We start from the raw sequence: 144,179 nt of genomic DNA on the forward strand, positions 1-144,179 counted from the left end.
ACTGCCTGATAAATGTCTAGAGAAATCCAAGGGCCAAATAGACCGAAATTGATGCTTTGTTTACATTGAACCAATAAAATAGTTACGAGGTGTTGAATAATCGTTTCCAGTTTGAGTGACCATAAATTTGTATATCGGGTTTTCGAAGAAGAAAGGGCGTATTTTGGGTCAACTTGTAATCAGTTAAGACGTTTGGATGGTAAGATTGCGATATTTTTAAAGTCACGCAGTTTGAGTCAATAAAAGTTTAACGAGCGGGGGTGCCCGAATAAAAATGTTAAGGATTTTACGGGACTGTTCTTTGTTTCTCGAGTTGAGATTTGTTTAGTGGATTACGAGGTCAGTGGGAAGAGATATGGATGAAGAGTCGCTGTACCTATTTAAATAGAAATTTGAAAAATGAGAATTAAATGCATTGTGTGGCTCCTTCATAATTTTTAATGTTTAAACCTACAGACATGGAGAAAAACATTTGCCTTTTTTTGCTTTTCCTCTTTACGATTTTCGGAGGGCAGGAATTCATGATTTGAGGTTGTTCAGTTTCAGTCCTACTTAACTAAGTATCAATTTTTTGTCCCCATTATTGCGACCTTTGAGTCTTTGACCTTTCTAACTTATTTAAAGGCAGCAGAGGTGACTTTTTCTACAAAAATCGGTGCTAGTGTAGTTTTAATAGTGTCGTTTGTGTCATAGAAATCTGCGGATGAGCTAACTGAGCTAAGTAACCTTTTAGTATTGCTACATCGCGACGATACTTACTCGGTTTAACACAAAATTACATACTTATCTAAACCAAACCGACAAATCGCGAACGCAAAAGTAATCTATCTTCAGGCCTCGCAATATCGGTTTCTGAACGATTAACAGAGGGCGCGCGTGCCCCTCGCTTTTACTACCATCTTTTACGACATCGTAAACTTGCCCATATAGGCCATAATCTTTTTCTGCGCTTCCCCGCCCCGCGGCTAGATGGCGCTTATAACAAAACTTGAAATCACTGTCAACCACTAAATGTTAAAGTTTTATTGTGTGTTTCGCTAATGTGGTGTGAAATTAATAGGCAATAATGCTTTTATGGGTGCTTGTGACGGTTTATAGGGGTGTAAAGGTAGTCAGGTGACTAGCGTAGTGTTTGTTTTAGGTGACCACAGGTGTTCCGGTATCTTTTAACGACTTTTGATGGTATAATTTGGTTTCTTGGCTACTTTTAACAATTTATTATTGCAGGTGCAATTAACGCATAGGGCTGATTGTAGCCGCAAAGGTCGATGACCGGGGAGGGAATATCGAGCGGCAGTAGTGGTAATTTTGGCGGTGGGGGTAACGCTTTGATAGTGCGTGCTGTTCGTGTTCAGTATGTAAATTAATTATCTTTTGCTGAGCTAATTAAATACCAACAATATGAAAGCACATAATAAGAATATAGTTAGGTAATTGCAATAGATAAACCTATATTTCCTACGATATGACAAATAGTAGGGTACTTAACTTTCTTTCTGATGATGAAAACGATAAGTTTAAGAAACTAAGCCCATTTAAGGGTTAACATAACCTGCACAAATTACAGAACTAAATTACTCAACAATAAAATAAAATAAATAAATATTCATGGACATTTTTTTACACAAATTTAATAAGCCCCACGGTAAGCTCAAGAAGGCTTGTGTTGTGGGTACTCAGACAACGATAGATATAATATACAAATACTTAAATACATAGAAAACAACCATGACTCAGGAACAAATATCTGTGCTCATCACACAAATAAATGCCCTTACTGGGATTCGAACCCAGGACCGCGGCTTCACAGGCAGGGTCACTACCCACTAGGCCAGACCGGTCGTCAATACTCAACTATAAGTCGGTTTATCTACTGTTTGTTATTTTTACTTACAGTTATTGAAGCACTAAAGGCCCCTGTACACAATGGGCCATCGCCGGCCACTCCAAGGGACGCAGCCATGTGGCAGAATGAGATAGCAATATCACTTGCTCCCTCTAAGTCCTCTAATGCATAAATGCGTCCCCCAGAATGGCCCACGCTGGCCCATTGTGTACTGGGGCCTTTACAGTCCTAACAGATTGCAGAAGGGCGTACCAGACGGTGACCTTGGTACGGTCCGAGTGAAAGCGAGAAAGAGATAAGATGACCGAACCAAGGTCGCGGTCTGGTAGGTACGCCCGTCTGTTAGCACTATTAAACAATGCAAACCTAACTGCAAATAAATCTGTCATAAATGGTGAAGAAGAAAATGTAAATGATAATGTAATTGAACTGATCACAAAAGACAAAAATAACCAAAAGCTCAGTCATTTATTAAATCCATATATTCTCATAAACTGCCAGCCATCTACTTAATGTTCATGATGAAACACAATAACTTCCAAAACAAATGGGCTTGATAAGTACAATCGCGAACTTTTCAAATGGAGAAAATTTTCCCCATACTACCCACTTTGAACCATAAATTTAGCTAAGCGCGAGCTGAAGTGCCGTTACAATATATTTTAACCGGAGCTATAATTTGAAACTTACAACTTACTTTTACAAACTTAACTTTACACTTAAAGAAAGCCCTACTTTCACAAAAAATTACTATTTTTACATTTCTCCGCCCGCAAATTTAACTTGGCAGCGGTATGCCCGTCTAGACTGAAACTATTCTATAGTACCCTCAATTACCTTAATCGGAAGTCCCATTCTAGCCTACGCCGGGAGCATTGGTGCGAAAGGGAGGGAAGCGGAAAGGGTGGGCCTGTGAAATCCCTCCGATTTTCCATGCAATTGAATAAAAGACGTTACGGTGTGTTGACGTCATAGTTAGGATTTTTATCGCGGCTTCGCTCGCATACGGTGAGGATAGTTTCATTATAATGATACAAAAGGAAGTAATGAAATAGCCACAGATTTTAGCCTTGAAATAAGTGGGTATAACGTTTCACGGTATGTAAAAATTGTACATTTCATTAATGTCTTCAAAATATTGACCTCTTGGGCTCATTTTACTCAGGATCATTTGTACATTCACGCCTCATACATGAAAAAATGTGTCCCAAGATTTCCTTTCCAGATCGTCACATTTTTGTATGAATATTTTTTTTATTTGTATGAACGTGACGCACTGGAAAAATATTTTTTCACACAAAATTTTAGGACACATTTTTTCATGTATGAGGCGCGAATGTACACATGATTCTGAGTAAAATGAGCCCAAGAAGTCAATATTTCGAAGACATGAATGAAAAGTACATTTTTTTTGGAAAACGCTGATTTGATTCGCAATTAAAGTATAATTTAGTATAGTTAAGCAAATTAATCTACTCGTGTTTCTGACTGACTGAACAAATAAAATACTAAAGCCAAAATTTAGAGTAATATACCTAGGTCATAACTGTGACCTACATTACTTTCAATTCTGCTTTCAGATTTGTGTTACTTCTGGTTCACTGAAACTGAAAACAGAGTATTGCGAGATAAACATATATTGTATTAAATAAATGAGATAACATCGAGCTTCAACTATTTGTTTATTTTGTTACTTTGACATGATATTTCTCAGGTATTACATTAAAATATTTACAGATAGCGATTTACCAATTTTTATTAATGTTAATTATTGCAATTATATATTGAGTTGGCTATGAAATCGTAGCTCTGGCGTAGCACTGCTACGATATCACCGACACCATAATACTGCCCCACCACACACAAACAGACATTATAGCCATATCATAGCCGCGTAAGACCCAGTACCATGGGCCTAATTACTTCAATGTAATTTAAACCTTTTTCCATTGGAATAGAGTTGCAATTCTTTTGTTTCTTTTAATTTCAAGACAAAAAGTCAACCATATATCCTTCACTTTTGATTTCAAATTCAATTTTTTTTTGTTTGGTGGGCCTTAGGACGTTATTGTAGTAACTAGTCAAATCATATAGGCACTTTTTTAATATCACAATGAAAGCACCTCATTTTAACAACTTTTATAATCATTGAGCTGTTTCATGTTACGTATAATTTTATTTTCTGAAGTTATCTCTCCATAACTACTATGAACTTTAATTTATCTATAAATAAAAACCAATTTCAACTCGTTTATAAATAATTTGTACCGATTAGCCAAAGCCAAAAACTAATTTAGTAAGCACACTGTCACGTAATAGGTACCATCGCTATATGCCTTATAAATATTCATTTGGAAACAAATTTGCATTAAAAATGTGCGCTCACGTATTCAGAGTAAATAGGCAGATACATTAAATACCTAAGCAAATAACCCGATGCGCCGTTATTTTAATACCCTTATCAAAAAACAAGGCACATTACAAAATGGCTACCATTTCCCGACTTGCCGGGAAACTGGAAGCCCGGAAAATTATAACAAAAGGCATCTCTACCGCTATCTTTGTAATTATAGTAAATCACCTTGCTACAGCGAGATAAGGCTGTATACAACCGACTAGAATACAAGCGCTGTACGTGCCATAATAACTAAAATACTTGTTACACTTTGGATTTGGGAATGAACATTTGCGGTGAGCGGGAAGAAAAGAGACTTAACATGACAACTTTAAAACACACTTACGTTCTTTTGCGATTGCAGTGTTTCTGAATTGAACGCAGTAGCAGTAAGGCTTAAGTGCGTTGATCGTGCATGTAGATACGTCGTTGTGCTGTTGTGTTTTCAACTCGTTCGATGAACGGACCCTCGCTTTGTACAATCGCACCGAATAGTACTTTTTGTCCGTTTTATTCTCACGGTGTCGTACGTAACGCGCGTAAATTTCAAGCGCTGGCTGAAAAGGCAAGGTATTAATATTTATTGTGTTACAGGTAATGCTAAAATATATTGTGGTCACTGATTATGAGGAATACACCAGGTTAAAAGACCTCGTACTTGTATCTAAGCGCTGACGCAAATAAACAAAAAAAACAAATTGAAAGAAAACTGTGCATTCATGTGCTATCAGTTCCTAATTTCAACAAATGTGTGTGGCTGTGTCGTGTCTGTTTGAACACCTCATTATATAATAATAAACAAAGAATTAACCTTTTGGACGCCAATGTCCGATATATACGCACCGCAGGTCCAACGCCAAAGACGTTTTAATCGGTCATAGACCACAGAGCAACATAGACCTAGGTGCATATGCATAAAGTTCAATTTCAGTTTTGACACTTCGGTGACGTGGCGTCTGAGTGACAGCTTTTGTGTTTGACACGGCGTCGAAAAGGTTAAGCGCAAGTAGGTACAAAACAGACCAGTAAAAACTAAAAACTTGAGGACTCTACGAGTGATATTTTAGAGTCACAGTAGCTACCTGTTTAAATTTCTGTCTAGGCGCTTCATAGTAGGCAGTTCTAGTATTATTGTACATACCTATCGTTTAAATTCGCGTATCTCATGATGATCTCATGCACATTCGTTTTCCCGTATTTATTGACAATTTGACATATTACGACATGACGGCAATTTAATACTTTTCTTTATTCTACCTTTTCCAGACGTGTGTCAAAAGATTTGTCACACGACGAGGCCGAGAACAACAGAGTCCGTCTAAGCTAGAGTCTGTGCGGAAAGAGAAGAGTCGTGAAATGTATGGGGCCCAATACATTCCACGACTCTTCTCTTTCCGAACATACTCTATTTGCACTGATTTGAACAGAACAAAGTCTGGGGACGTCATTAATTTAAATGTTCGTCATAGAAATCTGACATTAATATGACATTCCCGCACATCGTCATTATAAATCCCATGCTAAGTTAGCTTTGGACGGACCAAAATGCAACCTGGCTTATTGTGTTGTTGTGGATTCTACGCAAGAATTATTTTTCCTATCACCTGTCCTTCACCATATAGCTTTAGCTACAGATATCGAACGGTGCAGCGAGCGCACACACTTTCACCCCGCTAAAAACTGCACACACAGACAAACCTTGACCAAATAGCCTGACCCACTTCGCCCCCCTTTTTTGAGCCAAACCTGGACCTCTCGCGAGAGATGGGGTGGTTTATCGAAGATCAGATTAATTTGGCCTCGCTACCGCTGATGGACTGTTTGAACAATTTGTTCTCACTTACATTTTACTGTGGATCGGCTAAACTGAAACCTACTTGCATGAACTTAATTGTTATTTGAAAAAAGCTGAGCAGTTAGAAATGTGGTTTTATTGGTACTAATTAATTCTCATAAATATAATGGCGATACGCCAACACCAAAATAATTTAAACTTATATACTTAGTATAGAATAAGCCACAAATTAGGCCGCACGAGATATTTGACAAATCTGATTATACTTTTTCAGCACTTATCAAAAGAAGAGACCCATTAAATATGTACTTATTAGAATTACTAAAATAATAAACAATGAGTCTACAACTATTTGAAGTTGACAAAGTTTGGCAGCGCCACGATCCCTAATATCTGTTACTAGTACTTAGTTTTCATTCAATCAAGTTTTCGCCTGTATTTACAGTCCCAGTGCACTTGCCCGTGTGATTCAGTTTCTTTTCACCCGTTTCTTTGCACCCGTTGTCCGGAGCGTGTGGCAATTCGTAACTCTCGTAACTCGTGGGTAGTTAGCCGTACCTACAACTAACGCGCTATGTCGCCTCTTTGTTTTCTATCCCATTCTCATCTTCACAGATCCTGCTGACTTATCAACTCCCTGTTCCAGTGAACTCGCCCGTGTAATCGAGCCTTTCACCCGTTGCCTGGAGCGGGTGGCAGCTCGTAACTCTCGTAACTCGTGGATAGTTAGCCGTACAACTAACTCGCTATATCGCCTGCTTGTTTTCGCAACGTATTTACTATGAGTAAGTATGTACCTACTTAACTAATTGTCCAGTTGAAAAAACGACTTCGAATTTTATTTAACAAAGTTGATTTTTCTCAAATATTTGCGCTAAACTAGAAGCTATTACGTCACTGAAATAAAGTAACACAAGGGGTTGTGTTACTAACTTAATTTACATTTCAGTCCTTTTGGTTTTCTTGAGTAAAAAACAATGGGTAGCTGCAAATGGGTAACAGAAAACCAGACTTTGTGATCCAAGTAAGGTAACATTTATAATTCTTCGATTCTTAATAAAATTTAATTCATGAGAATCATGAGACGTTACGTTATTTTCTAGACTTAATCAATCAACTTTCGAACCAGACTAATAACAACCCCGTTACCAAGTTACCAAGAATCAATAAAAAACAATTTTTCTTAGAAAAGAACGTTACACCGTTATCAAATTGGAATAACGGCTTGGCTATCACTTATTGGAATCAGGCAGTGAACACTAGAACGTTGGCATTACCAACGTAGCTTGGTTTTCATTGTACCGACTTGTAAAGGTTCATATTATTTTACCAATGAATTCAATTAAATCTCAATCCTGGTACAATTATTCGAAGTAGGCGTGAACAATGAGTTATGTAGAGCTGCAATTCACTGCGTTAAAAATCAATTATATTCTCACAGCGTGTTCTACCAATTTACATTATTATAATTCATCTTCAAAGCTCAAAAAGGGCAGAAAAATTACAGTAGGTACATAAATACAACACATTTTCCTTTCCAAAAGCGATTCGTCGTCATTCAGCGTAAAGAAAACGGTAGCTTCACTCGAATATACCTAATAATGTTATAGTTATTGTTATATCTGCTCACGACCTAACTTGTAAAAGTTTCATCCGCCCTCGAGATGCTTTCCAAAAAACCATGTCCATTGACGGCTAAGAAGGGAATGGTTTCTCTTGTTTGAAAATATAGCATGCTTTGGATTAGGTGATAAGCGATTTGTTGCGGGTTTGGGGAGACGGGAATTGGTGTTATATTGCTGGAATGAGAGGTAGGTTTGCTCCGACCTGGCTTCTATCTGCAAAATCAATGTGACTATTAGCACTCGCGACTGCGCACAGAGAGGCGGGTGATTCTCTGCGTTTATCCGGTCATTTCTGTTGCATCAATAATTTGTATACCGCTAATAGTTTACGAGTTTATTTTAGATTTTTTTAAAGTTGGTATCGAAGCTGGAGAGACACAGTCGAGAAGTCTGAATATGCAGTTTATATCAAGCAATTATTGATATGTGAATCTAGTAAAGAGCAGGTAATGGGGGGCATTAGTATTTCGTCTAGATTCATAAATGAATGATGAATTAATTACTTAATGATGATTTAAAACTATTCGTATTATGTATAAGTAAAATACAAAGTTAAAACACATGACATGACGCGTTACATAAACCACCGTTGGTCGGAAAACCGTCGGAACTCGTCACCCTTCGGCCAAAACTGTTTCTTTGTGAAGGAAGGAGGCGATAACCTAACTTTTCTATGCTCGGAACAAACGTGAACTTTACTAACAAAGGAAAGGTACCCAACTGTCTGGCTCCGATTTGATTTATTTTTATACATACATATATGTTATAAAGTAGTCTAAAATAACACCCGAAGTTTTTAACTGAATAAATTAGATCATCCTGTAACCGCTGCACGCCCCACCCGGTGCATACTCAAACTCGGTACTCAATTAATGGCATACGCCTTAAGGAAAACCTGAGCCGCTTAAGACTTTCTTGACACGTAAACCGCACAGCGATAAGGAATGCACGGCCGATTGTGTACTCGAGTGGGAGCTATTTAGTTATACCCGCTAATTTATCTCTTGTAGAATTTAAGTAATCTCACTTGTAATTTTATATAAATATCGATTATCCCATGTATCACAACAATGCTTAACGTAAAATGTATCCACGAATGTCGTGTCGGTACAAACCCGATAGGGTTTCACGGCACTTTTCTGTTTGATTTATTATAAGATTTTAGTATAGAATAAAAAAATAAAAAAAAAACAGACACGTATTTTTTTTTGTTGCCCAAACTCAACCTATTGGGAGAAATTGTCCTCCAAAGTACTGAAAACTGACCACTGAAACTTCTGTAGAGAGTTTTGTTCAAGAAAATTGCTAGTTCATTACTGGTTTGGTTATATGCTCGAGAACATGAAAAAGTAATGGACATGTGTTATGTTATTTCGGCTCGAACTCATATTATAGGACCTACAAAAAAAACACTTCAAAGTTTCATAATTCTCATCGTTACGTAGGAAACCTAGAGTGAAAATGTATCAAAAATGTCACTTAACAAACAGTGTAGGTATGTGTTAAAACCGGCCAAGTGCGAGTCGGACTCGCGCACGGAGGGTTCCGCACCATCAACAAAAAATAGAGCAAAACAAGCAAAAAACGGTCACCCATCCAAGTACTGACCCCGCCCGACGTTGCTTAACTTCGGTCAAAAATCACGTTTGTTGTATGGGAGCCCCACTTAAATCTTTATTTTATTCTGTGTTTAATATTTGTTGTTATAGCGGCAACAGAAATACATCATCTGTGAAAATTTCAACTGTCTAGCTATCACGGTTCGTGAGATACAGCCTGGTGACAAACGGACGGACGGACGGACGGACGGACGGACGGACAGCGGAGTCTTAGTAATAGGGTCCCGTTTTTACCCTTTGGGTACGGAACCCTAAAAATGCTAGTGTTGCAGAACAGCCCTCCCGCGTTACCGGTCAGGAGGCACTTGCCGGCCACTTCCTATGCAGATGCCACCATTACATTTGCTGAGTTATTGATTAGTTACGTTTCATTGTCTGTATGGCGGCTGTAACGTTACGTTTAATATTTCAGAATTATCGCGTAGGTACAGGTTCGGTTTATAATAAAACAGTTGAAATGATATTACACTTCATTCTTTGAGAACTACAATGAAAAAAATAATTAGCCGAACTCATTGAGTAAGAATTAAAAAAAAATATGTAAACCTAAGTAGGTACCTAATAAAGAAATCAATTTCGATGAATATCCTAAACCGATTTTGTTGTTACAAAACATGCATATTAACATTATTAACATGTTAGTAGTTATAATAGCAAGTTATGAAAAAAAAAACCAACATGGTAATTTAATTAATTGATATGATTGTTTTTCACGCTAGGAAACAAAAGGCCAACAAAGTTATTGTAAGTTGGAAATTTATTCCTTTTAATTATATGTACCTACCTACTTAGTTCAAATGCTATTTTATGTCATTCTCAACCTAACGACAACGGCAAAGAAGAATGGGATGTTAAAAATTCAAAGACGTCGGCGGAGCTACGAGAAACTTTGCTGAGGTTTTCATATTTTTATATCACGACCACAACTTGCCCACACTAGAACTACAAGAGAATGTCATAGTATAGATGTGACCCATATATATTTTAGGTAATCCTAGGTATTAAATTTACTCACATTTATAGACGGGTCTAACGCGATTCAATTACCTAAATACCTTTATTTACCGACGTTTCGACACAGGTTTCACTGGTCGTTGTCGCGGCTAACTGATAACCCTTCAACCCTAGGTAATTAGAAACTCTGTTTTTAGGGTACCGTAGCCAAAATGCCAAAAACGGAACCATAATTACGTCATGTTCGTCCGTCCATCCGTCCGTCAGAATATCTCACAGCCTCTCTGTAACTTTAGACCTTAGATATATTAAGTGACGGTTGAAAATGCAACAGGATTATCAGTTATACTATGTTTTTATAGTCAATGTGGTGGTTTGGGCGTGTTGCCTCATAAACGGGCTTCAATCGATAGATGCAGCGTAATTAGCGGTTTAGTGGCAAATAGGTTTAGTGGGAGGCCTCCCCTTAACGACTAAATTGCGTAATAACACCATGTACCTACATACTACCTACAGACTACAGGTTGTCCAGCGGCAGATTTCCGATTTCAAATTCAAATAATTTTCGAACGCAAAGTGCGAGGGAGACGTGAAGGAGTGTTTTATAGTCGGATTATTCCTATTTGCATTATTTGACACATGTCATTCACAACAGCAATACAACCTAAAATGTCTTGCACATCGAAATCACAAAGGAAGACAATTGCACTGCGAACGTTTACATTCTACGTCTTTTTTTTTAATTTAGGTTTGGCCGGACACCACCGTTATGAATCGGTAGTCGTCGATATACATTTTTCAGTTTAGGTCGCAACAAAGCATTACTTATTAAATTTGTTATATTTTCTTATTATTACTTATGAACTAGGTATATAATTCTAGCTTTATTTAAATCTCAAATAAAAAATCATTAAACGTCACAATTCGATACCTCAGTCTAGGTGCCATCCAATCGTAATCGCTTGCTATGACAATCGATTTGAGTTAGTTACATCTCTATAAACGTCAGTTATAAAGTGTCAAATAATGCTAATAGGAATAATCCGACTATAGTTTTGTGGTGGTTGCGGATTGATTAGTGAAATTGGATCGCGAGCCAGCAGAGCAGCGGACATATACCTACCTAATACTGTATATCTAAGGCATTTCACATAGCAAGTACCGCAAGGCGTAAGTTTTGCATTAGTTTTGGACAATTCGGAAAACGTAGGACGAGTGTTAGGTATACAGCTGAGGTCGAAATTTAGAAAATGTTATTTTCAATAAATACAGTACTCAGTTTCTTTTTATAAAAATTATATATATATAGATTTGGATACTTCCTAATATTTTTTAAATAAAATGTTGATATGGGAAATCTGGCACTGGACACCCTATATATAAGTAACACTGACGTACCATGCACCTATGTAGTTCTATCCCACCCCACCAGACATTCATGGCCGTTACAGCTAATGAATTGATGAAGTAATAAAATCTAAACTCAAACAGGTTTTCAGGGTTCCGTAGCCAAATGGCAAAAAACGGAACCCTTATGGATTCGTCATGTCTGTCTGTCTGTCTGCCTGTCTGTCTGTCTGTTCGTCTGTCCGTCTGTCCGTCCGTATGTCACAGCCACTTTTTTCCGAAACTATAAGAACTATACTGTTGAAACTTGGTAAGTAGATGTATTCTGTGAACCGCATTAAGATTTTCACACAAAAATAGAAAAAAAAAAACAATAAATTCCGGGGGTTCCCCATACTTAGAACTGAAACTCAAAAAAATTTTTTTTATCAAACCCATACGTGTGTGTATCTATGGATAGGTCTTCAAAAATGATATTGAGGTTTCTAATATCATTTTTTTCTAAACTGAATAGTTTGGAGCAGAGACACTTCCAAAGTGGTAAAATGTGTGTCCCCCCCCCCCCTGTTACTTCTAAAATAAGAGAATGATAAAACTAAAAAAAATATATGATGTACATTACCATGCAAAATTCTACGGAAAATTGGTTTGAACGAGATCTAGTAAGTAGTTTTTTTTTTATACGTCATAAATCCCCTAAATACGGAACCCTTCGTGGGCGAGTCCGACTCGCACTTGGCCGCTTTTTTCTATGGTTGTTACCTATACCTGAAGAAGAAGAATACCTGTTATTATTTGCTGAAATTACCGGTTTCACATATTGATGACTGTGTATTAGTTGGCCACTACTCATTTAGAGTTATGTAGTAATAGGTATTACATATTAGACTTAACAGCTTATTTTGAAACGTAATACGCCGGTTATTTTAAGCTGTAAAGTTAATTCTAGCTATTAGAGGTATCATATAGATGTACCTACTGCCTATATGTTTAATTTCAAAGGTTTAGGTACTATTTATTTATAAGAAAAAAAAAATATTTGGCCATGTCTGAGATTTCCAAAAGGAATCGAGTGTTGATAAGTAGGTAAAATTTTACGCAGTTACAATACCTAATCCAGAAACTAATTTCAACTAAAACTTCCTGAAGAGAAACAATACCTATCCCAGATCGAATAAAAGGAAACCCGAAATAAAATAAAGAAATGGAGTTTTCTATCGAACCGGATAGTTTTCAGGGGATTTTCCTGAAAAGTATTCACCATGCGCCGCTCAGACTGGCTCCATTACCTATCTGGGGGCCTATTCGAACTTACATTTTGATATGACAATGATTTAATTTTGTTATCATGCGCCGGTGCATCGCGACGTTAATACATGTACGAACAAGTACGAGCAAACACAAGCACGAATGATAACAAAATGACATCATTTTGATATTGAAATGCAAGATCGAATTGGCCTCCTGGGCCAGCATTATAGATTACTTAGTCTCCATCTAATACATATCTGACTATAATTCAATGGCTCATGCTCAGTGATCCAATATGATTCAAACCTGATACCAAATGCTCCGAATGTGCATTTGAAAATTGTACGTTGGAAACGGCTGCTAAAGTGTTCCTTTTGTACTCTTACGCGAATGTATAAAATTTGTGTTGATGCAATGCAAATGCACCGACTTACTTTCAGAAACTTAGATTTAGGTTGGAAAAATAGGAATATAATAAAGATCAAAATACAGATAGTTTCAACGCTTCCTTTATTCAATACGCATGAAATGGCAGTAATCTTCTATGTTAGGGACGTAATAAAAAACCCAAGTGTTTGTACCCCATGCCGATCTTAATGAACATTAACATACAAATAGGTACATAATGTATGTACTTACAAGTGTATATTATTCATATAATATCTACAATCTACATGTAGTAAAAATGTTGTTTTTTTTTAATTAATAATCATGTTCTGTATCTACGAAATCTTTGCTCCATTTTACGTGCCTCTACATTTGGCTCTCTGGTAGACTAGTAGAGAATGTCATTAGGCATTAAGTCCGGCACTTGTGCATTTTTATTTTGTGCAATTACGTTTAAGTAAATATATAAATTAAAAAGTCAATGACACGCAATACAAGTTTGGGGTGCAAGCGCCAGAGCATGAAATTGGCTATGTCTAGTCTATAGCGGCCGACGCATTGGCGCCTAATGGCAGCCATTCCAATGGTTCACGTTCCCAACTTCATTCTATTTAAAATGTTTCAGTATTTAAAGTCAGCTTATGAAATAATAGTACAGCCTATGCCTATAATACTACACCTAACGTATGTAAGGTGTAGTTGAAACTTCCTTTGGTCTACAATAAATTTAACCTCCCACACCATTCGTTTCGCAAATTGCTAGATTTGTGAAATTGAAAATTTTTCAGGACTTTTGTCAGAAACATCGAATAAGTAATATCTTTTACCTATGTTACAGAGAACTTATAGATATTTTACATTCGCCTTAAAGTTGGTCAAATGATACAAAATTCATTTTTCACCGAAAAGCTTCATGAAAGTTTGCTACCAAAACCTCGTATATCACAACCATTCAAGTAAACTTATCTTCGCTATGCCTTTACTTTGGATTAGGTATATTGTTTTCGATGTAGCTATTTCAATAATTTATAATAATTAGGTACATATTAACAGTCTTTTCCCTGTTGAATCTTGGAGTTGCCGCGAATAAAGAGAACATCGTAAGAATATTGCCGTATCACAAAAAAAATGTATGGAAGATATGGCAGTGTACTGCTGTCTTATCCAGTGTTTTTTTTATCAAAATGCACGTGAATTTCTGTATTTTACGGCTTACCGTATCAGAAACAGCACTGCTTTATTAATCAACGTGTCTAAACTGACTAATAGCTCGTACATGTCATTTTCATCGGTCACTACTACCGTAGCCTAACTAGTACGTGACAAGCGCCACATACCCACAATCTTCCACGAATCGAGCGTTCCTATTCCTACATGGTAGTAGTGGGAGATATCAAACTTGTAAATTGCTTATTCTTCATGGAACTACCACCTCACACCTTAGCTACTACTATTTCGATTTATTTAACGGCTTCCCGCTAATACCCATAAACATATAAATTTCTCAATATTCTCGCTGCATCAAAGGTCAAAGCTGTAGAAACAGTCATAACAGTTAATTGAATAGCAACTGAATTTGTTTTGGTTGTAGCCAGCAGTTTTAGCTACTTACAACTGCTATTAGAATTTGCTATGATTGCTCCAAGAAATTATACTTCGGCAATAAAGGTAATGTCAAAAGATAGGGGTACTCGAAAAAACCGCTAGCAAAAACTATAAGCCGAAAGTATCAGATGAAAGGTTGGGGCAAAAAATTGTTTATCGATTTGAGCGCAGAATTGCTTGAAGCTATCAGGCTGTTTCGCGTAGTTTTTGCTTTAGTAGTAACATGGCTTGCCAAGCGATTTCAGGTCTAAAGTGGAACGGCCCGACCTATTGTGAATTCCGTAGGTCTGAAATTTATTTGACAGGGTAGTGTCTGTGGAGAATGGAAAATGGCGGAATGGTAGAACACACAATACATTATGGATATAACTCACGGTTTGTTTTTGGCGGGGATCTGACAAACGTTATTGGTATTTAGGGACATTTAACTATTAGGGGGCAATGGCTTTTTCTTTTTTTTATTGTGATATATGAGACAGTGACTGTTATAAGAACGACTTGCCGACAGTGTGGTCGTTTGCTACGGTGGGAATTAATTGATGTTTTAGGTGGCAAAGTTTTTTATGCATAGGTAAAGAGATGTTTAATTTTGCACACAGCGGGATACCTAGTTGTAGCATCGTAAATGGTATTAAAAACTTTTCTTTACTCCCACATACATAATTAACGTAAGTTATGGATAGTTGAGCATTTGTATCTGTGTGAAAGTTAATATCAATCATTTACGACTCCGATTTTATGACCCACATTGCTTCGGTGCGGTTATCTGCAAAGATGGAGGTCATCAGTCAGATTTCCGCCTCGTCGGGTACTGATATCTACTTTGGTAGTGGTTAAGGCAGTCCGATTTGAGGCACAAAATCTATTATAGTTATCGTAATTCTCTCGTGCGAGAAACGTGTGGAAATGAAAGACAAATGTTAGAGTTAGACCAAGATAAGTCTGCAACGATTTTGATAGCACACGCAGTGCAAGTGTTATTTTAAACGTCAAACTTCTATGAAATTATGACGTATAAATAACACTTGCAATGTGTGTGCTATCAAACTCGTTGCAGACTTATCTTGGTCTAACTCTAACAAGACATATGCTGCCGAGATTTATTTCTAATATAAATCACATGGCTGTAGAGAAAGAACTAGCTCACTGCGAGACAGCTACAAATTTGTGTCCGTACCTACACACTGAAACTATACAGTTTTCAGAATATCAATTGGAAAATTTCAGTGTAACCTCCTAATTATATTTATTAAAATTTTATTGCACAAAATAAAGTGTTATCGAACCAAACTCTAGAAGGTACCTACTCGCCTATTCCGCTGAATACCGAACCTTCCAAATAATGATAATGCCTAAATAGTCATAATAATTTCACTTTCACTTTTTATAATAAAAAAATATTTGGTGATACATTTATTATTTACTTAAATATTCAATTGTACGAGTATCTAGTGTAGTAAACGCCTACCTATTTTTTGCTTAACGTCTAGATATAAGATACTTTGCCACATCTGTTATGAATTTTTGTTAAAAATTATTATGATTTTAATATGTTTACTTCACAAATTGTTTACAAGGCCACCGGCTTCAAAATACCTACTTACCTACTTAAATATAAATAAAACACAAACCGTCATGCTGTCTCAATTAAAAACCAATAAGCAAGCTTTAAGGAAAGCGAAACTACATATTTAGGTAGGTCGGTATTCTATATATTTAAGCATTACCTACCAAAAAGAGTAGCACGAAAAACTGTCACGATTTGAAGTTTCAGGTGTCTATTTCACCATCTTGACAAATGACATACCTGATACTGACAATTTTCTGAAAATTTCCTTATATTTCGGTTTATGTTAGATAGATGTTTTATTTACATACTAACCACATACAGTCAGATATATATGAGCGGCCAAAGCGTCTAAATCTGAACATGCCTCATGCCGTGTTAAGAATGTTAAGATATTTTTGAGCACTTCGGCCGGTCCAATATATCTGCTGGCGACTGTACATATTAACTAAATAACATATCAGGCAACAATTGTAACTGTGGTGAAACAAGGGCCTGCCATTATCTCATCAATTGAGCAATGTTTAGATTTTATGTGGTAGCGAAACTTACCTTATCACATAAAATCTAAACATAACCTAACTACTATTAACCTACTTAGGTTAATAGTAGTTAGGTGTAAGTTGCAATCATAACTCGTAAATTGCAACAATGTTTGAAACTACTTATACTAATTCAATAATAGCGGCAAAAAAACGAATTAAATGCAAATAATCTACAGATTTTGTCTCATGATATCATACACAACTTTGGCAACAAATCAAATTACGGTTCCGCCGTGGCAGGGTGGCCTAGGGGTTCAAGGCGTTAGCCCGGATTGCTAAAGACGCCGGTTCGAATCCGGCCTTCAACACTTTAATATATGCCATTTATTTAAGTTTACTGATATCATGTTTATATCTAGTTTATCATATTTTTGCATTCCAAATACGCCTCTTGGAATCATCAGCTAATGCAAATGATAATTTTATAGGTACTTTTAGTTTTAATTATTGCAATTACATTGTTGGCCGTTTTCCTGAAAATGGCCTTTGTAAGATTTAAGTTCCAAATTGAGCCTCAAACTTTGTGATATTGCAGAGATTAGTTTTACGAGTAGATTAGGTAGGTACATATATTGCAATTTTAGTATCTTCTACTAGAAATAATATAAATATCTACATAATACATAATTGTCCTTTTATTTTATGTCAATGTAAAAAGGTTCATATTTGTAATATGATATGCATTTTGAAATACTCATTATCTACGTACAAGTATATTTTATAAGTACTTTACGTCATTAGAACCAGATCTATGTTTCTCGTAGGGTAACGTTTAGGAAGGGTGAACACAAGAATACAAATTAAATAGCCATGTTTTAATTAACTCTTTATTCTCTTGAATTTCTGAAATTAATATTACAATATTGAATGCGGGTTTCATATACAATCACCCAACTATTTGCTTATTTACCACGACACAGTCACAACGTGCCCGCGGCTCGCCAACATAACCGGACACCCGTTACTTTACAGTTAATTCAGATGCAAGAGTCTACTTATGCTGGTGGCCCCAGTACGACACATTTTCATTACATAACATAAAACAAAAGTATAGAACGAAAATAATTCGCCACATAAAACTTTCACGAATATTTACAGTTATTTTAAGACGCTTTAATTATCTACTATTTTCAAAAATATAGATATAGATACATACTCACTACATAGCTACAGTTATATTAAGATAAAACTTTATTGAAGTATTTATGTAAAACTAAAAGGGAGGCGTTATTTTAGAGTTAAAACATTTAACGGAAGATTTATTTATACACAGATAGGTACTAAACGTTGAATAACAATCAGAAAACTTTATAGAATATAATTTCGTGACTATGTAAGATAACAAAAGAGTCATACAATGAATTTGAAGTAATAGTTTAATATTCTGCGTATAAAAAATAAAAACGTAAGCTATAAAATATCTTCAACGACATTTCCCAAACGATATTTAAAAGTAACAAAACATGGAACTCAATCTTATTTAGGATACAAGGTACATCATAGGGAACAAACTGAAACCTACCGGCAGGTACAACCTACCTACGTACTAACGAATACTAGTAATGGCAAGACAGCATTACCGATGGAGGACGAATGTATGTATGTAATCTATTTAGCAAATTGCTCATTGTTTCACATGAATTACACATCTTTACGAGGCAGAAACAATAAAGTGAACCCGACGTAAATCAATGGACGTACGTACATACACGTTAATATCGTTACTATGTTACAAGTTCTACCTATTGTTGTACGGAACTAAACGTACCATTACAAAGCTGTAGTTACTCCTTGTAACTTAGCGAACGGCTCCTAATTTGCACATTCCCATAATATATCAATAAAACAATTACAAACGGAATAAACGCAAACCTTAACGGCTTAGAAAATGCAACAATTTAATTCGTATACACGCGTTGTTCTAGCTCAATAACTTTTTAATGGGCCCTGTATGGTCGCACTTTTATCGTTGTGGATAACACTTATTTAAATCCTCTCCTGACAAGTAGGTATGTAAGTGCGAAAGTAGAGTGTGTTATTCTCAGCTACAAACCATAAAACCGCGACCATAATAGACCTGCAGTGTGTACGTCCGGTCTGATGAATTCTGCGTGCATTCCAAATAGTAGACCAATATTACAGACAGACAAACAATGGACTCTTTCTGTCTCTGGACTGCATTGAGTTTGAAATATTGTGGCGAAATCTAAGTTCACTCGGAAGCCGGTAGCACCACATAACATAGATTAACCAATTGCGTATCTGTCTTTGTACTAGATTGATGACTGCCCTTGCACGATGCGAACAATACTAAATAATTTCAAGCGCTTTTAATCGTTAGGTACTAACCATCAGATATCTAAGATATTTATTACCTATGCATTATAATTTATAAAGCCTACTTATACCGAGGTTACTTAAGTACATTTTGTTCGATTTTCATTCTCGATTTTTAGTTTAGAATGAGATAAAGTTCTATTACTAACGACAACCTTATACGAAGACTATGGGTTATTTAGGGTTAAAGGGTATTTGTAATTATTGCACGTAGGTCAACAGGCTCATTCTTAGAAAACTTTTTAACGAAAAGACAACGATCCTTGTAAAATGTCAATCTTTATGGGATTTCGTTAAAATTTGCCTCCTTTATCAGCCTGAAGACATCAACGCATTTAATGCAATCTAAAAATATAAACAATTTTTTTAATATGTTAATGACTGACCTCCTCACGGTTACTTTCTTCCAGTCTACAGGAAACTATTGGAATAACCTTTGAAATGTACTTATATTAAGGGATGGTAAGGTAATCCAACTGAATCCTTACAGTATTTTTTTGTCACACCGTCGACAAAATAAATAATAGAAAAACTTTGATTTTTGTTCGCTTAAAATAATATTTTTTAAGATTTAAGATGTCGTAATTAATATTTTACTTAATACTTTGTAGGACATAAACGCTAAAATGGACTCCGTGCAACCACTTTTATCGTGTCGCTGCATGAAAATCTCCTTTTTAAGAATCATGTTAGAAAAATAATAATTTTGAGAATATTTTTCAGGTAAGTTGAGTAGAAGTGTTTTCTAATTTGACCAATAACTTAACAAATAACTAAATATGCGTCTCTCCCGTGTCGCAGAACTTACACCTACTTACCGACGACTTATCTTGTGCTAATGATATCACGACATATACTCGTAATCTGTAACCGCTATAGATACAGATATACAACTTCCCCAATAATACGAGTGGACAGATATTGCGAGATGATCTATCAAAAATGTTGATAAGCGAAGAATTCAAATTCATACAGTTATTTATTCACTATTTTTCATTTTATTCTACCCTGACATTTAATTTACGTATATGGTGACTATCAACACTAAATTTTTAGTCTAATTTTGTTCGGATTACGTATTGAAGTTTACAGATATTTTGATACATGAGGTTTCGCTAAAATAAAAGCAAAGTGAGAAGGGAGTGGTGAGAAATGCTATCAATTATTTTAAATATATTTTGGCACAATACGAAATTGTAAATTAAGAGTGATAAGCGGTTTAAAAGATGGTTAATTTATGGAATTTTGAGCTTCGTTTTATTTATTTATAAAAAAATTGAAATGAGAAGAAATACTGAAATCTGATAATGTTAAATAGCGCGTGTAGATATTACTCTAGATACAGAGGTTTATCAATAATTCATACAAAGTCGGACCTATTATTATCTATGTATTATACACTTATTCTACTCCACTTTTAAAATTACGTGTAAAATTTTATATTTAGTCACATTATTGTTACCTATTTATTATATGTTTCATCGTTACGTATATAATTTTGAACATCAGATGATTCCTGATTGTGGACAACACTTTGAAAGTCATTTTTCTTTTGTTCGTTAATTTGGTTTAATTTTCTTTATATTGAGTATATGGACAAGGAATTTTTCGACTATATTTTTCAAAAAATACAGCCTAATTCGAATCAATGTCTGGTCCGAAGACCAAACACAAACACATAACGTTAGTATCAACTAATGACGAAGACCTATTTGCAATTGTACTTCGATACGTATTTTGTTACTAAATATTTATTTTACCTTCTCATGGAATTAATAAGGAAGGTATATACAATAAAGAATGAAGATATATGTACTATTGTAAACAATATATAGTATGACCAAGCAGCAGTTCTAGCACTATGTACCTATAAACATAAAATCAAATAAATAACAATTTATGATCCTAACTACTGATGTGAATTACAACTGGTCAAAAACTGAAAGGAGACAACAACCCTTTTGAAATCAATTGATAAATATAACAAATTTTACAATTATAAAAAAAATGTGACCGACAAAACATAACAGTCCACTGAGAGCGGACAAATAATAAAATATACATCAAAATGTACAGAATATATCTATTAATAAAAAATATAACATAATGGATTATAGTAAGTGGTAGCAATAAATACTATGAGATTCACAGATTTAAAATCTTAACTAACAATACCGATCATCGCCCTGGCTCCGTGTAAACCCTGGAGCGATTTTGTTAATTTAGTAAAATATTATTGCAATACAATGTGTGGTTATGGCAACAAAATAAATGCTTAAAGCACATCACCAGCCTGTCCACGACGCGCCGCCTGGGGCCCTAGGGCCCGCGGCCGCCTCCGCACTAAAGGAACATATACAGAGTCACACGCCTCCACAACGAGGCGACTAAATCAGCCGCAAAACATAAAAACTAGTGGATACGAAACGACTAACGTAGTCCGCCGTCCTTGGACGCACTCGCATTCATGTATTCACACTATATGATACAGAATCAGTCAGGATTTGCTAGCAAGGAGCGCCTTACGTCGGGACCTTGTTCACTTTGTGGAGGTCGCCGGAGCCCTTGTCGAGGGGCATCTTCATGGGGTCGTGGTGGTGCGTGACGTGGTGTCCGTGGTGCTCGAGCTTGGCCTGCTTCTCCTGCTGCTGTTGCTTCATGCGATCCTGCTCCTCGCGCTCGCGGCGCGCCTGCTCGTTGATCTCCTTAACGGCGCGAAGCTCCTTCTTTAGCTTCATGCGCCGGTTCTGGAACCAGATCTTGATCTGCCGCTCCGTGAGGCAGAGCGCGTGCGCGATCTCTATCCTGCGCCGGCGCGTCAAGTAGTGGTTGAAGTGGAATTCCTTTTCTAGCTCTAACGTTTGGAACCTCGTGTAGGTCTGTCGGCCCCGCCGTCGTGGACAACCGTTTGGCCCTGAAAAGAACAAAAAAATGGTTACAAAATACCTTGATTAGACGTGCATATAAAACACAATCGCAATTGCATTTAAAGGATCACCTCAAGCCGAGCTGATAACAACAACTGCACTTGAGGATGAGGAATAACCATAAAATTTCACTTTATACCATCTCAGATTTTAATGGCTCATTAATAGATATTTTATTGCAGCACTAAAGTTAATTTTAGAGTTATCGACTACTGTGACCGACTGCAATGTAGATCAAATTTTAGAGTTTAATAGGCAGAGAAATAGGTAATAAATGACAAACGGATCGACACTAACGCTAAAATCGGAGCTGACCGTTAAACGGCGCGGCCGGGACGCGAGGTAACAAAACCCAATTTGAGTAAAGCAAAAAGTAACGGAAAGGGTTAAGAACAAATAGACCATAAATGGACAATAGTGTTCCCTAAAAAGGACGGTAAAGAAGGGTTGCGCAACTTTCTAATGCATTGTAAGGTGTTCTTTTAGTCGATTCGAGGAATCCGTGAAAGTCAACCCTAGTCATAAATCTGACCGGCCAGAAACACACCGAGTAATCCTTATCCACGATTAAATTTCATCTTATTAATTCTCACGTAGCCGGGGCTACATAGACAGGTAAATGTTCTCACAAAGGTTGGCCGGACTGGTTTTCGAGTCAGATAATAAATAAGGCAAGATAAATGGTCGTCCCGTCGTGTATTAAATTAATAGCGGGCCGACATTCTCCCGGAATGCGCTGTAGCTGCCCTCTACCTGCTCGTAGCGGAGAATAAATGAACGACTCGTGGACAACAACTATCAATTTAATTAATTACGTTTAGATTAAGAAAATGTATTTCCGTGGCTAGAGACGTGTTTAAAACCAAGTGGCGAAGATTAGACATCATGGAATTGGCCATTGATCAATGTAAATAAAATAAAAAAAACATTTTCTACATTGATACGCTCTTAACACATTTTTGACCTTCTGATTTCTATAATTACTTATAATTTACCTACTGACTTTTTTGACCGTTTGCGAAAAACAGTAGGTCTGACTGATATTAACTTAAATGTATTCAGTGTTGAAAAATTCGCGTAAATTTGAAGATAAATGCCTTACAGTTCTTTGTTTAAACTGTTAAAAAGATTCGGTGCAGGATAAGTAGCCTCCATAACCTGAACTAACTTTGTTGTAAAAAAGTTGCTCACCGACTTTACATTGTAGACATGCAACTCACCTCATAATGCTTTAAATTTTCAAACTGGGCACGTAATTAAAAAATATGCAAGTGCGTATAAATCATGCGACTCGCCCAAACTCGGCTTCCACATTTACATGTGCCGTAAATTACCCAAACTGCGTTTTTACGGCCCTAATAACATTTACGGTCCCCGCTTACTTCAACAAAAACTTAAAACTGTTTAAAATGTCATAAATAGAAAATGGGATAATTATATAAGTGTGGTTAGACGAGCACAAATAGCAAAATGCACGCGCGCGAGGGAGATAGAAAAAGCCATTCTAATTTTAAAAAGCAAAGATGGAACCCAAAACACGGGCTATTATAAAGGTCGTAAGTGATGACCGTTGATGTATGAGCAGCATCATTCCGGTTTACGCGGTAGGGTCTAAATCTGTGTGCGACGGGGGGCGAGTTGGGCCGTTTGATGGGGGCCGGTGATATGTTAGCGAGGCAGGTTGGGCACCCCTCGGTCGCCATGGCGACGGTAAGGAACCTCCCGTCAGCTGGCTTCCATTATTCTCCACCGTATTGTTGTCGGGGTGGTTTGTTGTAGTTACGAGTACCTGCAAACGCTCTTTTTTAATGGGAACATTTTCCCATAGCCGATAGAGATCAGATTGAACAGGATATAATATGTTTGCCTTATTTGCATTTGCCTCATTCCGAATCTGATAAAACGTTTTTTGTGCAAACAATAGGTGTCTATTTATATAGACGCTTTGTTTTTTATTTGAGTAATTTAGTTTACGAGGCGGCAATTATTTGTGGCAACGGATTTAAACGAAAAAGTATGTTAAGGCGTAAACACAATATATCTGGGGGAACGACACGCATTTGTAAGAGGGGCATTGTCGGTGTCCGGACGCGACACGGCGCGGCTCTCGCGCTCGGGCCCAACTCCCAACCCGTCTTAGCTGCCTTTTTGTCATGTCTTCTACTTATTTTTCTGGGTATTCTAGAAAATATGCCAAATACTTGAAACAAGCAAGACTACAGTGTAAATTGGTCAATATAAAATTTTTTTTTTTGTACTTAAGGGTAAATTTTTGGTAAGACAAGACTAGTTCCTTAGTAAGATTGAAATGTGTGTACATTAAGTAATCTAAAACTGATGAACGTGTTTACTTGGCTATATACCTATCTGCTGCTGCTATATAGCCAAGTTAATATACCTATGTCTACGCCAAACGCCACCGTGGCAATACGACTTGGCTCGCTTTTATCTCAGATATAAATCTCCCAGAAAGCCGCTACCTTATTTATTATTTTATTTAACTCGGCCCACCTTTGTACGAACCTGTTTCTCGTCGCTTGATTAATGGTGCCGGATCGGTACTAAGGGTCCCATTTACAAATAAATAATACTGAAGTTTGGTCCAGTAAGAACGTTATTTATAGTAGGCTTAACGCTAAGGGTGGTTTAGAGAAAATTATGAAAACCGGTCTGTAACAGAGTAAATTAATTAGCGTTTCATTAGACGCACCCGTAAGTAACGCCGACGTTAATCTAAATATGTATAAAGCCAGCGCGACCGGCGAGGTGACATACAAACGGTTGTTTAAGACAATAGATTCTCATACGGCCTAATAATTCGTCGAAATGAAGCCCCGAATTGTATTAGGTATCAATTTAAGGCGCATTAAAGCGTCAAAGGGTTCCATAATTCCTGTGTTGGCGAACGGTTTATGGGCCATAACTCGCGAATTGTCGTTAAGTCGGCTGTGCTCGGCCACGCTCGGGACTCCATCTTAAAATAGTTCGTGCGCTTTCGGAAAACGGGATTAACAATAAAGGTGACATTCGGATGTCGACTGCAGCTGCATTACTGTTGCGACAGTGTCAATCAGTCTGTCAATTTACTTGACAAAATGAATGACGGATTGAATGTCATAATCGCGGCAGTATAGGAAAGGAACTTATAATTTACTTATAAAGTTACTTTTAATTGAAATACACGTAGGAATGATTCGGTGACTTATCATTAGACCCCGGATTCTTGTCGCGATCACGTGACAAAAGGGTGATTTGAGGAGTAAATGGAATGGTAGAACAAGATAATACTTAAATTATAAGATAACTATTATCATTGATAATAGTTAATTCTAATATATACACATATTATATATACCATTTCCTGAATGGAACAGTGGGACGAAATAATTGTATACCAAAAAAATATGACGTACTTTTTTATGTTATCTTATAATTTAAGTATTATCTTGTTCTACCATTCCTTTTACTCCCCAAATCACCCTTTTGTCACGTGATCGCGACAAGAATCCGGGGTCTACTTATCATGTAAAGTACCTATATATACATTGCAATATTTGTTTAAAATACCTTCAATATCTCAGTGCGATTTTCTTTGTGCCAAAAGGCCCAATCAACATTCCTCAGATAACGCGTGAAGTAGCCTTAATTATTTTAAAGCTTTTAAAGGGCCACTTAACTGTGGGTTTAAAGTATGTAACTTATTGTATTTAAACAAAATGACATCAACATTATGTCGTAAGAGACTCATCTATTTACGTGTTATAAATTATTGTAGTATTTGTTTTTAATGTTTATATTTAAATAGTCGTTAAATTATTTCATTTTAATACCAGTAACGGGACGCTATCACGTTAGAGGTAATTAATATGAGATTTATTCTAAGAGCATGTTAGGAGGAGTGATATCTTTGGAGGAGAAAGTTTCTTGAACAAGATTTATAGGTTTGGGTGTTGCTTAACAATCTTAATGCAATAAATTTTCTTTATTTTCATTCTCGGTGTCATTTATTTTCGGTTCATTATAGGAAATTTCGGCTCTATAATCCTAAAGGAAAAAAAAAAAAACATTCTTAGTATATAGGTAGGTAAATGGCAGTTAACAATTTTTATTAAAACACATACAGTATTATTTATGTATCTACACGACAGTAGACGGTCTAATTATTTTGCATGTTGCAGTATATAGTTTTCAAAAAAGTTGATTAATTTCAACCGAGATAGTTAACTAGGTATAGTTAGTGTATAGTGTGTAAAATGTAGACTCAAAAGACTCGAGTTCCTACCAGCACTGAAACTACCTACATTGCTGCAAATGCGCGCGTAGCCGCATGAAAGGAACCTGACTAATATTTCACGGGCTCGTTTGGTCGGAAAGGACTTTTTTGCTCACTCACGCGCAAGTTAAATCATCACAATGTTGTTCTGTGCTCGCTAAAGGACATTGGCATTGGTCAGGGTTGGCACATGTGTTGGTTCCGAATGTGTCATTGCCGGTAACGGTTGTTACGTGTTCGATGATCGCTTAAAATAGTGATTGGAGTTCCAGCGATATTTATTATTTGCTTAAACCTATCATTAACTATTTTATTCTGATATTTAGAACCATGCTTTGTATAGGTAATTAAGATTGGTTAAATCAAAAAGCTCAATATTTTTTCTTAAATTCAGGCTTATAAAGCAATTGGCCTACTTGCACGTGGGTATTCATATAAATCTTATCGAATCTAAAATCGTAATTTAAAAAAATAACTATTATGCTATAATAAATTACGGTTTTCCCTGAACAACTAAAACCAGTGTATTACAATTACTGTACCTAATGGTGGAAATCAGGTGATTATGGACCCCTAAAATACCGTTGATGATGTTGGCCCATATTTCTGTAGTAAAGTTACCAATGCACTGCAGATTTTGGAAAAGGGCGCCAATATAGTTAATCTCATTGAACTCATAGATGAAAACCTACCTACACTATAATATAATACCTATACACTATAGTCTAGCTAGCCTATAATACAATAGCAGCTATTATGACATATTTTCCTAGCTGTATGTTCCAACCGACAAAGAAATTACATTGAAACCCATGAAGATTTTCCTGATTTTTCATACATAAAAGGACATGTAATTAACCGGTAGTCCCTGGTTTGACAACCCTAGTTCGTTCAGTACATTGGAGAGTTGAAGTGAAACGATCTTTGATCCCGCGTGGCAACTGACGTCACGATTTATTCGTCCCGAGTCCAGAGTAACTACACTCATCCGTGGCTACATGACTGTAACGGAGGCTGGAATTATATTTAATGTCGCTTGTTCAGAGCGTAGACCTTTTTTGACGTTTACTTATTTTATTTGTGATTTAAAGGTTTAGATAAATACTTGAGATTTCAAATATACGTTTTAATTTGGTGGAAAAAAAATCTAAATGCTTTCCTATCTAATAGGGTATTATACTGTATTTTAAATGAATTATTTTACACCATGCATGAAATAAAGCACCAGATAATTATCATAAAATCACAGATAGAAGTTATTTTTAAACACATAAGTTCTATTTAATAAATCGGATAGGAACATAAAAAGGAGGTGAGTTGACCGTGACGTCACGATGTAAATATTTCATATAAATTCCATATCAGCAAACCTTTTCGAAAGTTCTAAAAAAGTAACTGATTTGACTAGTAGGAAAATACCCTATTTCCTAGAGATATTATTGATCAAGTACCTAATACTTCCAGTTTTCAAAAACCGTCACCTTGCAGGTTCATACAATATTTACACATTGAATAGACGTCTCATATGTCAAACTAAATACAATAATAAATAATCCAATCATAATAATACTCCTTGTATAACAGTCATCAAAGATAACAGTAACTATACATAAAGACCTATATTTTAAGAACAGTGTAACAGTGAAGATTGTACATTTATTACTGGCAATAAAACGCTATTTATTATATACAAGCCTATACTTTGTGCATATAAAGGTAGTTGTTATTGAAATTGATGACTTTATATGAGATAAAAAGGTTAAAGGATATCATTGACGACACATCTGTGGGTTTGGAAGAGGAATGGCGTATGTGGATATTGCTTCAAACTCGAAATGTGGTCCTTTGGTTTTAAGAGCACGAATAATGCTTGGTTTAATTAGCCTCAATGTTTCCATTATAGATACAAAATATGCCTACATATAATAACCTTACATAATATAAAGGTTAGTAGTATGTATCTAGCATCTGATGGCGATATAAGTAGGTACATAGTTTTAATTGCAGGAAGGGTAAATTACCCCAAAATTGGCCAAATTGCGGTTATTCCCCCTACTTACGTTAGGACAGCCCATAGGTAACGCTGCCTTAAATCAAGGTTGAAGGTACCAATTAGGTATTGGAGAAGGTCGACATTATTAGGTACAGTGGGCCAAGAAAGAGGTCTACCAGTTTTGACAAAAGTTTCTGCGAGATCTAACGATCGCTAAGGTTGACAATTGTCACTGACATAATATTAAATCGACCTTGTTGTCTCATGACGTTCAAACGAACCTCAACCCTAGGGTGGTATACCACAATTTTTGCCGACTGTACCTAAGTCAACAACACAAGCCTTCTTGAGCTTACTGTGGCACTTAGTCAATCTGTGTAAGAATGTCCTATAATATTTATTTATTTTATTTTTATTTATTTATTTAAGTACCTAGCTTAGAAGTGTTCTTTATATGACTGATAAAATTTTATTTTATTTACAAATGGTAAATGATGTATTTACTTGCTGATATTTTTCTATGAAATTAAGAGCCAAATGCACCACCACATTTAGCGGACTGATAACGTCACTCAGCAGTGAACTATGAAACTTCCCATACAATAAAATGTGGCAAACTTTTTAACGGTGACATACGGTTTTGTGCAACCGACCCTTACTGCCCTAACAATTTAACAAGGTTTATACGTAAATCAATGAACCTACTATTAGAATTTGTATTAACTTCGTCATACCGATGATTAAATATACGATTGTTATCAAAGTTTTAAATCTAATCCAAATACAATATATGTATCGTACATATTGTATACAATTGAGTACCCGTACCCACTTACTTCAGATTAATTTAGCAATAAAATAGAAGATTTAATTTCCCATCCCAATAAGAGAAGATATGGTAACGTCAAATAAGAAATGTAAAAGCTTTTCAGTAATTTGGCGAGTTGCCAAAATACGTTGCCAAATGCATGGTTTAAGAAATGCCACCATATATGTTTCACAGTAGAAATACAGCTTTTTAAAATAAGCGAAGCGAATATATGACATAAGGTCATTTACTAATGAAAATTCAAAAAAGCGGCCAAGTGCGAGTCGGACTCGCCCATGAAGGGTTCCGTATTTAGGGGATTTATGACGTATTAAAAAAAAGGCACGTATTTAACGGGTCAACTGATTAATCGAATTTGGGTAGTTTAAAAAAATTGAAATGGCTACTAAAATTAATAGTTTGGCAACAAAAACGGAGCCTTAAAATATGTCAATATGGGTTGTATTTTAATGCCGTTACAGCTTTTGATTATTTTTAGGCAGGTACCAAGTATTTATTTGGCAACTGAATTAATATATTGGAGACAATTTATGAAGCACATTTTAAAAAGAAAACAGCTATCTATTAATTAAAAAATGAAGTTCTTTTAAAATATTTTGTTTGGTCATTACACGGTCAACCTAACACGCTCCTCCTCGCTTCGCTCGTCGTCGCACCTATCTGTTGACTCTAGCAGAACACAGTGGTAACTATGTATTGAACTTAGTAATTAAAAATTTAAAGATGTAATGGTATAATGGCCATTAGGCGTCTCATGATTAGAAATTTCGACTATAAGTATACTGACCATTGCGTATTGGTAAATTAATTTGAGGTGTTTTGTGTAAAAAGTGACCAATATTCATTAAATTTAACTGATTTCGTGTTAAAATACTACCTAGCTAAAACGATACGCACAGTTATGATTAGTTGATTACTTAGGTGTGAACAACTAGATGACAACTAAATTTTATGATCGCTTTACAATATTAGTTGCCAATTTATTATTTTAGACGCCAACCTATCACTTTATGTTCCCTATAATTTTTTTGGGTGGCTTGATTTTGCTGCCAGTTTTTTTAATAATATGATGCTTATATTTGAGGCTAATATATTTTTTTTGGCGCTAAAATATTAATGCACAGCCAAATTATATTATTATATGCCCAATGAAAGTTCCCGTTTAATATTTTAGTTGCCCGGTTAATAATAAGCCAAAAAAAAAACTACTTACTAGATCTCGTTCAAACTAATTTTCGGTGGAAGTTTGCATAATGTACATCATATTTTTTTTTTTAGTTTTATCACTTTGGAAGTGTCTCTCGCGCAAACTATTCAGTTTAGAAAAATATGATATTAGAAACCTCAATATTATTTTTGAAGACCTATCCATAGATACCCCACACGTTAGGGTTTGATGAAAAAAAATTTTTTGAGTGAGTTTTTAGTTCTAAGTATGGGGAACCCCAAAAAATTATTGTTTTTAGGGTTCCGTAGCCAAATGGCAAAAAACGGAACCCTTATAGATTTGTCATGTCTGTCTGTCTGTCCGTCTGTCCGTCTGTCTGTCCGTCCGTATGTCACAGCCACTTTTCTCCGAAACTATAAGAACTATACTGTTGAAACTTGGTAAGTAGATGTATTCTGTGAACCGCATTAAGATTTTCAGACAAAAATAGAAAAAAAACAATAAATTTTTGGGGTTCCCCATACTTCGAACTGAAACTCAAAAATTTTTTTTTCATCAAACCCATACGTGTGGGGTATCTATGGATAGGTCTTCAAAAATGATATTGAGGTTTCTAATATCATTTTTTTCTAAACTGAATAGTTTGCGCGAGAGACACTTCCAAAGTGGTAAAATGTGTGTCCCCCCCCCTGTAACTTTTAAAATAAGAGAATGATAAAACTAAAAGAAATATATGATGTACATTACCATGTAAACTTCCACCGAAAATTGGTTTGAACGAGATCTAGTAAGTAGTTTTTTTTTATACGTCATAAATCGCCTAAATACGGAACCCTTCATGGGCGAGTCCGACTCGCACTTGGCCGCTTTTTTTTCTATTTTTGTGTAAAAATCTTAATGCGGTTCACAGAATACATCTACTTACCAAGTTTCAACAGTATAGTTCATAAAGTTTCGGAATAAAGTGGCTGTGACATACGGACGGACAGACAGACGGACAGACGGACAGACGGACAGACGGACAGACAGACAGACAGACAGACAGACAGACAGACAGACATGACGAATCCATAAGGGTTCCGTTTTTTGCCATTTGGCTACGGAACCCTAAAAAGGACAAACATATTGTACCAAGAGAAATATTTATCGTAACTGCTAACACATAGGTGTACCTACCCAGGTTTTATAAATTCGGCAATTTTTTAACTATGTCCTTATTTGGAATTATGGTAAATAGGTACATACTCGTACATACATGATATAGTATGGTAAATAGGTACATGTGTCTTATTCTTATCATATCCGAAGTTCAAAAAATCCACTTAAAACTGTTTTATTTTGTCCAAATGTCGTAAAAACTATCTCTCGAGAAAACGGAACAGAGGAGTTTTAAAACTGAAAAGTTCTCAGCTATGTGGATTTGTTTGTTGAGGGAAATCTATTTGAAAACACCTTTACTCTTTCCCTCCTTTATTTTATCTCGCCCACATTGTAACGAATTCTTGATTTTTGTTAAGAATTTTGTTTTATATCTACATTACCTATACCTAGATTCCACATAATATGTTTATTATATTTTCATATGTATGTATGTATGTATGTATGTCACTTTATTGCACATAAACAGGTTTACATAAAACGGACAAAAACAAAACAAAAATAAGAATGTTATGTACAAAGGCGAACTTATCCCTAAAAGGGATCTCTTCCAGCTAACCTTTGAGAAAATGCGAAAGGATCAAACACTAACAGGTGAAAGACAATTTAATATGGACAAATAGCAATATAAGAATTTTGGATACACATAAAGGAAGACGAATATGATTCCTATGTATTTTAACTCCATTTATCATTTGACAGGTAAGTACTTAATATAAAATGACAGGAAATATTTTACGAACAAGTAGTATAGGTAGGTGGTGTATGTCCTTCAAGTTCAATCTTCGAATGTACCTAGTTCCATTTAACAAAATTGTTTTGATTTTAAGGATCGAAAACAAAAGTGTACCTATTTATTTATATCTTAAACTTTGATAAATATGGTAAAGTGATACTTAGAACAATACCTCACAGTTAATTAGATGTTAGAGGTACAATATTTCTAAAACTTAGCAAAACTCGTAGACATTTTCTACATACCTCCTTCTATTACCTACTTATTTTAGGACAGCATGTAAACCATGTGTAAACTCCCTACAAAAACATTTCTTACAACAGATTTATCTCAAAAACCATGTATCACAGTTGCAAAGCGTTCTCGGTAGTAGGGACTGGTTCCGTATGCAAGCCAGCCCGTCACTCGCATTCATACTGAATGAGCAATGAACCTTGCTTGACCAGCCAAAAGACCCCTAAACGAACGAAACATGCTACGCCACACGTATCAACTCACACTGGCTGGGCTGGCCAAAGCATGAACTCTTTGCAATCTCCAGCAAGCAATTACATCCCTAACACTGAAGAATTTTGGATCTAGAATCGCGTGATGTTAGAAATGATGCTACTTATGATAATGCTATCGACCGATGGCATCAGGATGCATTACGGGACGCAACTTCAACGGCGCCAATTATACGCAGTAATGGTTAGGTTTTCTAGCATATACAGATATAAATGTAAAGTAATATATACCTAATGTAAAGTGTATTTAACGATGTATGATAACGATTAATTTTAATATCCGTTTGTATTGAGATCAAACCGGTATCATATCTTGAGTTCCTATTCACGACTATAGGTAAGCCCTCTGTTCATCCACAATGTATTCGTAGTAAAATGCTCACTTATGTGCCACTATAGTGCCACACCCGTATTTAATTAACAGACATAACCATCAACTTAATGAAAATGAATCACGAATCTAATTTAAAACACAAACAAGAGTTTGCGACACAAAACAAACAGCAGCCCTTAGTAGAAACTACGTTTATACTATACATATAGCCTTCAGGAGTGATATTTCAGTCGCTTACCGAGAAAGGGCGAGTCAAAGCTCAGGTGAACTACGAGTAGTATTCGTTTTTTCGTTTACACAGAGTAGTTATAAATCTAGAGGTCATGTTACATCAGTTCATTCGTAAACTGGACTTTACCAGGATCGCGCGACCAATAGTATTGAGGATTGTGGGTGCTAGTAGAAACATAGTACCTATGTGTAGTTAGCTAGTGCTAGTGCGTCCAAACAACGAATCCCAGAGGGCGTAATTATACAAAGTCTGCAGCGGATGTGCATTCACCGCGCCGCCCCAAAAGGAACGGCGCAACTGTTACTAGACTCACGCGGAAATGCACTCTAAACTATTAACACTGAGTCCTTTTTCCAAAGAGTGGGAAAAGCGAATTTTCAGCGAGGATTTTCCCATTTAATCCACGTCTGAAATACATACGTTAGCGACACAAATAAATAAGTACAGTCTGCCGCCCACTGCGCCGGGATTAATTCACTCGCCTCTGATGTTTTAATCAAGCTAAATATAAACTCGGCTTAAAAGAATTCGTTTTGCTTTATATGCTAGTTTCCGTGTCGATGTAGCGCTTTGATATCTAAGGTTTCTTTGTGATAGATGCCGACCGACGTTCTGAGAACGCTTGTATCAGCTGTTTTAGGCAACAGTGTTCCAAAAATAATTGCCCGATGTTACACTTTTTTCGTAGTCAGTATTTACGTTAGGGGCCCACGTGTTAATACTACAACAGGATGTTTAAAACTCCAAATTACCGCGCTAAGTACGCACTTTATTTCCTATTATTATTTGTGAGTATTCGTGTAGTAGATAAGCTCGCGGCGTCGGCGCCCGCGGGGCTTAGAAAGCGTTATTTTGATAATATATTAATGTGAAGTGGTCGTACATTCCCATGGAGAGACGAGAGGCCGTTTTATTTTTGAAAATGACTCCATCAGTCACAGATAACGTTCCTGAGGCGTCACAAAAAAAAACTGTTATTGTACGTATCGTGTGTCACGTACCGGTTTGGAGTAACTAAATATTGTTCAGTTGAATTTAGTGGGTACTCCCGTGACTTTATCGCTTGTAGCCGCCGAGGGGATAGTTAATTTATAGATAGCTGAGAGATCACACCGGAAAAATCTTACAGTAAGATAAAGCGAGGAATAGAGCCCTTAAAATAAATTTATTTCCGAATAGCACAGAATCCGACACGTATTTATGATACTATAATGCGTTGATATAAGAGGTAGGTGGTATTATTATGAAAATATAAATAACATTACGTCGCTTATTAGTAAGAAAAATCTATGCAACAAATCAGCTTAAACTCTCTGAGCTTAGAAAAAACGCCTCACAAAAACGCGACACTGAACCGCCCACGTAAATTCAGAAAATGTACGCCGTCATTATTGTGGTATAATTAATTGTGAAATTATCATCTCATAACTGCCAAGGCTGGTGTAAAAATCTTAGGCGCTGTCCAATGAATCACAGTAATATATCTAGATAACGCGGGTTTATTCTCGCTTCTATAGAGCATAAAGTTTAAAATGCAGTATCGTAAGTAAGCGCTCGGTGCGGTACGTACTGGTCGCACAATAAAAGAGCTTTTAAAAACATCAGCTATCTCGCCGGCCATTCAGTCGGTCGTGTTACGCGTTGTTTTGAAAGCGCATAGAACGATTACGATTACGTTTCCGACGAACCGTCGACTTCAAGTTACCTACGTATCGTCATTCGAATCTCGCGCTCGGATGTTTGGTCCGAAACGGCCGTTCATTAGCATTTTATGAGTGATACGAGCGATAATGGTGTAATAAGACGCATCGAGCGGTCATACGACGTGATAGACGCCCGGCCTGCTGGCACACAGCGCTCTTATGGCCCATACTCATTCAGATCACCGCATTCCCATTCACTCGATGGCTCTTATTGTACATTTCAGATGTTCCGATGCTTTAAGCGTCGGTTTTGTATTGTTTTATGGGTTGAGTAAGCACTTTACGACAGCAATCGATATTAATAAGCTATTTCAGCTCGAACGGCAGTATTAAACATTTACTTACTGTTTAGTTTCGTTAGGTATGACCAGTTTTGATTCCTGGCAGGTTGATAGGTAATCTTTAGATATAAAATTTTGCCTATATTCAAATAAATCAAGGTATTTATCCCTACGTAAATACATCTGCATCGTTATTGCTTCATCGGATCGTAACAGAATCATAAATGAAACATTCAAATGGTTTTATGACACATTTCGTTAACGAGTTACCTTGTCATCTCTTCCCAAACAAGAAGATCGTTAAACCTGCCTTTACTTCGCACCTTACTTCCTTTGGATATAAAAAAAAACCGGATGGGTTTAATCCACAGGAATTGCATCTCCGGTGTGATTGAGACTACAAGTTAAAGATTTGATGTTAGCAGTAAAAAAAATATTTATTGTAGTACTTAGGGGGGGAGTGTCTAATCCATTCATCAAGGGGAATCGTTGCATCATGTGGAAGAGAAAAAACTCTACAGCATTGAGCTATGATAACATACCATCGGATCTTTGTGACTTACAAAGGTCTTGTCTATCTAGTACATATGTGTATCTACATATAGAATAAGTTCCTAGCCTAGTCAATAGACTAATCCTCGGGCAGGTGTGGAGTCCGTGATCCATCTGCCGCGGTCCGGCTGCCCACGGTCCACGCTCTATACTCTATGCTCTAAGCTCGTGCTCACCCCCATGCCCATCATAAACTCAATCAGCCAGGGGCGGAAGATCGTAAACTTTTTTTAGAACGTCTCTCAACAAAACGCGAATCGTAAAAGTAATTGGAGCCCATTCATATTAATAGACGTTTACGAGGTCTTCTCCATAAAACTGAGATTGTCATCGCTCTTTCGCAAGCTATGTCTATACGATTGCTTTTGAATTTGTTGAATAGTTTTTATTGGCTGTAAATCATAAGCCGTTGGATTAGAACGGTTTATAATTAATAAAATTCAGAATTCATTGAGTATTGGCGCGTTCCTTTTATAACGGCTCGTGACGCTATTGTTTCCGATCTACGCCTACGTGCATTGCGTCGATCATTTGTTTATCAACGAATCGAAGTTTTGACTTTTAAGTATACTGATTAGTTTACGATTTGGATTACCTACACGAGACATCTCAATAGCACTTTAATCAATCATTTAGATTTCAACGTCAAACATCAAATTAGGGTGCGGTCAGTTAAAAGTTTACCCTACGTATGAAAGCTTGGAAAATACCCTGCCTGATTATTTGGGTATGAACCTATACAAAACAGAATATCTATTTATTCATAGGATAGTTAATTTTGGCCGCTACACACAAGGAAAATGACATTTACGAGATATTATTCTCGATATAGGTAAACCTTATCTGCCCACGGCCACATCTGCCATACCATCGCAGGAATTATTTTTCATCGTAACTGAAACGATATCGAGATAATATGGGGAACATAGTAATATCGGGCCGTTTTCCCGATCGCGGATAAATAGAAAGTCCACAGCTGTCGCTCACCTCCTCCCGAGGGAACCGTGCAATTTCCTTACCCTCACTTTAATTCGATCCCCGGAAGGCTCAGGCCATCCCAGGAATATTTATTATTATATCTTTATTAACGCCCTCGTTACGTCTCGCGTTTATTGCGGATTAGATTTGTGCTTATACTACTGCTTTCTATATGCATTTTTACGAAACGCTGCCACGTAAATTATAAGTAGTATAAGCGTAGAGGCGTTTTGACAAGCTGTAAATTATTTCAGACTTTCGAAACTTTCATATATTTAGTGTTAGTAAAATTAGCACGACAACTTTTATAGTTATTTTACGAAATGATCGTTAAGATTTTAAGATGAAAAAGCAAATCGTAAAACACTTGGTTGAATTAAATTCGCATTAATTTTCTATTAAGGTAGTTTAGAACCAGAGTAGAGTAGGCTATATTACATTAAAAATACATAAAAATCTTAGATAGATTTTACTAATTTACGATATGACGAATAACTTTTAATGACTCAAATAACGTCAGGCGGGGAATAACTGCAGTATTATTTGTGAAATAGTTCTTAGAAAAATGACGTTTGGTGGCGCAGCGGGCTGTATTTTCAGCTATTTTACTGCTTGACAAGCAAATGAATCATAATGACTGATGCCAATCCTAAGGTATGCTGCGAATACCTACACGGAGCGTATCGCGTGTTGTTTACTCACGGTTCTTAGTATGGAGATAATCAGAGATACCTAGATGCCTCGACACGGGGTTCCAATAAACTAATTAAAGCGAGTCCCTCTACTAATATTTTATTCCAACCCTCTCCCGCTTGTTTATATCAGCAATATTTTAACTCCCAAAGCAATATCGTAACGTAATTTAAAACGAATTAGCCTCCCCTACAGGGCCTCCAAATTTGAATACCGCATAGGTCGCTCGCGCCCTTTTTCATAGGTACAATATACCTTTAAAAAACAAAGGGCGAACACTGTTTTATAATTCGCCCCGCCCCCGCTGTAGCTGCTCGCGTAAATGTATTTTGGAATAGACTCCCTAATGTACGAGAATGTCTAGAGAGCTTAAGTGAGAAAATATTTCGCTTCAAAATGGATGCTTTTATATCTGGTTATATTGGCATTTTGGCTGATAGTGCTATGAGATGGGAATTTCAGTACTGAAAAATGTTAGCGTATTAGATTAAGATGAGTCGACGGCTTCAGTAATTGAAAATTACGTACCTATGTAGATACCTGCGTAAAATGTACCTACAAAATATTAGAGACATTTTCTAAATTATTTTTTGTCTATTCATTAATTTCAATAATGAATGCACAGCATAGTTTCGCATAAGATGTTTAGTTAGGTTTTAGCTAGGTAGTAACATTAAACATTAGTAACATTAAATATAATATCAAACGCACTTTCAAACCGGTCAAGGCTAGATCTCCCGCAGTAGCTATTTAGGTCGGACATGCTTTCCCTACTATAGCTAGTATGATCAAAGTCATAGGTGAAAAGATTTACTACTTAATAGGTATACCTACATTTTGAGGCTTGATTTGAAGAGCTTAAGAAATCTTCATAATTTTTTCCTTCTTAGCGTACGAGTGTACTTACGTCCTTAAAACCAAATTCCTACTGCCTCGTCTATTTTAAAACGGCACGTATTTAACCGGTCAACTAATTAATCAAATTTGGGTAGTTTATAAATATAGAAATGGCTACAAAAATTAATAGTTTGGCAACAAAAACGGAGCCTTAAAATATAATAATAATAATAAATATTCTTTATTCTGCACCATACAATTAAAAATACACAGAAATTAAATTCAGATTAAAAACTAGGTAACAACAAATATATATGGATTGACTACAAGAAGGCCTATGATTCGGTGCCTCATTCATGGCTGGGGAGGGTCTTAGAGCTGTATAAAGTTGATGCAACTTTGAGAGCCTTCCTAAGCGCGTGTATGAGGCGGTGGACCACAGTCCTTCGTCAACCAGGAGGCGGGAATGACCGCTCTGGTCCGCAGGATTTTATAAGGATTGAGCGAGGAATCTTTCAGGGTGACAGTCTGAGTCCCCTGTGGTTCTGCCTAGCTCTGAATCCCCTCAGCACTCTGCTGAAAGATTTGGGACTAGGTTGCCGGCTTCGGAGAGAGGGTGAAGTCATTTCTCACCTTCTGTACATGGATGACCTCAAATTATTTGCACCAAATAACCAAGACTTGTTGGACCTACTGAAAACTACCGAAGTCTTCAGTAGTGCCATCAACATGGAGTTTGGTGTCGATAAATGTGCGGTTATACATGTAGAGCGGGGGAGGGTTGTAAATTCAACAAATTTACAACTCTCTGAGACAATGGCTTTCAGATCTATCTCTGAATCAGAAACCTATAAATACCTTGGTATGTCACAGTCGTTGGGTATTGAGGACGAGGGTATTAGACGGTCGGTGAAGGAGCGCTTTTTCAGTCGGCTCACAAAAGTCCTTAACAGTCTTTTGTCAGGAGGCAACAAAGTGCGCGCCTTCAACGCCTGGGTAATGCCCCTACTCACATACTCCTTTGGCATACTAAGGTGGACTCAGACCGAGCTGGACGCCCTGGATCGGAGGGTCCGATCACTGCTCACCGCACATCGCATGCTACACCCACGCTCGTCAGTTATGAGATTGTACATCCCACGGAAATGTGGAGGCCGAGGCTTCCTAAACGCCAAGGATCTCCACAACCGCGAGGTGTACAATCTCAGGAATTATTTCCTTAACAACGAGTGTGGGATGCATCGTGATGTGGTGGCAGTAGACAGGAACCTCACGCCGCTCTCCTTGGCAAACGAGAACTGGCGCAAACCTGTGGTACTAAGTACTGCGGATCGCAAGGCGGCATGGGAGAGTAAGGTGCTACACGGGCGGTTCTACAAGGCCCTCACGGGACCTGATGTGGACCTGCTCGCGTCGGTGAACTGGTTACGATTCGGGGACCTCTTCGGAGAAACCGAGGGTTTTGCCTGTGCAATTGCGGACGAAGTAATGATGACGAACAACTATCGGAAATATATCCTGAAGGACGGTACGGTCGACATTTGTCGGGCATGCCGCCGTCCCGGAGAGTCACTCAGGCATATCATTTCCGGTTGTTCTCATCTTGCTAACGGCGAGTACTTGCACAGACATAATCTCGTAGCCAGGATTATTCACCAGCAGCTTGCTCTTCTATACGGCCTTGTGGACCGCGAAGTACCGTACTACAAGTATTCACCTGAGCAAGTTCTCGAGAATGGTCGTGCCACGCTCTATTGGGATCGATCTATCATCACTGACAGGACTATTGTAGCCAATAAGCCTGACATTGTGATAATAGATCGATCGCAGCACCGGGCCGTGCTCGTTGACATCACCATCCCCCATGATGAGAATCTCGTGAAAGCCGAGAAGGACAAGTCTAGTAAGTACCTAGACTTGGCTCACGAGATAACCGCCATGTGGGATGTTGATTCGACGATCATTGTCCCGATAGTTGTTTCAGCGAACGGTCTAATAGCGAAGAGTCTCGACCAACATCTTGAGAGACTCTCGCTAGGTGGTTGGATCAAGGGTCAGATGCAGAAGGCGGTGATCTTGGACACGGCGCGGATAGTCCGCCGGTTCCTCTCTCTGCAGCCCTGACCACCGGCAGCTTGGGCCTTGCCCCGCTGCTGGCGGCACCCTAGATTAGGTTTTTTATAATATGTTTATACGTATTTTGTATTGTTTTTGTAAGTGTTTTTGTATTTTATTTTTATATCCATATTATAAAATAACCTAACTTAAGATGATAAATAAATAAAGAGAATATAATATATCAATATGAGTTGTCTTTTAATGCCGTTACAGCTTGTGATTATTTTTAGGCAGGTACCAAGTATTTCTTTGGCAACTGATTTATTATATTGGACCATTTATGAAGCACATTTTAAAAAGAAAACGGCTATCTATTAATTCAAAAATGAAGTTCTTATAAAATATTTTGTTTGGTTATTACACGGTCAACCTAACACGCGCCTCCTCGCTTCGCTCGTCGTCGCACCTATCTGTTGACTCTGGCAGGACACACAGTGGTAACTATTGAAATTTGTAATTAAAAATTGAAAGATGGTATGGTACTTAACTTATAATGGCCATTGTGTTTAATGATTAGGAATTTCGACTATAAGTATACTGACCATTATTGCGTATTGGTAAATTCATTTGAGGTGTTTTGTGTAAAAAGTGACTGCTTTCGTGTTAAAATACTACCTAGCTGAAACGATATGCCCAATTATGATTACTTAGGTGTGAACAACTAGATGGCAACCAAATTTTATGATCGCTTTACAATATAAGTTGCCAATTTATTATTTTAGTCGCCAACCTATCACTTCAAGTTCCCTATTTTTTTTTGGGTGACTTTATTTTGCTGCCAGTTTTTTAATAATATGATGCTTATATTTGAGACTAATATAAAATTAAAGGCGCTAAAATATTGATGCACAGCCAAATTATATTATTATATGCCCAATTAAAGTTCCTGTTTAATATTTTAGTTGCCCGGTTAATAATAAGCCTTTTAAAACATACCTACTTAGGCGCCTAATTTTTCTATCCTCATAGAAAAAGTACACAGAATTCGCTTCAGTTTTCCCGTGTATGATTTACGCCACGCCATCGACGATAAAGTAAATATTTTTCTAAGAACCGTCTAGCGTTTAAAACCTGTGGTCAGGCGACAAAATGGCTACAAATTGAAACCGGCCAGGGCGTGGCTTGCTGCAGGGGTTAGATGCAAATCTAATTTGCTATGCGTCGCAGACCGCCGACCGGGCTCGTTAGCCCTCCTTTGTTAATAATTTTACTATCCAAGCTATAGTTTACGACGAGTTTGTACGGACCCATAAATTGAGTTAATTGAAAGTTAATGCGGGCATACGTTATGGCGGATTGATAACGGACGGACTTCAAGGCCGGATATTGTAAATTGATTTAGTGGATTTGATACAGGCCTTTTGAAATACCGACTTCTGTCTGCCGGTATCGACATCTTAATATTTTAAATATATAGTTTCGTTACTGCCAGACAACGCACAGCTTACACCCTTAGATGTGAGATCTTGAACTTTAAAATCATTCTTCGAATGTTATCGAATAAGGTCTTCCATGCGTATATTCTCTATCACTTTAGTTAATCCACTAAAATTGATATTGACCTATCGTTCTCCTAGGTACAACTATGTTAAAGTATTTTGCCTATTCCTCAGAGTTCCATTAAGTCAGTACTTATTTCAAACAGAACGTGCTATTACTGATATTCTCTAATAGACTATAACAGTATCAGTATCAGTGACACTAATTTAATTACCACTTGGTTACTGCGCGTAAGCAATTCATCTCAAGTATATTTTTATCTTATTTTACCCATGGAGAACTTTCATTGCGGTAGTTTTTATACTCACACGCAACTTAACTAAATTATAATTTGGTTTCACAACTCTCATCAAACGTAATAAAGTCCTCCCCTAAAGCATCGTCTACACCAGGGATGTTGCGGATGCCGATTTTTTGACATCCGCGGATGCGGATGCGGATTTTTAAAGGCTCAAGATAGGATCTGCGGATGTCAAGATAGGTACATAAAAATCGTCAAATATTACATTTTAGTCATTTTTATTTAAAAAAACCGGCCAAGTGCGAGTCGGACTCGCGTTCCAAGGGTTCCGTACATTAAGTCCAACTCACGCTTGACTGCTAATTTCCAATAGGTTTTTTTGGCTAATGACTAAATTACCTAGCAGTCTAGCACTTACGCCGATGCTAAGACGTTCCTGTACCGACCTGTTCCACATCCGCATCCGCATTAAATCCGCATCGATTTTATGGGGATGCGGATGCAGATGCGGATGTTGAAAATAATGCGGAAGTTCCGCGGTTGCGGATGCATATTCGCAACATCCCTGGTCTACACTACACTATGCCCATTAAGCAAACAATTCAGTTTTAGCTGGCCTGTATGAACATCATATCTCCCATGAGCTCACAAAACTCAAGTCTCCGTAGTTATAGTTCAGACTCCATAATCGTTGTTTTAGAACGTTTTAATTACGAAAGCCCTATTCTGAGGGCGAAACGCGCCCTTAAGGGGCAAATAGCGAAGGTCTGCAAAGTGTAAACTACGCTTAAGTACTAGGAATAGTTTACCGTGCGACATTGTCGCGTTTATAGCTAGCTTTATTAGGGACATAGCTCGTAAAGGCTCGTTTTGGTAATTGATTATGATGTAAGTATTCTCTTATTACTTATACTAAACCCGTTACAGTTAAACAGTAAGTACGTCTTAGTCAATTAGATGTAGGTACCTACAATTACTTTATTTACATTTTTTACAGCTTACATAAAAGCAATTTATTAAAGATTTAATGAAAAACTTAATAGTTCTCATTTCGTACATCTGGCCCAGCCCATACAAATTACATTAATCCCATAGCAGAAAATTTCTATGCGCAATTAAGGCTCTTATAGTGAGGAATGCATTTAATATAGCTCCCCCGTCGTTAAGGCGGTGTGGTGATCTCGCTTGCTCACGCACCGCGGCGCCACTGTGCCCTAAGCTCGTTTGTTACGAGCAATTATAATTAAAAATTAATCCAACTCGGGGAATAAAAGTTTCATTGCATGTTTCGTGGTAAATTTTTAAGCGCTTAATCAAAGTAGAGTTGTGAATGGCGCGCGGAGCCGGTTTCGTGCAAACACTTTGATAGTTTGATTGTGATATTTATTTATTTTGCGCATTTATAATTTTATGATGTATCCATAGCCTTACAGGCCAGTAATGTATTACATTTTTGGTTGAAAAATCATGAGTTATCTAAAATAACTATAAATTACGACTAAATTTGAAAGTTGGTCATAGAAAAAATCCAAGTGATGTTTTGATATGAACTCGTTTATGAAACATATTAAAAAACGTTCATTAAATACTGGATTCATATGATAATTTTAACTTGACTTTATTTAATTTTAGCCTATGCAGTATGTATTGTAACTTGATGCTAATTAAATCCATGAAAATATTTTTTTATTCTTGACCCTTGTGAATACAGAAAACTCTCAAAGCTGTATCTACATATCAAAATAACGTACACGTACAAACCACCATAAATTACTGCGCATTACCCACACCTATTCTCGCAGTTATGTTAATGTGGAGCCACCCTCACCGGGGAAAAGATAGGATTGCAAATTTGCGGCCAACAATTTATGATGGCCCATCTTTCCCCCGGGGGCGTGGGGCAAACCGGGTAAATAGGCCCATCGCCGTTTGGGAGAGCTAGCCGAGCTCGTTGCCCACTAGAATGACCCTAAACATTTTATTTCGTAGCTTCGCTATTCCCGTAACGCTGCGGAATGACGCCGACTAATCTTGGGCCACCGTTTAAGGGTGTTTCGCGCCTATTCTGTATATAAATATGTCCGGATTACACATGTTCGTATGGGGCTTTTACTTTGTCGACGTGCGAATAACGTGGTGCGTGTCATTACGTTAAGTAAAATAATACATTTCTAGGTATTAACATGAGCGTTTGTTTAATTTGATTTCTTTCTATTCTTTCATTTCGGGCAGAGTGGTGCTCGGGGTAATTGCTTTTTCCCTCAAGAGGATTGATTCTGCCGATTTTCAGCGTTCATAATGAACACGGACTGTGTGTTTTTCTTACCTATTATAAAAAAAAATTTTGCAAATATGAATGATAATCTTGAATGTTTATCTTATTTAGTTTTTCATGGAGGTAACTTTTTACTTACAAAATATTTTTTTTCTTATATGGTTCACTTGTGAACTTGAATTAGAACGTACCTACCTATAGTTAGTCTAAAAGAGTTTCCATGCAATGTAAATTTTTAAATCAAAAACTTTTAGCCATACATTCCAATAATGGTGTTTCCATCAATCGGCATCCTTTCCCTAAACTACCTACGTTACATGTGCGCCCAGCTTTAATTGCAGTAATAATCAACGATTAGTGGAAAACGCGGCAATTGCGGCCAACAATAAAACTGTAATTGTTAATTTACGGCCTCTGCTCCGCGGCCGCTGCCCGTGTAAAACAGAATTACGATCCTACCTGCGAATACAACAACTACGCACAAATAGGAATTATCTTAAGTAGCAAACAATATTTTATAAAATTAAATTAACTGCAGATATTAAAGTGCTGTCCGGCTATGTACTTGAATCCACTTAATTCACTTTCAGTAGAGCTTATTTCTTTGCAATACGGTTTAAGAATGGTCAATCAAGTATGTCAATCGATGGTGCGCCAATAGGCTATGTCTCGGGGTAACTCCTATTAATACCTAGTGCCTCATTAATTAGGTATCTAATATTATAAAAAGGCAACCGTAAAACAACCAAACTATAGTCCAAAAGCTCGCAACTACGGTTTAAAATTAACTCGAATAACTTCGTCCAGACTATTATTTAAATGTCGCCGTTCTATTGGATTGGAAGAAAAAACTCAAACAATCCCAAAAAGACATTCCGTCGAGAGGTATTTATACTGAATTTTGTACTGAACTTGTGAACCATAGCTGTATTCTAGGTACTTATTAAATAGTAGACAGACTAAGAATTCATGATGCTATAATTTTGACTGGTATGTATGTAAAGCAGGAAGATGACAGTAGCTGTGTTTATTGCATGACTTGTTCTAATAAATAGTGCGTGATGCTACTTTAGTGTTAATTTATTGTTAACTTATCAACGAATATTAACTATTACAAGTGTTTGCTCTTAACATTTTTTACTGATGTTTTCATACGCATAAACGCAAATATGTAGATGATATAAGTTCCGATTGACTGACGAAACATATTGTTACTCCATTCACACGTGCTCCCTCTCTTTCACTCCCACCGATGTAAATGCGACACTCAATAAACAGAATGGCTTATCGACTGCCACTGCAATTCCAATTTATTCTGGTCATTTTTGTCTACTTCAGGGGTCCGAATTTTAGGGTGATATTATTTTTATCGCTTTATCTGTTATGTTGGTATTTGTATTTGGTAACAATTTTTGTTGTGTGTAAACTAGCTATGAAATAGCTAGCGAGCAATGAACTTATATTTCTGCATTGCACATGAAACATAACTATACGTCGTTTTCATAAATTCAGGGATTTCGTGTAACACGTTGGTCTCGGATTCTACTTAGGTCAATTGAATTTAGGTACCTCTTTTTAATGTTTGTTTAAAATCGTGACGTAAAATAATATTGTTCTATGCATACATATTACTATACATATAATAGTAGGTATGTATGTAGACCTTTAACCCAGAACGATTCAGAATAAAATAATTTACCCTGATTTTAATAATCGATCGAATCTTCACACGTACACCGCCCCTCCCGTATCCGTAATCCGTTGTTTAGGATACAGTACAGATAGCAAACAAAATATTCTGATCTCGTACCGATGTAACGCCCTTCCTTACCGACCCCCCACTTATACCCCTGTTATTGGCACTTCTTCAATGTCAGACGCACCCGCTGTCCCCGGGAGCCCCTCGGAGCCCCCGTGTTTGCCCCTGCCGACTCCGACATACATTACGCTACACCGCTCTGCTAAGGGCTACAATGGGCTACATAAAATTATATCAATTGCATGAATTTTACGGCTGAATTACAATTCCAGATTTGGCACCTCGTTTGTTATTGTCAGGGGCTCAAGGGTTGTTATTGTGATGCGATATTTCTGATTAAAAATAGATAGCATTTTTTATTTATTTTTAACGTCGCTTTAAATTATGTATCTGACAAATTCAATCCAGTATTGCATGTGCTCTATTTGAATTGCTGCGTTATTTTCTGTTGTGACAATAATACAGTTTATTTAAATACTGACGAAGTAACTCTGGTTCATGCTCGTTGGTTTTTATGAATACAGCCGTATAAAGTGTATGGTTTTAATTAGATAAGTAAATACACTGGGTGGCACGCTTGCGCGTAGGTAGCAGCCATTGATGAATAAAGTAAACCGTTTTATCGATTGCCCAACCTCGCTTTACTTGAACAACGCTGTGCAAAATGCTAACATTCTACCTCTGATTGAGTCATATACCGAACAAAATAAATTAAAGTTTCGATAAAACTTGTATCTAAAATCGTGAACGGAAATTAAACATAAATAAAACATGTTTCATAGCCGCCTAGTTATTTAAAAACTAAAGGAAACGAAACGTTTTGCATCTGCATAAATAAAACAGAAACTTTGATCGGTTATACACAGAATGTTATTTTACATTATTATCAAAAACCGGAATAAAATATCGACGTGGGTGGCTCGGAACCGCAAGAAGCCTTGTAATTAAAGGATTTGATTGCAATTTCCTCGCCTTATTTCCATAAAACTATGGCGGTACGCGCAACGCATAGATTACGTTCATATTTCAAGGCTGTTATTATGCGCTGGATATTGCAAATGTCATCACAGTATAAAGTAGATAAAGTCATTAACATGTACCCAACCCACAGTGAACGGAGAAGCTGAGACAGCGGCAAGTTCAAAAGGCCTCAAAAATTCTCCGGCAACACAATTAAGCAGCTCTACAATAAAATCGTCATTTAATTTCTTACTAGCGGTAATTAAATTACTTGAATATCACCTTAATTGGCTGCAGTTCCACTTTTTCTTTTCTAGAGGACAGATTTTCTTAGTCGTACAATTGTGAGGTCGCACGAAAATTTTGATACAATAGTAGCGCCTAATTTATTGAGAACTTTTAAGTGCAGATAACTTAAAATGTCATTGTGTAATGCTTACCTATTGTATTTATTAGGACATGTAGTGCAAAATGTGTCCACTTTAACAATGATTTGTACTGTATATGTTGTAAAAGTAAAAAAAAAACATTTTCTGAAGCGCACTCCAATTCAATAACTTAAAAAATGTTATAAATTTTTGGATAGGTATTCTATGAAAATTCTTGGCAGACTCAAGAATAAATATTTTTACTTCTAACCAAATTTAAAATGGCTTAAAGAATAAATATGATGAGGCGTTTATATAAAATGTGGTTGTGCAGATCTTCAATTAAAAATCACAAACTAAATATTAATCAAGGAATATAATCTGTCCATGACACACGACTAGGACTACGAGTAATGCAGCCACAAAACTGATATTCATCGCATACTCCTTCGTTAACGTGGTAACAGACAAATAAAGGATCTGTGATTCAGATGGTATCAGGAGGTGGTACTGTACTACTGTTGTTTTGCGGTAAATTTGGCTTTTTAAACACTCACTGTAATAGTAAAATATTCAAAGTAAAAAGGAAAATAAATAGGCGAGGCCGTTCGCGCTCACTTTTTAGAATAAAGTAACAAAAATGGAAGGTATAAAATGTTGATTTAATATGATTTTATATCTATTATTATGCACCATTTTGTTATTTAAATTCGCAGTCGTGTTGAAGGTTCGTTGTAACGGTAATAAGTCTTTCAAAGTCAAACTAAACGTAAGGCCTGGCGCCACATGTATTTATTGTAATGTGATGGCCTTCTTTATTGATAGTACAACATACATTTTATAATATTCTTGAGAACTTAGATGAAATGTAAATAGCATTCTTTGGCTGAGATATTCAACATGATACTTTACACGTTCACGTTAAATGTATATATTTAAAAGGGTCTATTATTATATTAATTGAAAACTGGCATTGTTTATACATACAATACTTAAATACTTAGATATAATTTGTATTACTCATCATTTTTACTTAAGGTGTTGTGGCCAGTGTCTTGGAGACGATGCTCCGGGTGACACTAGGCTTTGTCGATAGCTAATAAGTATGACGCGTACCTATTATTAAGTGTTAATATGAAAAATCATTCCAAATAGGTATAGAGAGAGTTATACAACACGTTGATTTATTAAAGAAACTTTTTAGAATTTACTGGTAATGCTAGAATATTTAGGTTTGGTTTGAAGCTGTAAAATTTTCAAAAATCATTAGACCAAAAATATGTTTGCAAGCATTTACAGAAGCAACTCCTGGTGCTGCTATGTAAACCTAAGTTTCTTGACACACATGACTCACATAAGAAGTTTAAGTGCCACCTTTAACTGTTTGAAATGTGTTAACTACTACATTCCTATGTTGTTGCATATTTATTTATTTTATTTATTTATTTAAGTATGAAACAAACGGTCGTACATAAAATATTGTTACAGTTTCTTCTCTTAATCTAGACCTATAGTTTCCATTTTTGTTACACATATATTTATAATTAAAGCACGAAAAAGTACCTATCTTGGCTTAGGTTCACTTGATTAGTAAAAGATTACACAGAATTTGCGAAATATATACATAAAACTCAATGAAAGGCAATGAAATACATGATCTATGTTGTTAACGGCTTCTCAGTACCTAAGTATCGGCAAACATGACATTTTAACTAAAATTTTGACAGATCGCGTTAAGATTTACATACTGCTAGTCCTGAATATATTTTTTATTGAGCTTATGGTACAATTAAATATGTCTACATTTTTTAGAATATTATTATGATTATAGAGTGTACATGCTCGCTTAATAAACATATTTTTAGAATAGTTAGTTCTACTACGTGGGATGGAGAATAATTGCTTGTATCCAAGACGACATCGGCGTTCTTTATTACCTGGGACTCTTATACATATGTCCTTTAACAGGCTAGGGGCATCAATATGACTATTTATTATTTTATATAATAGAACAGAATCAACGCAGTCTCTCCGACACTCAAGCGATTGCATTTTATGACGGTTTAAAGATTCCACATAATCTTTGTATTCAATACCGCATTTAAAATCAAGGGCTTTTAGGAACTTTTTTTGCAATCTCTCTATCCTGTCAATATGAATGCTGTAATGGGGTTTCCAAATCGCACATGCAAACTCAAGCCGACTTCGTACATAACTGTTATAAAGAATCTTAAGTGTTAGGGTATTCGTGAAAGGTTTACCAATTCGCAGGATCATACCCAGTTGTTTAAAAGACTTAGCTAAGATAGAATCGATATGAGGTATAAATGATAGTTTGTCGTCTATGACTACTCCAAGATCACGAATCTCATTCACTCTTACCAGGTCCAGGTTACATAATTTGTAATTAAAGCAAGACAATGTTTTTTTTCTAGAAAAACTAATTGTGTTACATTTTTCTATGTTTAAAAACAAATTATTTTCTCCACAAAAGCGCTCAAAATTACACAGATCATTTTGTAACAGTTCGCAATCAGAAGAGTTACGAATAACTTTATAAATTTTTGCATCATCTGCATAAAGTAGAACGCAAGAGTGGGAGATACATTTTACGATATCGTTTATATATAATGTAAATAATAGAGGCCCCAAATGGGAGCCTTGGGGAACGCCTGAGCTGATATATTTACTCTGAGAGATAAACCCAGATATCACCACCGACTGTGTGCGATTTTCCACATACGACTTAACCCAGCGAAACAAATCACCGTGTATACCGAGTTCCCAAAGCTTGCATAATAAGGTATAGTGGCATATTTTGTCAAATGCTTTTGAAAAATCGGTATACACGGCATCCACAGAGAATCCATCATCCATAGCTAGTAATATGTCATTCGTGAAAGTTAACAGATTTGTATCAACTGAACGACCTCTGTAGAACCCATGTTGATTGGGTATTATATGGTGTCGTACAACAGCAGCTAATTGGTCAGTTACAATTTTTTCTAACAGTTTGCTAAACTGGCATAATTTAGATATAGGTCGATACTTTTCAATATTACGGCTCACCGGACCCTTTGGCACAGGAGTTATCCAGGCTTTTTTCCAAATAGCTGGAACACAACCTTCCTTGATAGATTTTTTAAAAATGTTCGTAATTGGAGCTGTTAGGGAAGCTGAGCAATTTTTAATAAAAAGTGGATGTACTCCATCAGGTCCTGCGCCCTTATTAATATTAACGGATTCGAGATATCGTGCTACAATTTCTTCACTAATTTCTATTGAGTTCATATCTATTAAGGGATTAGTTGGTGCAGCTAAATTATACGTATCAGCAGAACTCCTGTCATAAACTTCAAACACAGAATGGAAGTGGCTGTTAAATAAATTACAAATATCTTCGCCGTTAGAAGTGACAATGTCTTTATAGACCATAGTTTGCGGTAGACCGTTAGATGAAAAAATTGATTTTATATATGTCCAGAAGTATCTAGGATTATTCTTTATATTATTTTCTGAGAAAGAAATGAATTCACGGTAACATTTTTGTTCCATTTTTTCGGCACGTTTTCGTAGAATTTTAAAACTGTCATAATCAAGAGGGTTCCTGTATAACTTCCAACGCTTGTGAAACTTACATTTTTCCTTAAGGATTTTTTTCAAAGAGTTATTATACCAAGCTGGTGATTTCGACAAAGACCGTAGTTTTCGCCGGGGCACATACTTTTCAATTAAGTGATTAATTAAATTATAAAATTTTTCTACTGAAGCTTCACAACTAATATTACAAAAATAAGTACCCCAATCTATATCTCTTAACTCTTTATTAATGTCTTCGTAATTAGCTGAGTGAAAATTGTAAATCTCTTTAACAAGAGGCGTTAATTGTGGCACATAGCTAAGTTCAAAATTAATTGTTAATGCCTTATGGTACAATATATCCTCAGATACCAATGGTTCATCACATGTAGATACTCTACAACCCCTATTGCATAATATTAAATCTAGTAAATTATTGTATGAATTAATGATACAATTATATTGTTTTAAGTCTGAAAAGCATAAAAAGTCTGCTAAGTTTCGAGTTGCAAAATCGTTACCAAATGAGAGCTCCATTACACTTGACGATGTCGGTACCCATTTTGCCTGAGATACATTAAAGTCACCCATTATAAGAAATACTTCATTACCATGGTCAACTGTTAATTGGCACACTATGTCAAAAAATGATATTAATGATTCCCTATAATGGGGTCCATGCGGTATGTAAACGCAAGCAACATTCAAGTGACAGGCATTGTTACGTATTTCCGGTCCTACGTTAGTATTATTGCCCTGCGAGGCTGTCAGAGGGACTGATACCCACACACACTCACAGCCAGCCGAGGAGGGCACGGGCCAGTCGCGGCGCACCGGACTGAAGTCGCTCCGCACGGCCAAGGCCACTCCTCCGCCACGCACAGCGCCACTATCAACTGCAGACCGGTCACAACGAAACACACTATACCTGTTATCAAAATACTCACGGTCATAAAAATCACCTGTTAACCATGTCTCGGATATGCCTATGAAATCATAATCGGATTGAGCAACATGTGAGAAAAATATATGAGACTTTGTACGTAAGCCCCTTGCATTTTGGTAATAACCATTAAAAGATTGCATTAACACTGTATAGAGAAAACAAAACTGAAATTTAAGTATTTTAATGCCGACGCGTTAAAATTACAAACAGATAACCACATTATACGAGAATAATACTCACGCGTACTATCAACAAACACGTATTCTCCATCCTTTTCTTTATCGCATAAAACATTTATATTTTTTGTAGACATGATATTTCTTAAGTTAATTAAACGACCAGCTGGCTCAATACACAACAATACCAGTACCACTAAGCACATTGCAATAAAATTAATATTTTTACATGGAACTATTTTTTCATCAACATCACATAAGATAGACATATGGGTATACAATAAAGTGCAGTGAAAGTTTGAGACATTATAAGTCACATGTACGTACTTTATATGCATATTTAACATTGTTTTCACAGCACAGCAAGATAACAGATGCGTTACTTTACGAATAAATACCGATAATAAAAAACACAAAGGTCATTTTAGTTTATCTAAATCAGCGTGACTATTTATGTGAATTACCCTAGTATTATCTTTCTTTCGCATTAGTATTTTACAGTCACGTATCCACAAATACGAATAATTTAGTTCATTTTTAATTTCCCTGGCTCGTTTTAGGAGAAGTTTATTGTCCGGGGTTAGGTGATCGCCGATGTACACGCTGGAGGCTGGCCCCGGAAGCTCGATGTCCGCGGTGGTGGCGGCATGTCATGTTGCCGACGCGATTATATTAGCTTCTTGGCATATTAATGTGAGTAGTAACCGAGTGATATGACAACCTTGTACAAATTATCTTGACATATGCATAGCCTAGAGATTCCACTTTATATTATTAATATGTCGTTTCGAAAATATATCAAAAATAGTGTCAACAATGCTTCTCAAGTTTGAGCCAACACTCGTCTTTCAAAAACAGATTTTATCACGGTTTATTTATCCTGTGAAGATAAAATTGATATTGTTTGTTTTCAATGTTTTCATCCATATATTTTAACATGGTTAACATAAGTTGGTCGTTTGTTAGAAAAGTTTGAGTAATATCCTGCGTGTCGCCCGGCTTCCTCGAACGTGTGTAACTGCGCAACTCTGGTCAGCGAGCCAATTTGTTTTTATTGAGACTACCCTCCAGTTTGCATAACTGGTAGGAAGCGCTGAGCCCGTTGTAAACAAACTTAAACGTGACCAAACAACTGGGACCCTACGAGTTGAACACTCGTGTGGTACCGCGGAGGATGGAGGCGGACCCGGTTAGGCTGGATAAGGTGGCCAGGTCTACCTTTAATCTCGGCGAGAATGTTTTCACAGCGTCTGGTGTTTGGCCCCGAGGCCGCTCGCCGACGTGTGTAAACAATACTCAACGTTAATAGAGAAATAAATTGTACGCATTTCATTTATCCCTTTAGAGAGCAATCAGCACCTATAGGATTATGAAATGGGCTGTTATCGGTTCGCAGCAGGCGTTTGATATGTGGCGAACCGCTGACTTGTGTTGATATTGCCGTCAGATCAAACTAGTGAACCTGGTTTAGTGCTGTTTACTACGCTCCGGAGCTACTAAAGCTTAGTGCGAGCTTACAGCCACTCGTACAAGTAGTTACCTAATTTTGGGGAACGAGGGTGTATATGTTACAAGATTTTCTTTAGAATAGAATAGAATAGAATGTATTTATTTGCTTGAATACGTAACAATCAGATCTTATACTCAACTAGTTGGACACAGTATTCAGTCACACAACATCAATATTCAAAATATTTACAAAATTGTACATTAAGGTACTAATTCCTAATTTATGACATGCAATCATTAAAACAAAATAATTTATTTATTTATTTATTTTGTTTCATTGGTGATGTAGGCCATCTTAGTCACGGTTTAACCCTTTCAACGTCATCGTGCACCTTGTCGGGATGCACGAAGGTTGATGTTGCTGGGCTGTAGCCGCAAGTCAGTTGATGTCTTTGGGCGGTCGAAGGGTTAATAATTATACTACAATTGACTCAAAAGTAAAAATAGAATTTAACATGAGTTTGTATGTACAACGAGCTACAAAATGGCATGGATTCATTTTAAATGGAATTCATTCTTTCACTTCACTTTTGCAGCTGGGTGTACAAAGGTGTCATATTTCCTATTTGGTTAAGTAATTGATACATAACGGATGCCTCTGACTAGGTAAAGCTAATTTCAAACATAATTTACGTCCCTTCATACATACCTAAGGGTGATACATTATTGTCTTGTACAGTAAGTATGTCGTTTTGAATATGTTATCAGTTAGCGTTAAAAGATGGTAGACGAACAAACGAATAACAAAATAGTATGCTAAACAAGTGTCAGCAAGATTAAATTATTGATGTATTCATAGGACGAGGTGACGCATTCTAAGCGAACGTACATAGACTGCCAAGGCGTACCGTCAGAACGAGAATGTAGGAAAAACTATAATTCCAAGAATTTCGTAGATCAAACTGGGTTTAGATACCGTAAAAACCACCCAACTTAGTCCAAAATCTCCCAACAACAGTCCAAAGTCCAAATCCAAAACTAACACGAATATCTTGGTTTAGGTGTGACTATTATTTGAATTAAGATAAGATAACACCCAGAAATTACTAAAAACAATATTAGTATTGGTACGAGTTTGTGTACCATAGTCATAGTATTAGACTAACTAGTTGGGTGGCTTTACGGTAGGTTAGGTACCCAATTGGATGCTCATGTTAAAAATAAACTAGTAAACAAGAAGTAGGTAAACGTGATCCACATTAATTTCTCTCTTTAACTACTTTGTCTAGTTTTTTTATGAACTTAAAGCTTTGAGTTACAAAGGCCTTACAAGTATACCCAATATGCGAGTGTACAAAATTGACCGTAACCTAGGGTTGCCATACGTCCCGGTTCGCCGGGACATGTCCCGGTTTGAAGCACGGTGTCCCGGCGTCCCGGCCGATAAGGAAATTGTCCCGGTTTAAAAAGAATAGTTATTTAGTAGGGGGCTGGACTTGGTAAATAATAATATACCTACATTTCTACGTTTCATATGGCCAAAATTAAAAAAAAAATGTTTACCGAATGTCAAATATCAGTTTCTCAGACACACAATCATTAGATGATTATGTAAATTATGTTATTTTATAGCTTTTAAAGTCTGTAATAAGAGCTAGAATTTCAGGCTCCCGAGGGGCTAAAACCTCATCAATGGAACTTCGGCCCTCCGAGTAACTCTTGTACATATGACACATATTATTGTTGAGTAACATTTGACGATTGGTTCGTGTTAGAGCGCTGCTTTCTTACAGCTCGACCTTCGACGTCACTTAATTTTTAACAAATATAAACATTTGTTTCAGAAGCTTGGCATTTGCCTCGCATGAAAGCTCACCGCGCTGGTTATAAGTACGCTTCGGGCTTATTAAGTAATGTGAAGATTTCTGAGTTCGACCTTCAGCCTCACTTTTTACCTAAATTTTTGGTTTGTCTTCCAAATCTCCTCTTCTTCAGCTTAGTCTTTGACCTCTCTGCGCCAAGCTCGGCCTGCGGTCTCGTTTTTTAATACAATGGACATTGGTTGGCGTCTATGCTCTAACTGAGCTTATCCTGAAGCACGGCTTCGACCTCGCATGAAAGCTCGCCTCACTGGGGAACTTCGGATTTTTAGGCCCGGCCCGGCCTTTTTAACACGCTTTCACAATTTTGGCACAAAAAATTTCGCGCTCGCTGCGCTCGCGTTTTTTGCTGGTTGACCGTGTGAATCTACATGCTGATAGCTTGACTGGTCAATGAATAGTCATTTAAACACATGGAGAATTTATCTCCGAAACTACTGTGCTAAAATTTTGAAAAAAAAAAACACAAAATAGTTCTTTACCTATCGATGACAGGAAAACCTATTAGAAATGTGCAGTCAAGCGTGAGTCGGACTTAATTACTTAGTTTTTGATGCTACCCCTACGGGTTTTTTATAGACATTTCACTCACGTTTCACATGAAAAAATACATTGTTAAAAATTGTGTAATGTACGGAACCCTTAGAACGCGAGTCCGACTCGCACTTAGCCGGTTTTCTTTAAATGTCCCGGTCTGAGTCCCCACACATATGGCAACCCTACCGTAACCGTAACTATATAGGTATGAATTAACTTTTCTGTGACAAAAGTGCTGAGAATTTTAGTAGGTATCGATGTATCTACGAGTATAATTATATCACAGAAAAACCCTGAAAACAAGCATTTGTACGGGACAGACCGTGCGATGTTCCTAATGTAAGTTAAGTCAATAGGCGCCTATTCAATTCAGGTTTAACCTAAAACAATGCTACTTTTATCGATGCTTCATTTCTTTTAAGACCCCATGTTCTAACGTACTTCTATTGAACTATACCGCTCGTGTTCATGTGATGTTGTCTGTACATGCAATTGTTGCATCCGGTGCAATGTCGTGTGAAAATTTGCTGAACCGATACCTATTGCAATAAAATACATGCGTCGATATGCAATAATGAATAATAAAGAAGTAAATTTAAGCATATTGATATCCTCATAGGCAATGTGAGGTGCATTGGGGTAATTTCAAATGCAGGTTGATCCTAAAAATTGCATATATGTACATATCTACTAAACTAGAAGCACTCTCTAATGTAGCAACATTAAGTAATTGGTAACCGTTGCAGTAGCTTAAGTGTTGTCAAAGTATTTATGAAATAATTCTGATTAAGTAGAATTAGCGGTTTTATTCCACTTTCGAATTGACCCCAATGCACCTTATATAAAATATACGACGTGGTGTTCTAGCCATTTGAGTTCAAATAATATATCGTTTTCATCATATTATACCGTTTTCAGCCAAAATTATGCTATTTATTTACAACGGATTATTGCAAATATTGGTCCGCCATTTAAAAATCTCTAAAAGGCAGAAAAACAGCTATTCAATTATCACATTGATTTATTTAATAAAATATTTAGTGACAGAGGTATTGTTACCGTATAATATTAGCTATTTTACTTTTAATAATTTATCTTAGAATGATTTGTAAAGAAATAGTAACTTCCATAGTTCACATGGAATGACGCCTTTTAACATATAAGGCATAGGTACTATCGGTGTTGATTTTTAAATAAAATAAATAAAACATGTGAGAAGACAAGAAGCCCACAATAAATATGCTTAGGTACTTTAAAACAATGTCTATAGAAATACGCATCTGCCTAGGAGGGAAATGTACTTTGCAGAAAGAACAAATTGCAATAAAAACAAAAATATCACTGAACTTGTCAACGGGTAAAACAGCGCTCATAAAAAACCGTGAGCTGTTTATTTCAAGAATGCCCTACACCGATATATATGTATTTAATCCAATCAGATTTACCCACAAAAACTTATCAATATACATGGTAGCGTAATCATCGGACAAATATAAACTATGTACATATATGTATAGAAGGGAGTTTTTTAGGAAGCAAAAAAATAATTGAACTAAGATTTTTATCATATATATAAATAAGTAATGAAAAATAGATAATTTTTTTAAATCTAAACTAGATAACAAAAACGCGCTATTTTTTGATGTTATTCTTTACTTCTTTTACCTATTTGATTAACCAAACCCTCGATAACACATAAAAACAATACACTCCTTTTTTTGGCAGTCGTGTAAAAATTTAATTTCAAAGTAAAAAAGGCTTTGTTCCTACTATGTACTTACCTACTACGTGTCAACGCTTCGAGAGTAGGTACCTATAATATCAGTCCTTCTACTGAAACGTGTACAAAATAACTGAATGAGAAAAGTCTCGACTACACAAAATATTTCTTATTTTAACTAATATTTTCAGAAAATAGGTATTCGATTGTTAGTTTGTCACGTATTACATATTACCTACGTTATTGTGTTTGGTACAGTGTTGCCAGATCGTACCTTTTAGTACGGTTTTACGTACTATTTTTTGACCTTGCGTACCTTTTTTGTACGCAGCGTACATCGTACTAAAACCGTACCTTTTGATGTACAATTGTTTATCAACTTTTTTTTTTCGTTATATTGGTTCAGGATGGTTTGTTCAGGGCAAAATATCTAATCTGACAACAATAGCCACCATAAAAAAGTACCATGTACTATAGAAAATACACGTTTCTTTAGTTGCAGTCGGCAGTTGTGTCTTTCTTACCTGTGCTTTGCTAATAGTAATAGTAATATCGTTTATTGCAAACCATGGTACAATAGAATAGATGTTACAATGGAAAAAGATGACATGGCACCCTGATAGATTATTGGCAATTATCCATAAAACTACATTAAATAATTTATGTGTAATATTATTCATATTGCTTTATGATTGCTTCTAATGCAGTTGCTCGAGGAATAATAAAAACGCTAAAAGAAGTTAAAAAAATGATAAAGAATTTGTTCTCGGGCTGTCAGGTACCTAAATCCTACTTTTATTATTAAAAAGGGAAGTTACATAATTATTGTTACTTACCTGCCAACTTGTTTATCTTACCAATCTTATTCAAATGCATTTCTTTTTAATTTATATACTTATGTACATTTGCATATCCAGTAGAAAGTTACTTATACTTGGTCAAGCAGATCTTGTCAGCAGAAAAAGGCGGCAAATTTGAAAAATGTAGGCGCGAATGGATATCGTCTCATAGAAAATTTGAATTGCGCGCCTTTTTTTACTGACAAGATTTTCTTGACCAGCTATAGTCATCTGAGTGTATTTCGTTTTATTTGGCATTATTATCCAGATTACAAAACTCAGGTAGTCAAAATTCAGCCAGCCATTTATAGCCGGTCAAACAACTTAGTCAGTATAAAATGGCGCGAAATTTAAGTTTTCTATTGGACCATAACCCTTCACACCATTTTTTTTAGATTTGCCGCTTTTTTCAACTAACGGAAATGGCTTGACAAATTTTATTTTTCATGTACCTATATCAATGTAAACAAAATTGGTTAACTATGACGTGTACACTACACTTATAGTTGGTCAAGCCAATTTGTCAGTCAGTAACAATCAGGAAAACTATACTCATCCACCCACCATACCCCCCACCCACATAGAAATATTGTTTCTGTAAGAAAATTTTACTAATAAAAAAACCGTACCTTTTTTATCAAAATCGTACCTTTTTTGACGTACGACTGTACATAAGCTGGAAGCGTTCTGGCAACACTGGTTTGGTAACATAAAGAGTTTTGTTGTTATTTTCTACATGTTTCCTTTGATAATAGATACGATTAATTATAATTATTAGAGATGCCCCGAATAGTGGTTTTGGCCAAATACCGAATATTCGGCATGACGGCATGAGTCACAAATTCACAATTATTATGAAAACTGATCGCTAACAAAGCTCAACGTTAGATGACGTTAGCTAAGATATATTTTTGTTGAACAGCATTAATGAATAAAGTCAAACAAAACATACTCAAGACAAAAATAGTCTTCGTATTTAACAACTTTCCAAGAACACATTCTAAATACACCTACATAGTTTTTGGTTATTTTTATTGTGCAATTTTTCTTTTTAAGTAGGTGCAACAGATATTCAGTATTCGGCCGAATAATAGGCAACATTCGGCCGAATACCGAATATTCGGCAAAGTGGCCGAATAGGCCGAATACCGAATAGTTGCCGAATATTCATGGCATCTCTGATAATTATACCTACATATCTCAAAAAATAAATAAGACCTATTTTTATTTGTTCAAAGCTGTGGCTATTGTAAAACATTCTTAAAGTTTATCCCATGTCTATTCTATCTATGATGTCATTGTTTCAAGCAATGAAAGTTAAGATAAAAATAACTCAACACGTGACCAGTTTACGAATGTGTGCGAATATACTTATTTGGAATTCGTGACCAGTCTGCTTATTTGGTGACGAGCGCCTCTATTTCAGGTCAAAAACACTGGCTAATGACACATCCACCATAAAAGAATTAAAAAAGAAAATACTTTTTAAACAATAACGGTATGTGAAAGGGTTAAAAGTGTTTTGTTCATAATTGTCGCGGTTAGAATGTGGCCAGTATTTTAGAGATCCTTTCATAAATGCAATAAATCAGTTAATTGTTTCTTTAACTCGTTAATGAGTGGAAATACGCGAGGCGCTGCACATGTCGAGCCAGCTGTTTCTATGACAGTCACGTTCACAAATCTGGCAGTTTGTTTTACTATACCTACTACGAGCTGAGCTCGTTAAATTTTTATAGCCACAAGGTCGTCACTTTATGGTCAATTCTCAAGTCGGTTATTGTTCGCGGACGAACTTTTTTACAACAGTGTATAGCGTCAATCACTTGTAGCGGCGAAGTTACGATTGACAGTGATTTCCACTTAATTGTTATAGCGCTATAAAATGACTTTTATAAGCTCTAAAAGTGTTAGGATAATTTGTTTTGTTTGGCTAATCAATGCGTGTAATATATGGATAATAAAGGCGTATAAAGAGGCGCCGGCGTCATATTCGGTTTTGATATTTTATATAGGTACTTTGCTGCCGGCAAGCTTCTGTTTATAATATATTCGTATCTTATTTTAGTTCGGAAGATAAGGTTTGAGTACATCAGTAGGTACTTTGCATAAGAATTTGATATTTATCAAACAATCATATACACCTATTAGATCTTAAAACCGTATAGGTACCTACCATAGAAGCACATGTTAGTATAGAAGTATAGAGGTATACAAATGACCCTGAGATCCAACAGTCGGTGTGACAACAAACGATGTTTTGGCTGCGATTTTGGCGATATCAACTTTCGCAGAACGACCGCAACAGCGTAATAAAGCAATTTGCGACCGTGCCAACAAAACAATGGCCCCGGTTCTAAGCCCGCTTTAAACTTATCGACAGCATGATTTAAAACCCTTTGACTCGGACCTTATTTGTAAACATCTTGTTAACACAAAGGATCGCTATTTTTGCAAGGGAAAAAATTGCACAACCCATTGCCGTGAACCCTTTGTGCGTTGTTTTGACAGAACGAACGGGGAAAGTCGCAAACGCATTGTCTGATTGTATTTTACCTTAACTTGTTTAGTTTGTGAGATAGTGACCCACTATTCGCTATTGTTCTAAGAGAAAGTCCCGCTTTATTGAGATCTTGGAACCCTTTCTGACGCTTTTTGCAATAGCGCAATCGCTTTATGACACTTTTTTGCAGCAGGTACCTTGCTTCCGAAATTTACCGTGACGTTGTTGGCATGCAATTCGGCAGTTTTGTGCAAATTCGCGATTTAATAGAACATGGTATTAAGAACAGATAATAACAGCTGAGCCATTAAAATTTAAAGATGGTATTTAAAATTGGTTACAGGCTAAAAATAGAACCTGGTAACAGTCTTTATTATAAGCGTTATAGCTTCTTCTCGATGATTGGACTTCGAAAATGCACTTCACATAATCAATTTCTTAAAATTAATTCTTTTGACGTGTTTTTATAGCTCCTTCCTATTTTTACGTATGTGTTTACCTACATTTATTAGTGTTGCAGTTAGTACCTATTTAACAATATATCGATGAACATATGAAATGAATATAATTGCAACGGAATGGTACAAGGCGTCGAACAGTTGACACTGTGCCAACGGACTTTAAAATAATCGCGCAGTAACATTAACCGCAAATTTAATGCAATGCTTTTATAATACTGCAATTCACTGCAATGTTACTCTTTGCGTTTATGTTTCATGAATTTACTTTAAAGCCCATTTGAAGTACTTGGTGATGAAATGATTGACGATAATAACCTTATTAAGCGATAAATTCGTTAATAGTTTTACAGTACGTAAAAGTATGTCTAATATAAATATCATTGCGGTGTGTCAAAACGCCGATAAAGATGTAAATATCTAAACTTAGAACTGTGTTGGCAACTAGAGAATCGGCTTATAAAAACTTGCCATTTATACATATAAATCGAAGTCGTAGCTTTCAATCGTTCCACCATTTTCAATTAACTAAATATACTTAAAAGTAAAAGAAAATAAATTTGAAACGATAAATACCATTGAACTCACCGCAGACCACGCGGTCGAAGGGGCTCATCCAATCTGGAAATGGAAAATCTATTATCAATCGTACTGAAAGTTCATTGTTCCGGCAAACGGCATGCACAAACATTCGCCTTAATCTACCACAGATCTGTGTACGGCTTTTACATATTAGGTTAGATGGGGTGAGAAAAACACCGGGGCTAGAGAAACGGGGTCCCGTTGATTTCCATGAAGTTTTAAGTCATAATGTATTGTTTGTCATATTATCATTAGTCATAAAACTGAAACCGTTAACATTTCAGGATTTTCGTTAGGTTATCCTATAGATAGGTTAGGTTAGGTTTGTGTTATGGCAATCCTGAAAAGTGACACGTTTCTGAACCAAATGAATTATGACTAACGAAAATTCGGGCAAACAATACATTATGGCTTGAAACTATTTGGGAAAGAGACCCTAGAGAAACACTTGTAGGGAATCCTCATTAGGTACCTACTGTTTCTCTTGTCCTGAGCAAAAGAACTGATTTTCTTACCCCACCTGGCCTTAAGATATTTTAATGTTGGTGCATATACAATTATACACATGCAGGTAGATATGGTGGCTCTTAACTTTCATAATACAGGGAATAGGGAAATGCGAATACTGTCTTAAAAATCATTAGGTATGTGCATAAGCCTGTATACTTAATTTTAAAAGTGCTACCTATATATTAAAAAAGGGTTTCTTAACGATTTCTAAGACAGTGTCTCTTCTTTAACTTTCGATTTACCTATACGGCTACAGTAAAAAAACACATAATAAATTTATATTATACAAACACAAGTTATATTACAAGGCATTGTTGAATGGCTTTATGATTATGAATTACCAAAAAAGAGAATAGAATAAATGCAACTCCCCTTTTAGTTGCAATAGATGTGCTGCTACTAGACATTAAAGGGAGAAAGATAATTCAATGTATCTATGTAGGTCTATCTCAAACACAATTACAAAACGTTTAAATAATACGTAATGGATGTACAAGGGAAGAAATATGTAACGTTTTCAACTAAAAGGTACCACATTGTCGGTTGTCGATAAGGTTGATTTCAAATTGAAGCTATATGGAAATTGCGCCTTATTGACAACCGACAATATGTACCCTTTGGTTGAGAATGGCACATATTACAGCTACATAGGTACCTAAGTAATCTTCTCACATGACACTGGCCAATTCCTAAGATCGGGTGTGAGTGTGAAGATGCCAACAAAATAAATAAATAAACAACATAAGTTAAAAACAGTGTTAGCAGGTGGCCATTTCAAACTGTGCGGAACGTCGAACTCAGATAAAAAACCGGCCAAGTGCGAGTCGGACTCGCGCACGGAGGGTTCCGCACCATCAACAAAAAATAGAGCAAAACCAACAAGAAAAACAAGCAAAAAAACGGTCACCCATCCAAGTACTGACCCCGCCCGACGTTGCTTAACTTCGATCAAAAATCACGTTTGTTGTATGGGAGCCCCACTTAAATCTTTATTTTATTCTGTTTTTAGTATTTGTTGTTATAGCGGCAACAGAAATACATCATTTGTGAAAATTTCAACTGTCTAGCTATATCACGGTTCGTGAGATACAGCCTGGTGACAGACGGACGGACGGACGGACGGATGGACGGACGGACGGACGGACAGCGGAGTCTTAGTAATAGGGTCCCGTTTTTACCCTTTGGGTACGGAACCCTAAAAAAAAATAAGTCAATGAAATAATGAAGGGAACCATGGGAAATTTGTGATACTCTAGTATTATTGTCTAAAAACTATAATGTTATTCTAAAATGCTAATATGTCACCATATTAAAATAAAACTAATTTGTCCATTAAATCGCTTTTGTACATTTTATTTTAAACATGCATAATAACAACAAAGAATAGGTGAAATCAATTGTAAATAAGACAAGAACATAAATAATAATTAAAAGCCTAGGTACTTATGTATGCTATACCTATACACTATATTAGAGTCTGTGCGGAAAGACAAGAGTCGTATAAATGGGTTCTCATACATTCCACGACTCTTCACTGTCCGCACAGATTCTACCTACATATAATATGAGCGATAAAAGTAAAGGTACATGCGCTAAAAACAGATGTTATTATTTAAAACATTTTTAAGCAAATTTTCATGCATTTCAATTTGACCCCTGTTAAGTATTTTGATTTAGTAGTATAGTTAGAGCCCCAGAAGCTAATTCGAATGTACATTTTGATATCACATTGATGTTATTTTCATATTGTTATCATTCGCGCGTTCGTCTCGATCGTCAATCGTCAATACAAAATACATGTAAATACGAACAACCTAACCTAAGAGTAAAATTAACGCGTGAATGAACTTGACAAGAATAATCGACTTGGCGGGGGCACTGCCGTGCCCCCAGATATAAGTATGTCATCAATGTGATCATAATGTACTTACGTTAAAATTGGCATCTGGGGCTCTAAACTGCTAACGGCACTCTACAGGCAACGCTTATAGAACCTGTCAAAAATCTTCTATGGTTATGGGTTTGCCTTGCATTTTGGACGTATCCTAATGTAGATATTGACGCAAAACTCGATTAACTTATACGTGTGTGTGGTCAAAAATCGTAGGTTCAAACTTCGGTTGAGCTGTACGGAGTAGAAAAATCCTTCTTGAAAAAAACCGGAAAGTGCGAGTCGGACTCGCCCACTGAGGTCCGTGCTTTTTAGTATTTGTTGTTATAGCGGCAACAGAAATACATCATCTGTGAAAATTTCAACTGTCTAGCTATCACGGATCATGACATACAGTCAGGTGGCAGACAGACAGACAGACAGTGGAGAAGTATTAGGTTCCCATTTTTACTCTTTGGGTACAGAACCCTAAAAATGCAAAAAAATACTAGAAATTCGGTCAGGATCTTTATCATACACAGACAAGACTGAGATGAGGTTAAATTATTCAGATGGTAACATATATACAGGATGGCCCATTTAGATCGGTCAGTATGGAAAAATCTGTAATTATAAGACAAACGACGATCTCTTCTTAGGAACCATGTCATCGATTTTAGTAAAAAGAAAAACTGCATTCATACATTTAAAAAAATGTATGTAAAATGTAGGTAGGTATTGAAAAAAATGGTGGTAATGTCGAAAACATACTAAAGTAAATTAAAATAGATGTAATGAAAACAATGCATTTTATTCATGTCAGACATCATGTTTCAGTATCTAAATAGAAATAGTGTTAGTTTTATTTTTCAAAATGTCCGGGTGCGATTCCCGAGCTGAGTAGGTAGGTACACATTTTTTTTAAATTGTATGAATGCAGTTTTTCTTCTTACTAAATTCGATGACATGGTTCCTAAGAAGAGATCGCCGTATGTCTTTTGGTTTCAGATTTTCCCATACTGACCGATCTAAATGGGCCACTCTGTATATGGTAACATGTATGTATGTATGGTAACATCTTGTTCTACATCACATGGTCCTTGTTCAATCTTAGCTCTAAGGTCATAAGGTCATCGTCTGCCTTTCTCAGGGTTTCAATTACAATGTAAATATAACACAATGCCTTGACTCGATTATGTAAATCCAAGCCATAACAATAAACCGAAGTAAAATAAATTCGTTTAAAATATCTTTGCATGAAGGCAGACATTAGCTAACAACAATAGCTAATTAATTAGTTTCTTGTCTAATGTATTGTTTACTTTTTCGACATTAATTATGGTGTTTTCTGGTTTTATTGATCAGGCAAAAAACTTGGACAGAATCATAATTGAAAACTTAGAATTTTCTCACGGATTTATCTTATGTGTTTATAAATTTCGCTTAGGTATTAGGAGTTTAAATATTAAATAGCCCCAAAATAAATATGAGATTATTTTGAATCTTTTTATTCCGAATGTTTATAAATTCCCGGAGATTTGCAAGTTATTTCAGAAAAATATTTTGTAACTAATACCTATTTAACCTTTGCGTTCATTTTCTTAAACTTTATACTGACAGTAACAATTAACCCTTAAATGCATGATCTTTTCTCTTTGCCCGAAATTAATATATGTGTTACGTAATTGTTTGCTGATTATAGGAAAAATGGTAAAAAATATACCATCGATTTTCACTGAGAACTCAGTGTTAGAAGTTGCATAGGCTAAATCATATTTATGTAAATATATAATTTTCAGTAAGAGATATATGATAAATCCTACTATCATCAGAAAGGTACACTATTTACGATACACCTACCATAGAGTTTTTAAATATAAAATAATTACAAACCCCAAAAGAAACATCCAAAATCACATACTAAAAATCATCAAATTCTGGAATTTTTTTAAATTTTCTGACATTTCGTCTTAAAACGAATGTAATTTTTATAAATTAAAACATTGCGTAAATTTATATAAAAATCGGAAAACGGATTAGTTTTACTATTGAAATAATATATAAATAGACATATATAGGTTTTATAATTATGTATAAAATTAGATGTTTTTTGTGTACGCTGCATCGTACATCATGCATTTAAGGGTTAAAACGTCATTTTTCACTTGCATCATAGACATATAGTGAGGAGTAGTCATAAATGTATAGTTGTGTTCATAAATCAGGTTTCAAAATTCGTCCCACCTACGTGTATTGTAACGGCACTTAACTATTGTCTGATAGAGTCATTATGTCATTAAGATGATAGCCGCCATGGCGTAATTGATTGCAATTGAATTGGTTGCAAGCAAATCGAATATAGGTAATATAATAAAAGGTAATCGTTTGCCATTTTTATGTAGTAACATAAATCTAGTTTTTATAGCACATTCATAATTATGTAACAGGTAGGTATATATAAATAAACCTTTGTTTTTTTTTTAACTGAAGGCACCTACATTCGTAAAGTTAGACTCAAAAGTTAGGGATTTAACTTGAAGTAATTAATACCTTTTACATACCTACTTATGTAATGTAAATTAGAAACGGAATTTTAGCATACAAGTCTAAAGGCAGCCTAAGTCTTGGTAATATTGCTGAAGTAAAATAAACGGTAGGCAAAGTATATACATCAACAAAAACAGAAACCCAAAAACATAGTTTTTTGACGATAAGGCAAATCCAATTAAATTATCAAAAAGTGGCGGTATGCAAGCTATTAGTAATGATTTTGAAAAAAATAAAATTTTAATTAAACTAAGTCGTTAAAACACTTTTAATGTAGGTTTACTTAACGGGTTTACTTCCTTGATAATTATTTTTAGCTTTCTTAATTATTATTTCGGTCAAAACCGTTTTTAGGCCTGTTATCATTTGGTACCTAATTATTATATATAAGTATTAATTATTTACCTACCTCATTATCAACTAAAAACCTTAAGACGCCGTTTTAATATTGAGATAAAGTAATCAGTAAATATAAATCTGAAGATAAAAGCTTTCTATCAGTACCGAAAAGTCGCGTTGAAAGTAAACCAGCCGGGCCAAAAGCAGTTTGAGTACCAAAAGTTCCCTAAAAAGGTTAACTCAAGAGTGCCGTATCTGCCTCATAATTCTCGTAAGAAAGATAATGATGTTCTTACGAAGTTGTTTATAGTTTTTTGGGAATGTTGGCAACAATGTATTAAGAATATCGTAAATAAAAACCTACGTAGGTGTTTGAAAACTGGGTTTTATCTCATTTGACAGATCCTGAGTGTGGATTGATTTCGTACCGTGACTTCAAATAAGTAGGTTAATTGAGTGTAAATAATTAGTGCATGCTTTCCACAGTTATTAATAACTATCCGCTGTTTTTTCCGCTACTTCAGCTATAAACACTTCAAATCGTGCTATGTAAGTTCTATTAAGTAAAACAATAAGCTTAATTGTTTGTTACTCACTTTCAGTTCTCAATTAATACATTTATAAAATACTTATATGCATAATTTACAGTTCTTTTTACGCCAACGAGGACGGTAATGCAAAAAACAAAAACTCAAAAGGAAAATTTCAGAACCTGTCCGCGATAACGCGAAGTGACTTTAATTGGGCCAAATAGGTAGGTATCTCATTATTTTAATCGCGTGTTATAAGTATTTTCAATACTTTTTACAGTTTTACTTTAAATTGTCAGTTATCTCTTCTGTTTTATCTGCTATAAGTAGGTACCTATACTTACTCGTTATATTCAATTTAATCAGGTATGTGAATAATAATAATAGGTACATATGTAGCCAAAAACGTGTGTTTATACTAAAGTTATTTTATTGATATTAAGGTGAAATTGTTATTGAATCAATAATAATAATATTGATACTTACATAGAAAAACACCCCTAATGGACGTGGCACTAATAGGTGCTTATTCTATTCTAAGTCTTTTAACAACATTTAACCAGAAACAAGTTTCATTAGTTTCTGTAGGTATGTTTAAAAAAAATGGCGCCATACACTCCATGTTTGGGGAAAAAACATACCTACATAATTCTAATTATTTATTTAGGTATTTTGAACCCATTTGCAATACCTATTTCATTAATCACGTTAAAGACGAGTAGCATAGGTACCGTACCTAGTTATAACTTTTAACACTGAACTGTCAAAAACTCAAAATTTTCACTTAAATGTCTCTATTACTTCTCTCACCATAGAGTACCTAAATTAAAAAATAAAACCTAATAAAATATGTCATAATATCGTACAGATACGACTTTTAACTCTACGAGTACGTAAGACCAACTAAAACATAAATAATCAACAAGCAATTTTTGACTAACAAAGGAATTTGACTCTTTTGTTAGTTTTAATAAAGTTTATCTATGAATGAATGAAAAGTAGAGAGCACTGGTTCGATTGGCTGGTCGGGACTCGGGACGGCCATGTTGGTTCGCGCGTGCGCGCATCACCGTCCCGCGCACATGGTGCCCGACGCCACGATGGTACGTGCATTGCCACTAAAAATAAACATTGACTCACCAAATTTCATTCAATCTAACTTTTATAGAGCCCGAACGTACTACGTAATATTGTCAAAATTGTTGTACGAACGTTACGAGGAATAAATTTCGTCGAACCTACATCTCGGCCATTTTAATTTCGGACGCCGCGTGTCACACGCGCCACACCTGCTGAGATATTTCTGTCTCTCTCGAGACAGATTTTTTCCGGTATCGTTCGAGACATTTTTATACGCCGGCATTAGAAACAAATCAACAATAATGGTCATTTTCAAAGCAAAAACAAGTCGATTATAGGCCATTTTATATAATTTCAGTGAGCTACGGGCCGTTATTATGTTACAGTGGCTTTGATCATGAGATATTTTATCCGCGCCGTTATTGATGGGGGGCATGTGGCGAACGGCTGGACGTCTCTGGGCTAAATGAAATGTTTTAACACACACTTCTTCATAATGTGGCCGTGTAATCTTCAGGAATACGTACCTAATTATTATCTAACAGTAGGTATTATTTATAACAGTTACCTAATCATATTAAAATAGGGACAACTATCATTTTTAAACAGTAGGCAGGTGGTTGACAAGAAAACATTGGAACTCGCACCAGAAACCAAGTTCATAACATAAATAAAATGTGTGTATCCCATTGTATATAAAATACAAAGTTTAGTATGTACGTTTGAGAAGTCGGCTTGAGGCGCTTGCGTCCTGGCGTCAATTAGGTAATTTTTAACTAGCCATGGCGAACTGATTCAACGTTAAAAACCGCAGTACAATTTTTTTTCAGCGTTTTTGGTAAAAGGAGGAGGAGGTACGAGTATTTACGTGAATTTTATTTAAATAAATTTTGGGGTTGCTGGGGAGATGCTCTACAGCAAGTCCGAATTGAGTTTATTGTACTCTCGATCTATTGAGGTACAATTTTTTTAAGTATGTACTAATTTAGTACATATTGTATACATCAGCATTACGTTTCAATAAATCGCAAAACAGACAGAGGGATTTCCACGGAGCATGAGGTAAAAAATCAAAGGAATTCAATGCCTGTCCCAATTATGCTGATCATTTCTTTTTAATTGCCAAAAAAAAATGTACATTTGTACCTAAATGAAAAAAAGTTCCTATCTTCAAAAACTACCTTAATAATTCCAATAGGTACTGCCTCGATAGGTAGGCCTGCAACAATATGTTACACCACAAAGGTCACACATATTTATTTGTAGAGCCATAAGAGCGTGTCACATATTTTTGCGGCCTTCGGAGAGTAACATATTATTGCAGGTGACTATCTATACCTACTGCCGCTTCTATACGTATATACCTAAATGAAAAATGTAGGCTAAGTAGTATTTTTTATAAGAAGGTCGGTTCAAAACCTCAATGTGACATTCATTAAGTAAGAAAACATCCATTTAGGACCTGTATTTTTTAGTAAAACTCACTATTGATATGAAAAAAATATATTTATAACTGACGGTGACCTCTTAAATAAAATATACCTACAATTAAGCGGGAAGGAGACATCATTACTCAAAATAATGGCCAAATGGAAATACATAATGGGAATGATTCATTCATTTCTAACTATGTCAACAATTTTTAAATAATTAATTAGAACTACCTACAGAATCTTTTCTGCTATAGGTGCCTTCGCTTTTAGGTATCATAATTCACTTTAATTACACTATAAACGAAATGCAAGCAAAATGTTTAATTACTTTTTATACAACAAGTGCTCATTTAACTGTAATTTTATTACTCAGTTCTTTGTAATTTTAATTAAATAAGCTCTCACATTAATTGCTATGTTACCTCCTTTTTTATGCCTACAAATAATTCGACCTGTTTCATCAACGCAAAAACCGCTTGCTTTCTATTTTATACTTTGCGTTTTTAATTAATTAATTATGCATTAATAAAATGAAGTACCTAATCCGTATGTCAAAATAGTTAGTCGGTTAATAAGGCTTAGGCCATAAAATCGAGTCAAGTAATTGTACCATTGTATGCAAAACGTACAGGCAATTTAGTACTGTAATGGACAGATGTTTTTGAGTACTAAGTGGACCGCACAGAATTCATCGCAATGTGACATTAATGTCTAACTGTAAAGTTGCCTAGATTGTCCCAGGTTAGGTTTACGAGTTTGAAATAGCCTTATCGGAATTTAGAGTTTAGACTTGGCGATAAATAAAGTTGTCTAATTATGCGCAATTCGTACTGAGGCGGATTTCTAATTGTAGAGGAACTTAGGTCATGTTTAACATAAGTGGGGCAATCAACCTTTCAGCGAATTAAGTATTTAAGTAAGCATTAAGCACGCAATTTTTTTTTTATTGGTTTCCCGTGATTGCACACAGATAACAAGAGAAATTAGTTTAATTAGCAGTTTATTTTTTTAGGTGTCTGTATTAATTATTGGCCAAAATTACGAGTGTAAAAAGTTCTACTCATTCATTTTCCTCGCGTTGTCCCGGCATTTTGCCACGGCTCATGGGAGCCTGGGGTCCGCTTGGCAACTAATCCCAGTAATTGGCGTGGGCACTAGTTTTTACGAAAGCGACTGCCATCTGACCTTCCAACCCAGAGGGTTAGGCCCGTATTGGGATTAGTCCGGTTTCCTCACGATGTTTTCTTTCACCGAAAAGCGACTGGTAAATATCAAATGATATTTCGTACATAAGTTCCGAAAAGCTCATTGGGCCGGGGCCGGGGTTCGAACCCGCGAGTGTAAAAAGTTCTACTGTTTTTTCTGTCGTTTAACGTGTTAGGTTGCACTTTAATAATTGAATGCTAAAAGTACGGCCAACTTCTTGTGCTAAAGTAGAACACAAAGGGAGGATACGGAACATCATGAGCCCGCCCTTAATACCGGCGGCTGCGGTGGCCGACGGCGGATGGTTATAAAATCAAAAATCCTCCTAAAGGCGAATTAAAAAAAATGCCCGCAATTAAGGCTCTGTAATTAGTCTTAAGTCAATTGATTCTGAAGCTGAACATTGGCCATGTTGGTTGTATTTATTGTAGTTTCTTCAAAAACATATAGGTATTAAGTTTATGGCATACGGCAACACACTTTCATGCATGTAACATAAACAGAAACTGCTTAATTGTTGTAACACAATGGAATCAATTAACTTAAGCCTAATTAGCCCAAAGTATCTTTAAATAAGCAAATATGTATCTAGTAAATATGTGTATGTAGGAAGTACCTAAATATATAGGTACCTATCTAGGTGGAATAATGAATATAAATTATTTTGTTTAATAATAATTAAAAAATTAAATGAAAACTTTTTTGTCATGTAAGTATTATTATTTAATAGGTACCTTAACGATTTATCTAATATTTATTTGGTACCTATTACGTGTATATAGCCTTTAATTAAGCTTAAACCTATTGTATTGTAAATGTGTACCGTTTAACAACCGAATATATAGGTAGAGTACTTACTCTTGTACTTACTGATTTTTATTTTATTTAAGTACAGTACCTACTAGTCTATTGTTATTTCTAAATAATTTATACGCTGACATAATTAAGGTTCTAATTAAGATTTAATTTTATTCATAATTAATCTCATAAAATAGAGATGACCACCTGACAAATAATTATTTATATTTTATGAGACGTTTTAGTTTTTTTATCTATCATTATCTCATAAACTATGTCGGTACCTACCTATTTATTTATTCATTTATATGTTTTATTACAATAATAAATACGCGATATAAATGTGCATATAAAAAGTGTTATTATTTAGTTCGTGTTAAATATTTTTAAATGAAATTAATAGCCTGTTACAGTTTTAACAACCAATAAATAATTATTTAATTGCCTATTTAATTCATGTTTAGTACCTAACCTAACCTAGTTATAATTATCTAAATGCCGATAATGGTACGATTAAACAACTGTTTAATTACTCATATATTTTAATGTTTATTTTATTGTTATGGGAATGGCAATTTGACGCTTTTAATTGCGTGGATAATATTAAATAGGTATATAATTAAACTTGTCCCAATTTTTTACATATTATTGTTTTGTATCTGGACGTTAGTAAGTAGGCAGGTAGATAAATTATCGTGATTTCAATAATCATAGTTCATAGGTTAATTTAAGTAGATACATAGCTAGGTATACCTATAGGTATATACCTACTTATATATATGAATATAAGTGGTTACCAAGATATTAGAAAAATTTAGGCGTCACATTAGAATGTAATAGGTAGGTATGTTTATATTTTTGTAATTAAGTAGGTAATCTAAATTAATACTGTATTTTTGATTCGTCTGCAATCAGTTTAAGTAGGTAATTGAAGTCATAATTACAATATTAATCGTTTTCAGAAGTAGGTAATAAATAAGTATAAATATGAGCAGGTAGGTAAATAAATTATTCCGATTGGAATTTTCTTGTTTTGAATCAATAATGTCAACAGTCTCGAATAAAAATTACAGAATGTTTTCAACTTTGACTACGTATCTACCTACATTACAAACGAAATTATAAAGTAATTAGTTTATTATCTCCGATATAAAACGTACCTAATAACGTACGTCTACTAATCTACCAAAAGTTAAAGCAAATTGTGGAAATAAATTGCGTTTTTTTTTTCAGAACGAGCACAAACACAATCATGCAAGGAGAAAAACATTTACCGGTGATGGACATCCAGGGGTACCGCGGAATGTCGGGGAGAGGCTGAGCCGAGGGCTGTGAGCAGGCGGCGCCCATGGCGTCCACCGAGGCCGCCGACGCGGCCGACGCTGCCGAGGCCGCGGCCTGGTGGTAGAACTGCGCCGCCGCCGCCATGCTCGCCGACGCCGCCGAGACCGCCGCGCCTCCGTTGTGCTGTCCCAAGGCGTACATCGGGTCTGCGCCCACCGAAGTCGGGTACCGGCAGCTCTTGTCGTCCGCTGCGGACAATCCTCCTCCGGCCGAAAACGGCACCGAGCCCCCGAACTGCTGGTGGTGTGACACGTATGGATACATCCTCGCCGGCGCCCCTGGCGAGGCCGAGGACGAGCTCGACGAGCGCTGCGGACTCCCGTTGCCCGGCGAGCCGGCCCCCAGCGCCGCCGCCCCCAGGCCTCCCGATAGCGACGAGCTCAGCGACGTCGACAACGACGACGACAGCGACGACGATAGCGACGCCTCGATCGGCGAGGCACCAGCACCCGCGAATAAGTTCTGGTGGTGGAACTGCTGGTGGTACTTCGGGAGCATGCTATCGATGATGAACTTGGAACTCATCGCTCGGCGACGCGGCGCGCGACGATCGCCTCGCGGGAGATGCGTTTATCGCCGGGCGATTCGGATCGATTCTCGCGCGTGCACTACTATGGCCGCGAATCGTTTATGACCCGCGTATGAGGCTCTACGACTCCGAATTCCCCGTCGCGTCGTGGCGAGCGTTGCCGCTGCCGCGCGCCGTTGAGGCGGCGCGTGCGAGCGAGACGGGCGCATTTGCGGCGGTCGCGCCGGAACCCTCTCCGTCTCATTAATTCCTACCTGCGTAGCGTATATTAGAAAGAGTTAAAGCTATTTGCTAACGACCATTCGGACGGCCATTGTTCGTAATGGCGCCTCGCTCTCCGCACCCCCCCGCGGCTCTCGTCTACGCCAATAGTGATCCCGTGTAGAACATTCACCGCCAATCACAAACCATTCCGGCACTTCTAAATGTCAAACTGAATGGCTTTAAGCAAAATTGCACCATTACGTTCGAAATTAGTAATTTGGTATTGTTTTGTAACTGTTTAATTTTCAGGTAGTTAAAGTGCAGTTATTTATAATTGTCACGAACAAAATCGTAAAATTTTCAAACACTTAAAGCACTTATTAAACCGTTTAACAAAGTAATTTTTATTATGATACTGTATGAAAATGCAAGAAGTTTACCTACATTGCTATTCTTTTAGTAGTGTGTGTACCGTAAATGAGTAAAACAAAAGTAGTAATAAAAATAAAATCTTTAATAAAAAATTACAACATTTACACAACTAGGTTATAATAATATAATGTTGTTAAATATATCCATAGGTATATTAAGTTATAGGGTTTATATTTTTTAATATTTTAATAAGTAAATATGTAAATGTGTTACGTTTTATAAATAATAATATGTAGTTTACTCGAAGTAGTTACCATTTAATAAATTTATATCTATTAAGAAAAGTGTAAGTTGGCCATAGGAACTAGTAAGTACTTACGTTTTTAGCTACTGCATTTATGCGTTAGAGGGAGCAATTGATATTGCTATCTCATTCTACCGTATGGCTGCGTCCCTTGGAGTGGCCGGCGCTGGCCCATCGTGTAGAGGACCCATAATATTAAAAAATTGGTATTTAAACGGAAACGACATTTTTTTAATATTTATTCTTTGGTTTACATACACATACCTACGTATATTATCATCAAACGATAATAAGAAAATCTTTACAATTATATACCTAATATAACTAAATAAATAAATGGTAAATGTAATTTTAATGAGAAGTTTATTGCCATACTTAAATCAAGTCAGAGTCAAAACAAAGCATCCAATAAATGACATGTTACTAATGTTACTATGTCAAACCATATCACCCATTGGCTGTTTCGTTTTTAAGTCTACAATAAAACTGCTCATAAAATCTATTTAATAACCACTAAACGGTGAAATAAAAATCATTCAAAATGAGAATTGCACCGGACTGTTTTACGCGGGCCACGTGGTCGAGCGGGTATCACTCATCCCGCTCCGACTGACGTCCCGTCCTCGTCGCACGTTTCATTCATCCGCGTGGGTCGTAACAAAAACAAGCGTAAGTGCGAGATCAAACTTTATAGCCATTAAAATAAAATCGTTTATGGTGTGAAAATTGTATTTATTTATTACCTTTTTCATAGGTCGGTATCTTTAGTGCATGGTTTTTATAGGCTTAAGTTGCCTTTTCAGTTGCGGTTCGGGCGTGCGGTAGTAGAACATTGCATAAGTATAGGTTTTATGTTGTTATTGTGATGTTTTTGCCGTAAACGTATGGAATGGTCGATATGGACAGTTAGGGTCATTTTGTTTATGGGAGACGCTTTTTACTAGCCAATAATTGTTTATTTGGTAATAAAAGAGATCAGGTCATCTATGTATGTATTAGCTATTAGTTCAAATAGGTACCTAAGTACCCTGTAGGTTCCTAGCAAATACTACGTTTGACCCATTTATTACGTTTTATATTGTTGTCCTATATTTTTAAGTCAGACTTACCTAGGTTACTTAGGTATATACATATATGAAATAAATATAGATATAGAATATTTTTTTTCCTATTTTAACTTTTTATATAGGGCGCAATCTGTATACCTACCTATTGGAAGGCAAAACCACCCTATAACATCATCTTTTGTGAATCAAATCTTATTAGACTGTTAAAGGGATAAATTCAACTATGTAGGTACTTACCTACTTACTTGTTTTTCTATGATAATAGAAATGTAGTATAAGAATATACTGGGTGGAGCACCACCCAGTATATTCTTATGCTCTACAAATATATACATACTTACTAATATGTTTTTTGCAAACCTTCACTTAGTAGGTAGTTCACTTAGTAAGTAGGTACCTATCTAAAATGAGTAGGTAAATGAAAGCTGGCTAGAGGAATATAGGTACTACTGAGATATATAGGTACTGAACCTAAACAAGTCAGCAGGCAAAAGGGGTGGCACCAACGCGTTAAGTTGTAAAAATATACATCAATAATTTAACAATGTTGCTTTTACACCTTGCAACATTAATACAGCCTAAGTGTAAACTAGTGACATTCCAAATGCGAACAGAGCACGAGCGGTGCGGTCGCTCGGGCGAACCAAAATGGCCTCCTATTAGGAATTAAAGCCAGCGTTGTAGTAATTTTACTGCAGCATGCTGAGTCGAGCTTTTTAATATCCCGCTGCTTGAATGTCAACATAACTAGTACTTATTATGTTACCTAATTATTAAGTAATTTTTAAGATTTTTTTTGGTTAAATTTCCTGTACGAATATGTGATGTTTGTGATGTTAAATAAAATTGTCTTTTAGTGGCTCTATTGATGTTGTACCTAGATCTCGCGAACCCCCGTGGCTCAGTCATTTTGGAAAAATCCAAATTCTGAATCAACAAAAAAGTTCAATATAATTCTTGTACACAACATTCCACAAGAATCCGTTAGAAATGCGACAGCCGGACATATAAGTACGAAAACATTTTTGCCCACGCTATAAGTAGCGTAAGAAAAAAAAACGCTTCGCGCTACTTGGTTAAAAAGTTATTAAAGATGTGGAGGTCACGCGTTACACTGGACCGATCGATCGCACAACCTCTGGAATTACCGACCGCATTGCTTCAGATAGGTAAATTTCCAATCACAAAGAACACCGACAACGCATCACACCCCATTTTATAGACGATCGATGTTGTAGAGGCCATTATGCAGCCACAAAGTCCAGGTGGGCGGGGCGTCGTAAACGTGCTCTGGAGAAAATTTACAATCGCTGCGAGATTTAACGACCAGTTTATAGATTCGGGCCTTTAAAATTGGACAACGGGTAAGTGTTGGATAGGGGCGATTGCGGACTCGCGATCTGACGCTACTGATACAACTACACTCAAGAGTACCTACCGATGGGTGTAATTTTTTTCATGAAGAGTGACTCGTTTTATCGCTCTTGATTAGTTTGTACGTGTCTATAGGATTAATAGAATCAAGAAAAATTGCTCAGGAAGTAAAGGAGTTAATTCAAAGACACTTTAGGGATAGGTTACCTATTGTAGTAGTAGCAACTAGTCCAAAGTAGTCCAAACAGTCCACTGACCCCGAAACACGAGAACACCCATAGACAGGAAGCAGTTACCAACACCAGCTCGTCTTTAAATCTAGTGTCACACTGTTGTATTAATTATATATCCATTTCCATTCATTTGAGCACCTATTAGCGTCAATATAAGAGTTTGAGTGCCAATTCTGATCGGAATAGAGCGATTTAAATGCTAGTGGGAATATTTGAATCTTATCTATCTGTAACTGGCAATGACCCCGTAACACTCGTTGAAATTATTTATTATAGAGGCTCAACGGAGCCGACATGTCTTTTTGATAAAGGCTTCTTTTAAATAAGTAGATTAAAAAAAAGACCCCGTAGTTGTAATAGTGACATGATTATAAAAATGGAGATCTCTATCCGATAATACATTATTATGATTGAAAAAGTAACTCTTTCTGTCTGTCTGTTACCTCTTCACGCATTAACCGCTAAACCGATTGAAATGAAATTTGTTATGAAAATAGTTCGAGGCCCGGGAAAGAACATAGGATAGTTTTTATCAATTATCATCATCATTGCACGCAGACGAAGTCTCGGGCAGAAGATAGTTATTAATAGATAAATAAAATTACAGGAAAGAATCGACACATCTTTTTCAGCGTAATCAGGTACAAAGTATTTTACAAACCTTGAAAACATAAATCAAATTACATTGTTAGGAGTTAACCTAGTTTAAATTATTTAGAAAAAATAAAGTAGTAGTAGTAGTAAATCACTTTATTGTACAAAAACAGGTTCTCATGAAATCAGTGAGTTTACAATCGTCACAATTTATTACTTTTATACCGTAATAACTGTCCAAAAGACATGAAATTAATAGTATAAAAATTTTGTTCTTATTTTTTAAAAGATTATAAAACTAAAGTGGACTAATCCGCTCAACAAAGTTTTAACAATAAATAGGTAGGTAGGTATCTATATTACTTTTTTCTACTAAGAATAATCGTAACAAGATTCTAATAGGAAGAAAGTAGGTAAGTAGGTAATGTATTTTTCTGATTCCATTCCGTTACCTTCTCATGATAAACCAATAGAAAAGTAACAAAATGGAAAGGCGGATTTAAAAAAAATCATATTAGATTCAATGGTAAGCAGAAGCTAAGTAAGACTTTGAGGGCAATTGGAAAGTACATTTACACATCAAAATGATACATTTCGCTAGTACAAGCCCATACGTCTATTGGCTTGAGTCAGGCGAATGTTATATTACTCAATAGGGTATTTGACTGTATTTAAAATAAATTATTATACACCACGCATGAAATAAAGCACCAGAAGATTAATAAAGAAACGTAGACAGCAGTTATTTTTAGACACAATTTCTATTTTAAAACCCGTATTAAACTATAAAGAGTAGGTAATTTGATCGTGACGTCACGTTCTAGTGTTTCATATAAATTCCATAGTATAGTAGCGAAATCGTTTTGACAGTTCGAAAAAAGAAACTGAGGTGACTAGAGTCAAATACCCTATAATGTATCTCATTGTGATGTCTAAATGTAAGTTTGAATAGCCTCCTCGATTTAGATTATAAAATTGATGGATCGTTTGCACCAATGGTCATTGAACCCTGAGGAAATTGACGGAACGAACGAGTACCTATTAAGTAACTAAGGTCAACGGATATATTAACTAGTTACTATATTAAGTACTTATGTGCTTTGCATATATACAGGGTGTGTAGACAATTATCCAATTAAATACCTAAATAATAAACTTTCATATATACATACTTACTGTACGAAATTGAAGTACCTATGGGCAAAATTAATGAAAACATCATACTTACCTAATCCTTATTTTCTTATTGTTAATTATTAACCCCTCTTCAGTCACCAGCCCAATATTAAGTATTTTAACTAATATGTATGTTATTAGAGCGTTTTCGTATCATCCGATCCGATATCGGAGGTCGAATACCTACGCAGTGCCGGATTAACCAATAAGCAAAAGAAGCACGTGCTTAGGGCACCACGTCTAGGGGGGCACCAAAAGCGTAGGCAAAAAAACGCGCAGGCTGCATTTAGCATTGCAGTCGTAATGTAATGGAGTATGTACTTACATGAAAGTTTTTGTACATGTACAAGTACCCATCTAATAACGAAGGTAGAAGAGTAAAAAAGTGAGGGCATGTAAGAAAGAACATCTCCAATGTAGGCCTTTGATTTGACCTTACGCTCATGCTTAAGGTCAAAAAATCTTGCCTTCGGGCTTGTGGCGAGCCGATTTTTTCGACATAGGTTACCGATTTTATAGCGAATTTTGCTCTCTTGCACGCCAAATTTATCGGCCAGCCCGAGTTGCTGCATAGCCGCGATCCTGCGACCTAATTGTCCAATTGTTATAAGGGGCCCGCGAAAGCCGAAAACTAAAAGCATCCTAATCAAATTGCGCTTTCGAGTGAAGCCAAAGAGCGAGCAGTAGGAGAGTCGTGATTACATAGATTCGCTTTCAAGCCACTCTTTTGCAGTTCGGCGTCAGGTCTTATGCGAGGCCTTATTCTACCTCACGTCAAAGTCGATCTACTGCCTCAATTACACTTGGGCTTGGATCCAAATCCCAGCTTTCCTCTCTCGAAGCTGGGCATTCTGCCTTGCTCACACTTCGCCAGTGGTTGTAATTGTAACTATGAAACGCATCGCGATCGGACGCTCCGGATGTCCAGCCTTATGCGGAGCTAGGCCTTCGGCCTCGTCCACTTTCATTGATCAACTCCAAGCTCTTTTTTCTTGCATCTCTGAAAACAACCTCGCTGCGACCCTTAAACATCAAGCCCGAAGCTAGGCTGACAGAAAACTATCCCATCTCTATCTGTATGAAATCCTGGATCCGTGCCTGTTTGGGACTAAAAGTAAAAATGTCCAACTGTCAATCGAATATGATCGAATGGCGTTTTTTGTAATGAAAATTTTTTGCGCTCGCTACGCTCGCGTTTTTTCAGTAACATTTTAATTGTTAAGCCAACTTGACATTCGAATAGCGACTGCAGCAGGATTACTGTTGCAAATTTACTGCTGACCTGTCGATTTTCGTGATAAAATGATGGGACTGATTGAAAAGTCCATTCTCAGCAGTAATGCGGCAATGATTTACCAAGAAAATTCAATGTAATCTTGATGACCCTAGGAAGAGGGGGCACCATGGTCTAGGAATGCTTAGGGCATCAAAATATCTTAATCCGGCACTGCGAATACGACTATCAAAAACTAAATAATATATGTAGTGCCTATTGAATATATTTATTTTTTATTATTTCCCGAGTGACGGTTGTTTTCTATGTATTTGTATATTATATATCGTTGTATGAGTACCCACAACACAAGCCTTATTGAGCTTACCGTGGGGCTTAGTCAATTTGTGTAAAGTCCAATAATATTTCTTTATTTTATACACTTTTATACATTTTACTATTGTTTGTTGTTCAAAAGAAAGCGTTATGCAAAAATTAAAGGGCTTGATCCTATAGAGCATTTTTCTAGCTGTTTTTCTCCGAAGGTCATTCGTGATCCGATATCGGACCGGACAGTGTGAAATCGCTCTTATTACCACGCATTATGACGGACTAATGAAAATAAAATGCTACTAATACATTTCTTAGTAAATTCCTAAGAAAATAAATTATTGACTGTTTTACGTTTGATCGCAACCAAAGAAGTGTTTACTTTAACAGTCAATGTGCCTATTTATATTTACATAACATGTGATCTAGATAATCTAGATTCTAGAACGAGTGTAAAAAGCGTAAGACCCATGTAACTCTCGCTTTGTGTAGGAAAAGTTGAAAAAAGTTACATATCTGATAAGTAATAGCGTTTAATTGAATACACTCGGGGGCCTATCCAAGTAACAATCGTTGATAGAAAACGCCAATTGAAAGTTAAATAATATATATTATAGATTATGATCACGTGAGCTTTCGTTGCATCTCTGTCTTTCCGATACATTTTCTTTTCAATCGGCGTTTGTCGATGTACGGTCGAGTATAAACATCGCTACAAGCCAACGTTCTAAAAATAGGTATGAATATAGGCACAGTCGCCATCAGATATATCGGAGCGACTACGGCGCTCGCAAATATCTGAACGCGCCTCTATTGTCAGGGCGTTAGAAGAGTGTGTGTTCAGGTATTGTGAACTCCTTGGCCGCTCCGATATATCTTATGGCGACCGTACAAGACCTTTATTGTCACTTTCTTAGAGGCGTGTAAGTATATATATTTTTGGAACGTTGACTAGTAAAGATGTTTTTGAATTCGACTGTACGATTGTTATCACCGCTTGGCCCCCTGAAGACTTGTTTTAAAAGTAACGTTAGTTAGTGAGCTCCTTCACCAGCGCTGCGTTGAACAGACTTTCTTGAGACTTACCAAATTCTCCGCATAGACATCATCACCTGGAACCAAAAACATATGATTTAAGTAAGTAGGTAGGTATGTATATATTTTCTGCTAAAGCAGTTTGTTGTAACGTGTGATAAAATTATAAGAATATTGAGATAAAAAACATCAAATTTTGCGTATAAATTAGTCGATACAATTCACCTATTAGATTTTTAATAATGTCTCACTCGTTTTTGTAATGTAGGCAGGTTGATATTATGTAATTACTTATGCTTGTTGTAAATATTAGGAAGCTAACTATCACTTTGGGTAAAATGTTTGACAAAAATAACGAACTCTTGTACTAAATATTGAATTCTTATTAGATTTGTTAGTAAGATATGTTAGTGTTTATCAGGTTTCTCAGACTCAGGCTCTGTCAGACATAAAACACAGGTATTTCATACACTTGTATAGTAAAGATTATATAATGTGTCCGAATAGGTTATGCAAAACGATATTCTGCCTCAAAGTAACTTTATTAGTCTATAAACTCTAAATTGCCAAATAAAAGACACAATATTAATTACGTTTTCTTGTTTAAGCAAAAAAAAATACATTTTGCATCCTTTTAATATAGCATTAAATTATCATGGCTGTAAGCAATATCTTATTTAGCTATTCGTACTGGCAGGGCGGGGCGGGTAAGTAGGAAATTTTAATTTCACGTCTGGCCCGGCCGGGCGAGGAATTTGTGTGGCATAATAAGTGAGATTGTTGCGAAATTTGCTACAAGAAAAAGAAAGAGGGCTCGCGGCGCTCCGAGCGGTGGGTTAGGGTGGACAAGACACCGGGGTTTCGAAGCCAATGCGGTAGGCTCAATAGGGTATTTGACTGTATTTACACCAATAAAATAAAGCATCAGAAGATTAATAGAGAAACGTAGACGGCAGTTATTTTTAGACACAATCTCTATTTTAAACCATCCAGCGGGGTAATGCCGTGAGCATTATGGGCGCTTTTGCACCGGAAGCGATAAGGAACGGGTTTGACTAATAGTTAGGTCATGTAATTATGTTAATATTTGTAAGCTTTATTATTATATTAAAAATAAATATTTGCTCATTTTAAAACCTGTAAAAAACTATAAAGAGTAGGTTTTTTGATTGTGTGACGTCACACTAGCTAGTGTTTCATATAAATTCTATAGTAGCAAAATCGTTTTGACAGTTCCAAAAAAGAAACTGATTTGACTAGTAGTCAAATACCCTATAGTAAATATGACTTACTCATTTATTAATATTGATGATAACCAACATTTATAAATGGGGTGTCAATTAAAAAAAAAGGTTTTGAGTTAGTCAATTTGAAATATTCCTCCTGTTTTGGAAGTTAGTTAAGAAAGTTCCGAAGTAGGTGTAAGCGAACGAAATAAATGTAAGCCAGCATTTTCTCGAATTTATAATTTTGTAACAAGCCAGGATCATTATTAGGTGGGTAGGTAAGGTACCTACCTACACAATGTGTCCTTAAGAGTTGCTGATTTTTAGTAAAATTATCTAGGTATTTGCCAAATAAGGTGTAGGTATTATAATTATTAAAAAGTTTTTTAACATTATGAATGTGACAATTGAAACCTCTCACAGCAATTTAATTTATTACATTTAAACTTTATTAAAACTTCTCTCTGTTACGTGCACTCAAGAGTAATAAGGAGTACTTTGTATAAAACACGTGTGTATTCAAAAAAATAAATTTATCGCAAACCACAGTTTAATTATCTACGAAACGCCACCGCAATAAAGATTACATATTGTATTGTAATCGACATAACCTCTACGCGGTGGCGCTACGGATGCTACGCCACACCGCGTAGATAAGTAAAGTTTTGCCCACTTCGCCATACCATTCTATAAGTTTGAAACAACCTTTTTATAATTAATAAGTTGTTTTCTATATAAGGGACATTACATATATAGCGAAGCAATAGGTGTTATCGTTTTTAAGATAGACTCTTACGTATACTAAGATAATTTGTTTTTTTTCTGACATCTTGTTACCTAATCTTGTTCAAATATTTTCTTTTCATAAGTTTGTTTGTAAATGATAGATTGTAAAGACTTACATAGAGACTATTTTATATTTATCAATATAATATTTTCATCTATACGTTATATTAAGTAAATAATATTAACCCTAAAGTAAGTTAGATTATAAAAGGTTCCATTTTGACTTATTTTATTTAGATTACAAAGTGTGATTGATGATATATCTTCATTATATTGACTTTGTGTAATTCCCAGTACCTACTAGTTCCTAGTAGGTACTATCTATCTATAGACCCCCGGTATCTGAAACTAAATAGTTCGGTCCGCAAAAAGAAATATCACCCAACCCGTCACATCCACTGTAAGCTAGCCCCCGTCTGCAGCACGTGTAAGTGGCAGCTTCAATATTTATGTGCAATTTTTCCAGCCCCCGCCCCCGCCCGCGCCCCGCGGCGTCCTCGGAAGGATGTAGCCTCCTATTGCCGCACAATAAGTATTTATAAACGTAATTATTACTGGGGTTTGAGGAAGCTAGGTTGCGAGTAGTCTTAGTCTAAACCTAGGTGTAAAATATTTTGGGGAGCCGTCGCATTCATGTCTGTACAATAGGAACTGGGGTCTATTCGACTCATCAAATGGACAGATCGTGAGATGGCCGCCATAGGAGGTATTACTGCACTGCGTACCTATTTTTATTAGTGTTAGGACATAGACATACACCATTCTGACAGACTGTAGGTACGTACGGCTGCTGCTGTCAATTAACATTAGTTACGATAAAAAAAATACAGTCAAACTTTAAAATACAAAATTAACAATTTAGGTAGGTATATACTTAGTACCCTCTCATCAAGATTTCATGTTTCATTTCATCAAGATTGCCAAAATAAATATGTGCTTATACTCCTCGAATAATAATCAATAAGAGTGTGAAAAGGTGTGCCTGCGTTTTCAAAAGGTAGGTACTTATTTTATTTTTAATCACCTCTTATACTAGGTACATTACTATTTCCAAAAGGCATATCTTAGTGATGCATATACTATACATACCTAATCTCTTAATTATTGGATTTAAAGAATACAATGTACCTATACAAATATAGCGTAATACAAGATTTTCTTTGCTGTGGCAAAAATGCTAATACCTACCTATTGCTACATTCACTACCTTTAATTAATTGCTTTTAAATTCAATAAACTATTTCTTCAACATAGCATTATAAAAATTGCATAATAATTTAGTTCCTTTCCATTTTACAAACGTGTTTTTTATTTATTCTAAAGTACGCAATTAATTTACATTTCTTGTACCTTTCATGTACTCGTTTTAAAGACAATTAACTGCGTAAATACATTTTCAAGCCTACTTCATCTAACAAGAGGACGCTACATTCTAATTCGACTTACATAATCCGAGACCATTAGCATAGCAGAATAATTCCAAGCGATCATACCATAACTAAGTAGACCTTTCCTTTCACGGGTACAGTAATATTATTCAAATAAAAACAATTTCAATTTGTTTCTAAATTGAAACCGAGCTGGCGGCGTGTTATTAGGTTGGGCGGAGGTTAGCTCCGCAGAGCGTGTAAAGTGGCCATAGAGCCTCCCGCCCGCCCTCTCATCGCCTATAACACCAGTCAGGCTTTCCTCAAAAGCCTCCGAGAACGCCTCAAATTTAGCGACTTTTCGCTCTCAATACTTTTACGCGACATTTAGGAGCTATGTGTGGTAACACGCCGTTTTTTGGGGTTCCATTGAATGCTTTTACATGTCTACTCTCGCCTTGCATTACATGCGCGACTTTTTTAGTATTTTCTCATGTGATTTAGGTACCTACTTTTTCCTCCTTGTTCCAGTTATCAACCTTTAACCTCAACACAAACTAGTCATTATTAATAATTCAATAGTTGTAGAACTAAAGCAGGAATTTTAGGAATACAATAGTAGGTAAATGCTATACATTCTGCCATATTCGAACTTCAAGATATTCACAAGAGACGACACGTACTAGATCCATTCTAGATACGTTATAGTTTAGATTAGTACTAGTTCTCTTTTGCAGCGCAATTCGGGCAACCAATGTCACTTTTACGATAGATCGTGTTAGATATCTATTCGATGTGAATTAGATCTCTAAGTAATATCTTGTGGAGATCGTTCAAAAGTATCTCCAGAATCGCGGAAATGTCAAATTTGACAGGTTAGATCTTAAACATATCGTTATCGTATCTTGGCGATGTCTAATAGATATCTATTACAAAATCCGAATTGGGCCCTTACTCCATGCGTATATTTGCTATCAATTCTGGAACGTCACGAAAACAATTTGGGTGGCCATTAAGATGGGCTGTTTTTTTTTTAACTGTTGATGATTTAGCTTGTATTGCAAAAACTAATCATCAACATCATTAGGTAGGTACCTAAGTAAACATTATTTTCGTTACTTGACTGAATTTCTGAAAATTTCCTCACACCTACAAAAAGTAATTTTGAATAGGTAAGGTTTAGGTTGTAGGTAGATACGTTGTGGATACCAGTATAAAATATTATTTTAATAGTTATACAACGTTCAAAAACAAATTTTGCCTAATAGATTTATTTATCATCACAAAATTATAACCAGCAGGTCAACATATTAGAGACGACCAACCCAATCAAAAATAAAACGACACCGTCCTAGGCAATGCAGTCATATTACAGACAAGGTAGGTATGAAGCAAACTATCTACAGAACCCCAATTTCATTCACAAACTTTCCCCGCCTGTTCAGGGGGAAATATTATAGTTTTTGATGGACGCTCACATCGGCTCTCGATGGCCCGATGGTTCACAATGCCCTGATGGCTCATGAGTGTGATTGAGGTATGTCTTATTTAGAGAAATATGCTTCACGAATTTTCTTCGGTTTTCGAGCCATTGGCCGCGTTTTCTAAGCTTTTGAGAGGGTTTTTTGGAAACGGGTTTTTTTTTTGGCACGGTGAAGTATTTACCGTAATATATTTACCTATATTCTAAACTTATTGATCAGTTAATATTACCTTTAGTTAGGCAGGTAAGCGAGAAATATAAAAAAAAATACTGCTTTAATGACTTTGAATGAAATGAAATGTACACCTGCATTGTTGTTTACAAAGACTAGAAATTGATTTTAATACATACCTTGTATATTGTTTCGTCTAAGCACCTTTAGAAATTAAATAAAATTAATATTTTATTATTTTTATACGAGCATTTAGTTGATTAAGATTTATTGTTTATATTACATTCATATGTTATGTCTATTGTCTGCAATGTTAACATAAGAATAAGTCTTATTCCAAAAAACAATATCTAATAAATAAATAAACCACAACAACTATTTCGTACCTATGTTCGAAACGTTCTCGAGTGCAATGAACTCCTCGCATAAGCAAACACAGTCCATATTTTCGGCCGTGTTTTATCATGCCAGCCCGTATTGCATAACGCCATATCTAACTCAAGCTATTTATAACAGGACAAGCTATTTTTACACGATGAAGCTGCTAGTGACATCTTTTGACAGCCCGCGAAACTTCTTGGGACAAGCTACGAGCAGATGGAAGCGTTTCGTTTAGCCCCTTATCATCTTAACTGACGCACATAAGACTACATTCGGAAATAATAATTAATCTTATAACAAAAATATATGATAAATTGGATTAATTAAATTTTAAAACGTTTATATAAATTAAAATTTTGTTAAAATATCGTTTTAATTTAGTGAATTTTCTGTATAAAGTGACGCCATCTTTGTTAGGGTGAATGTACTATGATGTCGTACCCCATGCGTTTTGCAAGTGCACTGCGCCCTCAAATAGTGCAACGTGAGAATTCTGCAACTATTCGAGCTTTATGGTGTAAGAGGTAGTGCAGTCATGTTATTACATACATTACCTATATATTTTCTTATAAATTAAAAAAAAACTTTGTAGAAGTTAGTAAAAGTTGTAAGAAATAATAGTTAAGTATGTGCATTATTTAAAATGTTCAAATACAAAATAAGTTACATACGTAGGTAGGTAATTAAACTGGTAGTTAATTAAAAGATAAATTAAATCACCTTATTACTAGGTATAAGGCTAACAACAAAGTGATACAAATCTACTTTGTACTGTTTATGTATTTCTAATTATCTACTTACATGAAGAAATATCTTATTATGGCGCGAGCCACACTATTTTAAGATATAACCTATAAATTGCGAAAAATGTAATGAGCGTGTTCACGACAGCACGTTTGAGGAGAAGTACAGGTATAAAAACAGATGTAGGGTATGGTAGTGTCATTAATATGACACCTACAGTTCTACGCTTACTTGCCATGGCATGCCAATGGTTCCATCTTTGTATCAGCATATAAAAATACGCTATACTTTATTGCTCACGTGGATTATTAAAGTTCGATTTAAATAGTTTAAATATAGCTGTTCAAACAGATCTTGTCCATAGAAAAAGGCGGCAAATTTGAAAAATGTAGGCGCGAAGGGATATCGTCCCATAGATAATTTTAATTTCGCGGCTTTTTTTACTGACAAGATTTGCTTGACCAGCTACAGTTACTTATAGTGCTAAATTTGGCTCTATAGGTATAAAATTTAGCACATATTAAGTAAGGAAGTACCAGGATTTCATCCAAAAACTGTAGATAATATATCCAAATAATTGTCACGTTTGCCATGATTCACACCTTCCGCGACCTGCATGTGTATCGCACCTACCGCAGATATTTTTAGACCTCACAATTTTTTCACACGCAACAATTTAGAATTTATATCACGTAAATTTCCCGCTTGAAAGGGAAACCCCATTGTCATTCCGGACGTATCGGCCGTTTCCTTGCGAACACGTGTTAGCCTTAACTTTACTGTAGGTACGTATTTATGTATATACTATATAAAGGTATTTATTTCAGTCACGCAATTCGGTTCGTCGAGTTTTGAATTTTCATAAAGTACGTCACGCTTGCGACGTTGTCTCAATTATATACGAAATATGAGACAATGGCATGAAACACCAGATATTATCAGTTAATTTAAAATGTCCTATCCTATTTAGACAAAAATTACAAAAATAACAACGACAAATGTCAAAAACATTTTAATTCGTAAATATAAAAAAGATTTTTTAAGATGAAGCTTTAAATCGTTGTGTGTAATTAATGTAACAATAATAATTTATGACTTGTGTTAAGAGTGAATAAAAACATTGGTACATTTTTGGTGGAATGATTAAATTTTATCTCGCTTACTTATGCCTACAGTACGTTTTTATAGGCACACAAGGCAATTTAACTTTACCTATTTGACGAAAGATTCACCTCGCGAATAACATTTTGCGTCTCGACATGCATAGTTTGTAAGTACAAAAACCGATAAGCAAAGTCCTCAATTCTATGTTCACTCTCATAGCAAATACATTTCGAAATGTTTACTATCATCAGATAGTTCTAACTAGATCTAACTTAACAATACTCGAGAGATCTTAAGATACATTGCAATAACTCAGTAATAAACGACTCAATGTAACACGTAGGTACTAATTAAATACGTAACATTACGTTTGCCATTAAAATTGAACGAAGTTCCAAGAATGCAGTCACATAATCATCTTAAGGAATAACTCTCCTCAGAATACTCACGATATTAATTAACGAGGTAACGAGTATATATTATGTCTAACATTTCCACTTCACTCAAATAAACACCATATATAACGACACACACTTTTCCCTACATGTACTCGGATAAAACGAATATACTGGTCCGCATTAAGATATAAAGGACCGATAAAAAAGGCTTGCTATTTTAAATAATTAAAAAGAAAATTAAGGATCGAAAAGTATGCCATCAGATATTTTCCAGACATGTTCCAAAGTGACAATTAAAGTGAGATCTTAGAATGACATTGTAAATATCGTCGCTTCAGAACCAAACGTCACTTAACAACAAATACCATATTAAACAAAGCTCGTATCTCGCCCTCTTTTTAATTCTCAAATACGAGGTTTTTAAAATTAGTGACAGATGTGTTAGTGTGTTTTCGCCGTCAACTAATGAATATACGAACATATATTAATGGATTTTTTATGTGACTGACAAAAATAGGTGTTAAAGGATTTAATTACTTTCGGCTTTTCAAAGACTTAGTTTTTAACTGCACGTTTTTATTTGGGTTGATTAACCTGTACACTGACGGTTTGAGTAGATTTATTAATGTGATAAATTACAACAAAAAGCTTCAATTAAAATTCCCAAAGTAGGTTAATACCTAATGGTAAAAACATGTAACTAGCAAAATAATAAGTGCAAAATAGCACATTAAAGTCTACTTAAATTCGGTTCAAATACATTTTTAATTTCACCAAAATATTTTCTCGTTATACCAATCTCTTATGCCGATTGATTGCATCTGCGATAGCCATCGGGAACGTTACGTATTGCGTCAATATTTGTCACCCCTTGCGACAACTACTAGGGTGGCATTGTGTCCGGCTCCCGTTCAGATGGGGCCACAGTAGCTTCACTAGCTAGTTCCACTTTTGAACACTAGATGGTAGTTTTATTAAGAATACTCTGTAATGTCACTATTCTTTTACTATATCAAAATATTTCCTTAGCTTTTTTGACGGTAACAATATTAATGAGGACCTTTAATAAGTTACTTATAAAATCTGGGGCCCGTTTCTCTTATGGTATTAGACTAGTATTATTAGTGTGTTGTCATAAAACCCGTTACCCTGACAGTTAGTGGACTAGTAATATTAGTCTTATACACATCTAGAAATTTACCCGTGACACTCTGAAAGTTATTAGTTGTATGATATAATTTACCTATACTATGACTTGATAAAGATAAACTGGTGTAATCCCATCTTGTAGACTAACCCTTTCTTGAGGTTATTACGTAATTTCCAGTGTAACTATAGTTAAATATAGTTATACTTACAAATTTTAATATAACTGTACCGAGCAGCGTACAAAAAATTCATAGGTATACCTACTTAAAATTACGTGAACCATTATTATCATGATTATTAATCTTTGCCGTACCAATTAACTTTTATCATCTAAGTAGACGTAACGCAAGAAATTCACGCAAATGTACCAGATAAGCCGGCGAGAGAGAAAATATGAGCCAATAAGATATATAATAAGTTCTCCCAACTTAAAGTACCTTCTAGAACACTTTACTTTTATGAACACAGCCTAGACTTTCACAACTATGAATATTTTAGGGATAATGCGGCGTTTTCTTCGGTACAAGATGACCTTTCGTCCGTTACTTCTTCAAACAACTTTGAAAGTGAACTACTAAGTTATTTATATTGGGTCTTCGAGTATTACTGATATTGTAAATTAGATCGTTGACACGCGTGTTAAAGGCTTACTTTAGATGAAATATCAATATGTACTGTACCTATGTATATAGTTTTCTCTGCCTAGCTAAGATGATAATCGTAGGTATATACAAATCCAAACGATTATTTTTATCAAGATGACAAATGCTACGAAAAGTCAACAGACCATTTTCATAGATTATTTAAGTTTCGATTGGTTTTTTCTATCAACAATTGTCATCTTGGGTCAGGTATTGGTTTTGCAAGTTTATGAAATAAGTAGGTGTACCAAGCCGTAAAAGAAAAATGTGTAATGCAAATAAGCACAATATTTGATGAAAATTAAAATGAACTTAGGTACGTTCTTTATTTAAAACTGACTGAATTTAATCACTGGAGTGACAATAATGATGAAAATATAGGTAATACGAAAATATTTAAATTTTAACTTTCTCAACCACTTGGTTCTTTTGATATAGGTAATTAATTATGTATAATACAGTAGATTTGATATATAGTATTTACGAATCTACTGCGGGATAGTCGAGTACATAAATTGTAATTTGCTTTATTTTAATCGAAGGTACCGTACCGTGATGCGGATGATCAGACAGAAATATTACAACCTCATCGGTATTACTTGTGTCTAGACAACTTGTTCATATTCAATATGAAATTTATTACTTAACTAAATCCCTACTAATATCATGAATCCGAAAGCTACTCTGACTGTGTGTCTGTCTGTTCTCTCTTCACGCTTTAATCGCTGAAACAATTGAGATAAAATTTGGCGTGAGAACAGTTTGAAGCCCGGGGAAGGACATAGGATAGTTTTTATCAATTGTCATTATTCCACGCAAGTAAAGCCGCGGGCAGAAGCTAGTATAACATAACTTTGAATACGGCAGGGATGGTTGAAATCTAGAATTTTTAATTGTAACACGAAGGGTTTTGACTACAGAACTTTACAATAGACCTAATAAGAAGCCTAAAATAATGAATAGAGTTTATTACTAAATACCTGCTTGAATGTCGGTAAGTGTTGTTGCATTTTACATTTAAATTGAAAAACCGACACGAGGCTTGTGCGAACTTAAAAAATCTGGCTCTTTTATTGATATGTACCTATATAACACTTTAAACTCTCGCGTTTTGTACGCATATTTAATTTCACAAACGGGTCTAACGCGATATATTTTCATTGTTTTTACCTTAAATTCCGACGTTTCAGCTGAGTTGCACCAGCTGTGCTCACGGAAAGACTGACAACCCAGCAAATGTCAATGAAAATATATCGCGTTAGACCCGTTTGTGAAATTAAATATGTGATATGTACCTAGGTAGTAATGTACAAACGAGATGCATAAATGATATCAAAATAAAATTAACATGAGATTCTTAAAACTTCTTCATAGGCACTGGTGGACTAGATTTTGGTCTCCTGCGAACTGCAAATGTTAGAAAAAAAAAGTGGTCATACTCGCAAAACAGGACTGTATTCAATCGATGTCTCCAACCAGCCAAGAAGAATCCGATACCGCAATGACGTCAATATGTCGGAGGCAGATCGTAAAATCGGCCATATCGAGATATTCCTAGGCATACCATGAAACGCCGCCATTTCATGATCTGACTAGCGACTACCAGCCATATCGTTCAAACATCAACGTTTGACGATTTGCCTAGCGACGTTTAGGCATATCAAATAAGTAGGGTGTGATATTCCTAGGCATATCATGAAACGCCGGCATTTCATGATCTGCCTAGCGCGACCATCAGCCATATCGTGCAAACTCAAGGGGTGATATTCCTAGGCAGATCATGAAACGCCGGCATTTCATGATCTGCCTAGCGACGACCAGCCATATCGTGCAAACCTCAAGGGGTGATATTCCTAGGCAGATCATGAAACGCCGGCATTTCATGATCTGCCTAGCGACGACCAGCCATATCGTGCAAACCTGAAGGGGTGATATTCCTAGGCAGATCATGAAACGCCGGCATTTCATGATCTGCCTAGCGACGACCAGCCATATCGTGCAAACCTCAAGGGGTGATATTCCTAGGCAGATCATGAAACGCCGGCATTTCATGATCTGCCTAGCGACGACCAGCCATATCGTGCAAACCTCAAGGGGTGATATTCCTAGGCAGATCGTGAAACGCCGGCATTTCATGATCTGCCTAGCGACGACCAGCCATATCGTGCAAACCTCAAGGGGTGATATTCCTAGGCAGATCGTGAAACGCCGGCATTTCATGATCTGCCTAGCGACGACCAGCCATATCGTGCAAACCTCAAGGGGTGATATTCCTAGGCAGATCATGAAACGCCGGCATTTCTTGATCTGCCCAGCGACGACCAGCCATATCGTGCAAACCTCAAGGGGTGATATTCCTAGGCAGATCATGAAACGCCGGCATTTCATGATCTGCCTAGCGACGACCAGCCATATCATGCAAACCTCAAGGGGTGATATTCCTAGGCAGATCATGAAACGCCGGCATTTCATGATCTGCCTAGCGACGACCAGCCATATCGTGCAAACCTCAAGAGGTGATATTCCTAGGCAGATCATGAAATGCCGGCATTTCATGATCTGCCTAGCGACGACCAGCCATATCGTGCAAACCTCAAGGGGTGATATTCCTAGGCAGATCATGAAACGCCGGCATTTCATGATCTGCCTAGCGACGACCAGCCATATCGTGCAACCCTCAAGGGGTGATATTCCTAGGCAGATCATGAAACGCCGGCATTTCATGATCTGCCTAGCGACGACCAGCCATATCGTGCAAACCTCAAGGGGTGATATTCCTAGGCAGATCATGAAACGCCGGCATTTCATGATCTGCCTAGCGACGACCAGCCATATCGTGCAACCCTCAAGGGGTGATATTCCTAGGCAGATCATGAAACGCCGGCATTTCATGATCTGCCTAGCGACGACCAGCCATATCGTGCAACCCTCAAGGGGTGATATTCCTAGGCAGATCATGAAACGCCGGCATTTCATGATCTGCCTAGCGCGACCATCAGCCATATCGTGCAAACCTCAATGGGTGATATTCCTAGGCAGATCATGAAACGCCGGCATTTCATGATCTGCCTAGCGACCACCAGCCATATCGTGCAACCCTCAAGGGGTGATATTCCTAGGCAGATCATGAAACGCCGGCATTTCATGATCTGCCTAGCGCGACCATCAGCCATATCGTGCAAACCTCAATGGGTGATATTCCTAGGCAGATCATGAAACGCCGGCATTTCATGATCTGCCTAGCGACCATGCACCAGCCATATCGAGCAAACCTCAAGGCTCAAAAGCAACGTAAACTTGTATTAAAAGGTACGATCTGGCAACACTGACTCGGACGCAGGGCCATATAGAATGCAGCGCCATATAGAATGCAGCGCCACCAGTGGCAAAAAATGCAATTATTTTACGATGCGATCGGTATGAATGAAGCTAGGAATTCGACGAATTAATTGCTCCCATCGATCTGCCGAATCTTTTATAAGACAGATCGTGATATGCCTGAGTTAATTTTAGTCAGATCATGAAATGGCGGCGTTTCATGATATGCCTAGGAATATCTCATCAATTATTTTACGATGCGCCCGGTATGAAGCTAGGAATATCAACGAATACATTGGTCTGACCGATATGCCGCCTCTTTCATAAGGCAGATCGTGATACGCCTGGGTTAATCTTAGTCAGATCATGAAATGGCGGCGTTTCATGATATGCCTAGGAATATCTCGATATGGCCGATTTTACGATCTGCCGCCGACAAATATAACGGGTTACCTCGTGAACGTTGCTTTGTAAAGTCCCAAATATTACGCAGGTACCATTGTTACAACGATTTCCAAACGAACCGTTAATTGCGGATATTACACAAATACCCGTTGCATAGAGTTGTACAGTCCGCTGCATTTCTGATGAGTCCATAACAGAACATTTAATTTTCCTAGGTTTGCTTGTAAGTACATAGTCTAAGAACTTTGTAATCTTGCCCCTTTAGTTGGGTACCTGGGACTTTAGTGCTTGTTAAGATAAATATATTATATTGTGGTTCCCACTCGCTAATACTTTACAGAACTCTATTTGTTGATGTAAGTACCTAGGTGTCAAGAACACTAAGTAATTTACTTAACCTACTTTCAGGAATTTTAAAAATATGATCTCATACGTTATAATTATAACAAAATACTAAAATTAAGAACAGACACAAAAATTCGAACAAATTAATCTTAATAATCTACGTAATTTAAATCTTTAAAAATAAATACGTACCTTAATTTATTCAGCATATTTCGTTAATGTTTAAACAGTGCCCAATTTAAGTTTTCTGTCCTGAATATTGCAAAGCACCAAATGAATAAAACCTTCAAAATATAATTACGTAAATGCAAAGAAATCTGTCTCTTCCACCTCCTAACAAGAATAACCAGTCAAATAGCGGGCCAGGTAAGGCCAGAGGGCCTACCGCGAACCACGTTCGACGTGTTAGCTCTCTGTCGCACTTGTAAATTCGTACGTAAGTGTGACACGGAGGCAACACTTCGAACGTGGTTTGCGGTAGGCCCTCAGGTTACGCCGACTGTACCGTTCATTTGGGATGTCTGTAACCGCTTCCCAGTCCGTGAAAGGGTTGTCATTACAGTTTGACATAACAATGGCGGCTTTGTAGGTGTCTTAATGACAGGTTGATGTTTTGCCAAGCCAATCGAGACTTTAACACGATTGAAAATGGTCGATTTTCAGTGACGTGATATTTGTGAGAGTCTGAAAGCATTAGATGGCACCTAAGTTAATTGCTGGTCAAAACAAGCTTGTAGTAAGACGATGAGATATTGATACTTGTCTGAATGTTTATAGTCTTGGTATTTCCTTAATAGATTATTAAAATGTTATTCCAATATTGTTTTTTTTCAAATCCTTATACTTTATGGTATTTTTTCTAATAAACTGTTGATAATTTTAAAGAACTAGTGGGAAATAAAAATATTAATTCCTTAATGCTGAATTATAGCAGGCATTATTCTGTAGCGTATGGAGAACGATATTAATCAAAATGTCTAAATTACGTACCTACTTACTTTCAGATTAAAAAAAAAATCAGATAAAACTAGATATTTATTAAATATAGGCATTTATTTTACTCTCCATGATGGTTATGATTATGATTAAAATGAGATACTCGTTGATAGAAATTCCAATAGATAGTAAAATAATGCATAGAAATGATCACGTGTCATTTACCTGTACCTGCCTATCGTCCCGATACATTTTTACTTTTCAATCGGCGTTTGTCGATGAACGGTTGTCATCTTGGCTAGACCCCCTGTACCAAATAGAACTAAACAGTACGTAATACTTACTTAAAAACGTTGCTAAGTATCATACGAAATAAACTTTTAGAGATATTACAACACAGATCTGTAGTTAACTTGCCTACATTGTGTATCAATAATATACAACGTGCGGTTTAACTATACTCAATGGCGCACAATGCATGAAAATTGCACAAGAGCCAAACCATAAAACCATCAACTATTGCACAACCCTTTGAGGTGTAATAAATTTACCTGTCAACCCTACGTTCCACAAATTACTTTAAACTAATTTGTACTCTATCCCAAACCCATAGAACTTAAAACAGTGAATTCAATGATAGGGCTGTGAAAGGATGTAAAAATATAACTGTGAAAGTAATTAGCGGACAAAGGAAGCAATAATCGTGTCGATTGGAGGTACGAAAGTCTATCAGTTCACCTGAAGTTGCAAACACGTAGATACGTTTTAGAGTCAGTGATGTTTCTGTGAATAGTGAAATGTATAGTCAAGTCATTGCAGTTTTAGCAGTGAATTCTTATATGTTATCAGTGAATTAACTTAATCTGATGTAAATCAAAGGCTACTTAGTACCTATAAGTGGGTAGGTAGGTTCGTAGGTACTTTCTTTTTGGCCAAAGAGTGTGATATGCAAAATCTAGATGCACCCCGTACGGTTTGCATTCGTAGGTATGGCAAAAGTGCATAATTATTATCTATCTTTCTATTTTCTAACATTTCCTATTTTCTAACTTATAATTGAACCTTTTTTTTGTTCAACATTTTTATAAGAGAATTCGAGGGCTTCTTACAATCTCGCGCCTCGCTTGTGTTAATGTCCTGATAAATTGGGCAATGCACTAATACTTTTCAGTCGTAATGTAACCACGAGGTCTGACGTAAGATCGCAGATAGCTAAAGCTTGAAAAGCCTACAATCCGGACATCTCTTTCAACATTCACATGAAACCGTGTGGCGTTTAGATATCGATAAAATCGTCTCTGAGGTTCCACCGCTTTACTGTCCCATAAAACAGTTTACGGTCTCACGTACACGCATTAAACTCTATACTTACAACAAGAATAAATCATTATTAATACGCTGTAAACAATCTTTTTGTTCAGTAAATAAGTTGCGGACGTTTATGAGCTTAGATTGTCTTTTACGAATTTTTATTGAGTCAAATACGGCGATGAATCAAACGCTAAAATTTATTTTAGCAATTTGCATTTTTCGCGAGCTACATTGTTGCAGTAAGAATTAATGATTCAAAGATGTGGTCCACTTAAATGTTACGCAAGATTACAACATTTTTATTTATAATTTGAAATGCAGAGACGCGTGCTTATTATACCTACAACTTTAGTACATTGATTAAAACCAATATCGACTTTCAAGATTTATATCAAAACATAAACATAACTCTTTCTTGTTTATTCCTTTATGGCAGTAGGTACTAATAACCATAATTACTTACATCATACACCATTAAAACGCCTTCGCATTTGATAGATCTTTATAACTCGGTCTTACTTCGTCCGTGTAGTATTTAGGAATAATTTCCTCCCTGCTGTGATAATAGAAACAGTTTAAAAAAACTTAAATTGGACTTTAAAGCCGGCTGCAGAGCCTACAGAAATTTTCTCGTTACTAGTTTTCCCATTCCGCGAGGGTCGACGGTGGAATACAATTTAAAGTTGGCGACCGACCGGTTAAAAAGCAAAAGTTCCCTTTGAAGTGCGCTCGAGCCGCGGGCGAGCCCTTCATTTTTACTTATTTTACAGCCCGGCCCTTTACGAGCGACGGCCATGATGCGGCCCTATCTACACTTCGCAATATTTACTTTTTGATCTCTCTTTTGTTTTGTATTAGATTCTCATCATATTGTTTCCAGAGGAATGTGTATTGTCTACTGTTTGTTGAATTCTATAGCGTTATAAAACTGAACTAGCATTTTACTTAAACCCAAGCCAATTCAAATTAAGAAACGTTTTGATCAGTGTGCGCGACGCACGCAACCTAACAAAGTCCAAGCAAATTAACCTAAATTTCAACAGCCAAATACCGGCAATTAGCGATCCACGTCTAATCAACATTCAGAACAATACCTCGAATGTTTTCTCCTATATCTTGTGGTGGAATTGGAAAAGTTTGTAAGTTTCCCGGCACGCCGGCTGTATGTTAATCAGTTCCTCAGCTCGAAATGTGCACTTTAAATCAACAATTAGCAGACATTATCCAGTCTGAAACCTGCGAAATGTGATAGAGCCAACTTTCTCGGAGTCGTTCGTTGGGGTAAGGATTTGGTTCCACTGTCTGTGACCGATAATACCTACCTAGCTATCATTAATAATATTAATATGCAATCTTGCTAAATACATAACCTAGAAGTACAAGAGATCTGAACTGACGACGTGTGACGGTCAGGTATTTAATATTGTATGAAACTTCGTTTGCTCTACATAAACAATTATTCATGTAGATGGGGTTAAAAACTCACGCATTTCACAAATTGATTTTCATAGTTGATTTTTTTTTATGACAGCTTCCAACAACCCAGTCTGCTAAACCGTGTCGATGCAGCTGCTCCCCTTTCCCAACCTTTTTAAAACCGAAGTAAAATAAAGTAAGCAATGGCGTGAGTTCCATAGATATCGTTTATTTTCAGGTTCTATGTATTTGAGAATTTTGAGATAGTTAGTGTAGTTATAGATAGTGCCTAGCAAAACTCCAAGAAAGAAAAAGCCCAACTTGATCAAACTTTGCCTCCGAATATTTTTGACGGCTTGTCACTTGCTCGGATTTATGTAGGTCATACCTAAATAATTATCTAATTTTATCACTGTAGATAAAACTTGATGAATCGATTTTTCTCGATAAGACAGCCGTTGATAAGTGGAAACACGCAGCCGCCGCAGACGCGATAAGCTTTGGGCGAACTTTCAATTACGCCAAGTAATTAAGTGTCAGTGATAGACGTCGGCAAACTTCACTCCTATTAAACTGCTTTACTTTCAACTGCTAACCTTTCCAACCTTATATCTCAACCAATTAACATATCAAGTAGAAACAAACCTTGCTCATGCAAAATAGGGTTCAAATTTCATAAATCCTAATGCAAAAGAGATAAGAGATAGAGAAATTATACTCTCTTTATCGTTTATGGGATCGGCTTAATTTTTCTACGCCCTCTGCTGACTCAGACTTGTAGAATTTCATTTGAAAAGACGACTTCAGAATCTTGCTTGGAATTGGATTCGACAAAACGTGGACGTTTTTAATTTAAATTGAAATTGAAGTTTAGCTACGTGCGGATACTGGAAAAACGTAGTCGTCTCATGTTTTTTTTTATGCACGCGAAAAACTTGGGCATTTCATCTAACCATTCATATTTCCACTTGGTTACCCTTGATTACTTACTTAATTATCTAATTGGCTTTATTTAAAACTTAATCTTAGTCTAGCAAACGATATTTCATTAGAAGGAGACACGAAGAAAAAACATACTATTACCTACGGAAGAAAATAGCAAATACATATTTCAAATTTAATCGCCAATTTTTTCGCAAATTTAATCGCGCTTTAATATAACCATATATGTAGTTAGTTTAAAGTTGGTTCGTAGTCTATTAGATTCACCTGCGCGTAGTCATGCGGAAAACATGAATAAGGAGATGACAGCTTAGCTGACTAATCGCTGCCATAAAATATAATATGAAGGCCTGACGTCACCTATCACCTACGATCAAGTTTGCACTGAATCATTAGTTAGGATGGCTAATGGCTATTGGCTACATTTGTGCTCCTACATTCTAGGGATTTCCATAACTTATCATAAGATCTAGCTTGCCCTAAAGGTATACTACATGCACCAATTGCACCATAAGCCATATATGTATATAAAAACATTGAGTACCAAAACTTAAACACTGAAAAAAAAAATAGTTTTAATATACGACAGCTAAACCTTTACATTATATTTTCTTGGATTCGTCTTTTCGGATACCTTATTCTTCTATAAGCGTACCTGGGTACCGTCAAATCATGCAACATTTTATACTAAGAAACGGTATGTTCTAAAATTTTGATATAGGTAAAACCAGTGTATCTATATAATACCAAGATATCGTGTCGTGAAAGATACCGAGTTCCACTTTTTGAGCAAATCAAGTTTCTAAGCGAAGAAATTAAAACTCGTTTCTACGTCGAACATGTAAATGTAAATTATTCCTATACCTAGTTATACCTACACCAGACTATAAATTAATTTCACTTGAAATTCCATAAACACGAACAAAACTCTTTTAGTAAATAAGAAACTATTTTCATTGAATCAACGTCAAAAATATTGTTAAGGATACAATAAAAAGTAACACGGACATCGATTAATGTCACCTGTAGGAAGCGAAGTATACCTAAATGAAGCAATATTTTCTCACCAATATATTGCTCCATTACGTGTGTAAAGCACATGAAATGCACGCATGAGGCAAAACTACTGGCGACAGAGCTTCTTAGGTAGAGCCTTTTTTCTTTGCACAAAACGCCGAAAGATTGCCAAACGAAAACTGAAACTTTCCACGTCGGTTGACAACACAGTTTTTGTTTGCGCAAATATGGTTACATGTCTTTTCTTGTGCTATATTAAAGAAAAAGACCCTACACAAATATTTAGAACAATATGATGAAGTAAATTAGGACCGACAGTTCAGATAAATATATTGACTGATGTGTCAATCTACAAACTTCTGCTACCACTCTATGTAAATTATTATTTTCGGATTGAATGAGTAAGAAATCTGAGAATTTTGGCTTAATATCGGGTGCTAAATAAATAGTCACCATATAAGGTAGAGCTCAAGATTTTAGAACTTTTATACCAAATGAACAAATAATATTAATTTCACTTCCAGAAACTTTATTTTATCATACTTATTTCAGTTTTAAACAGCTTTATATTAAACTAACTTCTGCTGGTTACGAGGACTACAACGCACAAACGCAGCCAAAACGAGCGTTTCGCGTCAAATGGAGATGGTGTTCTGCCTGGCCCCGGTTGTGTAGGGCGAAGCAGGACAGAGTTTAATTAAAAGAAGCGACAATTATACACACACTCGTTACGTGGAATGAAAATTACGTTTTGACAGAGGCCACCATTATAGTAATTATTAATTATGATACATGACAATAGCAGTTTAGTAGCTAACGTGTGTGATAACACGATTAAATTGGTTTTGATGTACGTACACTTTATTAAAAATACATTGCTGTAGAAAACAATTTATTTAATTCGGTATAGGTAGCATCTGAGCTATGGAATGAATAATTTTACACTCATAGAACTACATGAATTACAAAGTCTTCATCTTGAGCCCTTCTTTTCTACAATTTTTACATCCCAAGGTTCCAGATAAATAATTTGTTTGATTAATAGGTGAAAAGATACATTCATAATCATGAAACCGTGTTGATATCCTATCCTCCTTATTTGGAAGTCTGTTAAAAACACAGCTTTTCTTAAATCTTACAAAAAACTTTCTATGTCCCATGTCATGCGATGAACAAAGTTTAGATTTACCTAATCTGTGTCAATAAATGTCTGTATCTACGGGGCAAGTTTCCCCTAATTCGGCCTCCGAGTTTCCAAAGTGCAGAGCGCCATATTGCGCCGACAGCTTTAAATTATGCTCGCGTTATGTTCAGCTTTTCGTTAATACGGCTACGGTATGAATAATGAATATAGTTTGAGCATAAATTGTTAATTTATTAGTTTATTCGAATCGAGAAACTAGTTTGTGAAAGGAATCGGCGTCGTAGACACCTACGTTCAACATACTGGTTAGCGAGCAAATAGTATTTTTGATGGTTACTTCGTAAAATGTTGCGAGAACATCTAAATAATGGTCATTTCAGAGAGAACGCTGAGATAGTTTTCTTAATTTTGACTACAAACTTTTTCTATGCGTAAGGATTTCAAACAAACAAAATTTTGTCAAGATGGGTGCTGTATTTTTTTTTCAAAAGTAAACTACTAAATTAGGGTCGAATGACACAATCATTTTTAATTTTAATCTTTATTAATTTGTTTGAGTTCTTCATTTTCTAATAGTTTAACAAAAATACATATTTGCCCTGTATGTAGAACAATTAGACTGTGACAGATACTTTAGAACACGTACTGTTGAGATATATGTATCTATATTTGGAAAAGAGTTCTAAGCTTTGTTTACATCAGCAGTCGTAATTTTACCGAAGAAGAAAACTTAGCATTGACTTACCTGTATAAAAAGTTTTTCCTTGCACTATTTTCACACAACTCTGCTCGCACCTCAAATCACTACTTCATTCACTGTCAAACTGAACTAAAAATATACCGCCATATTTTAACAAAAACGGTAGCCTTCGCACATTTTTGGGTCAGACGTTTAGTGCCTTGAAACAAACATTTTTAAGAACCCGCGACAATAATATTGTAATAAAAAATATTTTATTGTCTTGAGCATTCTATAGCGATGTTAAATTTATGGGGCAATAAGGAAGTGTCGATTGGCAATATTTAGACGAAAGGGTTGAACGGCATATTGTGTATTTTTGTAGCTTTTTAATGTCTCGCCTGTGAGTTAATGTTTGCGTCATTGTTGTATGGGGCCATTGTTTCTTCTCTAGCGTTTTATTGTTGTTTTTATAGATTTTGGAGTGTTTTTGTGTAAACGCGTAGCTTGAAATGCGTGTTTTGTCGTCGAATCCAACGAGTCTTTCTTTTGTATGATAGACACGTATGATAATTATACTTTGGTAATTAAATAATTTAGTTTATTACTTTCTCTTATAAGCAGGCCTCGGAGTTTTTTTAGCACGGTAAGACTAAGGAGAGCTATGGAGTCTTTGTTAACATTAAAATTAAGTTCATACTCATACTCATCCTCATTAATTAAGTACAAGTAAATTATGTACAGCTCTAGACCTAATAAATATCAGCGATCATCACAATAACGAAATACGTAACTATATATTCATGACATAATGTGACATCTGATTTACTCATACACATATTTAGGTAAAGAGGTTTAATCATAAGTGGCCTATCACTTAAAAAAGTACTTAAGACATGCAACCTATGATTATAAACATTGGTAATACGTATTCGACATATTAAAACGATATTCCATAGATATTAAAACTGTTTATTATTCATTAAGGTTGATATAGAGCTACAATATTTTAGAATAGTTATGCGTTACTCTTCCTTACGTCTACAAAACAGTTCGTTCACACATAATGGGCAGTATAAACGTCGTAAGTCGCATTCATGGGCATCATTTTCAAGACACCAATATCAATATCTTAACAGTAATTATAGTATGTAGGTACGTTAAGTACTTAAATAAAATATTGGAGCGATGACACTGCAATATGGGTAATATAATAATATTAACATACACATATACATATTATTACTTTTTTATAATATAACATTTAATTAAATATATGTAAACAGAATTAATTACATATAAGTAGTCTAAGTATTTATAAAACGATTCGGACGAACTTAATTAATGAGGATGAGTATGAGTATGAATTTAATTTTAATGTTAACAAAGACTCCATAGCTCTCCTTAGTCTTACCGTGCTAAAAAAACTCCGAGGCCTGCTTATAAGGTATACTTGCGCCAAAGATGGCCCGGTTCTTTAGCTTGCCTACTTTCAAATTTCACAATTTTACGAGTGTGAATGAGTTTCAATTTTGCGTTCAGGTTCGCTGCTAGATACCTGGCATAATTGCAAGTTCATGCTAAACATAAAAAAAAATAACGATGGTGCTTTTTTGGCGCAGGTATCTTACGTAATGAGTGATGTACCTAACCTGTTTAGACCATAGAATACCCATATAACGTTTACTTAGAAGTTCATAAAGTCATCACAGTGACTGCAAATGATCAATTTATGCAGCGTGCACGGTCAACATACATAAGTATAGTGCTGCTATAAAGCATAGGTGTAGTATAATTTCCTGCTCCAAGTAAGATATGAGACATTGTTGCACATCGCGAAGATATAAACAAGTCTGGGGTCGGACCCCAGTTCCGGCGAAATTGTTGTTAATTGTTGTTGTTGCGAACGGCTAAGCTAAGAAGTGGAACTCACTTACAGAAAATCTATTCCCAGCTAGCCGACTAAAACTTGGATGTTTTTAAATTGCGAATGAATAGACATCTTTTAGGTAGGCATCCTACAACCTGGACTGCATTATGTATCGTCACTTAATTACCATCAGGTGAGATTGTGGTTAATTGCTTACCTTACCTAACTATACGTGTGGCATTGAGATCCATAACAACTATTTGTTGTTGGGGAATTGGGGATTACTCTTATACTTGTCTGCTTTATTGATTAACTCTCTGATGGTGCTTGGCAGGCGATGGCAATGTCACCCATTCCTCACTAAAGTTGCTTTGCAAATGTACGGAAATGTGACAAAATGTATCGTACACATTCTCCCAGACAGGCAAGCAAACATATTTTTGTATTTTGAATTGATATTTTGTTCAAAAATTAGATTTGATCGTGAGATATCAGAAACTATTTGCAGGAAGAAGCAAAGTTGACTCTAGATAAACATGCATGAAGGAAATTTAAAAATTTCATTTGTTTCATGGATTCAAACTCTAATTTCCATGAGCACAGATGGTATTATGTGTCTTATAAGCTGAGTCGGCAGCTGTGTGGCTCTGATTAAATTTTAGGCATGAACTACACCTATGACAAAATTTGACCCAAAAGTAGAAATTGGCGAATACAATATCGGTCCGGAATGTACCTACCTATAGTACCTATCTTATTGGAGAAAAGCAATACGAAAGTAAATGAATGTGTTTATAACTTGAACTACGCTACTGGTGTTAAAGCCATGAAACAGATGCCCCACACCTACAGACTAATCCTACGAGTACACATACCTAGGTACTTGTATTGACGCGACAGACCCACGCTCATTTGCTGCACTGACTACAATAACTACATACCGTTTTATCGTTTTAATACACTCTGGCAATTTTGGTCCTTATTTGTAAGGGGATAAAGTTGACAAACTCGATGTTTACTAGTTGATTGTTGACGCATTATGCGTTGCTGTATAGTGTAAGAATAATCAGTAGAGTAACTGTTCAGTTAATCGATCATCATCTTCCTCGCGTTGTCCCGGCATTTTGCCACGGCTCATGGGAGCCTGGAGTCCGCTTGGCAACTAATCCCAGTAATTGGCGTGGACACTAGTTTTTACGAAAGCGACTGCCATCTGACCTTCCAATAAACTAGGCCCGTATTGGGATTAGTCCGGTTTCCTCACGATGTTTTCCTTCACCGAAAAGCGACTGGTAAATATCCAATGATATGTTCAGTTAATCGATACCTTTATAAATGCATCTCTCTGTTTGCAGGTGCTTGTATTGAACACATAATATTTACAACACAGGAATAACTGTTCTAAAGAAAGCTAAGTTAGCATTAAATACAAATACTTATAAATCAAATCAATACCTATTAAATAAAACCATTATGTTTAAACTTTAAAGCTAGGTAATGCAAATAATTACATAGTAGTCTGTATTTTGTGATTGTCCCTCGTTGATGTTATCATCGACGTCACATTTTTTTATAAAGTTTTTTTTTTAATTGACGAAATTTGTAGCTTTCGGACAATAACTTGCTGTTGTGTTTGTCTTTGATTAGTCTCAGTCAGTTCTCGTCTTCGAAGATCTTTCCACGTGCTTATTTACTATTTACATTAATAAATAACCTGTCTTTCGAGAGAATTATCTGCAAGTCTGGAAATGTGGCCAAATGTCGTAGATTAAAATGTTGATATAATTGCAAAACTAATTATGTGATAACAGATTTCTCTCATGCCAGCATTAGCCTTTTCCCGGAATACTGTCCTTTTAGTTTTTGCTACTTAGAGTAGGTACACGGTACGATGAAAAAAATATAGATACCTACCTAGATTATATTTACTTAGGGCAAAAACGCCACCGTATTCGCGGCGGTTGTATTAAGCGGTCCGTAAATCTAACATTTATTATAAATTCTACGTATAAGGATATAACATGTATTTTGTGTGTGCAATTATGTATCAGCACATTATCACTTATTGTGGACACATTCATTAGGAAAGGCCGTAGACATCGTAGACACATTGCATTTTAAAGCTCGTTTAGTCAAGGTACGGACATGATGTGTACTGTGCCCTTGCAGTGCAGTGCGATCCATCAGTCCATTACCACTGATTGTGGACGCACCGAGCATTGATTAAGGAAGGCCGCAGACATTGTACTCGCACCAAGCAATAAATATATCGCTTTATTGACTTGGCTTATTTTTATTTTAGGTCACCTCCGTTCGGGAGAATTATTGCGTTTGCCAAAAACGTTGAAGGATTGAAAGATTCGAATTCCATTCCATATATCAGTTAATTTTTCAGATGAAACGAATTTAATCTCGAGACACGATAAAATAATAGTACACTCAGTCAATCAAACCATGTATTTGCAATAAAATATCTCCGGATCATAAAACAACATTGTACGTGGTCTTTTGCTGTTTAATTCATTTAAACAAATCATACTTATATTCATATTCCTATTTCACTTTATAATCGGTAATTGATATTTTTAGCACATTGTTTATCGTTGTTGGTTGATTATCTTTGAATTTTATGTACCTGGAATAAAGTTTAAAATCGTGTGATTGATACACAAGTGCCTAGTACGTAGGTGTAGGTACTTGGTGGTATTTAAGCTTGGCGCCACGCCATTCCGATGCCACATATTCATTTTACTCACCACGTAATCGATTGAACGTGGTATATTTTATTCAGAAGATCGCCCGGTATTCTCACGGGTAAAATGCGATATTTTATCACGTTGGCGATATCGTGATACAATACAATACTACACAGCGAAATACAAAGTTCTGGTTCTGGCATTGACCTGTGGCGATCACACAATTAGATTATCAATTTTATCATTAAGACGGAAAAATCCAAGAATAGTGTAAGTTGTAAGTAATTAGGTACATATATAATTAGTAGTATTAACTTTTTTCAATCTCGCTTTTGTGGTAGAGTCTACCAGGCGGTCTAGCGTAAGTTGCGTTCTCGCGCGCGAGTCCATACTTGAAGTCGCGCTAGATGGCAACTCATGCTAGCAGGTCAGGTAGACCTTGGATACGACGCGCCACTTCACAAGTCATTAATTTGTTAAAATTACCTACACTCTGGCAGTTAAGATTAAATTGACTTATTGCCATATCGGGTCAATCCACTGAAACTTACAAACTGTAAATTATACTTTATAAGCGTCTAAGTGAATGTTAAAAGTTTTTTATAAGTATGTTCTTTAAATATTTAGGAGTTATCTACCAAGTAGATATATAAGCCTTGCGATGCGATGTTTGGGACTATTAGGTACCTATATACGGAACTGTAACAAAATTGTCCTGAACAATTATTTTTTTCGCTAGTTTCAAAATTGGTAGACGCGCGAACACAGTGTACCTACTTATTTTTTGTACCATGCAGACAAAAAGTTTTTGCTTTGTTGTTTCCTCGTATTATAGAAAGAATTCCTTTCGTTATTTACGATCCGCACTCCCATTGAAAATCAAAACATTTCCCGGCTACGTGTCCACGCCGCATTTTCCTAGCATTACTATTCAACAATTCCAAAGCTTACACTTACACACATTTATACATACAAAATGCAGCTTATCCTGCGGAAGCCCCCGTCAGCTTGGCGAGATCCACCTCTTATTGTAATGCAAATGCCTCCGTTGTCTGCCTCCAAATTACCCCTTCGGTCAAGCGGGAGTCGACCGATGACCAAACATTAGAACCCACCCTTTTAAAACAAATTCGACCCCGCCATTACAGCTCCCCCTTTTAAACATGCACACAAGTTGTACCTTTATGCTCGCATTTATAAAAGGTACAATCGCTTGAAGAGGAGGGCGGAGTCATTTACGGGCATATTTCATACAGATATACTGTTATGAGAGTTGCTAATGTGGTAAAGTATTATCTATGGAGTGTAGAGATGGCGCGGCAATTGTGCGGACAATAATTAAGGGCAGTGTCTCGCGTTATGGCAGCTTTACGAGACGGGATAATGTCTTGCGATTTTGTAAATGGCCGTTCTCGGACCGACAAGCTTATGGGAATTATCTTGATGGAGTTTTTGTCAGCTCTAATTTAATTTTCTCTTATTATACACCTTCTTTGTTATCAAAATGCGCACATTAACTGGTTTCTTTGTGCTGGGGTCTTGACCCGGCGAGTAGATTAATTCAGCCTCAGCTTACAGTCTCATTGGTTACGGTCGGCATTGAGTGTTCGTTTATTATCTGGTCTGAACTAGTTATTTTGTATGCAAACACTGAATGTCTATGCAGTTGTGTGATGCATTGTGGTCAAGTTATTACAATTCAAAGATACCGGTTGTTACAAAAGCTTTGCGTTCAAAATTAACTTAAAGGTAGACTACTTACGCTTAGCTTATATTTTACTCGCACAAGTCTATATGTAAATTGATCTACGAATGTATATTGAGACTATTTGCGACAGTAAAAGTAATAAAATCAAGTAACTTACCTTATTTACGCACGGATATTTACAATGTAGGTGTAGAAGTAGACGTAGATAACGAATTAAACTAATGAGGTCATTTGTCGTCTCAGTTATTTCATGACTTTACTTTCCCTTTTTCACACTGTTTAATACTCCCATGTAAAATAAAAGTTTTAAACTATTCTACTCAAGAAGATAAGGTAAAATTTCGAGACCTTTCTGTATCTATTTGAAATAAAGTAAATGAAGGTATATATTTAGAAAAATATCACCTAAGTTCAGCGATCAGGTGGAGTCTCGCCGTGCAGCGCAGCGAAATGCAACGCGACGGCGTAAAGTTATTAAAAGTTCCCGGTCCCTGCACAGTGGGGAACTTATAAAACAAAGATAAAACAGAAACGTGTTCCCAACGAGGTGTTTAGTCCAGACACTCTCCCCTGGGCGAGCAGCTTCCTCGCAATTTCACAAAATGCGATACGAACATACCTACAACTACAACCTTAGTACAAAAGGTACGTTCGCCAAACAACCAGCCTTACGTAACCTCCCTCTCCCCCCACATTCAAACTCAATCGCTGGTAAACGAGAGGAAATGAAGCCCCTTCTAAAGGCCCGAGTACAGTGGCCGACTTCTGGTAGACGGAAATAACTAGACAGAACTAAACTAAATTAGAATATTCCATGGAGACCGTTTAGCTACTACTAATGTGTTTCGTGAAGAATTAACTAGCGCTGGCTTAACTGAGTTTATGAAAACTCACAATAAATAAAAGGCAAGTACCTACGTATGTAGGTATATCTGCTAATAAGTAAAAGTACCTACCTAATAGTTCTAAAACCAATCATTTGAAGTACCTACCCAAAAGCAAAAAGTTATTTAAAAACCTTAAAAAAAATTTTTCTCGCAAAATTATATAAATTAATTCAAAATCTGGGGGCACGGTAGTGCCCCCGCCAAGACGAGCAAAGCGAAGCGTAAGGGCACTACCTACCTTTTCTCGAAGCGCTTCGTCGTTTTTTTGAACCCTCATAACTTGGGTTTGGAGTATACCAGATAAACAAAATTCTCGGGATATGATGTCAATAGTGGACTTATTAAACATAAAAAATTTCAATTGCATAGCTCTTATACTTAAGATTTTATTCATATCTAAAAAACCCCAATTTCGTCACTGACTCACTGTTGATCATCAAAACCTCTAGGGTACTTCCTGAAGTCCTAGGAAGCTGAAATTTGATATGTAAGATAGTATTAGTACACAAACAACAAAATAATTCAAAATCTTGAAATTTTTTGCCCCTAAGGGGGGGAAAAGGGGGGTGGAATTTTGTATTGGAAATCAATAACCGTTGAACTGATTTAGTTGAAATTTGGTATGTAGATAGTTTTTGTAATGGGGAATGGCATAGAATAGTTTTCAACCCCAAAATCACCCCGTAAGGGTTACTCCAAGAACTATTGTATTATAAAAAATAATGAATAGTGAATACATTTTTCACCTTACGTCCATGTGACAGTAGCGAAACGGTCAAGCCACATATTTTGACTAAGGTGTAGAGTTCGTGAAGTTAGGGCTTGTAGATGGCTCTACAAGAGATCTGATAACTTTTTGTCAGTGCGAGCCTTATGGTTTCGTCTTGGCAACATTTTACATGAAAATGTTTTTGGTGGGATTTTACTTTTTTTTTTAAGTTGCTTCCATCCCCTAATTTAAAGGGTTGCGCGTGTGATTTAAGGTACTATTAAAAATCCTGAAATACGTACCTCGGGACATCTTTTATACAATCTGCTTTTTACTGATTCCCCATACAAACTTCAACCCTCTTTTTCCCCTAACGCCCTTTTCCACCCCCTTTTCCACTCCCTTTTCACCCTTACGGGGTGATTTTGGGGTTGAAAACTATTCTATGCCATTCCCCATTACAAAAACTATCTACATACCAAATTTCAACTAAATCGGTTCAGCGGTTATTGATTTCCAATACAAAATTCCACCCCCCTTTTCCCCCCCTTAGGGGCAAAAAATTTCAAGTTTTTGAATTATTTTGTTGTTTGTGTACTAATACTATCTTACATACCAAATTTCAGCTTCCTAGGACTTCAGGAAGTACCCTAGAGGTTTTGATGATCAACAGTGAGTCAGTCAACGGCCAAGCCACATATTTTGACTAAGGTGTAGAGTTTGTGAAGTTAGGGCTTGTAGATGGCTCTACAAGAGATCTGATAACTTTTTGTCAGTGCGAGCCTTATGGTTTCGTCTTGGCAACATTTTACATGAAAATGTTTTTGGTGGGATAAAATAATACTAAAAGTGATTTATATTAAACAGGTATCGTTTGTCTAGAGGTAGTCAGACACACTGGTAAAGGTAATCGATTATAATAGATGACCGTACATCAAGAAATGATAAGAAAAACCCATCCTAAATAGCCTTGCAGCCATCATTCGTTCAAGCCAGGTCTCCCGCGCTGCCCGCTCCTCTCAATAAATGTTTAAAATCATACATGATTCTATGGATTTCCAGAGATCAAACAATATTGGCTCGAAAGTCGCCTCTATAGAAAAACCTGCGGGCGGTATTATGTAAGCAGGCTATATCGATTTATTTTATTTGATACTGGCCGCAATTATGACAATAATTCAGATCATAAAAGCTATATCGATGTTCATATATGTTAGAATCGAATAACTTAATTCTGAGTCAATTCTGCGTGAATGAAAGCGTTTTGGGTCGATATCTATATTTTTTTATATTTATTGGAAACAGGTAAAGGTGTGGGAAGAACATCGAAACGATCGTGCACGATTGATCGAACACAGATAAATTGTACGGAACAGTCGGATAACCCGTCGATTTCATCTCCCTCTGCCTTACATAGATAGAGGTACATATTAGGTACTTCCTACTACACAGTGGTGTGAGGTAGTAACCTTATACAGTACGGCTAGTACGAGTACCTACATGGTATCCGAACCAGTTCTCAAGCCGCGGCATAAGTTCAACATTGAATGTTCACAGCTTACCTACTTTATTGGATAGGAAAATATTTTTGTGATTTAATTTGCAGTCGCGTCGTCTCATGGAGATTTTAATGCTCATTAATTCCTTTCACGGATAAAGCGATTGTAGGTATTCAAATAAGCACTTTATTTTATTTCCCTTTAAATACTGCTGCTGTCACAATAATATTCAATGAAAGGCGTGATTGAGAACATTTTCTAGTCAAACTTGCGTACCTTTAATAGGGTTGTTAAGTTAATATAATTGGTTAATTAACGTAAGAGAGTTAAGACAGTCGCTTGATGCCTCCACACGTACCCAAAAGCGCCATTAACTCAGTAGGAAGCAAGAAAGGGCTGGATTTGTGGCCGCTTAGGGTCATTAACTGACAATCTCTTTAAATCACTTGCAGATCCTCCCGGCGGACTGCCCTGCCTTATTACGGAGGGTAGAGCGGAATGTTGCAGAGGTATTAAGAAATTTTACCTTCTTTGCGTCGATCTGAAAATAATATATAACCACGACAAAGCAGTTAAAAGAATATCTCAGACCATATATTATACCTATATTTTGCCTATATACATATATAATTTGTAGGTACATTTCCAGCTGCAAGCTAACAATTTATTGCGATGACTTAAGCCGAGTTAAGAATCATAAAATCTATGTTTTAGGTAGGTATCCCGTGTACGCCATTCCAAAAGGCGAATAAGTTTCAATACCAGCACTTAACACTATATAGGTGTGCACGTACCCTGTACTTATCTGTATAATTTTGTAAGAATCATATTTCGAAAATAGTTCCTATATTATGAATAAGCACATATTTTATAACGATGCTACTTCAATTTTACAACCTTCCTATCTAGAAACCTTAACTATTATTGATAACCATCAAACATTATTAGTAACTAGTTGGAAAAAGGTTGTAACTTTGTACTAACTCGATACATCCCCAATCCCTGTTATTTCGTGATGGCAGGGCTTATGCATCCCAACACATGAAACTTTACGTTAACAAAGCGCATTCCTAGCTAAGTATCATGTGAAGTATATTTACAAGTCGGCTTACGATAGTTCTAACTATGTAATTCTTCCTTTTCCTCTGCTGTAATATTTTATGACTGTGAATTTTATCTCGTTGCTTCAGCGCTGCAAATAAATGGTTAACAAATTAGGTTTGCGTGCGGTATACGATTTATCATGCGAAATACAGCCTTATTTTGCAACGGTTAGTGCGTATTCGGGTTTTTTTAGGTTATATTTTATCGTTGGTAATTATGGACGCATATTGTTGAATATTACAGGCAAACATGGGGTTAGCATGGCGCACAGTGTTGTATGTGAGCCCACAGTTTTACGACTAAACGCTACATGCGAGTTTTTGCTATCCATATATCTCGGGATGTTAGCTTTTTAAGGGAGCAATATTATACTTAAGTATAATAAGATGGTGATGTAGCTTCCCATAACTATGTCGATAACTAGGTAATTTACAAAATTGCTTAGGTTCGTTTAGAAGGTATTAGAAATTCAATAGGTATTTTACTACATCACTCGGGACGATATTAATTTAACATAAGTGCGTACACCTCTATCTATGATGCCTATTGCTTATAAGAATTATTTCCTATACTTACCCACTAAGGTTGCTATTAAATTAAAATTATTATTTTTTATCACAATTCTGCTAAAGCGCGCTAAAGGTATAAAATCTGTCTTTTGTACTCTTAATATAATACTTTTGTATGTTAAGCAACAAAAATGTAATACTTACCTACTCATGCAATAAAGATAAGTATTAAAAAGTAAACAGATTTTATACCAAATGCCGTTTTAATGTTATTGTAATACAATAAATAATGGTACTTAATGTTAGGTATTTGTAAATTAATAAACATCGTAGGTATAGGAACGTAGTTCCTGAATTATTTATTTATGACTCCTATTACTGAACATATCACACATCATATCTATTTATCGGTTACTTCTCAACTTTTATTCTTAGTTTATTTAGATTTAGTAGGTATTATATTTATCTTAAAGCAGAGCGAGTTTCGTTCTAGCCGTTGAATAAAAAACGTATCCGCTCAAAATGTATTGTTCGACGCGGTTCCGATATCTCGTCATTATAATTTCAGTAAACCGTACCCGCTGTCCTCTTCACTCCCGCGAATACTAAGTGCCTAATTTAGATTTTTCAACAAAGCCAACGAGTATCCGGGTTCCACTGATCGATCCGAGACCCCTCGATTCCGGTCGTAGCTAAAATTCCGGGGCCATTTTTAAAATCCCCAATACCGGACCGACCATTAATACTTGATCCCTGACATTTTTTCACACTCCAACTTCTTGTTTGATAGTGTTGTGTCGAGACGGGGTTAAGTTATACTGGTTTATTTAACTACAGCAGGTAGCTGGCAGCTAATTATGTATTCTTTCCTCGCAGTCATACTCCTTAATCCGCCCCTAACCCCACACACTTTACTGACTTCAGGTATTGGACCCCAACAAGGCGGAAAGTGACACCCTTATATCTACCTTATGCAAATTTAAAGTCTTGAAGCCATTAAGCACCGTACTTAAAACAAAAACCAATCATTAACTTTGCAGTGAAATTCATTAAGCACCAATCAAGGTAATTTCAAAATTGAGGAGCTGATGCGTAATCAAAAGTAGATGCTAATAAGGGTACACTAATGAACTATTGTTTAAAGCACATACCACTTAACAACGTCGTATTACATACTCAGTTTTAATTAATAAAACAAACATTGCATGTTTACAAAGTAATACGGGAATTACCTACCAACTCTGTTACTCCCTAAGGCGCAAAGTTGTGTTTCGCTGCGATTACCCCATTCTTACGGTCGTGAGATAACCATAATTCGATGGCAGGCGGAATTAACAAGGAGATTGCAGCTCGTACCTGTATACCAACGTATAGACGTCTAAAGGGGGCACCTTTAAAGATAACAAGTACATCTAGAGGTAGCCCGTTATAACAAAATCCCGAACATTATGCAATAGGACCCAATAATGAAGGTCGGTGTACGGAAGGGAAATTGGTCGGGAAAAATTTGCATTTTCATTGAAATTTCCACTCTTGGGGTTAAAACTATGCTTTCTCGGTAAAGTTAAATATCCCTTTGTATATATCGTTGCGTATCGTCTCTAGCGGTATACACGTATATTTTACACGAATATAATGATTCGAGGTATCCGCATCGTAACAATATTTATTATCTACTTAGGTACCTATATTTCGTACTATTGGCAAATAGGTACAGACAATTGTACAATTGGGTTCCCGGAGTCAACTCCAAAGGATAAGGGATCATAATAGGAATTTTCCTCCAGCGAATATGCGAGCCGATACCCTTTTCAATTGTATCGTTTTTATACCTTCGCCGTAATGAAATACTTGTCCTGTCTATATTGCAAATTCAATATTGGACCCAAAATGTTGCTACTTCAACTATTTCTACACGTATAGAATGGACTACGTTTTGTCTTTTTTCTGAGGACCGAAATCCACTCTCGAAATACCCGTTGATTTAAAATAGCTGAGTGGATTGGAAGCTGGGAAACAATGACTTGTAAATAGCGATGACTCTTAAAATAAAACTGTATTGAGATTGTTTAGGTTTAGTCATTCATACAAAAATATGTTAAACTTTAATAAGGTGTCATGTAATTAATTTATGATTGTGACATGAACCTTTTGTTTCTTCATATTTCTGGTGACTCGTGTAACCCGAAAATATATTTATGTCCCAAAAATGGCGAGGTAACACGAGTGCGTCCATGATTTACGATCCCAAACTAGGACATGAAAAGTACGCTTTTTTGTTCATCAACTGTAAATGTCTCCGCAAATTGACAATAAATTCTGCTCTATTAAAATTTATAGTCCTCAAAACGTTTATTGTTGTAACATTACGTAACTAGGTAACCCTTCCACGATAAAACAATGTGCGTGGGTCAGGGCAAAAAATACTTATAAGTTTCGTAATCCTGGGTCGTTAAGGCTATATTCGCATGATGCTTGGTCGATTTTACGATCGAGGGTCGCAGTGTTTTACGATCTCTTATCGAATCGAAAACTCCTTTTACAAAGGCTGCTTGTAAGTAAACAGATTATGAGCTAATTTATAATTTGCCTGTTGTGGTCTAAATTGGTCTATATCTAACCTAATATAAATTGATCAGTTCAATTACTATTTATGCTATGTGACAAAATTTGATTTATCAGATATTCGCTTCTTATAATAAAAGTGTAGTAAACGTTTTACAAAATAATAATGTTATTCTAAAATACTTCATAAAAAGGACGCGTCTTAAGTCCTTCCGAATCCTTAAACAATTTATCTAGCTAGAAAATTGGTTTTTTATTATACCTATACCTAATACATATTAGGTATCATATCATTTTTTCATTCACACCCATTCATATCATTATGTTTGTTTTCATCCCTACTAAGCTTTTACGAGAATCGAGAAATAATCCATTGTCGCATATCATAAAAATTAATTAAAAAACAACAAAATGTAATTTGTTAAATTTTCAATATTTTGTCAAAATATATAAAAAAATATTAGGTACTTTTAAATGTGTGTTGTTTCAAAAAACAGAACAATGAGAACAGAAAATGGGAAAACCTATGGCGTACCATACCAATGAATATACATATATATAACCTACCTAATCAGAAAAATATGAGGGGGGTAAATTGATATTTTTTTTTTAAATTACAGAAAGCTTCTTGGCACATACTGAGTATTGTGAACGATTATTATAATTCAAATAAAAATAATAAGAAACCAGTAACTACCTGTGTAATCTATAATCATTAAAATAATACGACTATACGTAAACCCTACCATTTAGTTCAGGATTACGAACCACCGAAAGGGACATGTCCGATCTTTACATACAAATCACTTGTTGTAAACTCTCCTGACACGACACGTATCTACCTTCCCTTTTTATTCAAGATAAAGCAAACACCGCTCTGAGAAGATAAAGAGGAGAAATCGACCGCAACTATATAAAGGTTTGCGTCGATAAAAATACCATGTTTATTTGCACGTCCTACATCAGTTATTTCGCCACAGAAAACGGCGTACATGCCACGCGAAAGAATCGCGAAAACACAACTTAAGTTTATGCGAATACACGTGAATTTTGCATGCGCCACGTCACCCGCGTTGAGTTTACTCTAACGTTAGCGAGCACCCAACGAGTTGAACTTACATTCTGCCGTATCAGTAAATTCGGATCCCTATCTTGAAGCAATTTTTTTCCAAAAAACGTGATTTAAAAAGCACCTTTCCTGATGTTGGGGGTGTTTAAAAAAAACAGGTGGCTACCGCCGCAATAAACACTAAAAGGATTAAACGCTTACGTAGACAGTTTATTTGAAGGTACGAATATTTCCGGCTGCCTTTGTTTACATTTTTTTACCGGTCCTAAGTTTAATGGTACTAATGTAACATTATCTTTGTTCTCATTTGTTTCGTTTATGATGTCCTGAAGAGTACAGATCCGTGTTACCGCATTACGTCGGAAGTTATGTACCTTCTCGTTAAATAAACTCTTAATTTAAATTCGAAACATTTTTAAAGTCCGGTTTCGAATTTTACTTGTGTTAGTTGGCATGCGAATGACAAAGTATCGCCAAAAATTAAGAATATTATGCCTAATATGTATAATACTATGCACTTCTTGATTGTGTGGTAAATTTATTGTTATCTTTTGTTGAATCGATAGCCAAAAATATGTGCATTGTATCAGTCGTAAACTAAACAACTTTACTATTGCGATTACATTTTGCATACAACCATGTACCTATTTATTGGCTTTTTCGTTTTGCAAACGATTTGCGATTGCTAGAGTGGGATACAAGATTTGTATCAGCTATACCTAAAAGCCAAAGTCAAGGTTCTCAACTTCTCAGGTCTCATAAGTCAGAGTTGGTACGGCAATGTTCAGAAATTTTGAAATCGGCTATTAATAGGTGTTTTTATTGAAATGAAATATCTGTTGTACGCGAGTACATACAACAGATATTTCATTCATTGTGCACGTAAAGAGTTAGCTGTATTGTATGAGATTATGTCTGTAACTAGATATTTTATTGCGGCTAGGATAAACTTATTGTATTAAAAGGTAGATTTTGATGATAAAATTTATCTATTTAAATGTAAGTATGAGGTACCTACGTTCTTAGGCTTAATTAAACGTAATCTTCTATTTCTTTAGAATACGTGCCTAGTTATGATGCTCTTGTCTTCTTTTTTCTATAGATACCCCTATGTACATATTACATATCAAAACTTACCTATAAGTACCTACCTCCTTAGTTTGTTATATTTTACTTTTCAAAGAATCAGCACCTTTTCCGTTCTGATTGTTCCAATAATGGATCGTTAGTTTTAATAGGCCAAATAAAAGTCGTCCAAACGTTCATAAAGCAGCGCCGAGCCGAATGCGAAACTCATGCTAATGCCGCCACCGCCCGTCGTAATTGACAAAACTTCCTCTCGCAGAATCACTCGATCATATAGATAGACGTTAAGCGCGCCAGTTATCAGAGCTCATAAGAAATTCCAATAAAGAACTCCATGAAAAATTCAATAGGTCCCAGCCGAGACTCGGGAACGAAAGTGAAAAAAAAACGAAAACAATAACGTGGATTTAATCAGTATTCCGAATGCGACGCGTCTGTCCACAGCTGGGATATTTGGCAAGCGGACAAGTCCTGAGCCTGCGGATGTCTGCCACAATCCGACGACAGACCTTTGCGATGACTACGAAAAACGTGGGTTGTTGACGACAAGGCAAGTTTACGGCGCAGTTAACAAGAATTACGCAAGGAATTAACGAACCACACGGTCTAAATTATGGGCAGGATCATACTCTCGCGAGATAGGGCGTTACGCATTGGGTACCTAATACGGCTTTACTAAAGATATTTCCGTCCCGACTTAGCGCCGTTAGATTTAGGTAGGTGTTCAATCTGGTGTTTCAAACTGACTCTAAATATTTCGACTGCATCTAAAGTTTGTTGCTCTTTGATCAAATTGTCAAATTGAGTGGAATTATGACTATAACTGTAAATAATAGTCCCGTTACGCGTGTAGGTAATTCGCACAATTGTCTGAGATCCAAAATAATCGTGCCAATAATAATTCTGTGGCCTCTATCATCATAAATACTCATTTCTTTAAACAAGAGGTCGGTCCGGTCAAATACCTGTGTTTTAAATCAAATGCAGCTCACATTTTTGGGAGCGATAGGTTTGGTCAAACGATTCCTTTGTTGGGGACTAATTTCATGCTCTGCTGAATTACTTAGGGATTCCACGTACCTACCTACCAACATGTACCTATATATATCAAAGGGTATTCTCATATAAAATACTGCTTTAATCAGCAAATGACTCAACCTTTCAAGGTGAACCCTTTAAATTCAGTTTTCTTTGCATTTGGTTTTTCTTTGCAAATGTAAACATAATTAGATTATTGAAAGCTATCTCAGAGCCGTATTTTAGATTCAAGTAATCAATGTCTCTAAAAGTTTTAAATACCCACAACTTGGAACTATGGTTAATACTTACTGTTTTATTTATTCATATTTTATTCAAAAATATTGCATTTATCTAAACTTCCTGATACCCTTTACTTAATTCTAGAAATATTACCTATATTACGAATTCAATTTTATAACCCTAGTTGATCACATAAATAGTCAGATTACACTGAACCGAATCTCGGAAAGGGTATAAGTTAAATATTAGCCTTCTAAACTACCTATGTAGTTTATGATAATTATGTACGAGAACATTAATATAGGTAAGAATAACACTTTAAATAATTAATACTTCTTATCTTAGGTTGATATTTTAAGGCACGCGGCAGCTTTGCCATTATCGACGTTTATCATTTGATAGCTAATAAACTGAACTTATAAGATGACCGTTCTACCAAAATTACTTCGCTTATTTTAGTGAGTCACTTTTTACGTAGGTACTTACGTATCTGCAGTTTACGCATATTAGTTCACTATTTTTGGAGTAGGTACGTTTATCGTATGTCTACTACCTACTAAAACATCTCGATTCATTTACTAAAGTAAATTCATGTGCGTGCTTATTCATAAAAGTTACTTCATCGATAAAACGTTTGTCTAAATTTTATTTCAGTATATTTTTACAGTGTAAGTATTCATTTAGTGTAAATAATCAACACCGTGCAAAACTCACTTAAAATAGCCTCATGTTTACATCATCCGCATTGCGATGCGGTCTAAATCGTAGATCTAGAGTTCACGGACCCCGCAAGGACGGAATCCGTCATCCGACAGGTCAAGGTCACGTGTCTCAGTCACATATCTGCATCTGTGATCGTCTACATTGATGCCACGGTGCACGTGTGCCCGAAAATGGACTCTGTTGCTGTTGCAACAGGGCTCATGGTCATAGGATGCAGTGACCCCGGATAGCTTGATTGCGTTGTGATGTTACTTTCGTTGGTATTTCAGTTTGTAGGTAGCTGGTCTTGATAAAAATGTAAGACACTGCCACATGGATTGAAAACTTTTTAGTTTTAAAGAAACGTGTCACTTGAATACCTAGTAGGTATTTATAGCTGGTCAACCAAATCTTGTCAGTAAAAAAAGGCGCGAAATTCAATTTTTCTATGGGACGATATCCCTTCGCGCCTACATTTTTCAAATTTGCCGCCTTTTCTACTGTCAAGATCTGGTTGACCAAGTATATTTTAAAGATGATTAGGTACAGCAAGAACTGTCAAAGTTTACCTTTGCTACGATAAGCCGTTATGTCAGACTTTTGAAATATTTTCTTAGTGTTAATTTCACAATTTAAACACAATAGGAGGCGAGACTAACTCAAAACGTCCGTATACTAATTTAGTGCCAACTAACAAAAAACATCGATGCCCCTTAGACATGATTATAATCATAAAAATGCTGATTTTAAATAAAAATTATACATTGGCCCCGCATAAATAAAGGCACAACACATGGCACGTTGGGTTTTCATTCCAATTTCGTATATTATTTTATAACTATAAATTACTAAAAAAGAGAATGGTATTGCCGTCGGCTATACAAAGGTGCGATAGATAAAGTTATTATTTGAAGGTGGTCTTTGAGTAATTATTTGTGCCCAGGATACGTGAAAAAACGTTGGATAAGTTCATTAAGCGCCTCGGGGTAATTTAGGCAGCAATAAATAATTTCACGTGGGCCGGTGTCGGTGAGGCAAAGCTTATGGAAATGAGTCCAAGATGGTAGATCCTCGCACTGATTAAGCGCCGCTAGCTGTTTCTATAGCCCTTTAATTAAATTGTACATATTTCATAGTCATAAGTATGGAATTTTAACAATGGAATGGTAATTGCAACTATATTATGGGTTTACTATATTATGGGTCAAAAAGTAAAGTAAGCGGCTAAAATATCGGAGCCCCTCTTCATGCAACTTTCTATGCATGAGAGGTTGAACGTATGTATCTGCAGGGACTCAAAATACAATATAGGCCCCACTAATCGACATTTATACCGATGTGCTTGCATAGGTAACTAGAAACACAGGCAATACATATATAGATAAATACCTACATAACAAAAATATCAAGCTTATAATATCACAATTAAATCTCATCTAGTCACAAATACATTAATATACCTACCTATATAACAAAACATACATAAGGTGCATTAGCTGTGATAGGTACGGAGTAACTCATAAGCATAAGTAAAATAATAACACTATCTAGATAGCCAGTCAGCATCGAAACGGATCAGACTAAGCGTCAAAAGTATCTACCATTTTGCCCATGGATATGGGTAATTCGCGGATAGTTGCCCTAACTTGAAAAAACTTAATAGGCAAATTATCAAAAAACATTGAATAAAATCAAATCGGCAATGTTTTTTATGTATGTAGGCTCGGTATTTTTTCACGTGACAATAATATGAATTATAATCGATGTTTTTCTAGAGAAATAGTTTATTAAATCAATTAATAGAAAGAAAACGATTAAGGTAAAAAAATCTACCTATCAAGCCCTTTTAATCCTTTCATTCGAGCTTCCCTTTAATCTGCTTTAAAATACGACATGACACGGTGATAAAATGTGAGAAAAGTCAGTTAAGTGAGTACATAACGAGGTATCACCCGGAGACCGCCCACGATTAGGTAATAAGCCATATACAGGGTGAAATCGGACTAGTCATTGGAAATATTATTTCGATATTTTTTTATATATATACAGCATGAAATATGAAAAAACCTGATTTTTATTAATTAACTTCAAGCCCAAAAGTTTATACTTAGCTAAATGACATAGTAGGTATATAGATACATATATCCCTAATAGGTTTTTATTACAAACCGTTTATTAATGCCCTAAACAGTTACTATAAAATACGTTATATTAAATACCTAGTTAGTTAAGTTACATATTATAGTGTAAGCGAATTTTTGTTAGACTATAATTAATGGTAACTGTGCACCACAGCATCTATATAGTCACAGTCCATTAATGACAAAAAATTGTACGCCTCAAGGCACAACATAGTGATACAACAGTAATATTAAAAGATCTGTAGTACTTATCTACTATTCATACCTGTGTTGGACAAATAAACGATTTTGTTATTAGGACAGTGGATAATTTTGTACATGTTTTTGATGTTTTTAAATTAGTACCTAATAATAACTCCATACCGCTCAAGTAGTCCCTATGGCCTGTCACTGTCACAGAGGAGTAGCAAAATGTCATGTTCTTTTGTTTATTTATAATTTTAAGTTATCGACATTTTTCATTAGGTACACCTACCAACTTTTTTTTAAATTTTGGTGCCAGCTTTTGCAATTGTTAATATTATTGTTCTGATATTTGTATTTTATTTTTGCTCACGTCTCAAATTTCATCCTGTATATATGAGATGTAGATATGAATATGTTTAATTTGTATGCCATAATATATAAGTAAGATTTGCTAAAGATTAAGTATGAAAAATTTCGATTTTTAATGAGGTTCATTATTACAGGTCAGAGATATTGTCTCTGGTTTGATTATAAATATTCACACGATTGCAAATAAGTCAACCTAGCTACGAAACTTGTTTTGTAGGTAGGTATCAGCTATTAGCACGTGTACCTAAATGATAAGTTAATCACATTCAATACGTGTATCTAACTACCTACACCTAAGTACTTAAGATAAGTATTTAAAAGTACCTACTAGCAGAGACTTACTTACCTACTACATTACGACTGAGATATAATAGGGAAGTAGAATATTATGTAGATTGTAGAGTGTCGATTAAGTTAGGTTATTTACTTAAGTAGCTTGAGATTTGTTAAAATGTATAGATTTAAACTATTTTTTATCGAGTAGGTAGATACGACTGCACTTCTGCAGGCGATAGGTAGGTGTCCTTTAAATTCGAAAAGTTCCAAAAAGGCAAAGTTCGAGTCTTGCCCGAAGCGGTGATTTTTTCCATTTGTCCGTTCCCTTATTTAAAAAAGGAATTGTTTGGATTTAGGTCGGAATGCCTGTTTTAGAATATATGATAAAAAATAAGTTTCATATTTTGTACGCGAGCGTTTTCCAAAAAAAGTGTACATTTCATTCATGTCTTCAAAATATATAGACTTCTTGGGCTCATTTTACTCAGAATCATTTGTACATTCACGCCTCATACGAGGGGTATTCAAAATATTCTCGGTATGAGAATGAAAACAAACAAGTACGAAAAGTTTGATATTTTTATTTTTCAATATACTCCCCCCCTATGTTCATACACTTAAAAGATCGATCAATTATTTTTTTTAATCCCTCGTAAAAATATTTTTTATCTTTCGTGTAAAAATGCTCCTCCACTGCCGCCTTCAATGCTTCATCGTCAGAAAATTTATTTCCACGCAGATCCTTTTTAAGATTGGGGAGCAAAAAGAAGTCGCTGGGGGCTAAGTCCGGACTATACGGTGGGTGAGTAACAGTTTTAAACCCACGTTCAACAATAGCTGCCTTGGCAATATGAGCAGTATGGACGGGGGCGTTGTCATGCAGAAGCAGAATACCTTTGGTTAACTTTCCTCGCCTCTTTTCTTTAATTACATCCTTTAATTGACGTAGAATGTTAGCGTAGTACTGTCCTGTGATATTTACACCTTTTTCTTTATAATCGATTAGTAATACTCCTTCACAATCCCAAAATATCGTGGCCATGACCTTGCCAGCTGAAGGGATGACCTTCAACTTCTTGGGATGAGCTGAACCCTTAATGTGCCACTGCATGGACTCTTGTTTACTCTCTGGGTCATAATGATGAACCCAGGTTTCATCTCCAGTAACTATTCTTTGCAGCACCTCATCAGGATTTTCACCGCACAGGTCAATAAAATCGGAACAACAAGCTACACGCATGTCTTTTTGAAGCCGAGTCAGCATTCGCGGAACCCATCTTGCACTTACTTTTGACATATTAAGATGGTCATGTATAATATCATGTACGGTACCAATAGAGAGATTGGTTACTTGTGCTATAGATTTTACCTTCACTCGACCATCTTCCAATATAAGTTTTTCCACTTTATCAATATTTTCTTGTGAAGTAGCTACTACAGGCCGGCCAGGTCTAGGGTCATCTTCAATACTCTCCCTTCCGCGTTTAAACTCGCTTGACCACTTTTGAATGGTAGATAAAGAAGGAGCAGACTCACGGTAAACACAATCCATTTCCTCTTTTATGGTTTTTTGATTTTTACCCTGTTTTGTCAAGAATTTTATCACGCATCGATGTTCTAATTTAGTTAACATTGTCAATTCGCACAGGATGTTCATGTTTGTTCAGCAATTGCAGAAAAACAAAAGACTATCTCGGTTCGAATTATACTTTTTTTTAATGTCAATGAATAAACCTTAGCGGCCAGTAACGAAAGAAATTTTAGAAGAGGTCGTAAGATATCAATACCGAGAATATTTTGAATGCCCCTCGTACATGAAAAAATGTGTCCCAAAATTTTGTATGAAAAAAATTTTTTCCAGTGCGTCACGTTCATACAAATAAAAATTAATTTCATACAAGAATGTGACGATCTGGAAAGGAATTTTTTGGACACATTTTTTATGTATCAGGCGTGAATGTACAAATGATTCTGAGTAAAATGAGCCCAAGAAGTCAATATTTTGAAGACATGAATGAAAAGTACACTTTTTTTGGAAAACGCTCACGCTCATTATATAGGTAGGTCTAACTATGTTCATTTATGTTTTATTTTCTAATGCCTCCTACAAGAGTGGTTCGAGTGTGGACCCACCAGGTAGGTATAATATCTAATTTATTTAAGCACCATATGTAGGTATACCAATCATAACACTTACATGTTTTTAGGTAATCGTTGTTTTTTTTTTTATTTACTAGGTTTCATTGTAAGAAAAACGAGGAAACTTTTATTAATTCTCAAGAATAGTGTTATTTTTGGTAGGTAATTTCTTTGGGATAATTATTTAGGTAGAGTATATTTAAATAGGCAACAAAAAATAGCAGCTAATTAAAATCCTTCAACCCGTTTTGGAGTCACTTGAAATTTTAAAGCTCCCTTTTGCCCGATTAGGGTGCATCTTAAAAGCTTCAAGCGATAAGTCTGACGTAAGAATGCGGGATGACGAGCGTAGGCTCAGCCACCAACTTTAAAATAACGTAAATACGGTCCATGTGACCTTTATGGCTTTATCTTTAGAGTATAATTTAGAGTAAAACATGATTAGGGGCAAGTTTGTAAATGAGCAGCAATGGTAGCATGCTGTGCTGAGTATGACGTCACTCGACCAATGAGCGCGCAGGGCGACGGCAGCGCCACAAGATGGCCGCCGCCGGTCCGACGCCGCCGCTTCACAAGTTTAGGCCTAAATGCCATAAATTTATTAGTTTTTGTATCACAAGTGCTTGGTTTTATTTTAAGAAATTGAAATAAAAATATTTGCGATTATTCTAACATCTGAACGGTGATAAAGTGCAGTTGTTACAATCCAGGTATGTATTTTCCTTTGTTTTCTTTTGGCATACTGTTGTGCTTAACAATGAATTTGGATTTGTTTATAAATGTATGTAGTTATAAATATTTTTATTAATTTATTTTATGAGTAAAGGTCCATAAGCACAAAGTCTATTTTTATGTTAGAAAAAATAGTTGTAACTTTTTTATACGTACTTACTAAGAAGATTCTAATTTAACAGCTAGGTACCAACAGGTAGGTACCAACTACCTACCTACTTAACTATATGAATTATCATAATGTATTTTATCTAAATTTATTATATTTTGTTTATTTTGTCACAGTCATTCGTTACAGCGTTCTGTCAAGAAAAAAAGTACCTATTGTTTATTTGGTAATTGTTATTAAGCCGGCGTTACGTTATCATGTGGAAATATTCCTATAAGAAAATGAGGCTTTATGTTAAATTATATATAAAATGAACATTATAAAACTTCACAAAAACAGGGCTTATTTTGAAGTAAACAATCCTATTGAATATCTAATAAGAATGAGACAAATTCTATCTAACAGATGTTACCTAGAGGCATTAAAAAGTGGTGTTTTCCCAATTTATTTAGGTGATAAATTAATAATAAATACATAATTATACTATAGGTACAAAATAATTTGATACCTGGTAATTAGGTATGATCCTAAGAGACACGGAGTTTAAGATTTGTACCTATGTGTAACCGTTAGGTACAAAGACATAATAAATAGTTGAAAAATATGTACCTACTTATGTCCTATAGGTATCTTTTAATAAATAGATAGCTTGATAGGTATATGGACATTTACAGAAAAGTGTAGGTACCATTACTTTTTCCAAAAAACGATCAAATTTGAGTCGTTTCTACTTAATTTTGTATGAAAAACTGGGAAAACTTTTTTCCTGTTTAAACAATAAGTAGGTATGTAGGTAGGAAGGTCCTCTTGATTCTGAGTCGAAATAACCCAAAACATACCTCTTTAAATGATGTATAACCTATAGCTTACAATTTTTCCTAAAATCGGTAGTCAGGTAGATATTGTAGGCAATAGGTACAATTCGGGAAAATCTTCTCAATTATCCATGAAACTGGGCTGAACATAAGTCCCTTATCCTGTTCATTAATTATTCCTAGAAGGGTTTCCTTACCTAAATGATTCCACCTCCTATGGCATGTACTACCTAGTACCTAGTACTAGAGGTACCTCCTACATATACCTATGTGAAAGGGTGTTGCATGAATTTAGGTATTTAGGCATTACATTTACAGGTTACGTATCTATAATGTGCGCCTTCCTAGTACATGCACTTGTTTTAACATAACAACTACTTAATTAGAGTTAGATATTTTCACAACAAATAAACATTAAAATGCTGTTAAAATTAATTTATTGTTATTTTCGTTGCTGTGATTTTTAATTTCATGGTTTAAGTCTAACACTAGGGCAAGTTACTATTATTTACCTACTCTTTTACATCTTTGGTAATTTAATAAGGTAAATAAATATAAATATACCTATAGGATAAATAGTTCCTGATATACTTTTGATCATGATATAATCACATTAAACTATACTCGGACAGTATCTTAAAATTCTTGATGCAATCTTATTTTCCTCATAAAACTAATCCTACGCCTAACTCCTGTTTTCTGACCTTCCCAATTCGACCAACTAATCCTATAAGAGCTTTCACTATTCAAAAACCCCCAAGCTATGAACAACCGATTTGGTTACTCACACAAAGGCACTATTATTACTATTTATTGGACACGGGTTCGCAAATAAATCTTAATTTTTTTGCTTGCAGGGGATGGAACCACCCTCCTTTTTGTGAACGCCCTCTGGACGGCGCCGGGTTTACATTTGACTACGGACGGCCGAGGTGGACGGTGGACGGGCATTAAAAAGCATGATCTTGATGGTTATTTTGATATCATACCTTTAGCGGTAAGTAGGAGTATTTGTGTAAGTATTAAGTAGTTTCACACAGGGATCGGAACCGGTTTTTTGCAAAAACTTAGAAATAACCATATTTTCCGAATTATTTTATTTTATACTCGAAATGTAGGACTCAGTTGTGTTTTTAGGTTACGACTTCGTATTATTAGATTGCTCAATTAGAAATGAAGTAATTAGCAAAGAACGAAAAAATACCGTTTCCGTTCCCATACAAAAAATACCGGTGTCCGATCCCTGGTTTGACATTTTAAATGCCAAAGGAAATGTGGAGTTTGGCACTGAACGTTATTAGGGTTCCGTACCTCAAAAGGAAAAAACGAAACCCTTATAGGATCACTCGTGCTACTGTCTGTCCGACGCCTACGGGTTTTTTAAAGACATTTCGTTCACGTTCCACATAAAAAAAATACATTAGGTATTAAAATTGAGTAATGTACGGAACCCTTGGAACGCGAGTCCGACTCGCACTTGACCGGTTTATTTATATAAAATGAGTGAGTTTAAAACGCCGGATAGTGACTACATACTTACTTATTAACTTCGTTTGCAAAAAAAAAATATTTTGCACCAGTTCTACGTTTTTAAACGGTTTTATTTATCTTCATCCGAATTTTCTGTGACAAAAATCTTCCAAGTATTTCTATTTTAGGTATATGGGATTAGGTATTTTATAATACTTATATTCTAGGACATTAAATGTAATTATTACTTTGTAGGTAGGTTTGTATGCTTTCACAGACATTAACAAAGATTATATCCACACATTCACTGCCCCAGAACCCACGAGGTGAGTTCATTTCTTGCCCATATTTATGAATGTAGTTGTAGGTATAGAGATTACCTTAAGCAGTGGATGAACAAAAGAACCAAGGTCAATTATCTGTTAAAACTAAAAAAAAATCGTGTTTGAGATAAAAGATTGCCGCTTAAATGAAATAACATCTACCTATTTGACTACAGTTTCTTAATGATGATCGATTACAATTATAGATAAGCGATATACCTACTTAGGTACTTGTATTGAATATAAATGGTTTTGGAGCCACATTGTATTCGTGTCATATGGAGGTTTTTCGACGGTATCTCGAGTGTTTTATCAGACGTTATTGCCCATTCCGTTTTAACTAAGTGTTAGGTAGGTTGGTGTGGATACCAACAAGTTATTTAATAGACACTTGGCTATCTCGTCGTGTGCCGATTGTTATAAACAATTATTCTTTATTATATAAACAATGTATAAATGAACACGTTTAGATAAGTTCGAATCCAATCCGATGAATATAAAGGGTTTTAAATTCAAACAAAGTAAACACGACTAAGTAGAGATGATTATGTTTTGAGTTCACGTTCTGAAACAAAAACAGGACGACGGATTTAAGCTCGTATGCTTTAAGTAGGGAACCTGGGCAAGTCTCCCGGACTCCCCCTAGGTATCTATTTTAACTAAAGGCGGCAATGGGAACTACTTAGCTCTTTATTTACCTACTCTTTTACATCTTATGTAATTTAATAAGGTAAATAAATGTAAATAGGTAATATAGGATGAATAGGTTCCTACCTACATATTTCGAACATGACAAACCTTGCCATTAGGTGCGCTATTCTTGCTCCATTTAGAATAGGATAGAATAGAAATAATTTATTCAGACAACACATCAATACAAACAACACATATTGCAAATACAAGGCAAAGATAAACAAATCAGTGGAAATAGAGATGTGAAGCCGAAATGGTCTCCACTCAGCAATGCAGCTGGCACGTCTAGCGTAGCGTGGCCAACGTGTGCGGGACAGCATGCAGTGCAGGACACGTTGTGGACGACGGGAACAAATAATATTGAATACTATTATAACTAAATATATATCAAAATTATATTATATATAAATATACATAACCCGAGTAACTAAAGTACAATATCTTAGGCACTAATCTGTATTTTTGGGTTCTATTTCTATACACACATTTAGACGTTATCCAGTTTAAAGCTTTGCTTCACGATCAGATACATACTGTATATATTATGACTTTAATCATTTGTTATTTAATCTCTGTTTTAATAAATAAATGCTAAATGTATGACTTTGTAGAACCAATATTATAAAATAGGTATAGGCATAAATTAATATTCATGTAAGTAACAAGACATGTTACGATGGACACTACAAAGAGGTAACTCACTAAATAGTTAGGTAACTTTAGTTAGGTAGGTTAACTATTTAGTGAGGTACTTAACATACCTACTAGGTATCTACTTACCTATGTTAGTGACATAAAACGAACCTCTATAACTGGGATTAGTTGTTGTCATTTTGTTTTATAGTCACATTTACCTCTATAATTGAGACAGAGAGTGTATTTTACCTCTTTTACTGAGACTAGGTATATATTTATAAGATTACATTTTCCTAAGTCCCTTCAACCATGCAATTCATCCTGTTCTATAGTAACAATATCATATTTTACACACCAAATTTTCCTGTTATACCTAAAGTAAACAACCGTTGCTAGACCAGCAAAAACACTGTACCTGCAAAGAGCTGGTAGTTCCAGCACGTGTTGCCGTCGGCATGCGAATGGCACTACGAAGCAGATTGCCCGGACAAAGCTCCCTCGCAACTTAATAAGAGTTTTTTTGCTCAAAATATACCTAAATACGCCGGCAGCGCCTCCCCAGTTCACCTGTTAATCAACGTTATTTGAATTTTATACATAAAGAAGATATTGTTTAAAAATAATTAAAAATTTAAGTACCTTTTTAAATCGAGAGTGAATACTAATAAGCATGATCCATCCTAGACTGCATCGGCACTTGGGTACTTACCTACCATCAGGTGCAATTGTGGTCAAATGCTTAACTATTTCTCATAAAAATAATAACTTAATTGTATTCTCGAACATTAATTAAGTACCTAAATACATAAGTATAATTTAATTTGTCTAAAGAAAAACATTTACCTACTATTAACATCAGTATGATATTGGTGCTATTGGGCATTTGTATACACAATGCAATTTAACACTAAGGATCCCAGGCACCCGCTAGGCGGGTTAATACATTTTAAGTGCTGTTCACAATTGTAAGTAGTGATGCATAAATTATTTGGTGTTTGAACGACGTTTCCAATTTTAGAGAAGTACCTACTTAGTCAAAATATAAGGGACGTAGGTAATAGGCATATTAGTATTACCAACGCTGCGCTTTTCCGCTGTCTAGGCTCAAACGAGGTTTCACTATTTTACAAATTTATTATTTATCTAGGCCTAGGCGGCGGGATTAAACTTCCGGCGAGATAGGACAACGCCGCTCTATTTACGCAAATATGGAATTAGGTAGGTATTACACACTTGAGTAGAAATAGAAAGCGTACGAGTATCTTATCTGGGTATAATGTAGCTAAGGTAATTTAATGAACACTCGAGGCCCCAGGTGGCGAAGGGAGCGTTCTGTCTAATGTCCATCGACTTTTATCTCCCGACATGCGAGTTGAAGCGACGCTTTAAACTATGCGACCGTTACCGACATACGTCGCCAGTCTACATGTGACAAGTGACAACTATTAATGTTGAGGTAGGTCCTGAACACTGTCTACAGTAATTCGCTTTGTTTGATGCCATAGCAGCAATATCGACGCTCAGGCCGCCTAGGTAAACTATCAAAAAGCATTACGGGGTGCAAATAACAACGATCATAGCGTAGGTATGTAATGAAATCTTGCATTGGGATTAGTCGCGGGTTGGTCGGCGCGCGCCGGCGTAGCGAGGGCGGCAATCGATGTCGGGCCGGGACGCTCGTCCCGACGCCAGCCAGACCGGCAGACGCCCGCCGATGCCGTGCCCGCTCACACGTCCCAACCACCGCCATCCGTCAACCATCCTTCACTGTTTACTTATCGGACACGCCGCGCACAGCTGACCGACCGGTAAGTCACGTGCTTCCACCCCCGACTTTGCCGACCATTTTACTGCTGCCGTTCACGTGATTTTATAGACAGTCAGAAACGAGAGGCTTTCGTTTGTGTATTAGAATCAATAAAACGTTGTTGCGGACCGGGACTATTGCGAAGAGTCGTAAATTACAAATATAATGCACCCTTGCGCTCTTTTAAAGCTTTAGAAATCCCTTTCGCTCGCGACTAGTCAGATTCTTTAGTTATCTTTACGAGTGGTGGTCCAAACGGCGACTCTTTTGTAATTCATCCTTTTATGTGCAACAATAGCCGGTGGACAAAAGACGGGCACCGAGGCGACGGTCCCACCTCGCTCGAAGACGCCAAAAGACAATAGCCTCGTTCCCTACCGGCTCGCAAAATTGCGAATATAATTTTTGCAAACCAATCCTATCTTTTTGCGAGAGTCTCGCACTCCCATTGGTTTTTAAGAGCACAATAGATAGTTTCGCGACAATGAATGTGTATTTTTAAAACGATTTTCCATTATGTTTTCTATTTACGACGGCCATGCCGGAGTCGCTGGAGGCGGTTTCCGATAGCGGGACTTATGTGCTATCAGTGTAACCCTTTTTGCGTTGAAAACCCGGGCGTGTTGTAAATCGGGTGTTTTATTTTATAGGTGGCGGTCCCCGGGGCCCGGGGCGGCCGGGAGCCGGGCTGCGGTCGGCTCTTAACTTATTACCGAGACCTCAGAACGACCGGACCAGCTTCACATCGGCGATAAACCGATCGGTTTCCGACAATCCCGGGAACAGTTGCATGGCCACACTACCACTTGGGTAAGTATGGACTAATATTTCTTCGAGTGTTTCAGCAGCAGAGAAGAGAATAGAAGACCCCGCAGTGAAGAGTACGCGTCGCCTTCTGTACGTATACTGAATGTATCCTGAGTGCCTCATTCTTTCCGGTATACCTTCAGTATACGTAACAGAAGATGACACTGATCGCCCGAAGAAGACGCTGGATGCTGAGGCGCCCTTGATGACTTCATCCTGTGGACGATTTTTTTATTATGACATTATGTGTTTACCTACCTGTTACAATAACTTATATATATAAGTTCATAAAGATGTGTCTAATTAATTAAGATTTCTAACAATACGAGTATATGAATATTAAATAAAACAAAATTATGGCTACTTATAAAATAAAAGTACATACTAAAACTAAATTTACTTACCTATTTATGAACTATTTAATGTTTAAATTTACTGTTAGTGTAAATAAAATATTAATATAAGTTTGTGATAAAAATCTGCATAAAGCTTGCCTTACCTTTTGTTAAGTAATTAAATATATGTATATTTTAAATCTGTTTTAGCCTATATAATTTGTGTATCTCTATAATGCTAAATGTTGTAATAAGAATAAATGAAGAATTAGGTACTTGAATGTTAAATTCATCAACGTTATTTTTTGTGTTATCATAGAATTCACATTATTGTAATATTTTAGGTAGGTTTAGATACAATAGGTACCTAATTAATGAATATTATGATATATATTATGTCATATGTATGTATGTTTTTAAACTGTGACTACTGACTGCCTGCTTATTGTATGAGTCCCTCGTTTGTTTCTGTCATAGAAAATCTATGTATAGCGAAGTACATCGCTACCTTGAAAATAAAAAATAGACTACCTATAATTAAAACATTGTTGCATTTTTATTACTCTGGCATGATTAAAAACAAAGTGTAACATCAAGTAACATTGACATACCTACTTATGTATTTCAATGTGATTTTGTTATTGTAATTTTTCTAGGTACATGCGAACTCAATAAATGTCTACATACTAATAATTTGTTTTATTATTCGTGTACAGTCGACATCAAAAATATGTTTACTTACGCTTTTGCGCCTTACCCCTTCTAATAAGGCGAAAAATGTAAACATATTATCTTTGACGTCGACTGTAGGTAAGTAAATACATCAAAGTATAGGTAAGGCCCATCCGAAATCAATCATTAGAAATCTATCACACAGGCAGTTATACAGTAGGCATTAAAATGGGCGTCTCAGACTATGCGTCAAAGTCATCTCTTTTTATTAAACTATTGTCCTCCGATAGTTCAAGAAAAAGAGATAATATATGTATATCGATCAAAACTGTTTCAGATACGAGTAAATAGGTACCTACTATTGAAACCGAACTGTTGAGATACCTATCTATTAGAAGAGTTTTCAAGTAGAGTGGTAGATAGTTTTGGCGCGTTGTTTCATAAGGTACGAGCACCTACTATTTATGCTGACTGTACAGATTTATTCACAAGAGTTAACGGAAAATGGAGTTAAGTACAAAAACATTACCACTTTTTAAACATTGGAAATCGCGCCAGCTCTTATTACCTAGACACCTACCCAATTACTAAATACAGAACTCTTGATGGTCAAATTTAACACATTCACCGCTGAGCTACGGTCGTACTGTTCGTAGCGCTACGTCGTAGCCGACAACATGGGTTTTCCGGTATGTAGCGAAAATGTTTCGTAGAGGCAACACAACAACGTGTGATTAGCGCATAGTGGGGTTAGGTTTATGCTTTAATAAGTATATTTTTAAATTTCTCAACTTAGTTTTGATTTGACATTATGTGATGGGTAGAGTAGGTAGATAAGACCTACATATAAATATGTGTATGAAATTCTCTGGTAAGGTCTGATCTGACAATCTGATGGCACGGCCGTGCCCCCGACAAGACGAGAGAAACACAGACAGTTAATTCTATCAGCATAAGCTATAGGTACCTAGAAGGTTCACTCTCTAACAAAACAAGTTTTTTACGACAGATATGACCGCTAGGTGGGAGAAGCGTGAGCAGGCTTCCGTTCCGTAGCGGTGCGTAGCAACTACTATGGCTAGACACCAAAATTGGTGTGGGCCGCATGTACTTGTAGTGACGCGACGAAATCGCAGAGGGAGCCACACCTGCCTTGGTAATCTGCGGTAGGTACAGCCAGCATTAAAAGTAGCACATAATATGCGTCAAAAGTGCATATCTCTATCGATACCCTAGTTAGTTCACACTGGTATACTAGTATTAATTACGCGGAAAATTTGGTTATAATAACGACTTTATGTTTATGCACTATGGTACTAATTACAACAAAATTTTCACCGGAATTAGTACGATTGTGAACTATATAACGATATGAGAACGATTAGACAAGATACTTATAAATGAATGCTAACGATAGCGACATGTGTATCCCCATTTGGAAAAGTATTCCTGGGTGGCAGATACCTTTGGGGCACTGTTTTATCCGCCAAGATGCTGCCTGTACAAAATGCTTATTCTGCAATCTGCAACTAACCTAAGCCTAAAATTTTACAAATATGTTTCATGGCAAACCAGCCATGCCAAGCGTGTCTCACTCCGCGATTTCGTCGCTTTGCTACAGGTAGCTAAAAGTACATCCGTTCGGCCCCAATTTTGGGGAAAGCCATAAGCCGCGCGTGGCGCTGTCGCCACCTAGCGGCCATATCTGTGCTGATCGTAACAGACGCGTTTTGTTAGAGTGAGTCTTCTGTACTTAGTACTATTATTTATTCTGAGGCCCTGCATAGAAAATAATATATAGTTATAAAAAAAACAGCAGACTAAACAATATCACATTGTTGCCATTGGTAAAAAAATAGGTAGAGCTTAAATAATTATTAGGTGTAAATAGCCTGCAATACCGACTTTACTCTGCCTGAAAATAGATAGGTAAGTGCCTCTACGTAGGTACCGGTTAACTAAGTGAAATATTTATAACCAGGTAGGTACCTACCGACCAACTACCTATTATTTTTAGGGAAAGTGGCTCCTACCCAAAAATAAAAGGTAGGTATGTTCCTAGTGGTGACAGGATAATAATAATGAAATAGGTAAATAATAAACTAATCAAACAAGCTGTTGTTGCAGAGAATAGGTAATAACAATAATAAGTACTACCTATTACCTATCAATGATTATCATTATTATGATGAGGTAGGTGTATATTTTAAGTAGGTATAAGATACGAGTAAAATGAATTGGTACCTATCTACCTAGCAGGTATAGAGATATACCCTTTTTCTACTCGTCGACTGCAATGCTTGAATTAAGACTTCGTATACCGAAGTGAAATCGCATACTTTTTTCACTATGGGACCCCAACTCAACTATAATATTCATTTCGATACAGTTTAGTCAACTATATTCATTTCGACACAGTTTAGTCAACTATAATGAAATTGACCAATCGAAAGCGCGGAGCAAGTACCAGGGCCTCATGAGTTACGAGAAGGTGTCGTTGACCAACCGGCCGGGGGCGCGGGGCGCGGGGGCCGGGTCGCGTACGAGTATGAAGGTATCGCGGCTGCTCGCGCATCTTAGCTGTATACTTTTAGTTTTTTTACCTACATATATGATTCTTCTACTAGTTTTAAGTATTTTTTTTGTTGACTCGTAGAAAAAGTATTGTATACAATAGTGATATAATCAAGCTTTTCAATCTCGTACCTTACTAGGCAACTCAGCAAGCTTCGTTGCCTAAACACGGTACTCGACTGAAAAGCTCTCCATTATATCACGATTGTATAAAATACTATTAGCCGCCCAGAGACCTATAAAAAGGTCTCCTGTTCCATTCTAATTTAAATCTTTTTTTTTGACAAATCAAAAGTGCATTTTTATTGGCAAGCTTTGACGTCTGGGCAGCTAGATGATACATATATGTAGGTAAGTTCATATCTACATTAGGTTTATTTTGTTCTACGCTACTTACACCTGAATACCTTAAAAATTAACATAAAACGTAGAATTAATTCATAAGATAACAAGGTACTTTATAATTATACTGACATATCTAGATACTGCTAGAATTGACCGACATACTTAAAAATTGACAATGCTAAAATTGCCGAGAGCTGGTCAAATGAAAAAACAAGTGACAATTATATTACAGGTACAGTTAGTAGGTATTTATTTACATTCATTCGAAACGGACTCTATACCAAAAGTTACTTAATTAAATAAACACGAGCTTCAATGTCATCAGGTAAGGGATGCTGTTTGGTGTAATCATAAATAAATAGTTACAGACTAACTTACACTTTATTTTCTTGGAATAAAGGATAATAACTTTTAAGAATTCAGAGTTATAAAGTTTGAGTTTAAAAATAGAGAATTTGGAGTCCGCCGACAGTAGCGCCATCTCTGAGAATTGGGTGGAACTTCTAAAAAACTAGTAAGCTCATAAGGAAACCTGCGAAGAGGTTGAGCTTTAGTTTTTGACATAAAAGAATAAAATAACAAGGTCCCTTGGAATTTAATATTTTTCAGAAATATTACTGTGTAGATAGAGTTAGGTAACTCTAATTTACTACCTAGGTACATTACCAGCTATCAGAATCAGATAGGTAAATAAACAAAAAAGAGGCAGTAATGTAATAGGTAATTTAAAATATTTGGTAAGTATATTAAGTAGGTAAACTTGTAAGTACATATTTGGAAAGATAAATTGGCCCCGGCACACATAATACTTACAAAACCAATGATTTACTTAGTTTATTAAATTACTATATCTATTGACCACAAACCCAAATTAAAACCAAGGATTTGATTTTAAAAAAATGTTGTTTCGTTAGACAAATTAGGTCTATATCCTAATATCTTCCAAATATTAGGAAATACTGAAAATATAGCAAAACGATATAACACCTTAAGGACTTTAGTTAGAGTACAAATTTGAATGACAAGTAGGTATAGGTGACGAGGTAGTACAGTCGAGCATATGAATGAGATTTTAAGTAACTAATTAAGTTGTTATCTAATTTTCAACATCATTATATATAACAATTCATTACTCTACTTATTTAAAAACTATAAAAAATACCACATCGTACTTTGTTAGGTAAAAAAAAATATTTTTGTACCCACAAAGCAATGACTTCGTTAAACCATCTGGTTCTTTATGGGATCTAAGGAACAATACCTACCCCTTTGTTTCAAAGTGAAAGTCGAAACCCTTCCGCGTTCGTTGTAAAGGTACCTATACAGGAAGAATGCAAACTGTAACAAAACGGAGAAAGTTTTTAGGTAGGTAAATAAAAAATGTTCTATTTTCAAAACTGACCAATGGGAGACAAGAGTTGCGACTTTCTAATTTAGGTCAGAATTTCTGTTAGCGGTTTGATGATCATTTGTACAGTAGCTTTTGAGAGTTTAGTAGCAAGTCAGTTGAAAATTTAGGTTTTAGGCATAGTACAGTGCGTCTTAAGACCTATCAAAGATACTAATCCTATCCATGATCATGAATAAAAAACAAATTTTTAAAAGTGTTTAGTGCTTAAGTGTGATTACATAATTGTGGCAGTAATAGTAAAAGCATATGTAATTTTAACAAAAATTATCATTATAATCCCTAAGATTTTCAATATTGGTAAGTTTCTACAGTATACTTATGAATTTACATAATTTTTTACATCACCTATTCGGAAAAAGGGATTTTTACTCCCTGCTAGGATGGATCAAAGTGGCACTTTTCTTCCTTGCTAGGAGGGATCAAAGTAAGTAGCACTTTTCTGTTCTAGGACATTACGTATTTGTTTTTTTTACTATTTATTAGCCTAAATAATATTTTGAAACATAATAATTTCCTCATAGGTGATGTTAAAAGCAGCATGTTTCACATGGCAGCGAAATTATTTCCACTTTGGGCGTAAACACTTGAATCCCTCACTAGGCTCGAGATTCTATTTTAGAATCTATCGCTTCGTTCAGGATTCGATGTACGCCCTCGCCGTAAATATGTCATTTTGCTCCCTTGTGACACAATCTACTAATTATCTATCGTAGGTTAATAGCTCGATTAAATAAATTTGGTTTTAGAGTAGGTCGGGTACGTATACGATAGTTTAATTTATCCAACTTTATCTTTGCCCCCTAAAAGGCCATCAAACTAGAAACCGTTCCAACTGAGCCCATTCGATAACTTTCTTGTAAGCCAATCGTTTTCCAATCAGTTATGATTGTACGTGTCGGACTGTACAAGACATCTCCGCTAAGCCGTTCAGCCATCGTGGTGCGAATGAAACAAACAATCACCCAAATCCTGTTCCTGCCTCTGACTAGTTAAAGAGTAAACGAGATAAATGTAAGTTTGATTGTGCGGCCGCGAGGCGGTAGTATCGAGCGAGTGGTCGCCATGGTAACAGACAATGGTTTTTGGGTGCATATTTTAGGCTGCGCCGGGGTGCGGCGGGGAGGGGGGAAGGACGAGAGCCGCAGCCATCTTTAAATTATATTTCCAGTTTGGATGAACTTCGATTTCTCAGCGTTTTCTTTAGGACGAAGGATATGTATGGGTTGGGAAATGCTATACGATTAAAAAAATATGGAACAATTTTTTATACTTATATTCGAATGTTTAATCTAATACAAATGTGTTTTGTGTTAGGTCGTAATTATAAAAAAGTAGTAAGATAGATAATAAATAATTAATAACCTATTTTTCACTAAGTAGATTCATATCAAACAATCATTGGAATAAACAAAACTAACTAGGTATCAAATTAAAAATATTTTACCTAATGCTGTACGATTTTTTCTAATAAAATTATTTGTTTATTTATTTTAACGAATCATTTTAAATAAAAAAAAAAATGTTTTGTCAAAGGTTTTAGTCTTCTCACGTGTTAAGTCTCAATTAGGTACCTACACAAAAGAAGGTAGAATGATTAAATCCGAATTTAATTTATTTTTATCAGTTCTAGGCTGTAAGCATATCTAAAAATTATTAACTTGTGTTACTTCAAAATCGTGGGCATTAAATTAAAATAACAATTTAATTAAATATAAACAAAAAATATTTATTTACAATTTTAAATATTTTTTTTAGACATTTTCAAAGATTTTAGTCTTCTCACGTGTTAAGTCTCAATTACATAAAAGAAGGTAGAGGATAAGTAAATAAATAGGTACCAATTCAAATTATTTTTATCGGTTCTAGCTAAGTACCTATGTAAAGCAACTAGATTTTTTTTTAACTTAGAAACTACTTAGGTATTAGTTCAAAATCGTAGGCATTAAATTAAAATAAAAATTTAATCTATTATTTATTTATTAATTTTTATTTATTTATTTTACAATCATTTACGAAAAGTCGTCACAAAATAAGCTAAAAATGTTCAGCAAATTTCGTGTAGGTACGAAACCTACACTTTGATACCTATAAGTAGTCAAGAGGCCCCTTCGAGTTGGTCCGATCGTAAACCGCACGACTAATGCCAGAGCCTCCCGAGCTTCCGACCCGCGCTCGATATTAAACCTTGACTCGACTTTGGCTGAAAATCGGAGCTCAAGATAAAATGTCAGGTACACCCTATTGCAGTCTGTACTTACAGACATCTTCGGAAGATTTCTAGTAAAAAGAAAAAAAAAATCAAACCATCCCACTAGCAGTCATACAAAAATAACGTTACGTTACTTACGTACCTACGTAATATGTATATTATTATTATTTTATAAGGTGAATTTTAGATCTATCGTGTTCAAATGTATTTGTTTTTGTAAGTTATATTTATAGGTATATTATTAAAATATACCTTACTTATTAATATTATAATATACCTACCTTTCAAATAAGGTAGTAACTTTCATATTTTATTGCAACAACAAATGCCGAAATAATATAATAAATACTTGTTTAACAACCATCCTTTTATAACACGTAATACAATGTTATTGCCCCGTCAACCCTTCTACCGCCTTCCGTCCAATTTAAACGTATTACATAACACATTTAGCCGTATCTTGAACAGATAGCAAATCGTAAAATAAAAGTATGACGAAGAAAACAAAAATGCTACACTGCGCCACCTAACGTCAAAACTTCATGAATAATGTAAACACAACTTAAAGTTATCACAATAAGGTTTAAAATCAAAGAGATTGGTATCAACCCTAAATTGCCATACTCCGCTAGGGTTTGGTGTTGTGTTAACCCTAACACTGGAAGTTACTAAAGATCTTAATCTATGTTATTAGGTACTTACATCTACAAACAGCGGGCTTAATGTGTAACATAATTTCTAACAATGAGTGTTAGTTAGCTACGAAGTGCCCGTAGTAGCTCAGGATTTTGTTGGCAAATTATTTCCAGCGTATTTATATGATTTAGAAACTAGGTAGCTAATTACATACCTACCGTAAAACCACCCAGCTATTAGGCCGAAAAGGTCCCAACTATGGCCCAAACCTAACTCGAATGTCTTAGTTCCGGTGTGAATATTATTTGAATGACGTATTTCTGAGGTAATTTTTTTTATGATAATAGGTGGGAAACGAGCAGACGAATCGCCTGAGGGTAAGCGAATACCGTCGCCTATTGAGAACCATAGTCTACTGGGGTGTTGGGTGGTTTACGGTACTGCTACTACTGCTTGAATGAAATAGATATTCAGTTGTGGGTAGCTCGCTAAAACTAAGTCTAAGATGACTAAGATATATGTACGCTGACAGTAGCCAAGTAGCTATGTCGTATTCGTATCTGAGGGCCTACCGCGAACCACGTTCGACGTGTTACCTCCCTGTCACACTTACGTACGAATTTACAAGTGCGACAGAGAGGCAACACGTCGAACGTGGTTCGCGGTAGGCGCTCAGGTTCTACGCTCGAGCGTGCGCCACATCCGTCAGGGCTATACCTAAGCATCTAAGCGTCGTCTAGACGCGCTCCCGTTCGATGCTCGGTCAAAGCCCGGACGAAAGGTCGACTCAAATTGAAAACAAAATGTCCCAAATCGACTCAGTGTGGTGCCGCCACATTCTCTATTTTTTACTCATCGTTCGTGAGACGAAAAAAAACCGCCTAACGCATTTTTATGCCGTCGTTCGGTGAAAATTGAAATGTTTTAGGACGACAAAAGTATTTGTTTTCTTCTGATGAAGAAAATAAGTAATTTTCTTTGCACATTTTGTGTGAATTGAATTTCACTTGCAAATATAGAATCAGAATGTGCTACCTAATTAATAATTATTTATCGTAGTTCGGCATAGAGTAAATAATTTAGGATTGTTTCTCCCTTCGTTACTTTGTTACGAATCTATCTGACATAAAATTAGCATAAATTAAATACACGGACCTAAACTATTGACAGACTATTGCAGATTCTAAACCGATAAAGTAGGTAACTATTTGAAAGAGTATAATGGCAACAGACTCGGATGAAGGTAATTCTGCATGGCATTTACAATGACAAAAGTGTGCTAATGTCAAATTTATATGAAAATATGACGTTCATAATGAGACTCCTTCGCTTTGATCTGTTAAAATCGTTGCAACTGAGACGGACTTTATAAAGAAATATTTATGTCAGCAGGAAGAAAAATCGATGTAATTTATTCCGAGGGCCCTTGGCAGTTCGGTCGGGCTCCGAATATGTTCCAGATAATACCATTCTTTGGGATCACTTACGAACACCTGATGCTCGTTGTCCACCATCTTGGGGAGCACAGATTTTTTTTTAATTTACTGGGATTAGTGCACATTTAAACGGAACATGTTACAGAGGACTTAAATATTTATTAAAAGATAGGCACAGATGGTGCGCTATGTTTGTAAATATAAAGTATTAGGTAGGTACTAACTAGAGTATTTAAACAGATAGGTACTTACCTAAGATGTATTGCATATTTAAAAAGTGTCTTAGATAAGGCAGAGAAAACCCATTTTACTAAAAAGTTAGATACTTAAATCATATCCACTTACCTACATATATTTAGATAAATATTACAATTTAAATGTGATAATGATAAAAAATCAGACAACTGCTACATATTAGCATTTTTGTAAACTGCACTTAACTATCCCCATATATTACATGGAGCTTTAGGTACTTATAAAGCTCCATACGTATACCTACTATACTCGTACTTACTAGTAGGTTACTCAACATAGAAAACTCATCAGTAAAATGCCTAACTACTTTCCGATTTACGATAAAAATTAAGCCAGGATAATTCCCTACTGCATGTCTCAAAATAATTAAGTATTAAATTACCATATTCATCATCATTTGCTGTGAGCCTGTGTTTAATGATGATGACAGCCGAGCTGGAACATGGCGCCAACGTTTTCGGCACACAGCCAACTCAGCGATATTCCAAGTCGGATATGAACTTAACAATTTCAAGCCAAGCCAACTTATTCATGGGTCATTAGGAATCCAGTAAGTATAACGTGCAAAGTAGGATATTTGTGGGCGTTCAAAGTTTTACGGTTACCGATAAGTATTCAATTTACTTTTCACCTCAGCTGCTCGAACAAGGGTACTTTGCTACTTAAAAACAGTGAGCAAAATCGCATTTTGTCTCTCTCAGTGAGCAAAATGCGATTTTGCTCA

General features: G+C 36.0%; 1 protein-coding gene across 4 annotated transcripts; it reads right to left on the reverse strand.

Moving 5' to 3' along the window:
• Nucleotides 1-20,549: 20,549 nt before the first annotated feature.
• On the reverse strand, nt 20,550-75,130 carry LOC134662030 (homeobox protein abdominal-A homolog). 4 transcript variants are annotated; one of them, XM_063518290.1, is made up of 3 exons: nt 73,951-75,130; nt 62,370-62,402; nt 20,550-22,187 (listed from the first exon to the last, which is right to left on the reverse strand). In XM_063518290.1, exons 1-3 carry the CDS (start codon nt 74,543-74,545, stop codon nt 21,796-21,798), a joined length of 1,020 nt encoding a protein of 339 aa, XP_063374360.1. In that variant the 5' UTR covers nt 74,546-75,130; the 3' UTR covers nt 20,550-21,795. The 4 variants fall into 4 exon arrangements, with proteins under 4 accessions (XP_063374360.1, XP_063374358.1, XP_063374359.1 ...); XM_063518288.1 differs by having other exon boundaries at nt 62,370-62,417; XM_063518289.1 differs by having other exon boundaries at nt 62,358-62,402; nt 73,951-75,128.
• Nucleotides 75,131-144,179: the final 69,049 nt, after the last annotated feature.

This window comes from Cydia amplana, chromosome 2 (assembly GCF_948474715.1).
Source record: "Cydia amplana chromosome 2, ilCydAmpl1.1, whole genome shotgun sequence".
Classification (NCBI taxonomy): domain Eukaryota; kingdom Metazoa; phylum Arthropoda; class Insecta; order Lepidoptera; family Tortricidae; genus Cydia; species Cydia amplana.

Bases quoted from the DNA above. Each gene is read 5' to 3' on its own strand.
- LOC134662030 (XM_063518285.1), bottom strand. From the start codon at position 74,545: ATGAGTTCCAAGTTCATCATCGATAGCATGCTCCCGAAGTACCACCAG. The intron at 62,418-73,950 runs GTAAATGTTTTT...GATTGATAATAG, and splicing joins CCCCTGGATGTCCATCACCG to ATTTTCCATTTCCAGATTGG. The intron at 22,188-62,357 runs GTATTTATCGTT...TGTTCTTTTCAG, and splicing joins GGTCTGCGGTGAGTTCAATG to GGCCAAACGGTTGTCCACGA.